Source organism: Sebastes umbrosus, chromosome 1, assembly GCF_015220745.1.
Source record: "Sebastes umbrosus isolate fSebUmb1 chromosome 1, fSebUmb1.pri, whole genome shotgun sequence".
In the NCBI taxonomy this organism is placed as follows: Eukaryota; Metazoa; Chordata; class Actinopteri; order Perciformes; family Sebastidae; genus Sebastes; species Sebastes umbrosus.
In genome coordinates, this window is record NC_051269.1 from 33,799,763 (window position 1) to 33,940,376 (window position 140,614).

At 40.7% G+C, this 140,614-nt stretch overlaps 13 protein-coding genes, 1 long non-coding RNA gene and 1 other non-coding gene across 33 annotated transcripts in view; 8 read left to right on the forward strand and 7 right to left on the reverse strand.

Annotated features, from left to right (window-relative positions):
* Window positions 1–3,433, forward strand: part of celf4 (CUGBP, Elav-like family member 4) — a 102,292-nt gene extending 98,859 nt beyond the window's left edge. For all 12 annotated transcript variants that reach the window (XM_037769884.1, XM_037769814.1, XM_037769866.1 and 9 more), the window contains one exon: window positions 1–3,433. This exon is cut by the window's left edge and continues 1,527 nt beyond it. The gene's annotated coding sequence lies outside the window, so the exon portion shown is untranslated.
* Window positions 3,434–4,771: 1,338 nt separating this feature from the next.
* Window positions 4,772–24,212, reverse strand: kiaa1328 (KIAA1328 ortholog). The gene is made up of 12 exons (XM_037784565.1): window positions 24,088–24,212; window positions 23,580–23,615; window positions 22,275–22,516; window positions 22,020–22,120; window positions 21,719–21,834; window positions 15,699–15,823; window positions 13,293–13,642; window positions 11,895–12,113; window positions 11,576–11,671; window positions 11,325–11,416; window positions 10,959–11,067; window positions 4,772–5,160 (listed from the first exon to the last, which is right to left on the reverse strand). Exons 1-12 carry the CDS (start codon window positions 24,140–24,142, stop codon window positions 4,932–4,934), a joined length of 1,770 nt encoding a protein of 589 aa, XP_037640493.1. The 5' UTR covers window positions 24,143–24,212; the 3' UTR covers window positions 4,772–4,931.
* A 1,739-nt stretch (window positions 24,213–25,951) lies between these two features.
* Window positions 25,952–29,962, forward strand: tpgs2 (tubulin polyglutamylase complex subunit 2). Its single transcript, XM_037776661.1, has 7 exons — window positions 25,952–26,159; window positions 26,255–26,334; window positions 26,423–26,510; window positions 27,165–27,305; window positions 27,476–27,592; window positions 27,730–27,893; window positions 28,936–29,962. Exons 1-7 carry the CDS (start codon window positions 26,084–26,086, stop codon window positions 29,152–29,154), a joined length of 885 nt encoding a protein of 294 aa, XP_037632589.1. The 5' UTR covers window positions 25,952–26,083; the 3' UTR covers window positions 29,155–29,962.
* On the reverse strand, window positions 28,643–35,899 carry aqp7 (aquaporin 7). The gene is made up of 6 exons (XM_037776649.1): window positions 35,533–35,899; window positions 33,830–33,956; window positions 32,847–32,984; window positions 32,624–32,742; window positions 32,289–32,506; window positions 28,643–31,285 (listed from the first exon to the last, which is right to left on the reverse strand). Exons 1-6 carry the CDS (start codon window positions 35,668–35,670, stop codon window positions 31,087–31,089), a joined length of 939 nt encoding a protein of 312 aa, XP_037632577.1. The 5' UTR covers window positions 35,671–35,899; the 3' UTR covers window positions 28,643–31,086.
* A 4,796-nt stretch (window positions 35,900–40,695) lies between these two features.
* zgc:64106 (uncharacterized protein LOC393348 homolog) lies at window positions 40,696–60,203 on the forward strand. Its single transcript, XM_037769627.1, has 6 exons — window positions 40,696–40,976; window positions 46,818–47,057; window positions 48,449–48,538; window positions 48,682–48,870; window positions 51,714–51,823; window positions 59,359–60,203. Exons 1-6 carry the CDS (start codon window positions 40,820–40,822, stop codon window positions 59,536–59,538), a joined length of 966 nt encoding a protein of 321 aa, XP_037625555.1. The 5' UTR covers window positions 40,696–40,819; the 3' UTR covers window positions 59,539–60,203.
* mlnl (motilin-like) lies at window positions 59,947–62,181 on the reverse strand. Of its 2 annotated transcripts, none has more exons than XM_037769640.1 (5): window positions 61,996–62,181; window positions 61,322–61,452; window positions 60,477–60,575; window positions 60,261–60,366; window positions 59,947–60,079 (listed from the first exon to the last, which is right to left on the reverse strand). In XM_037769640.1, exons 2-5 carry the CDS (start codon window positions 61,439–61,441, stop codon window positions 60,072–60,074), a joined length of 333 nt encoding a protein of 110 aa, XP_037625568.1. In that variant the 5' UTR covers window positions 61,442–61,452; window positions 61,996–62,181; the 3' UTR covers window positions 59,947–60,071. The 2 variants fall into 2 exon arrangements, with proteins under 2 accessions (XP_037625568.1, XP_037625577.1); XM_037769649.1 differs by lacking the exon at window positions 61,996–62,181 and adding an exon at window positions 61,879–61,908.
* Window positions 62,182–66,281: 4,100 nt separating this feature from the next.
* nop56 (NOP56 ribonucleoprotein homolog) lies at window positions 66,282–73,546 on the forward strand. The gene is made up of 12 exons (XM_037769613.1): window positions 66,282–66,369; window positions 67,588–67,677; window positions 68,357–68,471; window positions 68,886–69,050; window positions 69,303–69,501; window positions 70,386–70,573; window positions 70,934–71,085; window positions 71,271–71,371; window positions 71,946–72,094; window positions 72,288–72,409; window positions 72,633–72,740; window positions 72,991–73,546. The coding sequence occupies exons 1-12, from the start codon at window positions 66,367–66,369 to the stop codon at window positions 73,315–73,317; spliced, it is 1,719 nt and encodes a 572-aa protein (XP_037625541.1). The 5' UTR covers window positions 66,282–66,366; the 3' UTR covers window positions 73,318–73,546.
* Window positions 72,487–72,554, forward strand: LOC119499107. Its single transcript, XR_005209265.1, has one exon. It is a non-coding gene; the product is annotated as a small nucleolar RNA SNORD57 (small nucleolar RNA).
* Window positions 73,547–75,315: 1,769 nt separating the features above from the next.
* On the reverse strand, window positions 75,316–93,003 carry ubap2a (ubiquitin associated protein 2a). 3 transcript variants are annotated; one of them, XM_037768403.1, is made up of 27 exons: window positions 92,855–93,003; window positions 90,110–90,247; window positions 89,570–89,647; window positions 88,934–89,044; window positions 86,268–86,430; window positions 86,038–86,121; window positions 85,889–85,952; window positions 85,299–85,402; window positions 84,247–84,305; window positions 84,074–84,144; window positions 83,624–83,810; window positions 83,228–83,498; window positions 82,817–83,118; window positions 81,921–82,147; window positions 81,514–81,796; window positions 81,137–81,176; window positions 80,826–81,000; window positions 80,481–80,532; window positions 79,248–79,551; window positions 79,011–79,102; window positions 78,309–78,359; window positions 78,113–78,206; window positions 77,618–78,025; window positions 77,336–77,440; window positions 76,485–76,552; window positions 76,184–76,375; window positions 75,316–76,105 (listed from the first exon to the last, which is right to left on the reverse strand). In XM_037768403.1, exons 2-27 carry the CDS (start codon window positions 90,203–90,205, stop codon window positions 76,010–76,012), a joined length of 3,777 nt encoding a protein of 1,258 aa, XP_037624331.1. In that variant the 5' UTR covers window positions 90,206–90,247; window positions 92,855–93,003; the 3' UTR covers window positions 75,316–76,009. The 3 variants fall into 3 exon arrangements, with proteins under 3 accessions (XP_037624331.1, XP_037624161.1, XP_037624242.1); XM_037768233.1 differs by having other exon boundaries at window positions 76,184–76,405; XM_037768314.1 differs by lacking the exon at window positions 92,855–93,003 and adding an exon at window positions 91,832–92,070 and having other exon boundaries at window positions 76,184–76,405.
* On the forward strand, window positions 92,361–94,448 carry LOC119487647. The gene is made up of 2 exons (XR_005206757.1): window positions 92,361–92,758; window positions 94,095–94,448. It is a non-coding gene; the product is annotated as an uncharacterized LOC119487647 (long non-coding RNA).
* A 52-nt stretch (window positions 94,449–94,500) lies between these two features.
* Window positions 94,501–106,181, reverse strand: dcaf12 (DDB1 and CUL4 associated factor 12). 2 transcript variants are annotated; one of them, XM_037768530.1, is made up of 9 exons: window positions 105,723–106,181; window positions 101,137–101,427; window positions 100,691–100,969; window positions 99,890–99,950; window positions 99,504–99,697; window positions 98,033–98,098; window positions 97,561–97,723; window positions 97,233–97,429; window positions 94,501–96,512 (listed from the first exon to the last, which is right to left on the reverse strand). In XM_037768530.1, exons 1-9 carry the CDS (start codon window positions 105,780–105,782, stop codon window positions 96,354–96,356), a joined length of 1,470 nt encoding a protein of 489 aa, XP_037624458.1. In that variant the 5' UTR covers window positions 105,783–106,181; the 3' UTR covers window positions 94,501–96,353. The 2 variants fall into 2 exon arrangements, with proteins under 2 accessions (XP_037624458.1, XP_037624540.1); XM_037768612.1 differs by having other exon boundaries at window positions 97,233–97,411; window positions 105,723–106,178.
* Window positions 106,182–108,090: 1,909 nt separating this feature from the next.
* Window positions 108,091–119,960, reverse strand: ubap1 (ubiquitin associated protein 1). The gene is made up of 7 exons (XM_037773157.1): window positions 119,771–119,960; window positions 114,503–114,551; window positions 114,219–114,343; window positions 112,864–113,691; window positions 112,064–112,225; window positions 111,358–111,459; window positions 108,091–110,817 (listed from the first exon to the last, which is right to left on the reverse strand). Exons 2-7 carry the CDS (start codon window positions 114,540–114,542, stop codon window positions 110,677–110,679), a joined length of 1,398 nt encoding a protein of 465 aa, XP_037629085.1. The 5' UTR covers window positions 114,543–114,551; window positions 119,771–119,960; the 3' UTR covers window positions 108,091–110,676.
* Window positions 119,961–121,484: 1,524 nt separating this feature from the next.
* Window positions 121,485–134,550, forward strand: ube2r2 (ubiquitin-conjugating enzyme E2R 2). 2 transcript variants are annotated; one of them, XM_037769076.1, is made up of 6 exons: window positions 121,485–122,134; window positions 124,472–124,660; window positions 127,486–127,572; window positions 127,716–127,813; window positions 129,090–129,224; window positions 129,336–134,550. In XM_037769076.1, the coding sequence occupies exons 2-6, from the start codon at window positions 124,484–124,486 to the stop codon at window positions 129,619–129,621; spliced, it is 783 nt and encodes a 260-aa protein (XP_037625004.1). In that variant the 5' UTR covers window positions 121,485–122,134; window positions 124,472–124,483; the 3' UTR covers window positions 129,622–134,550. The 2 variants fall into 2 exon arrangements, with proteins under 2 accessions (XP_037625004.1, XP_037624994.1); XM_037769066.1 differs by having other exon boundaries at window positions 121,486–122,134; window positions 124,469–124,660.
* A 2,764-nt stretch (window positions 134,551–137,314) lies between these two features.
* On the reverse strand, window positions 137,315–139,404 carry nudt2 (nudix (nucleoside diphosphate linked moiety X)-type motif 2). Of its 3 annotated transcripts, none has more exons than XM_037785786.1 (3): window positions 139,255–139,404; window positions 138,049–138,176; window positions 137,315–137,930 (listed from the first exon to the last, which is right to left on the reverse strand). In XM_037785786.1, the coding sequence occupies exons 2-3, from the start codon at window positions 138,170–138,172 to the stop codon at window positions 137,605–137,607; spliced, it is 450 nt and encodes a 149-aa protein (XP_037641714.1). In that variant the 5' UTR covers window positions 138,173–138,176; window positions 139,255–139,404; the 3' UTR covers window positions 137,315–137,604. The 3 variants fall into 3 exon arrangements, with proteins under 3 accessions (XP_037641714.1, XP_037641706.1, XP_037641723.1); XM_037785778.1 differs by having other exon boundaries at window positions 139,304–139,372; XM_037785795.1 differs by having other exon boundaries at window positions 139,251–139,344.
* An 842-nt stretch (window positions 139,405–140,246) lies between these two features.
* The window catches only part of rfesd (Rieske (Fe-S) domain containing), a 2,802-nt gene continuing 2,434 nt past the window's right edge, over window positions 140,247–140,614 (forward strand). The window contains exon 1 of the mRNA XM_037792962.1: window positions 140,247–140,392. The gene's annotated coding sequence lies outside the window, so the exon portion shown is untranslated. The remainder of the gene's footprint in view (window positions 140,393–140,614) is intronic.

Genomic DNA, 140,614 nt, shown 5'->3' on the forward strand with positions numbered 1-140,614 from the left:
ACAATTATCTTCGACTCTATTCCAAACATATCTTTTGAGCTTACACATACGCACACACACACACACACACACACACACACACACACACACGCACACACACACACACACACACACACACACACACACACAAACTTCTCTTTGAAACTTGAACCAAAATGAAAACGTCTCACAACCCTTTGCTCTCTTTTGCATTCAGTAAAGTGCATGTAGCGTATGGGGCTGTCACCATGTCAAGGTGTGCCTTGTCACCTGCAGAATCTGCCATCAAGCACTGTGCTCTCAGAAAACAAAGACAAAAAAAAACTAAAACTAAACACACACTACAGCAAGCAGCCAACGCGCTATTATGATGTCAAAACTACAGCCAGATCCATATCATTTCTCAGCCGCGTAGAGAGCTTCAGTGCATGTCCGATATAACAAACCCATCAGACCACTGTCGATGTCAAAAAAAAAAATGCATTTAGGATTAATAGACTCATGCGATTACACTTCAGATAAACGCGGGCATTAGGTAACCTGTTCGCACGGGTACTAACTATCAAAGGTGTGTGCGGGGCACCTGTGACTACGCTCCACTGGTTGGCGTCAAAAACTAGGGCGAAGTTCAGGGTTGACGTGGCGTGGCTTGATGTGAGATGTGATTGAGCTCATCGGACCTGACATTAAGGTTTTAATGGTCATGAAGGTGATGTAATATTGATGAATATGTTATAATTAGAGACCTGGCTTCCCATTGAACAGAATAAGGGAGCTTTTATTCCCATCCAGCAGTTAATGTAATACTTGACATGAAGCATATCCTTTAGAAGATGTTATATTGCCTTATGTTATACGTCCACCTCATACGATCAAATATACACATAAAAAGCATAACGAAACTGTAAAATGAAGCAATAAGAGTGAAAAGCCATTTACCCATTACAACTGCTGTATCACCGAGGCTGGTTTCATATTGCTTTAGCATACAGTTTCACAGTCTACAAAAACGGTATGAACAGCTACTATATACCTGCAAAAGGTCAACAGACTTGGATTTATTGGAACCCGCATTCAACACATATTCAGCTGGTGGAGATTACTCAATGAATATTTATATATATGAATATTTATAAGGCTATATGACACTTTGGAAGACAATGCTTCCTGTTGGGTGCTGTTACTAGTTTCTCCTATAAACTGCTCATTATGCCATTTCCCTAGTGTCTGTGTCTAACCTTTTAAGCAGATTGAATAATTTAACATTTACCTTCCAAATCCAGCGAGGCTAAAAGACGCCACTACACATCCCAGGACGCCACTGTTTGTATATGTGCCACATAACACTGTGGCGTACAGTGCAAAAGCCAGATGACCATCACGATCATTTTTTGCTCCGACGGTATCCGCGGTTGGTTAGTACAAAACGTCTTGTACATCCACCTGAGCTGCCTTTGAGCCAACAATAACATCTGAAGCTAAATGTCATATGTCTGGTGTCCCTGATCGCCACACTGTGTGCCCTCTCTGACTGCCCCTCGCTGCTCTGAGAAAATTGAAAAAAGGTGTCGACGCGGTCTGTGCTTTTCTAATGGTTTGTTTGAGCAATCACTCATGTCTTTCACCTACAGCCCATGTTTTCATGTCGAGTGAAATGAGGGAGGGGAAGCGGAACGACCACGGGGAACTAGAACGCCAAGCACCTCTTCTTCATTTGCTCCAACTTTTAAGCTGCAAGTTTACATGAGAAAAAGCAAAACAAAAGTGGTTCAAAAACAACAAGAAACAGAGCAGAAGTTTGAATATAAATATATATATATAAATATATACATAAACCGATGAATATACTGTAAATTGTTTCTTTTTTTGCTGTTTTCCTCTGTACATAGGTTTGCATATTTTATAGGACTTTTACTTCTATCTACAAGGACTGGATAAAGTACTTTAAATACTTAAAAAAAAAAATATATGAATGAAAACATGATAATGCTCAATAAAACCAGGTACAAAAAATTAAAAAAAATAGTCGCTAGGATACGGTACAAACTGTAGGACCTGACCAAGGCATTTATCCAGAATACAGTCAGGGAGAGCATTGACCTCAGTTAGAGCTTAGACACACATTGACCTATTTTATAAAAAAAAAAAAATACTTTGATGGGTTCTATTCATTTATCTATTTGTTTAGATATTTATTTATAAGTCATGTCTGAGATAATATGCATGCTTTCATGGCATTATTTTTCTATGAGTTGGTACGTGACCAAATAGTTTTTATATGACATGCATGGGCCACTGTTGTGGTCCACAGATGATCATTGTTCCTGTCTGCAGGACCATGCCTTCAGCACTTCTTTGATGATGGGGAACAAATGCTCCTATTGACCAAGTGATGTCAAAGACAGATTTTTAATCATTTATTTATGTTATTTATTTATTTATTTGTGTATTTATTTATTCGTGCTGTTTGAGTCAAGATCTGAGCTCTCTTAATGCCACTGATCTGCTTGCTTGTAAGTACTACTTTGTGTCACCGCATCACCACTTTAAGTATTGGCAAACTCTGAATTTAACAACTTCAAAGACTGATTTTTACATTCTCCTGTTGCTGATAAACTATCCAAAACAATGCAGTACAGTACTAAAGCCTTATGTATATTTGTAATTATAAAATTCATATTGTTCTGTTCCAAAAAAAGTTAGCTTTGTTAAAAGATTGTTAAAACAAGATGCCAATCGGAGGATTCCTCCGTCATTTTGAGTACCGTTTGCTTCCATTCCTAAACCTTTAAACAAAGTGAAAAAGGGCCAATTCCTAGTAAAACATTCCCTCATAAACCAACTGTTCAATCAGATATGTAATCACAACATAAGATATGCCTTGAGGTCACTATAAGTTGCTGCTAACATGTAAGGAGCTAATGTCTGATGGATTTCAAATCACTGATTAACTGCCTGCATAAAACGCCAGTTCTGATTTGTAAAACTTTATTCCCCTCCTCCTCTTAATCCCATCTTGCTTTGTGTTGTTTGACAGAGCTCTGATCTTGTTCAACTGATGTGTTCTACCAAGAGCAAAATTCAATGAAGACTGCACTATCTCATCAAAAACAACTGAGTTACTATCATTCCTTTCAGTGCTGTTATCAGTGGGTTTATTTCTAAAGCTCAGTAGTGTTGCTAGAATCACATTTTCCTTCATATGGTTTTCAAAGTATTCTGGAAATCTATTTCCCAATGTCAGCACATACGGAGGGTGGGGAAATGAATGTTGCATATTAAGCTTTGCCGGGTTCCTGATGAGCTAAGCTTCTGATTGGGCAGTGCGCTTTAGGCTCCCGCCCCTGTCTCTCCAGACTGCACCATTCTCTGGTCCCCTGAACTCTTTTTTTGTAATTTTAAATGAATGATGCGTCTCAGCTTAGCCCAATAATAAAGCACAGTCTAGAATAAAGTGTCTTGTGTCGTGTCATAATTATCAATACGAGACTACCCACACAAATCTCCCCGTTATTCTGTCGTGGCTAGAAGGTAACACGCAAATTGCAAAACTCTCATGTGATGATTGAGGTAAGGCATTGACCTTGAATGGTTAAGGTTAGGATAGGTCGTCGGGCAGCGAGTCTTGTGAGAGTTTTTGCAATTTGGGGGTTACCTTCTAGACACACCCCCATTATTCTCTCCAAGAATGAGGTGATGGTTTGGTCCATTCATCTGTTGTCCATCAGTTTATCTCCAAAACAGATGAACAGATTTCTGTGAAAGTGTAGGATTTGTTGGCAGAAATGGAACATAGTATTCATAACTATGTTTTCATTAGTGTATAATCAGCTGAAACTAAGAATCGCTGCTTTTGTGAGCTAAGAATGAGCCCTTCATATCTATATAGGGAGCAGGTCCTCTTTAAGGAGTCCGCCATGTTGCACCGCCATGTTTATACAGTTGCCCAGAACAAACTAACCAAACACTTTTAACGTTACTCTATAACAAAGATGACGTATTTCAAGGTCCTGCCAATATTTTGAAATGGTATTCACATCCTGTCGCCTAAGTGGGCGTGGTCATGACGTGTTCGCCTCTCCCCCCCATCCTCGTTTGGAAAGTGGGTGAACTTCGTGTCAATGGATGGAAGCAGATTGGGTTATATTTGCATAATTTATTCGTATTTTCCTTTGTTAACATTCAATATTTACACAGCTCATAGTTCACTAGGGCGTTAGCAAAGGTTGGTTACCAGATCTTGGAAGAGTGTGTTCCCGAGATAGTGAAAGGTCTCGAACAAAGTTAATTTTCTCCTGATTTCTCCGTCTGAAAAATATCATGTTGGTGTCAGAATGTTCTGAAGATCTGTGGCTTGTGAAAAATGGGTCCAATATTTACTTTAGTGACTATGGAGCAAAAGAATCAGTCATAATCTGTGTTCACGTTCACTTCTCCCATTGGAGTTAATAGACTCAGGACTAGGAGCTCAGACTAGGAGCCTTTAGTCTCCTAAAGGGGCGGGGCAGTGGAGAAACCCATGTGACACAGTTACAGGAAAATGACTCCCAGTGCACCGTCTCCTTCCTGAACTGTCTCTAACGTTACCGCCGTAGTTCTCCGACACGCTTGGAAAGGGAGGGGTATTCAGTTGGTTGCACTCTGTAACCTCACTGCTAGATGCTACTAAATCCTACACATAACTCCTTTAATGCTGCCAATGTCCTCAGAGATAATCGGCGTAGCTCAGTGGTAAACAGTTTCCCAGCAGTGAGAACATAACATATCAATTACAAACTAGAAGCATAACCAATTCTGAATAAATATTTGTTTATTTGTATTAAAACCACAGCATGACAAGAGTACAATCTGCAACATCATGATCATTCTGATTTAGAATTAAACGTGTTAGAAAAAAAAAAGTCAACACCAAACTGGTGAATATCAAGAGACTGAACACATTTTCTTCTTTGTCAGCAAATGAAGAAAATATCCTCCAGTATTTTGCTTTCTTCCAGGTCCTGCCGGCCGCTCTGAGGATACGACCCAGCAGGGGTTAGCAGGGTTCTGCCCACCGGTTTAGGGACAGTGAGGCCCGGCCTACGTTGCGACGTTTTGGGTCTTCGAGTGGACAGCTTGCTTAGCTCAGGCGCAGAGATGGGACTAAAGACATCCAATATCTCAACCAGAGAAAAGTCCAACCTGGAAAAAATAAGAAACATTTTGGGAGGTTTTTGTTGTTTCATTCAATTCAGTTTTCCACATGTGACCTCAGCTCGTTTCAAAAGGTTGAATTGGCAACGGCTACATTTATAATACAGAACCCAGTGGGGCCCTGTGGACAGGCAGTGTTGTAAATGAGTATCCTCGCGCTGTTTCATTGTAACAGAGAAATGCACACAAAGAGCGCCAGTTACAGTACGTGCCCTCAATGTTAAGCAGAGAGGGTGTAAGCCAAGGGACCGACATCAGACATGCACAAGGCCAACGTCGACTTGGAGCCCCGACGCTTGTACAAAAATATTTGTCATTCACCTTTCACTTGTTAACACAGACCATAAGAAAGCAAATCTCTCTTCGACATGTTAACAAAATCTTTCTTGCCGAAGCGTCTGCTGAACTCTAACAAGCAACGTTAACAAGTCAAAACCACTGGGGCGTCCCAGCAGAAAAACACACTTTCTTGCAGGTGCGAGAGGAAAAAGAGGGAGAGGACCCCGGTGCTTTCTCCCCTGGAATAGAAATGAGGGAGTGTGCAGTGAAATAAATAAACCAAAACGGGGGAGATTAAGCTAATAGAGATTCAATCCCTCAGTCTGGCTGGCTTGATAAATTATTCAGTGTATACACAGTCGAACAACGCCATTCCAGATACAAAACATGAATTCTTTAAAGCACGCTCCACTGATGTTGCTAACATAATTCTCTGCTCGTTTAAAGCTGCATCGATTTGCATCGCGCGGCTCCGCACACAGCTCTCCCAGGTAAGGGCGATCTTTGGCGTGTACTTGTTGATATGCATGCGGGTGGTCAGCAGACAGACACGCCGGTGGAGCTTCCAATCATTTGTGTTCCTCCACACGTATCTGCGGACCTTGATTTGTCGTGTTTTCACGCTAACTTGAGGCAGCACACATCAGTCGCTGGAAAGCTTTAAAGGGCTATATTTTGTGCTTTAGCAACATGAGCTAATGTATGCACATGTTTGAGCGTGAGGGAGAGAAAGTGAATGAGGGGTAAAGTCGGCTGAGGGATGATAACTGATGAAAAAAGAGACTGAAGCTCAAGTAAGTAAATCTGTCTTCCTCATTTGGGCTCCTGCCTGTCAACAGCAAAGGGGAGAGAAAGAGAGAGAGAGAGAGAGCGAGGGTGAGTGTTTGTAAGAGAGAGACTGGAAGCGAGTGCAGCTTTGTGGATAGAGAGGAAGGCAGAAAGGGAATGTGGGGGAGGGACTTTGGCTGGGTTCCTTCTCTCGAAATGTGAGAATTTGCATTTTTATTTGTTGATTTATTTAACGGACAGGGCTCTCAAACAGCCATCCATCAACAAACGACATGTCGGTAATGAATAATGCATCACTTACCGGCGGTCACAATCTATAACAAGGGGAGCGCGGGGGGTAGGGGTACAGTTTGGGCAGGAATGGGGGAGGAATGGCAGCGGGTGGGGTGAGGGGAGGAGGTGGCACAGAGATTGCACGAGGGCTAGAGAGAATGCCAATGGATTTTCAGAGGGGGTATACAGTGCAACAAAGAACTTCATTTCTTGGCTCCAGTTTGTGTGAGGTAAAGTTGTGAATTGCTGCTCGATATTAATATCCCCCAAAGGAGTCCTGGCAAGTCTATTTTACTGCTACATGCATACAGAAAAATGCACGGACAAGAGTAGCAGGAAGTTTCTGTCATTGTAAAAATAATTTAAAAAAAGCTTTGGCCTGGGATTTTGGGTCATTTTGACAGCATCTAGAGACACTATCAACATTTAAGTACTGTTAAATACTTAAATCTCATATGTGCCTGAACAGAAAGAAGCCTTATGGTACATGTCCACAGCCTTCGTGCTTTCCACGCTTCCCGTTCATTGTCTATGTAAGCATCCGTGCAATGCATTCTGGTAGGGTGGCGGCGCGATTCGAGAAAAGGGGCGTCACGTTGGCCGCTACTCATTTGCATAAAGTTGAGGTATAGGCTACTATATGCAAATCACGGGCATCCAGCACAACTCTGCACCTCTGGAAACTCTTGAGAAACCTTTAAACTAAGCCTTGTCAATCCAAAATAAAGACCAATTCAGCAACTGCATGGCTTATTTCTCGCATAAAATGTTTTACTACTATTAACTACTTTCATGATATAAGAGAAGAGAATTCCAGACGAGCCACCATGTTGGTTGTGGTTTGAAAGCTGGGAGCAGCAGCCCACGAGGGAAAGCGTTCGTCCAATCAGATGCTGAGTGCTTTGTGTCTAGTGGCAGCCCATCAAGCGTCCAATGCTGGGAAGTGAGGCGATCCCTCGCGATAAAAACGCCCCTGTGGACATGTACCATTAGGGAGTATAACATATCTGCAGAAAGATGATTCTGACGATATTTTATTGACTCTTCAATGACAAACGGAAATAATTTTCCAGGACTTTTCCAGGACATTTTCAGTGATGATCTAGCTGGTGTGACAGACAGGTATCGCGCCATTCACTAATATGTTCCTCTTAAAAGACATGCAGTCTATGGCTATAATGTATCTATGAAATCATCTCTTACGTGCTCAGAAATTCTGCGTAAACTTCAGCGACTGAACCAAACATACTGACTAATTTAACATTTGTCAACCGTTTTAAAACAAGTTAGGAAGAAAGCAACGTTATGTGATGTCATCCAACCTGCTGTTGCTACCATGTAACGTGACTTGGGGGTGTGTACACAGCGTTTACACAACATAACCGAGAGCAGCCTATTCACAATACTCTCGTCCATAAACAAACATTTGAACGTTAATACGCTCCTGAATATAACTTAGCTTTTTCAGATGGCATGTTATTATGTTTTGGGGAGTTCTGCTCTGAGAGATAGCCTAGTAGTAGTTTATTCTCAGCTAAAAGAAAATAGGAGAATGTTGAAATAATTTTCCAGGACATTTTACTTTTCCTCTCAATTTTTGGTCAACTATTTTCCAGTTTTTCCAGGATGCATGGGAACACTGTATATAAAAATCAAAAAGGTGTTATCATAACTACTCTGAAACAAACAGTGGTAACAAATTCATTCTCTCCTTTGTCCTCATATAGAGCCATACCTACCTTTCTTAGTGTAATAAAAAACCTTTGGGCTTCATTCTCCCAGCGGACCAATACTGTTTGTCTCTTTTCTAGCTCTGCAAGGCCAGATAAAATTTCCACAAAACTCCTCCGCCTGCCTACGCTCCCCACCGCCTCCTTTCCACTCGTAACTTTCACTGCTTATTTGGCTCCTCTCTTTCATTAAAGATAGCCGTCTCGCCCCGGCGCCCCTTTTCATTTGCAGTCCAAACAGTAAGATAAAAAACCTATAATGGCCGCTGCGTATATCCCGCATGTCAATTTCCCGACCAATCAATAGCAGGCGGGCAATGGAAGGAAGGATGGAGATGAGATGGGCGGGGTGCGCTGGAACTGTCTCATTACTAACTAGCACAGGATTCATGAAAGGATTAAGGAGGTCACTTAATGTTAACCCCGGCTTCGTCTTGCAATTTGCACATCAAGATTGAATTGGTTAAGATTAGATGTTGTTGCCGAGCAAAAGAGGGGGGTTCAGGTAACATGGCATATCTTACAGTAGGATAGACTTTTCTTTACTACTTTGATCTTGCTTATTAGCCTACCACAGTAGAGTATTTATATTGTTTATTACATACAGACAGCAGTTTATTTCATATGATGGAAGTAGCATGCAATGTTGATGAGATTAAAAGCAACTAATATAACATGTACCTCCCTTTTCTTTTCTTTTATAACAATAAATTATGTAGATATTATTTTAGATACCAAATAAGAAAAAGACATGTCTAATTCAAATCAGTGAATTGCCAAAGGATTACAAATATCTTAAGAGATGCACATGAAATAAACATGTTGCAAGCAAACCACAAAAGGTATCAGACTTCCTCATTACTGGCTGTAAAAAAAAATAAAAAAAACACTGTGTGTAGAAAAGAGTCCAACAATTTTAATAGGCTTTGGAAGGTGTAAATGGATGGTAATAAGATCTGATGGCCCTGGTCCCCTGCTGGAATTAATGGGCATCTGCCGGAGCTCGCAGTTCAACTTGGACCGCGCACTGCTTTGTTTAAGAGTTACTCATCGGAAGTTGAAAACTTTGAGCTGTTTTGAAGATTTGTCCTTTAGGACACGGAGGTGGGGGGGAGCTGTGTCTCACGGTTACCGTATCTCCTATTATCCACCACTTTCACGAAAGGAAATCTGACATTATGCAAGAACAAATTGGATCAACTTCAGGAATAACAATTTTCTAAAAATAAAGGTCTGCAGCAGTTACAAATTGCTTCTCGGCACCTGATATTTTTGCACACACACACTGTAAGATGACACAGTCAGGTTAATTACCATTCAGTGTAAAGGGTGCAAGAAAAAAGGTAATGAATGTCCTTTCCTTTTTAGGAAAGTCTGATGATTGCACTCAGTGATTCATCCCTGTGCTCAAAACTCCTCTCCCTTCTTACGTCTTTCTCACCATTTCCATTTCTATCCATCTACACCTGCTCCAACTTTCCCCCCCGATTCCCATTTCTCACTTTATCCAATGCCCTCACCCCTCACTCACCCTCAAACAGACTTTTAACATCTCTCCCTCACTCGTGCTTTCTCTGTCTCATTACTGTGGCAGAGAGAGAGAAGGGAGGGCAGTGTGTGCATCCAGAAGTCTGTTCAATTACACCTGCTGCAGGGTCCCCGCTAGGCCGACTAATGGAACGCAGCATGTCTCCTGACAGGCCGGCCACAGCGCAAGCTAGCCCGGTAAAAAGCTTCATTTAGCCTCTCACAGCTCGAAAAGTTAGCTAGACTAAGAAAATACATCATTTAGCCTCCAACACTGCAGCAACTGCAAGCCCAGGGAAAGCTCAGAGATTCAAATTTTATACCTGCACTATATTTATGCGTTTCATGACTGTTAGTATTTCTTCACAACAAGAGGAAAAACCATCAATTGCCTTAAGAGGTCAGAGAGAACAAATAAAATACTGCAGCCAGACAGCCTGCAAATAATCTTCGCAATGTGCCCCACAAGACAGGAGCAGCCTGGCCACAGAGAAGCTCACTCAGACTTTCCTCTGGTAGAAAACAGCTCTATTCAGAATTTCAAACTAACACAGGACAAAGTGCTGCCGCGATCCTTCAAGCGCTTAACTGTGCTGTTTTTCATTGTTGTTCAAAGAGCAATCTACTCTTTTGGCTAACTCTAGTAAGTTAGCTATGGTCCTACTGCTTATCCAGCATAATAACTAATGCTTCACTTACCTAAAGAATATTAGAATTTGAAGGTAGACCGATTAATCGCTTTGGACCAAATAATCCAGCCATTAAACTATCCATTCATGAAGTAACATCGCACATTTTAGGATCCTCCTTACCCCGGGAATATGCACAAACAACAGAAGTAATCCTGGCCAGTCATAGGCCACAGAACAGCACATCGCCTATTGTAAATAAATAGAACATTTTCCAACGATGTAATCCACCAAATCACACTCCAGGGTATTCTTTTACTAATAATTAAATTCAGAGTGACAAAAAAATGGTTTAATAAAAACGGCGTATGCAACAGTAGCCGACTAGGCTGCTGCAGATGTAAAGAAGATATCAGCCGATTAATCAGCTATCAGCTCTACCTGCTCCAAACTATCGTTATTATATCGGCCTTTAAAATCCACTATCGTTCGACCTCTATTAGAATACATGGTAAATCTTTATTAAATGTTTCATTGACTTCCAGTAAAGATGTGTTACCTGGCTTCAGGGGTCTTCTGGATCACAGACACTGAGGTGGGCTTACTCAGGCTTGTAGGGGACTTAGCAGGAGATGTGGCCATGTCCTTTCTGGACCAAGCTGAGGCCTCTGTTGAGAGAAGATATGAGTGTTATATTAGAAGCAAGCGCAGCGAGGCTTAGAGCAACGCAGGCAATACATTTAAAAAAATTACCATGATGATATACATTTCTTTATCCAAGTTTTGCATGCATACGAATGTACTAAAATAAATACTGTTTGAAGAAAATCCAATTCTTGACAGGCCTGAGTGTGCTATGTTGTGAGCCAGGGATGTTCCTCTGTGTTAAGCACATAATTGTGATTAATTGAAAATACAAGCTTACCAATGCCATTCTCCAGAGGAGTGGGTACAGTTTGTGGGTGTTTTTGATGCAAGCTCTGTCCTGCAGGATGTACCTCCGCATCTTCACACACACTGTAGACCACAGACAATATACAGTATAAGTTAGCTTTTGTGGATGTGACTTGAGTATGTGTGTGTAAGGTGTGTGTGTGAGACAGTGAGAGACAGTTTGCACATATCCTACTGAAGTATTTGCTGTTTGAGTGTCTGTCTTCCTGTCTACCGGTTTACCTGGGGGGTAAATCTTGGTGGGAGGGACCCTCCGGCTGTGAATCTCCATTTCTAGTGTTTGAGCTGCTGGGATCAGATTGAGTAGCTTCTTGAAACCTAACAAGAATATAGGAGAAGAAAATGGACTGAGATTGTGCCAGTCTGTAGTAACAGGACACACAAAAAAGGGACTAAGCATGGATATATAGTTACTTCTTGGATAGACGTAACTATGTATCTAGCAACTAACTACTAGAAGTAACTATCAACTTGTTCCTCCAAATCTTAGCCAGCAATGTTACCAGATAAGGTTCATTTCTCTTTGGCGTCTGTATTCTACCTGCTGTACTCGAGGCGCGACTGACGTAGCTGCTGATTCTGTCTGTTGAGCCTCTCCTCCTGCTCAGCCAGCCGTGCCTGCAGCCTCTCTCTCTCCGTCTCCAACTGCATCTTCTGCATCAGCAGCTGGTGCCTCTTCTCCTCCCAGTCCTCGTGACCCAGCAGAGGCCTGGTCAGGGCTTCGTTGGCCTCTGAGCTAACAGCACTCCCACTGTGGAGCCTGCGTGTGTGAATACACATTTCATTAGCTTAATGTCCTGACATTCGTCTTGTTTGTGTCTTGATAATAGACTTGTGTGAATTGGCGATTGGATCGTCTATCGAGAATTGAAGGGATGGTTGACATTTGTTTTTTTCTACGCCGATATTAGGGCGATTTTAACTTATCAGAACTAAGATGTTGTAAAATAATCTATAGAATCTGCACCCTGCTGTGAATTTAGAGATGTTCCTGGTGGAGCGACATGTCCGTCCGCAGCACGAGTGACGAGTGAATTTTAAATCCTTAAAGCTTCAGTAGGCCGAATGTTTTTGCAAAAATTCCACATTAACCTTTCAGCATTTTGTAATTCAAGTGTTCTGAGATAAAACTAGACTGCTGCACCTCCTCATGGGTTTCTGTTTTCAGGCTTTAAAAAAAAAAAAAAAAAAACTTTGGCCAATCACAGGTCATTTCAGAGAGAGCCTTTCTATTGAGCGTTTCTATTGGCTGTGCTCTGGCTGGTGGGCGGTGCTTGGTATTTCCTCGACAGATCTCAACATGGCTGCCAGGTCACAAACTCACTCATTTTACAGCTAAACAGATGTTTCTGAAAACATTTGAGGCGAGAAATAGGCATTACAGTAACAGAATATTGATTCATATTTGATCAGTGCTGCCTGGTTTGACCGTTTGATCAGAGTTCGCGAGTGATTGACAGCTGCTCATAGACGGCAGCTGGACGGCAGACTCCAGATCAGCTCTGACTGGAGGATATAGCGACCTTTTTATAAAAATAACTTTTTTTAATCATGTTTGCTCCAATCTCGCCTACCGCTGCTTTAATTACAAAACCAGTTTGCAGTCTCTTTTCCAAGGATCTGACACCCCGCATCTCTGTTCTCCATATGCCTGCTCACCAAAACTTTGTTCTGCACTTCATAAGAGTAGTTACGGATATAATATGGATTGTGATGTTAAAGATAAGAAAATTGTGTTAAACGTAACATGATGCTGTGATATTGCGACAATCGGATCGACTGTTGGTGATCTCGGGTAACCACGACTGGACGATATAAAAATAGGAATTATTGCCCAACTCTACATAAAATGCACGATGTGATGAAAACTACAGGAGACTAAAGTAATTATGTGTTATGATAGATCGATAGATCATGACTGTATAGAGTACTACTGTACCTTTCACACTCATGCTGGTTAAAGGCGTCATGGTGGCCGTTCTCTAGATGAGAGCCGCTGTCTTGACCGCTGCCTTGGGAGTGCTCACGTCTGTGGTGGGACTCCCTGCTCTCCCTTTTCTGAGTCCTATGCTGTTTGATCGGCCCATCAATAGGACTGAACTCACTAACACGGGAAAGAGGGGCATGGTTGCTACGGGTTTGTGTTGCTCCTCTTCCTCCACCACCACTCCTGTGCACTTGAGGCTGTTGTGCTCGGGTAGCAGCGAGGCTGAGGTATGAGCCATCAAAGAGTGAGCCATTAGCTCTGCTAGTAGATGTTCTGCTGGGGGCTTCCTCGCTGCCGAGCACCTGGACGGAGAACAAAGAGGACAATGAATGCATTTTGGCCAATTTAGGAAGCCTCTGAAAAATTGATGGAGTATTTCAGCCAAAAACGTTAGACTGCTCCATAAAACCCTAATGTAGAGCTGGGCTACAAACCAAAATTTACCAATACTGAATAAGGAGTCACTAACCAACCTAATTAACTCATGTTTACGTGCAGTAAAAGCTTTCCCCATGTGCTTGCGAGAGCTGTTCCACCAGAGCTCGCATATCACTTTCACTTTATGTGGGTTTATGTGGTGACCCGAAGCTTTTTTTTTTAGTCTTTGAGTCTACTTTCTTCCATTTTACGCTCATAACTACAGTGATTGTGTTCTGGGCTCTGAGCGCTGCCAACACTCGGGTGACGTACACAGCAATACTGTGCCTGAACACATCCTGTGTAGACACTGACGAAGGACTCAAGCTGCTGCTGCTGCTGCTGCTGCTTTCACTCTGCAGCTTTATAGACATGGTGTTAGGGTAGGGCCGAGTTTTATATAGCAGCACAAATGCAAATCATCCTTCAAAACTGTAAACTGGACAGTGGCCACAAGATTAAGAGGACAATTTCCAACTGGGCATAACTGGCAGGTAAGCCAAGGTCAGGAACATTATGAGATAAACATAAGGAGGAAAGTCCATCTTGTAGTTGACTGTGGGAAGAGACTGTGACTAATTTGCTGAGGGTCAGAGAGCAGGCAAACACACATTATTCAGAGCCACCACGGGACAATGAGGTTGGCCAACTCATCTATTCTTACAGGGGCTGAAGCCAGAGAGGCGTCTTCGCTTCTCAAGTGTCACCTTGAGAGAGTTTTCACTATGTCGTAGTCATATCGAACCGGCGACTGTAGTGGACTCCTGTGGTGCTTTGTTATGCATTATTATGGCACTTGGCCATGGGACAATGTGCTGTTGCATGTGTTTCCACTGGATGTTTTTGTGCCTGAATGCCTGACGAATGGCAAACAGGGGTGTTCTCTGAATATGGCTCACACAGGAGCAGGCCCATCACGTTACACCGCATGATGCCCTCGCCACAACACACATTTACAATCTACTAGGGCTGCACAATTATGGCCAAAATGCTAATCACGATTATTCATTGATTTTAGGGACAAAATATTTTTATTGCACTTTCACATTTAAATAAACAGAGCGCTGCGTTCGCTTCCATGTTGTGCTACATTCCTGCTAATCTACAAATCATTGCATCAAAATAAGACTGGTCCTTATTCACAGTGCATCTCCTAGCAGCAAAATATAAATAAAATTGTACCAAAACGTTTTACGGGAAATTAAATCAACAGGGCACTGCTTTCATGTTCACGTTGTGCTACTTTCCTGCTAATTAACAAATCTTCAATCAAAATAACACTTCAGGAAAGTTTTTCACAGGCCGCCGCTGCAAGGTGTGCGCAGTGGCACGACAGCTCCCAAGCCAAAACATGTTGCTTACCCCCTGTTGGCTGGCTGTCAGGAAGCGCTTGATTTGATATGCAGCAGAGTTTTCTATGAACGGAGCACGCATTTTAAACGTCAATACCGCAGTCGATCATGTTCATTTAAAGGAACAGTGTGTCAGATCTGGTGGTATCTAGCGGTGAGGTTGCAGATTACAACTTCTACCATATGCCAAGCATATGTCAAGCAAGAGAGAGAGAGCGGTGGCGACGGAAGCTAGTAACGTTATTGACTCTGGACCAAGCAGGAAAAGTCAACAGAGTTTAGTTTGTCCGTTCTGGGCTACTGTAGAAACATGGCGGTGCAACATGGCAGACTCCGTGAAGAGGACCCGCTCCCTATGTAGATATAAACGGCTCATTCTAAGGTAAAGAAAAACACAACGATTCTTATTATCAGGTGCTAAAGAATACACACTTATTAATATTCTATTCTATTTATGCTAATAGATCCCCCTACTTGTTATACACTGGTCTTTTAATTTTGGGAAGCCCAAAATGTGATCAAGATTAATATTCAATTAATTGTGTAGCCAACCTACTTCACACCCACTCTATCCCATCCCATCCCTTACCTTGCTATGGGCTGGTGCCTGGCTGAGCTGGGCGATGGACTGGTTAAGTTTTGTCTGTTGTTGAGAAAGATATTGTTGGTAGAGCCCCAGCAGCTCCTGGCACTCTCTGTACTGCTGCTGCAGGCCTGGAGGACCAAGGGTTAAGGAACTAACAAACAACAAGTAAACTGAAAACATCAGAGAAGAACCTTAAGCATAAAACATTAAAACGTTCCCCTGGATTCAGCTGAGAAAAAGTATGTGCAGGCTTAAATATGTTCCCAAACATTTTCAAGGAAATAGTTTTACAGAGTAAAAATGAAAACTCAGATCTCAGAACTCAGAACTAAGTTATGTCTACATGACTTCTAAATGTTTGGCTCTACTGATAAAGTAACTTTCTGCACAACAGACATTTTTGTAAGGAAAAAGTTCTCTTATGCAACTTAAATGGAAAAAAAAGATAGCTGCTGGATTTAGATTGACAATCTGAATTAAACCTGTTTCTGCGATCAATTACACACTGGACCAGAAAAGTAGAGTGAACAGCAGAGTTGAAAACAGAGAGGGAGAAGAGGAGGCCAGCAAAATCAAAGTTGTTGTTGTGGCACGGAGCTTTCACCATCTGGGTCGGGCCAAGCTGTGTTGAGCTGAGCTGGGCAGTGCCGTGCCAGGCTATCTGCCAGATAGAGAGCTGGCAGACACAAGAAAACTAATCTGGAGCGGAACTACTGCTGCGCCTCAGGAGCCCACTAATGACAGTGGCAGCACCGCGCCACACCAGCACATACAAAGATAATGAGCACGAGAATGGAGAGACTACACGCAGACACACTCGCAATAACCAACCCTCGGTCTGACTCTCACTTCTTAGTACACACACACACACACACTCAAACACAGCGAGACATGAGAGCACAAATTCCCCACCTGCACTGTAAACAGCCCACACACAAACACTACAATAAAGGAAGTAGTACAGTCACACTCCCGCCCAAGCTGACCTTAAAGTGTGTTCCTCCAGGCCATATCTTTTTATGATGGAGGCCCTGCTCCCACGGCTGATGAGTTTCTCAGCATCCGTTTGAAAAAAGAAAAAAAAAAGCCTCCATTTTTAAGAGAAAATCAAAGTTCAAAGTAGAGTCTTATTGAAGGAATAGTTGGCGGAACACTCCATATGAAAACACTTTGGTTGTTAGAAGACTTCAATCAGGCTGTGGAAATGAAAACAGAGGGGGAAGAGAAGAGAGCGGGGACGGCTTTGAATTGAGGACCAGACACCAGACAAATGCAATGCAGAGGCTTCCATAAATATTAGGAAAATGTGAGGAAACATTTTGATTGAACCCTCCGTCTAACTACCTCTACCGCCGCACTGATAATGTCCATGGAGGTAGTTGTATATGGAAAGCTATGAGGACATCACAAGGACATCACATCATGTAAACCTGTGCTGGTAGGTATATTTATGCAGCATGAATAAGGGTCTTGGAGGGGAGATACTGAATATGCTTATACAGCTCCACCTCACCTCAGTCCAAGATAGAGAGTCGAAAAATGCATGCTGCTCATATTTCACCAGATTTCGCATAAAACACTATTTCCACATGATTTCTCATGCCTAAAACAAATGTTTCCCAATAGACACAAATATATAGTGCTGTGCACAGGAATACAAATCTGGTATGGTGGGGATCCACAAACCAAAAATACAAGGACTGCAGCATGATAGCGTCCCAATGCCATGAATGGAGGTAACGTATGTTAATGCGCTGACAGGCTGACGCTGTCACCGGACAGCGAGCGCTAGGTAATCTGAACCGAGTGGAGCAACACTGATAAGATTCCACCTCTCTGCCCGTCGCCACACTAAACATGCTTCCTCCACAGCCTTGGACATCAGCCAATGGGGGCCAAGCACCCGGCAAGCCCCTGGTTTACATCAGAGCTGCAAAGTGCCAACAATGACTTACTCCTCCCCCCTTGCTCCAAAAATACCCAGAATCAAGGGCTTGGGCTGAAGAGGCTTCAGACGGGGCCTGTCAAAATGATTCACTTCCCTGTCAGGCCGGGGCTCAAATGAAATAATGAAATCCACTTCAAGGTGGAACAAATTTGCACAGGAGGGGGGGATATTTTAAAGCCTGCTTTAGCACACTGTGCCAAACAGATTGAGCCTGAGCGGGAATGTGAGAGAAACGGGGGCGGAGACTGATGTGTATGAATGTGTGTGTAAGGAGGCAATGATGGGGAATTAATAGAAGAAGACAGTTTACATAACTGCTTCGATACTACTGAATCTGGAGATGAGGCATGAGTGCGAGTCACACAATAAACCAATAAATAACGTCAGCTAAAAATTATTTTGAAATAAATTTAACATAACAACTATTCTTTGTTGCCGTGATCACAACAAAAATGTAAAAGCAGTTTTGTTGCCACAGACTCGCTGAATCATTACACCTGACAGCTATATAAATTATCTTGTGTCTATGGAATATGTCAACTGCACACCTGCCACGCACAAGCCAACAATTCACAAAGCCAAATATCCACATTCATTCATCTATTATCTGCAACCGCTTATCCTATTCAGGGTCGCAGGGGGGGCTGACATTGGGCGAAGGCGGGGTACACCCTGGACAAGTCGCCAGACTATTACAGGGCTGACACATAGAGGCAGACAACCATTCACATTCACACCTACGGGCAATTGAGAGTCAACAATTAACCCAACCTGCATGTCTTTGGGCTGTGGGAGAACCGCTAACACGGGGAGAACATGTAAACTCCACACAGAAGGGCCCAAAGCCGGATTCGACCCTCTTGATGTGAGGCGACAGTGCTAACCACTGCACCACCGTGCAGCCCCAAATATCCACATAATGCATGTAAAAGGTGTGCCAACAACTCAATAAAGGTAGAGTCTTTTAGCAAAGAGTCAATGCATTATGCATTATTAATTTCACATTAAGTCCACGATTGGTTCTATTTGATTTTATTATATTCAATTAAGCAATTAAACTGATTAAGTCAACAATAATATAAACCTTAAACTAAGGCACCAGTTCTAGGAATGACATTGGTTTACAAGACTAAACTCAAATGACAGCAGCACAGTCTCAGTGTGTTTATATATTTCAAACAACCTCTTCGTTGAAATAGACTTTCTTACTATTTAGCTCTGCAGAATGGAGGGCTCACAAAAATGTCCCACCAGTCACAGCATTTACCATATTTATTGGCTGCGTCCACAATAGTCAGACGGTAGAGCTTCAATAAAGAAACACTAGACTAGACTAGAATTTAATTTGTTTTTTCCACACATCTAATAAATAGGAGTGTTAATCACAAGTTCCATCACGATACGATATTATATCGATTCTTTGGACGATGATACGATATTTGCTGATATCACTGCCACGATACGATTTGATTCATTTCAGGGGCCTGTGATCAATATGCAATCATATGTCCACTTAACACAATCAGTTACATTTATATAAACTCACAAAATAACAACTAAAATATGATTTGGCAATTGTATTACTGGGCTATGTAGGAAGGAGGTGCGGTTGGATGGAAATTGGCAACACAGACGTGCCATGGAAATTTCAAAATAAAGGCGTATCTTAAAGATGATGATATGTATCGATGTTTTTCCTTTGCTTCAATGATATTGGATCGTTGATCATTGAATTGATATATAGATCCACATTGATGTATCGTTACACCCCTTCTTATAAATACCATGCACCTTACGCAGCATACTTCAACCACATCACTCTTTCCTGGAACAAAGGTAAGATACAAAGATCGTGACACTGCCCACATCAAGGAATGTTATGGGCTTAATCTGCCAAAAAACAAAGCCCTAAAAAAATCTCCAAAAACTATCTTCTGATGCACGCTTGTCACAAAAAGCACACTTGATGAGCACACCAACTTTCCACATTGTAAATGTCAGGTAAAACTGGATTTATCTCTGGCAATCCTCTATCACAACATGAAGCATTTTTCAATGACATATTCTAACAGGGCTGATATTCCCCTCTCTCCACGGCCTCAGGATTCCCTCCAATTGTTTCAACTCAATAAATGGCATTAGCTCTAGCGCCTGCTGTGCCTTGTTCTGGATACAGCAAGTGCAGCGTGTTAGTAACACCACCTTGACTTCTGCCCATGCCAACATGCCTTGAAGTACAAAAGCCGTCCTTCCTATCTGAAACACAAATTCAGTGCTGTGTGCCGGTCAGTTCCAAATGTCAGCCGAACACCCTAAATATCAAGGGTACTTTTTCCCTCTCATCCTCGGTGGCTTGGGGCTAAGGTATAGCCCTACATGCTTTATGCCCCCGACAACCCTGAATCTTGGTTAGATAAGATAAGCTGAGGCGTAATGGAATTAGACTTGACAAGACTCTCATTCAGTGTGTTTGCCTTTGGTGTCTCCTTAACCTTTCAGAGAAGTGCCGGAACCTTCTGCCAGAGAAGAGCCTTCATGATTCCTGCATGCACTTTAAAAGACTGCGTTATCCCCCCTGAGGTGCTTGGATCTGAACACTTTTTTTCCTCTCAAATACCTTTTTAATGGAGTTTAGAAGTTTGGTGTAAATGCCAAGTCTCCGAGCCAAAGTGCCTTTAATTGAGTTGTGCTTTCCTAATTTTCCCCGCCGCCGTTGCCAATCGTGCAATTTACCAGCGGGGTCAATTACTCTTCATATTTCGCAGTGTTTTTAACCTAAATTGACTGCTGGCCATGCTCTGCTTTGACCTGAGCGGAATTGTTATGAAGACAGTAGACAGGTTGTGGGGTGCAATAAACAGCACACTACTATCGCTGTAACTCGAAGCACTAACCTCATGCTAGACAATCAGGAATCAGCTGGTGACCCACCTGATCTCATTTTGCAAGGAGAGATATTCGACAGTTAACGTTCGACATTCAGAGAGGGTTACAAAAACATATGGTGGTGAAAGCAGTAAATATCAAAATTCATCTTTGGATGATAAGATGATTTAGATGGTTCGGGCCACGGCTCCAACCTTGAAATTGATTCTGTACACAACAGCGGATAAGCTACAAGCACTTGCAAAATGCATCTGCAGCAGGCATCAAATCATTCAAATGAATCTGCTCTATCTCTCTGTCTTTTGTATATAACTGAAGGGTTTTGGCCAAAGACTGTAGATGGCCTTTTACCTAAGACAACACTGCCCCCTGCAGGCTAACTTGTGGAATAGCATAAACAGCAATGGAAACATATAGCCTTCAATAAATCATTTGAGGAACTTTAAATACATATTAGGAATATGCAACTGTGTAACAATTCTACAACTCTGCAACAATTAATCGATTAGTTGTCAACTATTAAATTAATCGCTAACTATTTTGATAATCGATTAATCAGTTTGAGTCATTTTTAAGGAAAACAAAAGTCAAAACTCTCTGATTTCAGCTTCTTATATGTGAATATTTTCTGGTTTCTTTACTCCTCTAAGATAGTAAACTGAATATCTTCGAGTTGTGAGCAAAACAAGGCATTTGAGGACGCCATCCTGGGGTTTGGGAAACGCTGATCGACATTTTTCACCATTTTCTGACATTTTATAGACCAAAGAACTAATCGAGAAAATAATCAACAGATTAATCGACAATGAAAATAATCATTAGTTGCAGCCCTACTGGAATTCTTGAGGGACCTCTGGTTTCCTCACAACAGTGCACCACAATTTGAAGTAGCCGTAGTAGCACAGACACCACACACACACACTCCAAAAAGCAATCAACACACCATGCAGCCTATTTTACACCATTAAACATAGCAATGTTCTCTGAAGATTACTCAAAAACACTAGTGAGAAGAACCAGGGATTAAAACCACTGTGGGTCAAGTGCATTATTTCACTGTTCTACCATCACCCAGTGCTATTTGCAACAGCACATTAAATGCCCTACCGTTTCATTAGAAAAAACAATATGACAAATACAACAAACTCACTGCTCTGTTTTTGTTTGCTCAGTTATTTTGAAAGGATACTCTCCCTCTCCTGTACTATGACCTGGTTCTGTTGCTCCAGCGTCTGGATCTTGCCCTCAAAGTTTTCCTGTTCATCTTTCAGACGCTGCACCGACTCTTCTTTCTCCTCGCTCACTCTGGAAAACAGGAAATAACAGTGTTACAGCATCGGTGAAATACATTACGCATTCCAAGAGTGACAAGGGATGAAAAGCTACAAGAGTATAAATATAAACATTTCAATCAGGTATCACTTTATATTGTTCCATTCATATGAACTTTATCACTACCCTTGGGTACAGTAGCATATACTGATGGCTACCTGGCGAGTTCTTCGATGAGGTTTGCAATCCGGCGCTTATCTTCAGGACAGAGGTCCTTCAAACAGACCTGGCTCTTAGCTCTGCTGGTCTCAGAGATTACCTGTGCAAAAAATATTAACAGAAACTAATAATGAAATTCCTATCATCCTCAATACATCCTTCCTTGTTTTCTATCCAGACTATCCATATGTTTCCATTTCATCGTATATCCATGGAGGGAAAAGAAAAATTGCTTAGATAAAACAATGGTTTACCTGTGTCGAGGAGAGGAAAGTACCCAAGGCTGGAGAAAGGCTGTGCTCTGTAGCTGCAGCAGCACTGTGATGGACTGACACCTTTTCCTTGGTATAAACCCCAGAGCGCTCCCTCTGTAAGTGGCCCTGTTTCTTGCCACCTTTCTTTAGTGTGGTCTCATTCTTGCAGTCAGAGCCATGCCTGGCTCGCATCTTAGTACCTCTTTTGCTGGATGTACAGGTGCTGCCCTCTTTTTCTACTCCTGAGACAGTTTGTGGGAAGACAGAAGAAGAAGAGGATGCCATGTGTACATGAGCTGCATACAGGGTCTGGAAGTAACATTTTTCCTCACCTGCCACTGTGGCAGGTCACTGAACATTTCTACCGGCCACTAAATTTTTTGGTCTGCCACTTCTGAAATCTAGGTATAACGCTTTAAAATTGTAAACACTGAGTCAGTTGTACCAGACTGTAGAATTATGGAATATATCATGTAACCTTAATCCATGACTATATTTGTTAACACTTCATTTTACAAGGCCGCAAATTTCATGGTAATCAGGTGATAATTAGCAAGTAACTTATTTGAAATTTCTTTGGAATTACTGCCAAATTACCCCAATATTTACCTCAACTTTAGTATAAACATTATTTAATGATTATATGCTAAAATAGTATTTAATGATTAAAATAGGGCCCTTAGGCTTGAGAAGTGGCTGCTCTTCATCGGTGGTGGAAAACTAATAGAAGACAATTCTGATCAGGCACAAATCACACCATTGTGTGACTTATTGTCTAATAAGAAAAAAAATTAAGAAATTTCAAATAAGTTATTTGCTAATTATTATCTATTTATCAGCAGACATGGAAATAAAGCATATCAATTAACTTTGTATTCTTTTTCCTGGAAATGTATTAAATTAATTACCAGCTATTGAGAAATAGCAGAATATAACTATTAAATAATGTTTATAATAAAGTAATTTTCGATACATTTTGAGGTAAATATTGGGGGTAATTTGACAGTAATTCCAAAGAAATTTCAAAGAGGTTACTTGCTAATAATCAACTAATTACAGTGAAATTTGTGGACCTGTAAAATGAAATGTTACCATATATTTAATTTAGGCTTTAGAATTGCTTTTTAAAAATAATATTTCTTAATATAAGGAAAACCTGTCTGCCATGGTGGCAGGTGATCTGAATGTTTTACCTGCCACAGCCAACATTTACCCTGTTATTTGGCAGGTGGCATGCAGGTGCTAATTTCATTCCCTGGCTGCATTTAACTCTGTATTCTGAAAAAAAATGTCACTGACACTCACCAGGAACAAACACCAAAGGCTGTTCATCATCTGACACTGTGTGTGAACAACAAAGAGAAGACAGACACTGAAGTTAACGGCCAGTCAAAGGTAAGATTGACACAGCATGAGCTTCCTAACAATAACTGTTGAATCAATAATCATATTTTTGGGGGAAACACGTGGTTAGCTGCCTTAATGCAATCATGTAAACAAACAAAACAAAAGCTCTCTAACTAACGTTAACAGTACTGCAGGTGGTTCTTGTATTATGTTTAGTATTAATACTATTATCACCAAGTTTCTATATAAAATAAGCAACGTTAAAGTAACTTAAAAGAGAGATAAGTTAACATTAAATGAACCTTAACTGTGAGTTAAAGCTAGCTGTCTCACTTCCTCAGACATAACTTTACAGCATTGACACAGAAGTAACATACCTGACACTCTTTAGAAACTTGTATAACTTTAATTAAGATGTATACGAATGGATAAGGACGCTATTATAGTTTAGTAAATGTAAACTTACCGCCATTCATCCAAAATATCCCAGAGTTTACATTTCTCTTTGCTGCTGCCGCCATGTTGAATCAACCGCCACCACTGCCAGGGAGCCAAGCGTTGCTAAGAGATAGTAGCCCCGCCCCTTTCTTTCAACTCAACAGCTGATTGGCTACTCAGTAGGAAAGGCGGATTTCTATTGGATGAAATATGTGTCAATTCTCCTTCAAAGCTGTGTTTCACTTCCTGTGTGGGTTCCTCAAAGAAAGAAGGGATTTGCTGTCAGGAGTAGATGATGGAAATATTACAATCTGCAAGGAAAGACATCTAAGAAAGTTAGGCAAGGCAAGGTAGCTTTATTTGTAGAGCACATTTCAGCAGCAGGGCAATTCAAAGTGCTTTACATAAACATTCAAGAACATTGCGACAAAGTGCAAAAAGAACATTAAGACATAATAAAAACAGTTATAAAAACATTAAAGGGACTATTTGTAACTTTGTACGTGCATAAATGTAGCGGGTCGTCACACATGCGCGCTCTCATATGCGCGTTCGCGTGTAGCTGCTGTACCCTCCTCCTCTGCCTGCTCGCCTTCACTCAGACAGCTCAGCTCGCTCCACCTCTAGACGTGAACACGCGTTCACTCCACACTGCAGAAGAGTTAGTTTAGCTCTGAGAATATCTAGTGAATGTACAGGGGACGTTTGTGCAGAAATAAATGCTGCAGCTCCTCCAGACCAACAGAGGTTTCCCGTGTCTTGTGAAGTGACGGAGCTCTACAGAGATTTACGTTGTCTTCTCGTTACCGACCGGGTGCCGGTGTCTCCTCTACTCTCTCCGGCTGCGGGCGGAGAGAGTAGAGGAGACACGCTGCAGAGCCCCACTGCTTCAGCCTGCACTTAGGCAGGAAAAGCCAACACTAGGATCAGCATTGATTCATGGAGAGACCTTTGTCTGGTCAGCTAACATTACTGCCAAGCAGCTGAAATATAGAGTGATATTGTGGTTTTAGCTGACATGTGTCGCCTCACTGTTTTGAGCGATGCTCGTTCAGGTATATTTAGAGCGAGCAAACGCGAGCCTGACACTGACTTTTGTTGATTTCACGGCCACAGGTGTCGCTGTTAACAAGCATTTCTGAAAGTTACAAATAGTCCCTTTAAAGATTAGAAAATAAAACATGCTAAAAATAAAAGCTAGGATAGAAGCTAAAATAGAGTATAACACCCAAGAGTAAAAGCTCTAGTGCAGTATAAGATCATTATCTGGTTTAATAAAAGGCAGCAGCTAAACAGGAAAGTTTTAAGCTTTGTTTTAAAAGATCTCAGAGTTGAAGTTGGTCCTGCAGGTTTCTGGGAGCTGGTTCCAAATATTTGGTGCATAAAAACTGAACGCTGCTTCTGCATGTTTAGTTCTGACTCTGGGGACACGAAGCAGACCTGATCCAGATGACCTGAGAGGTCTGGATGGTTCATAACACAGCAGAAGTTCTGAAATGTATTTTGGCCCTAAACCATTTAGTGCTTTGTAAACCAGTATTTTGAAACCAATTCTCTGAGAGACAGGGAGCCAAAGTACACAGTCTTCTAATTAATTACTTAAGGGCAACAGGAATAATGGAGAGAATTACATTTTTCTGGTAGTATTATTATTATTGTTATTATTAATAATTATTCATTTTTATTGTTATTTTATTTTATTGTTATTGATATTTATTTATTTTATTTATTTTATTTATTTTATTTATTTTATTTATTTTATTTATTTTATTTATTTTATTTTATTAAATTTATTTTTTTTCCTGCCAATCTACTGCTCCACACTCCAGTAGTCCAGTAGGTGGCGGTAATGCACCTATAAACTGGTTTGCCAACTGCCAATAAACACTAAAGAAGAGGAAGAAGAAGAAGCGTGTGTGTTGCTCAGCTGAGTTCTTGAGAGAGAGGTGAAGGATACAGGACAGACAGCTGCAGAGGATGCTTCCAGGGTTTTGTGCAAATCTGTGAATGTGTGATCTTCCAAAATGGAAGAGACAAAAGAAAGCTTAGTGTTTAAAGGTGTTGCTGAGAGACTGACGCTTGGCATTACTCGAATACTTGGTGTGTATCATGTGAAACTAGCTACTAATGTTCAGGTTAGCTAGCAGACAGATTGATTATGTATTTAATGTGTTTTCCCCCTGTTGTGTTGTCAGATAACATGCCTGGTGTGGTCGATGTGCGTTTTGTGGAGAGGGATCCTGCAGAGAAGAGGAGCCTGCTGTCATGGGAACAGGTGAAATAATGCACACCTTAAACATCTAAATTAAATCTGCTGCTTAAACATTAGTTATCATATGAACCTGCTGTATTTCTTCCTCTAGAAAAACACTTGTATTTTGCCAGAGGACCTGCGAGATTTCTATCTGACAACTGATGGATTCACACTAACCTGGAGCGTTAAACTTGACAGTAGGTGACCTCATTAGTTTTATGTTCTGTTGCACAAAAGTCTTAATTTATTTTAAAGGTCCCATATCATGCTAATTTTCAGGTTCATACTTGTATTATGTGTTTCTACTAGAACATGTTTACATGCTGTATTGTTAAAAAACAAACTTTATTTTCCTCATACTGTCAGTCTGAATATGCCTGTATTTACCCTGTGTCTGAAACGCTCCGTTTTAGCGCATTTTGATGGATTTGTGTTGCTAGGCAACAGCTTGGGTCCATGTTTACTTCCTGTCAGCTGATGACATTCACATACACTGCAACAGGAAATAAACTGGGACACATTTAGTATATTTACATTTAAAATTGTGTCAAGGGTCTAAATATTGTATATTCGTGACATCACGAATGGGCAGAAATCCTGACAGCTTGTTTCAAATGCAGAGTTTCTGAATACGGGCTTTGTGAATTTCCCTTTGGATTGAGTGTTTCGATACTTTCACAGTATTTATATAGGACTTAAGCCTGCTTTATAATAAAAAAAACATGAAAATCTCACTTTTTTTATAATATGGGACCTTTAAATTAAAGGCTACTATTAAGATTACATGATACAGTTAAATGCAAATAGCTCTTTTCACCAAAAAAGACACATCATAACTGTGTGCTTTTCAGATGAGTGCGTTCCCCTAGGATGCATGATGATCAACAGTGTGACCAGGCTGTGCCCTCTCCTCCAACCAGTATCTTTATTCGCTCTACCTAATGCACCATCACTGGCCGACCTGGACTGGGAAGAGACCGACACAGAAAGTGGTAAATCTCCTCACCTGTCAGATCCTCATGTGGGCTCGACTCAACAATTACAGCATGTCAACTTCCATTAAGTCTGTTTGTGTGCTCAGTTGTGCAGAAAACAGCCTAATGAATGAAATGTTGATTGGAAAGTAAATATTTATTCAAGACTCATTAATTCTGTCTGCCAGGGACGGGGCACGCTCCCGCCGCTGCACCCCACTTTGATATCCGGAGCCGCATCTTCGAGCTGGAGTCCTGTGGCGGGAATGGAAAAGTGTGTCTAGTCTACAAAAACTGCACTCCAGGTATTGTGTTTGTATTGTAACTGTTATGATTTCTCTAAACAACAATGTTAAATTTAAAAAAGTTATTTAGACATAAATATACAGTATGATCTATGTTAAAATAAATGTTGCATCATTTAGTTGTTGGTATTTTCCAGGTGTGGTAGCCCAGCAGAGTGAGATTTGGTTCCTTGACCGCTCGCTGTGTTGGCATTTACTGACCGCAACCTTCACCTCCTACTACCGACTGATGATCACTCACCTGGGTCTGCCCGAGTGGCAGTATGCCTTCACCCCATATGGCCCGAGTCCCCAGGCCAAGGTGTCTCATCACTCTCTCTAAGGCCATGTGTTGTGATTTAAATGACATCTGCAAAACTTTCAGTAACTGCAGAACTTTTATCTAATATTCCACATTGTTTTACTTTTGTTTATTCAATTTCTTCTTTTTTTTTGTCTTTTTTTTTTACCATGTTAATTTGAAATGTATTCAATAGAGTGCTCCAGGGATGACATATTTTTATAGGCCAACCAGGAAGTTTGCATCGCCCTGGTTCCCACAACAAAAAGCAAATGGGATTTTTCCATTGTGTTTTGGATTATTGCAGAAGATAAGCTCTGTGGCAAACAAATTTTCATGGTACATACACGTTTTGTTCAGCAAGATAATCTCCACAAATGAACATCACTTTTATGATTTTTGAAGCATGGATGCAATCGCCAGAGGTAAAAAGCTAACGTTAGGCTATAAACGAACTACACCACGGTCGCATGAACGCGAGTATACACAACAAGGCTGTAAAGGCGGACGAGTCGGTGTGATGACTTTTAGTAGTCTCATTTAGCCACTTGTTAGTTGATTTTAAGACACGTATAAGATTCAAAATTCACAAGTGGGATATTTACTGACGTATGTTATATCGTGGAACAAAACGTTAAATCTCTAAAGCTTGTGTTAACCACAGACTTTACTGATTTCAAGACGAGGGAACCGAAAGTGCACTCATTCCTGCATCCCTCTATTGTGTTGCAGACTTAATGTAATATTATTAACAACACTTGAAGTCATTACAGGTGTATAAAATCCATTTTATTCATCCTGATCCTTCACAGTATACTGCAATGTTGGCTGATTTAACACTTTAGCAAGATGATAGTTTTAAGACACTTACACAAAGCACGAAAATGTTTTTTATACTTCTACACATTGTACCCCAAATGTTCCTGGGAATGCAAGTAGTGGGAGTTCTTGCAGTTCCTTTGTGGAGTCCCTACTGTTACACTCACTTCCTGTAAGGGTTATTTTTGAGTCCACATAACTACAAACAGCATTTTAAACTATCTACCTCCTGTTCCCTCCACAGCAGTGGGCATCGCTGTACCAGCCGCTGACTTTCAGCAGCGAGCTCAGCTTTGCCGATCCTGCTGGAGATTCCCACCTCAACAAGCTGGATCCTACAAAGGCCTTCAGAGGCAAAGCCAAGACACCCGTCCCCAAGAAGAAGCAGTCGACACAGTGCACCTTAGGGAGTGCTGCAAAGAGCCAAGGCAGCACGGGAAGACACAGTGGGGGAAAGCGGTGAGGATGTTCCCATCCAAGGAAAACATTTCAACCAACTTTACTGTCTGTACAACCAGCATGGCTTACAGGAGCCACCTGCAATTCCACCATTGGCTGGATTCGGTTTGTTAGCAGCTCCATGAGAAAATGTTGTCTGAAACTAAGTTTGGAAAGCTGCATGTCTAAACGGATACATAACCAGCATTTTCCAACACAAGGCTTAAGTGATACCAGCTGGTGGAGGCAACTTGGCATGTAAAAGTGTTGGCCTGTCATACATTTCAAAAACACAAGGAACACCATGATCATTTTATGTTTACCCTTCACTGCTAAGTGATAGAAGAATGAGGTCTTTCTGAAACGCTGAGGCTTTCCAGCCAATGGCATCACCAATAGATGCTTCAAAGCCTCATTTAACACTGTTAACTAGTGACACCTAGTGGTAAAAATCATTAAAAGCAGCCATTTCATAAAATATGATCATGTGCTGCTGACACATGACAAATAATCCTGACATGTAGTAACAAATAAGGACACAGTTTATATCTGTAGTTAATATCACTAGGCTTGGTTTGTTGTTTTAAATATTTCAATATCATACAACAATAATATACAGTATATATATATAATATATACAATTTTCAAAGAAAAATAGGTAAATAACAAATTTCTATGTTTATGTGACTGTAAAACTGAATGAAACAGTAAGAATGAAAATAATACAGTGTCGGTTTCAGTTGTGGCAGTAAAAGTGCTTGTATGGTTGACGGATTTGTATCTACAATATGAAATGATTACAGAAAGAAATAGATGTCATGATTCCCTGAAAATGTTCGAGCGTCAGTGGAAACTGCTGTATGCATTCGACGGAAGCCTTAAATGCCTCAAGACTTTCGAGAGCATGCAAATCTTTTTACATGTTACATTATCAAAGACTGACAATAAACCATCAAGCTATAGGCTTCAGTAAAAAGTGACTAACTGGCCGTTGCATCACTGCAGTGCCTCGCTGATGCTGCTTCCCTCTGTTAACTTCACAAACATAAATAATGACATCTGCTCTAATGACTCCATATTAATGAACTGATGTGAGGGGGGTTATATTCCAGCATTTCAGAGATATAAAGTATGCTATAGCTTCGTCCATTTAGGGCTCTTGATGCCAAAAGTACACCGCTGAGCAGACTTAATAGATATCTAGGATTAACTTTTCGGTTCAAGTACTTTGGAGCCCCGACAAAGTTAATCAAGACACATTTCCACTTTTTAGCTTTAGGCTGCTGTGCACTGGATTGTTGTGAAGATGAATGTGTGTATTATCTTTGGTTGTGCTGCAGCTGCCCTGTCAAGCTGTGAGGAGGCAACTCCTGCTGTTCCTACTTTACTTTCCTAAAGACATGTTTATTTAAGTGCAATGTAGGGGGGCTGTTTACTTTTCTTTACATACACTGTAATCTCATGAACTCCTGTTGATTGTTATGATGGATGATATTTATGTTGTCTCCAAGGTTATATCAGCTGCTATTACCTCAATAATATAAACATGAAATATACGAGCCATGAAGTGTGTTTTTTTTCATCTCCCATTCATTAAAATGTGTCTTAACTTTCAACCTTTTTGTCCTTCATGTAGTTACTATAACTAGCATTGATTGGAGCATAGATGTCAGCGTCACGATTTAAAATATCTAATATATTTTCTATGTGTTGCAGAAACTTTTAGTTGAGTTACGATGGTTGATGATGAAATTAATTACATAAAACAGACTCCTTTTCAAATTGCTTGTTTAAACCCTTATTTGAGCCAGTCTCTCTTATTGTGAAAGTCCTTCTGTCCTCCATCCAAGCAATTTGTTTTTTGGTCTATTTTCCTTTTAACCCTTCGTCGTCATGGAATGTTTCGACTGCATCCACATACCTTTACAGGCCGTACGCTGTAAATAGTTGGGGGGTCTCATACATACGCATTAGCACAGATGTTTTCCTGTTTTTCCAGTGGGGCGGTCTCCTCCTCAAACTTCTCCACTGACCCCTCACCCTGTTCGTAGACGGGAGGGTGGTGCATTTCCACCAAGACTCTGTAGAGCCCCGCACCCAATACTCCTCCAATAGGGGGGGCAACTAGAGGCACCCACCACCAGCCATTTCCAGCCCTGCACAGATAAAGACAAATAACTGCTGTGATGATAGAAAATGACAGGGGGGGATAAAAAATATATATATTTTTGCAAAAATATTAAAGGCCCCATATTATGCAAATTTTCAGGTTCATACTTGTAATTTGTGTTTCCACTAGAACATGTTTACGCGCTGTAATGTTAAAATACTGTCTGCCTGAATATGCCTATATTCACCCTCTGTCTGAAACACTCCGTTTTAGCACATTTCAACGGAATTGCGTTGCTAGGCAATACCTTGGGTCCATGTTTACTTTCCGTCAGCTGATATCATTCACATACACTGCAACTGGAAATAAAGTGGGGTGTTCATGGGTTTCAGGCAGGAAGAAATTCTTTGTAACATAGGTCAACATGTCACAGGAGTCACAGGATCTGTTAACTGATTGGCTGCAGGTCCTCTCTGGCCGCACTTCGCCGTTTTCCCAACTTTAGCTTGGTTGCTTTTCGCCGCTGGAATCAAACAACAGCAGCAACATGCTAAGCTCGGGAGCGACCGACGCAGCTTTTCATAGACGTTGCATGGCACCTCGCTGCAGGCCGCACTTCACCGCAGCTCTGGTGTGAATACGGCAAGTTCAAAACTGTGAACCGGCTATATATTGTATATTTGTGACATCACAAAATTACAGAAATCCTGACAGCTTGTTTCAAAGGTACAGTTTCTGAATACAGACTGTGTATTTCTCCATGGAGTGAGCGCTTCAATACTTTCACAGTATTTATATAGCACTTAAACCTGCTTTATAATAAAAAATAGACATGATTATCTCACTTTTTACAATATGGGACCTTTAAATAAAACAGTTTTTCCATTTGCATTGTTAGAAACAACTAGTAATACCCTCTTAATGTGTGTGGACAAACTACACAGGTCATTTAATAATTAACCTAGATGTTTCGTCCTCGACTGACCCCTAAAGTTCAAGAGCCATACAGCAAATCCTCCTCTAAAAGCCAAAGCATCCTCCTTGTGTACCTGAATACGTCGGGCCCCCAGCCTGCTATGGCAGTGAAGACCCTGGGTGCGATGTCTCTGGTGGGGTTGATAGCATAGCCGCTGTTGCTGCCCAGAGAAATGCCAATGAGCAGCACCAGGAGACCCACTGCGACGGGCTCACTGCCCGCTGCGGCCGGCTTGTTCTTCTGGTCGGACAGAGCCATCAAGCAAAGCAGCAGCATAGCTGTGCCAAACACCTGGCATGCACACAAAACAAACAGCACATAGATAACTGTGTGTAACAAAGAAAATGGACAGTGTAGAATGTGATAGTGATTCATAGCTGTAATCCTTTAATCCGGCTTCATGGCTACCTGATCAATGAATCCAGCCAGCAAGGAGAGGTACGGTGCAGGATAGGTGGCAAAGATACCTGCTGTGGCCTTCACTCCTATTACAGTCAGGTTTCCTCCACAATAGTCATGTATGGCGTCTGCATATGGAAACAATATGGAAATACAGCAATGATTTACGGGCAAGGAGAAGTAAATGTATAAGATTCAGGTGTTAAGTGCTGAACATGCAATGTGCCCTCACCATAATAGACAGCATAGATTGTCCCCGCCGCCAGAAATGACCCCAATAGTTGTGCAAAAATATACAGAGGCAGCATCTTCCACCCAAGGCGGCCAAACGTGCACATTGTGAATGACACTGCTGCATTCATGTGAGCCCCTGGTGGAGCAATAAAGCATAAGACATGTGTGTCAGATTGTGGCGGTACTGATTTCCCCAGACTGTAGTTGTTCAGGCAGAAGACTGAAAAACAGTTCCTATCCACATAATAATATAAAATAAAATGCCTCCTTAATAATAATAATGAACAAATGCCTCTACAATAACAAACAATTAAGGAAACTGAAATATTTGTATTTTTATTTTTACCCTCCTTTAAAGTTTCCCCAAATAAAATACACTAAAAGAAATGGGTAAAAAGGGTTTCAGTGAAAATAAACAAATGACTAGAATAACAAAATAAAGCCTGCAGGCGTTAGGCTATCGTGAGGCAAGCCAGATTCTTGCACAATTAGCACCTAATCGTCCTAGTGCAGGTAACCCAATTGAATGGTATTTATTTTGTTTCCCCAACTAGGATAGTCAATTCTCTCAATAAACAAAACACAAAGAGCACCGAATCTCAAAAGGGCCTAAAACAGACCAGAGTTTCTGGTTTGGCTGATAACACATGTTGCATTTAGTGAAGGAGAGATCAGAAGGACACTGGGTGTGCAGTTTCTCTCCTCTTTTAAGCCCTACAGAAAGGGCGTCGTTACACCCTGATTGGCCAAGAGGGGAATGCACCAAGCTGCTCTCAACTATCATTTAAGAGCCAGTCCCCACACCTTGCGCAACAGGTGAACTGAATAACCCTCTAATCACTCAGCAATTCAACCAAAAAAACACCAGGGAAAAGGTAAATGACAGCAAGCACCAGAGAATGGGCGGCTGCCACAAGATGATACATGTGATGACTTTTAAGGAATCTTGATATTAGTGTGTACAAGGGTCAGCTGTCATACCTGAGACCTTCCCTCCAACATGAACGCCCATAGCAACACCCAGTCCAAAACCCAGGTTGATGCTGATGTACTGTCCGAACTCTCCCTGTCCCGTCACCACCTGGGCCACAGACCCCAGGCCAAACACCTGGACACAGAGAGAAGGAATTGTGCACAGGCGACAGTTAAAGAGAAGCAAACTACATACAAGGGAAACTTCCAGACAGTCTGATTTAGGGAAATCATTCCAGAAAACAGGATATGGTAAATGGACTTGCATTTATATAGCGTTTTTCTAGTCTTCCGACCACTCAAAGCACTTTACACAACTAGTCATTCATTCATGTCACGTCATTCACACACACATTCATACACTAATGGCAGAGGCTGCCATGTAAGGTGCCAACCTGCCGATCAGGATGTAATCTAAATACTCATACTCAGCCTTCAGGAGCAATTCGGGGTTAAGTTTCTTGCTCAAGGACACTTCGACTTGTGACTGGAAGATCAAATTGCCAACCTTCCGATTGGTGGACGACCTGCTCTACCTCTGAGCCACTGCCGCCCACGTAATGTAGCAAAAAGAATGATGGACATTTAATTCACATTTCATTCCCCGCGTGCGTCAGTCTCCGATGCCAAGGGGCACTGACCAAGCAGCGGTACTTGGCGAGTTGCGAGTGAGAATGTGTTGGTCTGGAGTCAGTTGTTGTATGAGTAGCGTAGGTAATTTAGAAAATAGCAGAGCCAGTGTGTAGTGTGTGTGTGTACGTGGGAAGTGGGAATGATGTGAGCGAACAAGTCAGCAGAAGACAAGTGAATGTACAGCGGAAGTTGCAGTTTGTGCTGCAGCTCCTCAAGACCAACAGAGGTTAACTCTGGAGCGAGTAACGTTATCGACTGCGGCCCAAGCAGGAAAAGTTAACACAGTGTTTGTCCGTTCTGGGCTACAGTAGAAACATGGCGGCCGGTCCGTAAAGAGGACCAGCTCCCTATGTAGACATAAATGGCTCATTCTAAGGTAAAAATAAATTATACACTAAAGAAAACATACTTATTATTATATTCCATTTCTGCCAGTAGATCCCCCTGAATGTTACACACTGGTCCTTTAAGTTAGTGTGTCAGCCAGGCAGCCAGAGTGTGAGTGAATGAGTGTTTTGTTCTGAAATGTTTACGGTGAAAGAAGCTGAACTGAAATGAACTCTTTCAGTGGAAAAAAAAAGCTGACGCTGAAGAACATTCATTCAGGAAACAGGAAACGTGTGGTTCCTCATACGAAAGTCGTGCGTATTCAGGTTAAGAGTGAGTTTAGTTTATTCCCAGCAATGCTTTCCAGGCTTCCAAGTATAAGATTTATTGTAACAGCTGACTCACAACATGTGACATTACCAGCCCGCTCAATGTGGCCGGCCGCCTGACCATTCCTTTGGTAACACTAGATTTCCTGGTTCACCCTCTAGAAGCCACCAATCCCCACCCACGATCCCCCATCATGTGACTGAAATGTGCTCGTGGGTGTGTGTGTGTTTGTCAGAGGGGGCATGTTATCAGGGTCAAGAACATGGCATTAATAATTAATGGTACATAGTTGTTACAGATAAGCATGCCACAATGTCAAAACACAGAGAAAAGCTCATATAAAGTGAAGTTGTCACCAGAATGATGGCTATAAAGAGCTGGCAGTTTAAAAATCATTCATTAATTCAACAAGCTTTTCTTACCATCATGACATATGTGCAAAGAGATTCAGCAAGTCCCACACGAACAAATTCATTCCTCAGCCAAACTCTGGGTCGAGTTACGTTGAGTCTTTTCCGCTGAGAGACCCCCAGTTCTACTGACTGCACAAAGTCCTTCATCTCTTCTTCCTTTTCTCTTCTTTTCTTCCTTACTCCCTTTTATTTTTAGAGTTTCTAATTTAGCTAAAAATAAAGATCAACTTCCCACTCCGTTGAAGAATCTATGAGGTGCTTCCTCTCATGTCAACACAGTAAAGTACACAAACAAGTCTCTTTCTGACTATTTGCCTTCTCTCTTCCTCCTCCCCCTCTAACTCTTTTCTCTTTGTGTGTGTCTCCCTCTCTCTGTCACACATACCCATTGGGATTTGTCCAATTTTATATAGCCTCTTTGAGACAACCCCCCTCGTCACACACACAGTCAGACCCATCCCCCAATAGCTTTGCATTAGGCTATCAGAGGATACCTATATGGAAAAATGTTTAAAAGATTAACTGTGCCAAATGAGGAGAAATGTGCATCCTATATATGACAAAAAAAAAAGGTATGATACATAATATTAAATTTAACTAGTACTCCTTGTGGACGCACATCTGTAAGGAAGAGCTTTTATAACTACAGCTAACAATTACTTTAATTGTAGTTTAATCTGTTGATTATTTTCTTGATTAATTGCTTAGTTGTTTGGTCTATAAAATGTCAGAAAATGGTGACAAATATCGATCAGTGTTTCCCAAATCCCAAGATGACGTCCTCAAATGTCTTGTTTTGTCCACAACGCAAAGATATTCAGTTTACTGTCATAGAGGAGTAAAGAAACCAGAAGAGAATTATTCCTTTTTTTTTTCTTTCTTAAAAACAATTACTCAAATCGATTAATCAATTATTAAAATAGTTGGCGATTAATTTAATAGTTGACAGATAATCGATTAATTGCAGTTTTAATGTTTAGTTAAAATGAATCCAATAGTGTTGTAGACTTAATGTAATATTACCAAAACACTTGAAGTCATTGCAGGTGTATAAAATACATTTTATTCATCCTGATCCTTCACAGTATTTTTATTTATTTTTTTCACAAGAAATTACTAAAAAACAATTATCAAAACAGTTGATTATAATATATAATAGGTGATTAATTCAATAGTTGACAATTAATCAATTAGTCGTTGCAGCTCTAAAATCTATCATAGTCTTCCCTTATATACGACTCAGTTTGAGACATGGATGTTTTGTTTCAGTTTTAATGCTTTATCAGTGAATGTATCTGCAAGATGTGCAGGTTTTACAATAACAATAACTTCCTCACAAAAAATGTTCTCCTGCAAAATATATTACATAGATCAGTCTGTTAGCTGATTTATGTAAGTGTGTAGAGATTATTTAAAATCTTGCCATTTGTATATGTATAATTGTTTCATGGACAACTGGTCATTCTGTTCCTGGTCATTTTTTTACTATGTTTACTGCACACTGCTGTGTTATATATGTTCACGTTAAATAACAAGAGAAGGGCAGTGGGGGAAACGATCAAAACAACAGAAGGTATTGATTAAAAAGCAGAGCTTTGTTGACATTGTCACACTTATCTGGACTTCACAGTGGAAAGTTACAAAAGCTGGCTGTCAGGTCCACATATGTTTATCCCATCTGAACCACTGCTCTTTTGCTTACATGTTAACAACCATTGATTTTGCAGGCCGCTGCTTTTGGAAACTTGCCAGTCATTATTACATGAGACGTAAACACTGTTCTAGTTGTGCAACCAAAACATAAGAAGTTTCAAGGTGACAATAACAACAGAAGCATGATTTGGTGTTGCAACATGGAGCATTTGTATACGCTCCATACTATATGCTGTCAAATTGGCGAATGTGTGTCTGAATTTGCTAGTGTGTTATTCATTTGCAGGTTTTTTTTTAAATGCAACATACATATTGACAAATTAATCAATGAAAATGTGTCTGTTTTCAATGAAACAAGCTAAAGAAAGTGCTTTTTGGACTGAGAGGATTTTTCTCCCTTTTTTTGCATTACACAAGTTGACATTTGAGACAGATTTCTAAGGCTATCTTGCCATGATATAATCACCATCTTGCTTGTGACTACATGATCTCTCCATTCAGTGCAGCAGTGATGTAGCTGAGTACAACCGACCACACTTGACACTTTGATCATGGGTGTGGTGGTCAGAGGTTCAACAGACTTCAACCTTTCATCCCACAGAAGTCAGCACAGTAATGTAACAACTAGTGTGGACAGAGTTGCTTTTTAATGGCTGTATTTCTGCCAAATGTTAGTAGGATCACTAAGATATATCGGCATCATTTTTACTATGAAACATTAACAAATCTAAATAAACAAAAAAATGTTTTATTGTTCTTTATTGTTAAAACCCGCCTCAGTCAATTTTCTTTCAAATATATCGGACCCATAATGTGGAACAACGTAAATCAGCTCCCAGGTCAGTCCCTTTCAGTGTTTAAAAAATATCTAAACAAAAACACTTTGTTTTAGACATTTAATTAAGGTTTAGTCTTAGTTATTTTCTTGGATTTTTTTTCTATTATAATTATTTACTTTTCTTATCTGTGTGAGACTTCTTTTTTGCTTATCCGGGGCCGGATTATTTTTATTAATTTATATTTTTATCAGTTACATTTCATTTTATTTTATTGTTTGAATCAAAACTGGGTGATTAACCTTTAGGGGTCTTGAGATCACTTCTGTTATGATTTGACGTTATATAAAAATAAATTGAATTGAATTAGGCTTTTGGCCTCCTTTGCATATTCTGTTATTATTGATATTGTTTGTTAAAGGTCCCATATTATAAAAAAGTGAGATTTTCATGTTTTTTTATTGTAAAGCAGGCTTAAGTCCTATATGAATACTGTGAAAGTTGTATTCCTGGTTGCAGTGTATGTCAATGTCATCAGCTGACAGGAAGTACACATGGACCCAAGCTGTTGCCTAGCAACACAATTCTGTTGCAATTCCGTCAAAACGCACTAAAACGGAGCATTTCAGACAGAGGGGTAAATACAGACATATTCAGGCTGACAGTATGAGGAAAATAAAGGTTTTTTTTAACATTACAGCATGTAAACATGTTCTAGTAGAAACACAAAATACAAGTATGAACCTGAAAATGAGCATAATATGGGCCCTTTAATGTTATTTTTTAATGTGCTACTAAATAAATTAAAGGTGACCGCTTACAAGGACAAATAACTGTGGCATAAATCTAAATTTAATAAGATTGCGTGTCTATAGACCATGAAATCCCCAGTACATACGAGTCTAATTAAAGTAATAGATTTTTTGAAATGCACAAGTAGAAATGATACAATTATCACAAAGTAAAATACTCCATGATTTCATAAGTCATCAGACTAACCATTTAACTGAAACATGAAATTAAATGGAAATAATTACAGTAATAACCCAACTTCCACTCAACACCAGTACAACTTGGCCTGTGTTGTCCTCTAGTGGGCGAAAAGCTGCACTGCAGTTATTTAGGAACAAGACTGGAATAAAAAAACTCAAAAATTCCATCTATTTAAAAGGTATACGGATTAATTATGCACTGAAAAAGCAAAATATACCAACTTCCTGGCACAACAAAAGATACATTTCTTTTCCTGTTTTCCCAGCTTTTGAAAAAAAAAAAAAAAAAAAAAGGAAAATGTTTGATATTTGATATCCACTGTTGGATAATTAAAATTTCCTGCAATTGATCAATGCCCAGAAGACTGAAATGTATTGTTTTGTTAATGTTATTTTTTAATGTGCTACTAAATAAATTAAATTAAATCAATGTTTGTGGCTTATAAGGACAAATAACTATGGCATAAATCTAGATTTATTAAGATTGCATATCTATAGACCATGAAATCACCCATTTCATCAGACATGTACATACAGGCCTAATTAAAGCAGTATTAATAGATATTTTGTTGTTTTTACTGTAGAAATTATTATTGGTTGTCTGTTGTATGTATGGATGTATGGACTGGGAATGCTACAAATTAATTGCCCCCTTGGGGATAAATAAAGTTGTCTGAACTGAAATGATACAGTTATCACAACGTAAAATGCTCAATGATTTAATAAGTCATCAGATAAACCATTCAACTGAAATATGAAATGAAAGGGTAATTAATACTCATTATTTGCCTAACTTAAAATCAACACCAGTACAACTTGTTGGAGTTTGTTGCCCTCTAGTGGGTGAAAAGGTACACTGCAGTTATTTCGGAACAAGACTGGAATAAAAAGACTCAAAAGTTCGGATTAATTATGCACTGAAAAAGCAAAATATACGAACTTCCTGGCACATCAAAAAAACAATTACTCTTCCTCTTTTCCCAGCTTTTGGAGAAAAAAAGAAAAAAAAAAGGGTAAATGTTTGATGTTTGATGTTTGAATTTTGATATTGAAGGAACTGGCCTTCTACCTCCGAGAGGTCAAGGCCCAGTTACGTGCTGGTTAATCTTGTGTGACAAAGAGATTTTCCAAACAGACGGGTTAAAGCATAATAATACAATTTATTCCGAACAATCAATGTTGCATAAGTAAAATAAAAGAGTTTACAGATATCTGGATCCAACCTACGTGTCCCTGACAACATACAGTGCATGGGTCAGTTCGCGAAGTCTGAACCCCGAGCTATCCCTGATCCAGCGTTTTTATGGTTTACACAATATCAATAGTCATGAGCTTATGGCACGTGATGTTTCTGCTGCATATCTTCTTCTTTGTTTCTCCTTCTGACTCCTTTCTCTCCTTGACCTTACAAAAAAAACAGAGCATGCAGTTCCCGCGTGCCTCCCTGTCCTCGCAAACACTTCATGCACAACAAATCCAACAATCAGGTTATTGCAGGTCATTGTAAGCACTTTTGTACATAATAAATCCAACAATATCCACTGTTGGATAATTAAACATTTCCTGCAATTGATCAATGCCCAGAAGACTGAAATGATTTTTGGTGCAGCCATACAGGAAAGTTTTCAAGGATACTCGTTTCTCGTTTGCATTGTAAAGATCATTAAAACCAGATATGTTTTCTTTATGACTGGAGAGCTCTTTAGCACAGCCCCTCTGACCTATCAGCTGCTACTGATAGGCAACTGGCGACTGCTGCTGAGGATTTTAGTCACACCTACTTTAGGTAGAAGAAGCTGACTGGTTGCTGGATTCCTCTTTCATTTCTTGGTGAGGACTAGACTAGACTAGTCTAAATAAACTCCCCTCTGTGCCATGGTTTGGTTGAATATCTTGTGCCACTCAGTCTGGGCCATCTCCACGGCTCTCCTGGCTCTGGTTGTGCGGTTACAGCGCAGAGGACCCTGGGATCCACAGGCCTGCATGGTGCGGCTGAAAGGGAAGACTGCTGTAGTGACAGGAGCCAACACAGGTCGGTGCCACTCTAATATACAGGATCATGATGCATATCCTCCTGGGAACAGAGTTAAAGTGTCTTCCAATTACTTTTTTTTGTGATTTCCTTCCTATTTAGGGTTAAAAGAAAACCTTAACAATTTAGGCTTGTTAAACTTTTTTTTTTATTGTCCACTGTAGTGGACTACAGGACTATTTCAGTGTGAAAAGACTATAGCTGTAGAGTGATATTAAACCAATACATTCAAATTGATAAAAAAAAAAAACACATGCCATATCACTGGAAAGCCTAGGCTGTCCTCTTTACAACACACCAGGGGTTGATAGAGGAGGTCAAAAGAGTAAGAGGATATGCATGTAGAAAATGTCCACTACAGAGGACACATGTCAATGGGCTGGGTCTCAGGAGGATATACAGGGCTGCAAGGGGCATGCTTTTAACGATGTGAATGTGGCAAAACTAAGTGGAATAAGGATGGCTGTTTTCTATGTTATGGCATTTCCTGAAAGATCCAATCTTGTTAAAGGAAACGCCTGATCAGTTAATGAATCGACAATTATTTTTATTCCAACAGGAGCAGTAAAGAGTGCTTAGAAAAACACAACAGTATAACATGTACTCAGTGGTGGAAAGTAAGTACATTTACTCAAGTACTGTACTTATGTACAATTTTGAGGTACTTGTACTTCACTTGAGTATTTCCATGTTCTGATACTTTCTACTTCTACTCCACTACATCTCAGAGGGACTTATTGTACTTTTTACTCCACTACATTGATTTAATAACTTTAGTTACTTTACAGATTCAGATTATTAATACAAAATATAATAGATGAATAAATTATGTATTATAATAGATTAAACTACCCAGCAGTATATAAAGTCATTAAAATTAGCTCCACCTTTACCAGCTGCAACATGAAAGTGATGAACACATTAATGCATCAATAAGTAGAATTGTCAATATTTGTTTTATTGTTAGGTTTCCATTAAAGGGACACGCTTTAATGGCAACCTAACAATGTGAATGTGGCAACACTAAGTGGAATAAGGACGGCTGCTTTTGCTTGAATGTGGTGATTTGATATGGTAGCCTATATTAAAAAGCCCTTGTCGTCCTTTTCTTAAACAGAATGTGAACTTTAACTTTGTGTGTATATTTGACTCTTATTTCTTATAATGGCTCTGGGTGTTTTGGCTAAATTAATCATTGTATTCGTGAGTATATGAGCTGCTTAAGAGCAAGATATAAAGATCTGTTTGGTAAATAGACATAAAGCAGAGAGTGTGACAGAGGTGCAGGGAAAACCTGCTCTGCTGGATGAATTTCACAGGTTTATGAATTGATTTGGCAGCAAGAACTATCATCTTGGAGATATATCAAGTTTTTACTTTAGCAGTAACACAATATTAGTTCCAGTTTCTTTGCTTAATACCTCATTATTATATTATTACCTCACCATTACACACCATTGTGCCGCCTCAAATAATAAGAGATGGTCTCTCTCCCATGCACTTGTTTCACTTTCACTAAATGTGCTGTGTTATCTTTCTTTCATTATGAGTATACAGCATAGAGGTGTATATATTTTTACTAAATGCATATTGTATGTATATGGTGTTTTTACTGTAAGTTTTGTACAACTAGATTACATGGTACAAGCCTCATTGTTACTGTATTATCATTGTGAACCACTGCCCTTTTTAAGGAGTATGATTATGAGGATTTCAGGATTTCCTCTGGCTTCCCAGATGAACATTCTGATCTCTTTGAGTCCTCTATATAATATTAACTTTGGGAGGTTTTACTGGTTTCATTGTTCAGGTTTATTTATGTAGCAGCATTTCATAACAAATAATGCAAAGTGCTTCACACGGTCATTTAGAAAGCAATGGCATGCATCACAGTAAAAAAGGAAGAAGACACACAACCCCCATGTCTACATCAATGGAGATGAGGTGGAGGAAGTGAACAGTTTTAAGTTCCTGGGAATCAGCATCACAAATGACATGGTTATCAAACATCGCCATGTAGTGAAAAAATGACTGTAAAGGAAACTTAAGAAGGCAAAATCCCCCTGCCAAGTTCCTGTTAACTTTTACAGAGGAGCAATAGAAAGCATCCTGACTGGAGAAATTACAAACTGGTATGGAATTTGCACGGACCAGCATAGGAGGACTCTGCAGCGGGTGATTAAAACCAACCAGAACATCATCGGTTGGCATCATTGGTTGTCACCAAACAATATTAACAGACAATACCCGCCCCAGCAACATCCTCTTCGCCCTGCTGCTGTCTGGCAAGCAATACAGACAACCAGACTACAGAGCAGCTTCTTTTCTCAGGCTGTGAGACTCAAATCCACCTCATCTTCCACCATAAAAAAAATGGCGTTCTGTTTTTTGTCTCTTTTATAGCATAAAGGAACTACAAAAGGCATTTCATTGTGCAACCCTGTGTGATACAATGACAATAAACAAACCTTGAACCTGAGCTTCAGTATAGCTCTGCACTCTTAAAACAGAAACTAAGTAGCTTGAAAGGAAGTGTGAGTGAAATCTTGAGAGAATTGCATACTATTGTATCTGTGACCACTCACTCTCTGCTTTAGCTTTCTTCAGTTTTCAGGAGACCTGACCAAAGCAGAAGCATCAATATGTATTTACAGAAAGGACAGAGCACAACGAAATAAAATTGAATTTGATTACATACATGGTACCAAGTCACATATTGGTGCCGCCGGTCTGGAATGAAAGCTAGTCCGTGTATTTACTAGATTTATCAAACAACATTTCTCTCATGTTAAACAAGAAATTCCATTTTAAAATCCTTCCCATTTAATATGGTAAATATATCAACCAAATGATCAAGAAAATGGGCATTGTTGCCAGATTGGGCGGTTTTCTACGGCAGCGTATTACTGCCACACCAGAAAAAAAATAAATAAATCAGTATCACGTTATAACATGAAAAGTTTGTTGTTATAACAAGATGTATTTTCACATTATTATGACATACAGTCTTATCACGTTGTAATAAGAAACTTTTCTTATCATGACAAGAAACTTTTCTTGTTATAACAATATACTATTTATGTAACGGATAATGTACAGCGAGCCGGTCAATGACCTGCTCGCTGTACATTATCCAGCTTATTACACGGCTACTTACTTAAGAAATCAATAATTTGACACAAAAACGGTCCTCCAGAGTCCGACATCAGAGCTGCGCCCATAGCAACGATCTGTTATACATAGCAACGGTCTGCTATAAAGAAATAACAGACCGCAGAACGCCGTGATTGACCAATCAGAATCGAATATTCAACACAGCTGTGTAATAAATTGCTATAACGTGGTAACTTAGTATATTGTTATAACATGAAACGTTTTATGTTATAACAATAAGTTATCACAATTTAACATGAAAAGTTTCACGTTATGACAGGATAAATAGTATATTGTTATAACAAGAAAAGTATCTTGTTATAATGTGATAAGTTTGTAAGTTGTAATAACGTGAAAAACATCTTGTTATAACAAACTTTTCATGTTATAACGTGATACTGATCCGCTTTTTTTTTTCCAGTGTGGCAGCGTAGTTTTCTGCTCACTTTTTATTTAATTACAAATTTACAGTCATAATTCACTTAATGCACTTCTCAAAATAGAAGACAAGAGGACAAAGTATCACAAATAACAGATGGGAGGCTATAACAACCAACAACAGTGAGACAATCATTTCTACACAGCTCAGTTAGAACACATCATGGAAGAACTTAGTTGTTATGACCAGCAAAGCTAAACTGGACCTGCAATTATCTTTTCCAAACACTGAATTTCCTGTTCACTTTCTTATGGGCGGCCCCACTTCTTCCAATCGCCGCTCACCACCAAGCATCATATTGGAAGGCATGAGATCAGACAGCATGATGCCCGATCACTCTACAGAAGCTGTTTTTTTTTTTTTTTTTAAAGGGTCCATTCACCAAAACTACAAAACATAAAACACATTTTCCCACTTGACCTGATTTTGAGATGCACTTTTTTCATAGGGACTATGACGTGATCAGAAGTGTTACTCCGTTCCTCTGCTGCTTCAGCCTGTACCTCCCCAAATATATCCATGCAATCCTCAGTGACCTAAACCTATAGACTGAAGCTCTCTCTCTTTCAAGTTTGCCAACAAAAAATATTTTGGTCTCTTGGACCCTATAACAGTGTACACCTGACTCACATAGTAAACCTGGCTAAAGAAGGACATCATTGTGACGTCAGCTATTCCTGGTTTTAAACTGTATCTCCAAGTCAGGAATCCGACAGCTGTTAAGCATTAACAGCTGGATGTAGGTTTCTGTTTGGTTAGAAAGTTGATGGACAAGAACAACTTGGATCCTTTCTACATGTCCATCTGCACTTGTCATTACATATATATTTAATTATTCCATTCAGGACTGTCAAAGTTAACGCGATAACGCATTAATGCAAATTCATTTTAACATCACTTATTTCTTTAATGCATTAACGCAACTTGCGATTTTTAGGTTGTGGTAAGATTAACCTCTTAAAAATTGGACGGCCGCTATTGTATACGTCTTTCAAAGGTTGTAGTGGGCTCAGTTTTAAAGCTAGAGTGAAGATACTGATCATATGAAAAGAGAAAACCTAAGGAATCCATTGGTACCAACTATGTCATACTAGCTTGTTGAAAAAGAGGCTAAATAACACTCCAAACTTACACTAAATTTTGGTGAGGAAAAACTGTCATGGACATTTTCAAAGGGGTCCCTTGACCTCTGACCTCAAGATATGTGAATGAAAATGGGTTCTATTGGTACCCATGAGTCTCCCCTTTACAGACATGCCCACTTTATGATAATCACATGCAGTTTGGGGCAAGTCATAGTCAAGTCAGCACACTGACACACTGACAGCTGTTGTTGCCTGTTGGGCTTGATTTTGCCATGTTATGATTTGAGTATATCTTTCATGCTAAATGCAGTACCTGTGAGCGTTTCTGGACAATAGTTGTCATTGTTTTGTGTTTTTATTTGACTTCCAATAATAAATATGTACATACATTTGCATAAAGCAAGCATATTTGTCCACTCCCATGTTGATAAGAGTATTAAATACTTGACAAATCTCCCTTTAAGGTACATTTTGAAAAGATAAAACAAAATGTGTGATTAAATAGTTTAATGGATTGACAGCCGCAATTCCATTACATAGTTCCCAGTGTTTGAAAACAGGCTCATGTGGTCCTTAGTAAAAGTAAAGGTGGAGATTGAAGTCAACTTAAAGCTGCATTAATAGATTTTCTTTTTTAGTGCAGTTAGTGCACAGTGTGTTCATCAGAGCTTGTTTACTGAAAACAGCTGCAGCTGTAAACACAGTTGACAGGAATGGAGCAGAAAACCAGCAGAGCAACTGCAGAGTCATGTGATAATTATCTTTTGGTTTCTCACTACATGCGGTGCCTTTCATGTTAGGCGTAGCCATTTGATCCATTATCAATAGGAAAACAATGCTGCCACCCCATAAAGCACAGCAGGTATTTTATCATCTCAGCCTGACCTAACTTGAACCTACCATCGAGTTAGCATGAGATCAGCGATACCAATACAAAGCTGTCAAACAATAAAGACTAACAATCAAAGCAGTATACGATTGATCTGTTACTGCTGACAGACTCACACCCACGAGTGCACTGATTTTAACAGAATGTAATTTACTGCAGTTTAACCTCATTGCTGGAAATAGAGCCCGTAGTTTCAAAAGGTCACCCGTTGCTATCTGCCATATTTTTGTCATCAAGTATTGCAAACTAATGTTTGCCCCTTTCCAATCTGCCAGGGATCGGGAAGTTCATTGCCTTGGATTTTGCACGTCGTGGGGCCCGTGTAATCATGGCCTGTCGAAGCGAGGTCAGGGGGCAAGCAGCACTTAAAGAAATCAAGGAGAAGACAGGAAACTCTGACGTCCACCTACGTCTGGTGGACCTGTCCTCTATGGACTCTGTCAGGGAATTTGCCGAGGGGATTCTCGAAGAGGAGAAAGCTCTCCACATCCTCGTCAACAATGCTGGAGTATCAGGTGATACATGATTAAGTCTTACAGCTGCACTGGGCAGTTTTGTATTCAATGCGAGTTAACCCCAGGTACAATATAACAATGCAATACCACAATGTCCCTGAACATTTCAGCTAAATCAGTGAATGAAGTAATCCAACACAGACACAGCTCCAAAATGCCATCTAACCTGTCATTCATCATCAGAAATGAAGCCCAGCAGAAGGGTTAGTCTCTCAGACTTGACAAAGCTCCCAGCAAAGTAACAGAAGACATTTATGCAGCTGTTCAGCATGGAGGGTAGTACTTTCTCTCCATGAGCTTTATGTTGGTGGACCTTTCAATTTTGCAATATGTGTCCAGGGACTGAATAAGACAATGTCCTCATTATTGACAAAAATAACGGTGTGTGAGGTGAAGGTTAAAAGGATGGTCTAGGTGTTTTGAAGTGGGGTCGTATGAGGTACTTATCCATAGTCGGTGTATTACCTACAGTAGATGACGGTCGGCACGCCCCCAGTTTGGAGAAGCAGACAGGAGTTACAGCACGGAAGCAAAGCAATAGTCTGGTGTGAACGTATTTTAGCCACCTAAAAGAAAAGCCCACCTAAAAAAATCAATATCAGTTTAAGTGTATGCTATACTTAGATTATTTTCACCGATTTACCTTGCCGTCAGACAGCTATACAGTCTATGTGTCCGACGGGGAACTGAAGCCGTTATCTATGCTCGCGTCAAAGCAACCAGACTCCATTGAAAAAAAACAGTAATTTTAGATTCCGACTAGTTAGTTTGTGTTATTGTGTGATGTTGGTTAGTTCGGATCCACCATAATTGTCATGTTATCAGATTGTATAATAGCACAAACAAACTGATCGAGGCAGCGGAAGACCAGCAAACCCCGTGTTCTGCGAGGTAAAATCGCAGGTTATTTCAATGGAGTCTGGTGGCTTTGGTGAGAGCATAGATGGATACAACAGCTTCAGTTCCCCGTCGGAAAGGACTGTCTGACGGCAAGGTAAATTAGTGGAAATATTCTATATGTAGTGTACACTTAAACCGATATTGATTTTTTTTTGGTGAGCCTTTCTTTTAAGTGGCTAAAATGAAAAATTTGCTGCCTGCCCCGTCCACAGCAGGACATCGCTTTGTGTCCGTGCGTTAACTCCTGTCTGCTTCTGCAAACCGAAGGCATGCCGACAGTCATCTACTGTAGGTAATACACCGACTATAGATAAGTACCTCATACAACCCCACTTCAAAACACCCAAACTACCCCTTTCAGATACAGGTTAGTTGTAAAGTACTCCTAAGTATAGAAGTTTAAATGGATTTGTTTTGTGCATATTTTGTTTTATATCTAGACTAATTAGTAAAATTCAGTTGTACTTTTTTTCTTTCAATTCTACCATCAGGTGCGCCCAAGCAGATAACCAAAGATGGGTTTGATTTTTCTTTTGCCACCAACCATCTGGGACCATTTCTCCTCACCAGCCTGCTGCTGGGTAAGACTCTGCAGTCTCTCTTTAATACAGCAGGAAATGAAATGAAGATTATCTGTCATCATCATGGCATACTTAACATTTTTTCTTTTGTTTTCTCTCTCTTTCCTCTCCTCACTCTGCGTGTCTCCGATTCTCCACTCCAGACCTGATTAAGCGTTCAGCTCCGGCGCGGATTGTCAACCTGTCCTCAGTCAACCATAAGAAGGGTAAAGTGGACTTCGCTCATTTTCATGGCGAGAACCTCATTTATAACTTTGATAACGTCTACAACCACACAAAGCTGCACAACGTCATCTGTACCACTGAGCTGGCACGCAGGCTGGAAGGCACAGGTAAGCTAAAATTATCCATTATCATCCAATGGACTATCATCCATTAGTATAGCGATTGCATGGTCTTTCCTGTTGAATAAGTACTGCAGAAAGTCAAGTCAATATAGCCAGTCCGATTGTCAGTTTCCAGCCCTACCACAACTTAAAACCCATATTAAATAAAACAAACAGCCCAAATCAATAAAAAAGCCCTGACAGAAAGCTGTGTAAAACCATCAAATGCGCAATAGAAAAAAAACATCAAACATATAAAGCTTCTTATCTACATTAAATAACCGCAGATCAAATGTTAGATAACTTGGCTATCACAACCCATAAAGAGTGAGTTAGGACAGTCCAAAGACATGCAGGTTAGGTTAATTGTTGACTTCAAATTGCCCGTACTGTAGGTGTGAGTATGAGCATCTGCCGACCTGCCCATGGTTTACCCTACCTCTGCCCAATGTCAGCTGGGATCGGCTCTAGCCCCCCCCGCGACCCTGAGTAGGATAAGCAGTTACAGATAATGAATGGAAATATTGTTATTTTACAGTATACGTTTTTCACAATATTTTCAAAACCCCCGCCAAATGTTAAGACAATGGAGTAGAAGCGCTGCTGGGTCTTCGTGGTAATCCCAATTATCAACAATTATTGCCAAGTAAAATAAAAGCATTTTAAATTTTGTTCAAACACTACAGTGTGCCTTGGATTATTTTTGAGGGAGACTTGTATTTTGTACTCTTTTGAGACCATATTCCACTCATGCAAGATTGAACCCCGCCAAATGTTGAAAAGCAGCCCAAATTTCATCTACCAGCCCAATGCTATTTTTCCCACCGAACTTAATCAAAAGTAACCCAATTGGGTAGAAACCAGTCCAATCTGGCAACACTGGCCCTGTATTTTGAGAGGGAGAGTCCTGATTGGAGTATTAAGTTTAGAGCGATCAAACAGGTAGGAAGGGTCGTATCCATTCACAATTTTTTAAGTCATCAAGAAGTCTTATCTGACAACAAAACGTTTACCTAATCTGTAATGTAATGCATTCATACACCTTAGCTTTTACCCCAGAATTTAAACCATATATACACATGAAGTTGATTATCACTTGCATAACCAGTTAGTATCTGTAGATTTTCATTTAGACTACCCAACCCAAGCAAAGTGAAAACTAGTTGAGAGTCCAAAGGCTGTATTTTCCCCCGCTCCCATCTGCATGAAAAATTCACCAGAACAGATGAAGTAGAAACACAATGTTTCAGTTTCTCCACACCCTTGGCCTTGGCGTCTCCACACATCTACAATCTATGTTTAAAGCAAGTGTTGCAGAACAAAATCATTACAAAAGAATGTAACAAAGTTTTCAAGGATAACATGTCACCCTAACGCAAAAAAAACACCAAAAGCTTACTTTTTTTCTATTTTTTTTAAGTCTGTCAAGAGTCTTCATGGGATCCCATCCCAACCAGTAGGTCAACTCAATGAAGCAGAGATGCTTCGTCAACCATTCTTGGGTGTTGTAAAGTTTTGAGGTGGTGGACTCTTACAACCAGGGGCGAGCATGGTGCAAAGTGAGCATCAACAGACCAGTCAGGATTTTTCCAGAGCTCAGGTTTTTACTTGTGGCTATAAACAAAAATCATAAAACTCTCACCACTGGTTTATAGGCAGATGGACAACAAAATTGAGCACCATGCTGCTTTCCCCACCTGGCATATATACCTGTGGTTCATACCAACAATGAAGAGCACATACCCACTCCCAAAATCAGTGTAACTTAATGCACAATATAACCTTAATATTTACATAATACAACATACAAATGAATATTACATAATACAGATTAAATAACGTGCATGATAAATGGAAGAAATATCAAATGAAAGCCAACTTAACAAACAAACCCATCAACCCCACTCCCCTCTTTCTTCCCTGGCATTTGGTTCAGCCAAACAAGCTAAGTGAAATCAGCTGTGGAGACCTGTGGCTGAAGAGAGTTCCCCAAAATAAAAGCACAACATAAAAACCTGCACTTCCTGTATAGTCAGTTTTCTTGAACTTAAGACAGTTAATTGGCATGTGTGTGTCTTTTTACATCTTAGTGTCGGGGGAGTGTTTGCAGCTCCCTCACTGGTGTGGTTTTTGCCTCTTATAGGACCGCCATGCCCTTTAAAAGATTCTGGGTGAGGAGGCCTGTTGCAGGGTCCACAACATTTCTGCTGTGGTTCACTGATAAATGAAATGTTTTACTGATTGTTTGTTGAATATTTGTGAGTACAATGTTCGACATTTGTATGTTTGAAGTGCCCTCTCGGGTGCCATTCCAGTGGAAAAAAACGTAAAGTGCACTCTTGAGTGCCCTTCCAGTGGAGAAAACATGATGCACTGCCCTTTAGGGTGGCCTTAAAATTAAGAAAACAAGACGCCGCCACTGCCAGTCAGGTTGATTTAAACGGACATTTTAAAATGATTTGCTACCAGCAATATAGATCAGTAGATGAGACATCCTGGGTCCTCTTTTGAGAAAAGACAACCTGTAAACAAAAAGAAGAAATTCCCCTTTTATATTTTCTGCTATACTAAACACTGTCTTGTTTTATGATCTACTCGCCAGAACAAGTTTGTTTATGCATCTTTGTTCTCGCCAGCTCCACTCTTAATCAAACACATACAGCTGTGATCTGATCAAACCTCAGACTGTATGTACATTTTTCAAAGAAATGAAATGAGAAATAGTATTTTTTTCTGTCTTTTAAACTTAAAGTCTCCATAAAGGATGCTGACGGAGGCACACAAACATTCTGGCTTTTAGCGAAGCAGCTGATTTTTTTGTGTCTGTCTATGTGTTTATGTGTATGTAGGTGTCACCGCAAACTCTGTCCACCCTGGGATTGTCTTGACAGGAGCGGTGAAACACTATTCGTTCATGATCCGCTGTATTTTCAACCTCATTGGATTCTTCTTTTTCAAGGTGAGTAGCCTACATTGATGCATTTTATTGCGGAGTCACTGTCCAGATCAGATAATCTCTCCACTGTCTTGCAACTGTTCAGGTTGGATGTGATTGTTGTTCAGGAATGTCCTCCTGTTATATAAATGCACTCTCAACCAGTTTGCAGCGAGTGAAAGACTGGTTTGCAGAATCATTATTGTGAATTTTTGTGAAGTCACCCGTCACACTGATAGTCTGCCTGCTGAGCTCGCTCAGTGAGACGGGTACCAGGTTCAGGTATGTCTGCTATTCCCTCAACTGGGGAGAATTACTCCATGACAAACAGAGCAATTTAGTATTAAATAAATACACTTCATTAAAGGCATGTGGCCCTGTTGAGAGAGTTGACGGTTGAGAATTGAAAAGGAATATATCATTAGGCACGAACCTTGATTACAAGTCAGGATACTTGGTTACCATGGCGCCATAGAGACAGGGCGACATGCCAGGAGCTCCGTACATGTTAAGGTTATTTTAGTGTTTTTTTTAAAGATTAATTTTTATTATTAGGCCAGTTTTATGTTATTTTGTTAAGTTTTGCTAGTTTTATGTCTCGTGATAGTTTCAGGCTCTATAGTATCAGTTAAGTAAAGCAACTTCAAAGAATGGACGACGGCGACAATAACAACAACAATAACAAAGCCCCCAGGATCAGTTACAACAGAGAGACTCTTCTGAACATCAGAGAGAGGAGCATTCACCACAGCCGGGACCTCCTCACTCCGGATCTAACTCTCTTTCCTGAACTGAGGAGGACAGACAGGCGAGCCGGGGTCCGACCGAAGTCCGGGTCCCAACAGAGAAGGAGAGGCCGGCGAGCCGGGGTCCTGGTTCGACTGAGACGGCGCGCTCATCGCCCCCCACTCCCCACTATGTTACTGGCAAATGTGCAGTCGCTCGACAACAAACTGTGCGAGCTGCGGGCGCGGATATGTTTCCAGCCGGACATCAGGAACTGTAACGTTATCTGCCTCACGGAGACCTGGCTATCAGCTGAGGTACCGGACCACGCCATCGAGCCCCCGGGTTTCACCATCCATCGGGCGGACAGAGACCAGGAGCTCTCCGGGAAAACAAGGGGCGGAGGGGTATGTCTGATGGTTAACCGGACTTGGTGTGTCCAACAGAACATCAGGACCATGTCATACTAGCTTGTCGGGAAGGAGGTTAAATGATGCTCTCAAACTTTTGGCGAAGAAAAACTGTCATAGCCATTTTCAAAAAGGTCCCTTGACCTCTGACCTCAAGGTATATGAATGAAAATTAGTTCTATGGGTACCCACGAGTCTCCCCTTTACAGACATGCCCACTTTATGATAATCACATGCAGTTTTGAGGCAGGTCATAGTCAAGTCAGCACACTGACACACTGACAGCTGTTGTTGCCTGTTGGGCTGCAGTTTGCCATGTTATGATTTGCATAAAGCAGCATATTTGCCCACTTCCATGTTGATAGAGTATTAAATACTTGAGGAATCTCCCTTTAAGGTGCATTTTGAACAGATAAAAAAGTGTGATTAATTGGCGATGAATCGCGATTAAATATTTGAATCGATTGACAGCCCGAGTTCTTACCGGTGCTTTTCCTTTACTATGACAAGTCAAAATGTGTGCTGTTGTAGCTGAGTCAATATGTTTGTAAAGAAGATTTGATATCCTTTCATGTATTATCTACCTCAGTTTATGTTGCTTGAATATCTGTGCCTTGGTTTATATCATTACCTATCTTTTTGCTAAGTCCCGCCTACAGCGCATTTCTATTGGCTGAGAAGCCTGTCAATCAATCCTCCGTAGCAGAGGTAAATCGTCTCCTTTTTCTGTTGCTCCAGAGAGTTGCGTGTCAAGTGAGCTGTTACAGTAGTTGAGCTACGTAATTAGTACGGCACAGTTTGGACATTTTGGACAGTGAGAGCCTGTGTGCGTCCATTGAGAAAACCACACACACACACCAAAAGGACACTATACTTCCTGTCTGAAGTATATATGTGCACAGTGCGTGAAGTTTATAATAAAGTCCACTGAAGACAAATCCATCTCCAGAGCATTTTTACTGATGTCCCACGGTGATTACCCTATCCTCCTAGCAAAGTAATATTCAAGAGCAGATCGCCTTGTCCGATTTAACATATGGTCCTTCGAGCCGGATAGTGGTGGTTTCCGTGGAATAAAGATGTCTTCACAACGGTACATAGATGTGCGGCCCAAGCATCAGGTACGTCCTCCAGCCTACCTGGATGATTATGATGTCACCCTCCATGGTCTGAGGCAACCGCCGCCACCTAACTTAAGTCGCACTGTGCACCATCAAGCAGTAGAACAGCCACTACTCACCAGAGAGGGTTACGCCGAGATGACGCCCCTCACTCATTGGCAGAGGTACAGCCCATGGAGCACCGCGACGGATGAGCCGAGTAACCAGTATGCTCGCGGTGCCGAAGCTACTCCGAGTCCTGCATGGATGAGCACCACTGAGGATGCCTATGGCATGCCAATGTCGTTCCACCATCCAGCTACAGCTGCTTCACCTGAAGTGCTAAGAGCTATTAGGCAGCTTCAAGAAGAAAATCAACGTTTGCAGATAACCATGCTGGACATGAAACGTCAAATAAAAGCTAGCCCTCCTCTACCTTCTCCACACCCTCCTCAGCCGGTTCCGCCACCACGGGTCTGGTCCCTCTCACAACCTGAGCAGCCACCTCAGCCAAACAGTCTGCTTGTGCCAGCAGTCAATACTGGCCATGCCCTTCGACCTCCAAACAGAGATGATGAGGAGTATTGGCCACTACCACCGCCACCAGTCGTGGATGAGGATCAATTATCAACCCAACCACCACCGATGGACCTGGTGAGTGACCTAACAGCCCGTATTCGCAGACTAGGAGAGAAGCCGCTCCCAAGCCCTGACTACTGGGACTCAGACAGTGGTTCTCAAGCATCAGACGAGCCAAGGAGGAACAGAGAGGAACAGGATTACGCACAACACTCCAACCGACCTGGCCGCCGGGAGTGCTCATCACCAAAGCAGACCACCACTCAGTCTCGCCACTCCCCCTCACCCCCTCGGCAGGAGAGGACCTACCGAGGACCGAAACCCTCTATACCAAAGTTCACCAAGGAGGATCCAAGGGAGTTTGCAAGACCCAAGATCAGTCTGGAGAACATTCTACCTGAAGACGCAACAGAGAGATTTAAATATCAGGTGCTCCTAGACCATTTGAAGTTTGAAGAGGCCCTGTTAATAGCAAAAAGATAGGTAATGATATAAACCAAGGCATAGATATTCAAGCAACATAAACTGAGGTAGATAATACATGAAAGGATATTAAATCTTCTTTACAGCCGCCCCCAAATATGGCGGCCCATATTTGCAATCAAGGAGAAGATTCACTTAGTCAATGTCATCGTCTGGAATGCAAGGGAGCTTGATAAGGCGTGCGACCGGCCTCATATACGTCTTGCCGTTAATCTTGACCTCAGCTGCACGTACTCGTCCATCTGCTCCTGGGAGGACCTTGCTCACGTCGTCCGACTGGCCAAGACGCCCTCGGCAGTTGTGGGTCAACGACCATGACCACTGTGTCTGACTGGAGGTTCTCTGAGTCGTTCCACCACTTGGAGCGGGTCTGTAATGTAGGCAAGTAATGCCTCACAAAGTGTCTCCAGAACTGGTCAGCCAGGACTTGGCAGTGTCTCCATCTACGGCGACTTAGAAGTTCCGACTCCTGGTAGACGGCTTGGGGCATTGCCGGGTCGAGCCGCCCCATGAGGAGCAAGTTTGGTGTGATGGGTTCTGGGTCTGCCACATCTGTAGATACATACCCCAACGGTTTTGAGTTTAGGACTCCTTCCACTTCAATGAGGACAGTGTTAAGCACTTCCTCGGTGACAATCTGTGCCTTCACAGTGGCATTTAGGGCGGTCTTGATGGATCTTATCTCCCGTTCCCAAGTCCCCCCGAAATGAGGGGCACTTGGCGGGTTGAATGCGAACCTGATTTGACTTTTCGCCAGCTGTGCTTGAAGGTCAGGGTGCAGAGCTCTGAACGCCTCTTGTAGTTCTCGATCTCCGCCTTTAAAATTTGTCCCCTGGTCGGACAGAAGCTCTGCAGGCTTTCCTCTCCGTGCGATAAATCTCCGCAGTGCCATAAGAAAGGAATCAGAATCGAGGCTGGGCAGGAGTTCTATGTGGACTGCTCTAGTCGTCATGCACTTAAACAGGACTCCCCACCGTTTCTCATTCCGTCTGCCCACTTTAACTTGGAGAGGACCAAAGCAGTCCACTCCAGTGGAGGTGAATGCTGGCTGGTAGAGACGCAGACGGGATTTGGGCAAGTCAGACATTTTTGGAATGGAAGGTTTGGCCCTCCATCTCTGGCAATCTACACAGGTACGCTGCTGTCTTTTGACAGCCTCTCGCCCTCGAAGAATCCAGTATCTACGCCGAATCTCGGCAAACAGTCGTTCTGATCCGGGATGTCGTAAGTCATGGTCAGTGTCCTGAATGATCAATTTTGTCGCTGGGTGAGCTGGGTCCAAGACAATAGGGTGAAGAGTGTCAGGCTCTAAGTGATGACTACGCCGTAGTCTTCCACCCACCCGGATGAGCTTTGTGCTTTCATCGTACTCTGGAGCCAGAGTGAGCAGGCGACTTGTGGATGATACCGGTTTTCTTGCTACTAATTGTTTGAGCTCTTCGGGGAAATATTGTTCTTGAGCTTTCCTCAAGATTTCCCTCTCTGCCTCTATGTGAGCGTCTGCCGAAGGGTTACCTTGCAGACCAGCCGCCCCGTGACGAGACAGTGCCAAGTCCTGGCTGACCAGTTCTGGAGACACTTTGTGAGGCATTACTTGCCTACATTACAGACCCGCTCCAAGTGGTGGAACGACTCAGAGAACCTCCAGTCAGACACAGTGGTCATGGTCGTTGACCCACAACTGCCGAGGGCGTCTTGGCCAGTCGGACGAGTGAGCAAGGTCCTCCCAGGAGCAGATGGACGAGTACGTGCAGCTGAGGTCAAGATTAACGGCAAGACGTATATGAGGCCGGTCGCACGCCTTATCAAGCTCCCTTGCATTCCAGACGATGACATTGACTAAGTGAATCTTCTCCTTGATTGCAAATATGGGCCGCCATATTTGGGGGCGGCTGTAAAGAAGATTTAATATCCTTTCATGTATTATCTACCTCAGTTTATGTTGCTTGAATATCTGTGCCTTGGTTTATATCATTACCTATCTTTTTGCTAAGTCCCGCCTACAGCGCATTTCTATTGGCTGAGAAGCCTGTCAATCAATCCTCCGTAGCAGAGGTAAATCGTCTCCTTTTTCTGTTGCTCCAGAGAGTTGCGTGTCAAGTGAGCTGTTACAGTAGTTGAGCTACGTAATTAGTACGGCACAGTTTGGACATTTTGGACAGTGAGAGCCTGTGTGCGTCCATTGAGAAAACCACACACACACACCAAAAGGACACTATACTTCCTGTCTGAAGTATATATGTGCACAGTGCGTGAAGTTTATAATAAAGTCCACTGAAGACAAATCCATCTCCAGAGCATTTTTACTGATGTCCCACGGTGATTACCCTATCCTCCCAGCAAAGTAATATTCAAGAGCAGATCGCCTTGTCCGATTTAACAATGTTGGTTATGTTATTTTTATTATTTTCATTTTGTTTAGTGAACATTCTCAAAACCGGCAAAGCATGGACAGCTTGTGCACTGGTAAGATGTGTTGTGAGGCTCGTCCTCCTCTGGTTAAGCTTGTGTATTCTGGCTTAAACTGCTGCAGGGGACTGAGAAAGAGCCTGCCACTGAGTGTGTGTGTTGACTGTGCCCTGTGCTGCTCCTTATAGGTGCGTTATGATGTTTAATTGTTGTTTGTATATTTTTCCTGTATAGTTAGGATGGACTGCATTAGTTGAGTAGATTAATATGAAGATAAGTTCATTATTTACAGTGCACTTTTATTTTATTTTACGAAGGAATGTTTCTATTTACATGTAAACTGGAGGGTTAGAAACCTGTTAGAAGTATTACATTTCCAATCTACGAGCAACCATTCTACAGCTGCTACACTGTTAAAAAGGCTTGTTGTCTGTGGTAAAGATCTGATCTTTCAATGATTAGCTTTGACAGTCAGAAACTTGTGTTCTTTCTCAATGTGCAAGCCAGATGACAATCGTTAGAAACCCCAGGAAAACAAGATTAGGTATTTCCACATGCGTCACAGACCATTAATGGTGGAAATATGCTACTCAATATAGAACTTTGTAAAAGCAATCATTGTTCTGAGGAATCCTTTGTTCTTCAAAACAGACTTTGTCCAAGACTTCCAGTTAACCAAATGCAGAAGTCAGTCCTTTGTTACTTCCACCCACACTGTCCAATACAGCATGTATGCAGATTACAATGATAAAGATGCACCTTGTTATTGTGGTGGATGTAAATAAATGAAAGAGTCAGTATTTTAAACACAAAGTCAGATTCATGACAACTTATTTTGTTAGTTTTAGACATTCATTCCATCAGTTATACTGATATTGTATTCACCAAAGTCATTGCTGAGATCTGGGAACACGGCAACATCACTACAGAGTCGGACGGGGAAAGAAACTCACTGAGCGCTGCAACCTGAGATCATAGAGGTTTAAGTGAGTGGACAGTTTAGCCATAGGCTATTTAGCTAACCAATTTTATTCGGAGGGCATCCAAACTGGTGTTAATAATCCATAATCTAATTACACATGAACGCTGTGTGCACACTGCGGTAAGCACAGTAGGTAAAAGTTGAACTAACGTTGGCTAACGAGGTTTGGTTGAAATGTGTCCAATTGAAAAACTGATAAGCAGTGTATGCTCAGCAGACCCGTCACATTGTGTTTTTGTGTATGTTTATACAAATTACTCTGGAATTCATTCTGTGTCACATGTAACCATGGCTACACACATACACACAGCTTTCACATCTGGGATCTATCACCAGTTTTTGTGTCTTTTCTTGCACAGATTTCAAACTCTTGCACTTATCCTCCTGATGTTCATCTGTGATGTGTAGCTGTAGGGGCAAACTATGTTTAAAGAGGACCTATTATGCTAATTTTCAGGTGCATATTGTATTTTGGTTTTCTACTCGAACATGCTCAAAGCGCTTTACTTTTCTCATACCGGCTGTGCTGCAGCACCTCTTTTCACCCTGTCTTGTCTGAAATGCTCCCCCCAGGGGAAAGCCCAATCAGCTCTAATTGGTCAGCTGGCCCACTGTTGTGATTGGTCAACCGAACCAAGTCGAGTAACTCCCTTTGGCGTGGACTTTGGGCTTTTGCAAACTTTTCTGACCTTTAACATGCACCAAAAATCTATAAAACACACTAAAGGAAAAGGGAAAAAAGGCATAAAAGCATAATAGCTCCTCTTTAACATCAGGGCAGGGATTACACTAACTTCCCGGTTGCATATTTGTCATTTTTGTTGACTGCACTCTAATATTTCTTCTTCACCGTTCTTGTCTTCCTCTCAGTCTCCAGAGGAGGGTGCCGTGAGCCCAACCTACTGTGCCGTTGCAGAGGAAATGGAGGGGATAACTGGGAAGTATTGTGACAGCGACTGCAGGCTGGTTCTCCCTGCCCCTTTAGCTCGAGACGCTGCCCTCGCAGTCAAGGACTTTGAGATCTGCGAGAGGCTGACGTCGAAGCTCTGAAACAACTATCAGGCAAACGGAGGCTTGATAACAGAAAAGGGGTCAAATTCCACCCTCGTATTACTGCACTTCTCGAATGAACAATTCAGACATAATGTGTCTTTAAAAACATCAGGTGGAGTTTCTGAATAGATTTTTATAAGTAATTTGAAGGGAAATTAACTGTTTTTAAGAGTAATAAAATAGTTGTAAAATATAGTTTGTCACTTGCATAAGTGTGAATAACACTGCTTAATCACTTACTTTTCGTATCAAGAATTCTGTGAAATTGTTGAATATGTCAAGAAAAGTCACAAGACTTTCATTCAGGTATGTGAATGATTGAAATGAAAGAGCTTCCTGAGACATGCTGACACCGTGTGGCCAACTCTCGTTGACATGCTTCCTCAGAAATGACAACAAAAGAGGTTCCATTAAGTGACACAATCATTTCCCTTTATTGACTGATTCATTAAAACACAATAAAACATTTGAGCATTCAGTGCTTTTTGAAGAATTTGTACAGCGTTCCTCCCCCGGTGTCTTCGGCCTCGCTATTTGGCTGCAGAGACGGAGATAGCGGGAGAACAGTGTGATCACAAAAGAGGGTTTTAATCACAGCAATATCACTTGTTAAGTGTGTGTCTGCTAATCATCTTTGGATAATAGAAGAAGATACAATGTCATGTTGTGTGTGTGTTTTTTAAAACAAATATGTCAGACTACATCTCAAACACTTGTACCTTGCTGATGATCCTCCACTATTTCATGGATGATATCTTCGAGCAGCGGAGCCACGTGGTCTAACTGTTGAGGTGAGAGACGGACAGCGATCTCCACTGTTTTATCCTGGTGCACAAACGAAAGAGGTGTTAATAACTTGTACTCAATTGACACAATTCTTTGGTGAAAACAGCAACGGTATTGGGGGTGAAGGTGGTGTGTGTGTGCGTGCTCACAGGATTTCCAACATGTTCCACCTGAGGAAGTTGGACTGTAACCTCTTCAAACTGACCGTCCTCCGATCGGGGCTCCATGTCCTTTCTACCTTCTCTCTCCTGCAGCAAACAATAAATGAAAACATACTGTAATACAAAATGGACTTCAGTCATTCTTTCATTGCATACAAGTACAAAGAGCCACAATACCTGTCTTATCAGTAACTCATTTGTTTCCTAAGCCACAGACAGTTTATCAGCTTCTTAATATACTGATTCGACACTGCGAGCAAACTCCACTTGACCTTTTTTTTGTAACTTTATCATTCAAACTAAAACAGCAAACTGAAAAACTCATGAGAATTGTGAGTCTGGATTTGTCATTTCATCTTTCCTGGTGGATAAAATGGACAAAATACTACTGTAATTTAAAAAAAATTAATCAATATTGATGTGTTTTTTGCTACTAGGGCTGCAACTAACAATTATTATTTCTATTATTTATGAATCTGCAAGTTATTCTCTCAATTAATTGATTATTGTTTAGTTATAAAATGTCAAAAAATGCAGAAAAATGGCTATTAAAATTGTCCAACACTCAAAACCCAAAGATGTTCAATTTACTTTAACAAAATACAAAGAAAAGAAGCAAAACCTCATAACCTATTCATATCTAAAAACTCTATATTATGTAATATCATGTTACATAATCAAAATGACGCTCATCCAGAGAAACCACAGGACAATATAATGTAAGACAAAGCTCTAATGGGAGTCCAATGTTCGTATGATTGCACTGAAAAGACATTAGACGTCACTATAAAACGTCTGCTCGCTGTCCAATCATCCAACTTTGAGCTCCCTACCTTCATCAGCATCATCTCCTTTGGACTGAAGAAGGTGATGTGTCCGTCCGTCCTCTCGGCCAGCAGCGCCAACAGGCACGCCAGCACCAAGCAACCAGCCACTGCTCCGCGCATGCTCATTCTGCTTCGTCCTGGACAATGCACACACACACACGCACATATACACATACTGTACATAGGCATACATGCAGTAACAGCATAGGTTTGTGTACAGTACAGTCAGTGTTTCCTCACCCAATAGGGGTGAGTGGCACTGAGGTCAGGCCACTTACAGAAATTAGGGAAGGCTTTTTAAAGCAGTGGGAAAGAGAGGAAAATAGTTCAACATACAGTATTTGACATGAGGTGCCGTGTGTGTGTGTGTGTGTGTGTGTGTAGAGACAGTAAGTGAGTTTAGAGTAAGAAGGACACAGGGGATCCCATGTCATTATGCAAGGGAGACGTTGACAAATAGATAGTAGATAGGGAGAGAGGGAGGAGGAGGAGGGAGAAGCTTGGAAGTAACAAACAACAAACTGCTAAGAGATAAGAGGCCGGAGTGGACCAGCCATACTTACAACAGCAAGACAGCTCTGTGAACAAATGTGGGAGAATGAAGACAGGAAAGAGTAGCAGAGAGCGTGGGGGGATATCCCCAAGAGACAGAGAAGCAGAAGAAGCCATATGTTACTCACTTGCTGTGTCAGCTTTGGTCAGTTGTTTAAGGAAGTGTGCTTTAAGATGAGGAGAGCTCCACCGGTCTGAACAGCAGCTTGTCCCAGTCAGCCTTTATATCGAGCCCTCTCCTGGTCCCTAAGCTTTTTACTGTCCTCCCTCACATCCGCTCCTCAAGGCTCCTTCAAGCACTCTCGCCCATGCTCCTGGAAACACACATATTACTCAGGAATCTGGCTGTTTTTTTCCTTTTATTAGGGCAGTACACTCAACATGCTTTGTAGGTTCTTTGACAAGATTGACAAAATGACACTTTGATGAGCACGAACAAGTTCTCAGATTTATACACAAGGAGAATATAATTGTTGTTTTTTTCATTTCTGGTAAATTTTGAGATTTTGGGCTATTTTGCTTCCATAACATATCTTCTTTCAGACTAGTTGAAAGAAAACATCTAAAATACACATTTAGGTGTTTATTTTACAACACTTTGTCTATTTGTGTCTGTAGATTTCTCCTAAATTCACCAAAAGTTAGCATTAGAAAATGCCTCATTTGCATATTTAAACATAAACTTTCAGAAAACTTGTAATACGAAAAATAATTGTCTTAATGTGAGTAATCAACTGGGAAAGTTTCATGGTGATATCTGTTAGTTAAACATTTTTACCCTGTTTATCTGTAGTGTCTTGCAAAATGTGTGGAACTTAACAGTCCATATTATACACTCAAAATTTGTTTTTTCTCAAACTCTGAGCCACAAATCTCCACTTCAGTAGCACTTTCATAAACCAAACTTCCCAATTTCATTCCTATCTATATTCTGAAGGTATTTACCAGGGGGTTTGTTTAAATATCATTCATAGCCTGATTTATAGTATCTTACTCTTAAAAACATGGCGAAAATTGATTTTTTTTAAATGTCTGTTGACAGTATTTTCTGATTTATTGAGTGATAAAAAGAGATATCTAACATTCCCTCTGTATAAACCTTTGACTCCAATGTGTCAACAAAATTAAACAAGAATTTTAAACCTGGATTTATCCAATGTTCAGATTTCTGTTCTGGAAATGTATGCAAATTGGCCCATATTTGATAGGATAATGCGTCATTTGCATACTTAAACATACATTTTCAAAAAACCTATTGTATATCTATTAGTTATACCCTATTCACCTGGTTTGTCTCCCCCGTTTTGGTCTTAAGTTGACTAGTAAATAATTAAAAGAAGCAATATCACAGTGTAGAAATATTACAAGTAAAAGTCATGTTTACTTCAGTAAAAGTAAAAAACAAATCAAAATCAAAATATACTTAAAGTAAAAAAAAAAGTAAAGTTCTCATTATGCAGAATGGCCCACTTCAGGATAATGTATATTATATTATTGGATGATAATGATTCATGCTTTAATGTGTTCATCACTTTAACGTAGAGGCTGGTAAAGGTGGAGCTTATTTCAATCACTTTATATGAAGTTTATCTGCTGAATAGCTTGTAAATTTCCCCCCGGGGATCAATAAAGTTTTATCTTAATCAATAATATTACATCTTAATTTATTTGTTGAATATATGTTTGTATTATTAATCTGAACAAGAAAAGTAAATAGTAACTAAAGTTAGTAAATAAATGTAGTGGAGTCAAATGTACAATATTTGCTTCTGAAAGGTATAGTGGAGTAGAAGTTTAAAGAAGCTGAAAATGGTAATTATCAAGTAAAATAAACATACCTCAAAATACTACTTAAGTACAGTACTTGAGTACTTACTACTTAGTATGTACTTAGTTACTTTCTACCACCATATTTGTGTGAGCTACAGGACAAACACAGTATGTTCTACACATACTAAATAAGTCTGATGTGAATTATTTGTCGAATTGGATGAACAAATAAATCACTTTTCAGTCTCATATATTCATATTTATCACATATGACATTTGCAGTAATTTAACCTTCAAACAAACTCAGGAAGAAGATAAAACTACTTTGTTCATAACTTATCTTAAAACAGACTAATTGAGAGGTAAATCTGTATGTGACTTTAATATGCGTCTCCTATTTAAATACTGAAAAATATCATTGTGATTAATATACTGGGACTTTAATTGTGAGCGTGTGTGTCTGTGTATAGCAGCCAGGAGACGATCTGTCCAAAGAGGTCTGTCATAAATTCTCTGCTCTAAACTAATATCCAACACATTGCGACGTTTACGACCTGCCAGGAATTTATACTTGTGTACAAACAGACCCGCATGCATCTGTTCCTTGGAAACCTCATGACCCTAAAGAGCTTTAACAGTGCTTTTTTCCTACATGACACTTAACCGTTTTCCTACATGATGGGGAGATGTTATTGCGGTCCGGGTTTATTCTGTTGTCAGAATACTCTGCAGGAGTGGACTATTAAAAATATTCCCACCATTGTATCTGGTTTATTGCAATTCAAGGACACGAGCACAGCTCTGTATCTCTTCTGAAGTACCACAATGACGCACAAGATCTTGTTACATTTTTCCATCACCTGATGTTCAGTTCTTTATATAATGTGTTTGTACTTTCATGGAATTCACTTGTACTTGTTTTTAATCAGCCCTTTAACCTTATAGTCATTATTTTATTTCAAACACAGTGTTGGAGCCAAAATCACTTCAAATGTGTTACAATTACTGATTACTGACTGCATTTGTATTGGAATTAGGGATGCACCGATACCGATACCAGCTCACATACTGGGCCGATACTGACTCATATAGCTGGATCGGATATCGGTGACAATGGGGCCGACCTATTCAATAAAGCTCTATGTTAATATACTACACACATTATATACGGTTATTTTAATTCCTGATTAAGTTTTGACCAACTTGTCGCGGCATTAAAAAGGTTTACAGTTGAATAGTAATTCTTGTTAATTTTGATGATTTTTTAAAAAGTTGCTGGTGTATGATTTATTATTTTAAATTTATATCTACTTATTTATCGGTCACATTTTGTTTTACAAAGTTAGGAAAGCATTGTTTAAGTCAAGCCTGATGTTGCCTTACACATAAAAAAATCATCCCAGTCAATTCCACACAGTGAGGCATACAGCTTATTAATTAAACACTGGTATCGGATCAGTACTCGGTATCAGCTAAAACCCAAAGCCCAGGTATCGCTATTGGTATCGGGACTGAAAAAGTCGGATCAGTGCATCCCTACTTGGAGTTTCCCTTTCAAGGATCAGTCTGGCAATGTTATATATTTTTCTTGTCATAAATCAACAAATCCCATAAAAAGAAAAAGCAACAAGAAAGAGTTATGTCTGTGTAGCCAAAGCCTGATATTGTTTATTCCTCATAGATGGAGCTGAAACTATTTCGATAATTGATTAAACCTTTAGGGCTAAGTAATTTTTTGAAGCGAAAACACCAAAATTCAGTGGTTCAGCTTCAAAATTGTGAATATTGACTGTTTTTCTTTGTCTGCCGTGATAGTTAATTGTATATCTTTGGGTTTTTGGACTGTGGGTCGGACAAAACAACACATTTGAAGATGTCACCTTGGACTAATATAAGACCTCCATGTGTATAAAAAAGAACACATCAATGAGCCACACCATTGCACTGGATGACATATTCACCTCCTCACCACCCAAACATCGGACTGTTCCAGCTGCTGCGGTCAGGCAGGTGCCTCCGCAGCCACGCTGGAAAAACAGAGAGACTGAGGCGGAGTTTCTTTCCCCAGGCCATCAGAACTGTGAACTCTGACCTCTCCAGGGCGCTCACCAAGCGCCACATGTTGCCCCCCTTACCCACACACACACACACACATAGGGCTGAATACAGAGCATACACACACACTCATCACTATTCTATTCACTCGCTTATATTTATATTCCATATTTTCTATAGACACCTCTCACTGTAAATATAACTATTGTCTCTACAATTTTTACAACATTTTTAAAATATTTGTATAGGTTGATGTTGTTTTGCACAATCTCGTGAGAACTGCCAACTTTACATTTCACTGCACATCCTGTATTAGTACGTGACAAATAAAACTCTTGAATCTTGAATATTCCTTCATTAGCATTATTTATTTTGACTCAGTCCCACATACACATCCTGCCACCGTAAATATCAATCAACACGAGACTTATCCTTTAATATTTCATTTTTACCTCAATATGGTAACTTGCTGCTCTGTAACATGCATGCATGCTCTGTCTGTAACCAGCAGGTGGAGAGAGTTCTCTGTCTGCTGGTCTCGCGGTGTTTGACTCATCTCGCGTTATTTGAGTCATGAGGCATTTAGCTGAAACGTGTGCTCTCCTCAGTCTTTCCTCTGAGGTGACGGAGCAGAGCAGACACGAGCTGCTGCTGCTGCACAGATTTCACTAACTATGGTAAGAGAAGAGTCACGATGGGTGTTTAGTGATTACAGAGTTTATCTTTATAGGATACAGTTGAAGACTCTTTAAAATTACTGACTATTTAACAACAGAAATGTCTCTTTTTATACGTTTTGTAATGTGAGGCCTTTACGCAGAGCTAGTTAGCCTCCCATGTTGCTAACATTAGTCATTAGGATGTTTTTCTTTAATTTAAACTAGTTTGGCTGCAACTACAAACATTATCATGTTTATCAGTCTCAGTTAAAGAGTTGAAACCCAATTATTTTAATGCAGTCTGTTGTTTAAAGGTAGTATTCTTGCGCTAATGTTAGCAGTTAGCATGCTAGTTAGCTTCCTGGCTCTGTCCCGCATGGGCCCAGGTCAACACGTGGGTTCATGACGACACGTGGCTGCGTTTAGATAGATACGTGGATGGATAGTAACTTTATTAATCCCGAGGGAAATTCAAGTTTCCAGCATCACAGTTCTATAGTGCAAAACATGTTAGTAAAAAAAGTTAGTAGTGTGTTGGTGTTTCCTCAGTTTGTAATGATGTTCAATATCTGTCAATCCACTGAGTTACTGTGCTGACAACCCCATGTAACCCTGAACAACTGAGGAAGGCCTTTTGAAATGCAGCAGTGTTTAGCAATTTAACATTTTACAAAAAAATATACCAGATATAAAAATACAAGGAGATGAAGAAAACTGTTAAAACTGAATATAGTGCAGGGTAACAGCTGTGATACAGGACTATTAAGAAAGTGCAGAAGACAGATTAGTATAGTGCAGGGTAACTCCAGTAGCTTAGTCTAAATTGATCAAATACTGCACTTTACTGTCTTTTTGTTTTTATTATCCTCTTAATTTTTTTTAACTTATACTTTTATATTCGTTTTTATCTTATGCACTTTGTGCTCGTATCTTGCTTTTATATATGTAAAGCACTTTGAATTGCCTGTGTATGAAATGTGCTATATACATAAACTTACCTTGCCTAAAGTGCACTATATGCATTATCTGTTTAAAAGTTCTCCTAAAGTATTAGGATCAGTAAACTGAAGTCAGAATAACAGTATGAATAATTATTGCATTTAAATGCTTGATGGTGCTACTTTTCCCACGTGGAGATTGGAAGCACACTTAACATTGTTTGTTGTAGTAAATGTGACCATACATCCATAGTTGTATGTTTCGCATCTTAATCTGTTGCATTTACCTTTTCTTCAGGTGCTGTTGCACGTGTTGTATGAGCATGCGTCCGGCTACGCGCTGTTCGCAGTCAAAGAGGTGGAGGAGATCGGCATGCTGCTGCCTCAGGTGGGTCTTTTCTCCGTCCTCGAGCCTTTATCTGCTGTTTTAATCTGCTTTTCCAGACGGAGCCACCTAAATTCCTCACTAGTAGAGGTTGATTTTCGATAAGATTTAGGGGACCAAATTCTAGAGTAGCTTTTCAAATCTATCAATAAACTATTAATCAGTCAAAAGTCGCTTAAAGGAACATTTAAGAAAGATTTTTTTTAAATAGGCTGTGAATGTGTTTGGACAGCATTTCAGTGACTGTTTAAATGTATTACATTTGTTAAAGTTGCTGAAATAAAATCCTTAAATATATAGATATATATATCTATATAGATATAGATCTATATATAGATATATATAGATCTATATCTATATCTATCTATCTATATATACCTATATATAGATAGATCTATATATATAGATAGATATAGATCTATCTATATATAGAGCTATATATATCTCTATATAGATAGATATCTATCTATCTATCTATCTATCTATCTATCTATCTATCTATCTATCTATCTATCTATCTATCTATCTATCTATCTAGTCATATTGTTTTGTCTCTGGGTGGAGGCTTCAGATAAGCCCAGTGGGTTTTTTGCCACTTCCTGCATTCATTTATTTTTGTTATGTTGTATAGTCTTAAATTGTGCAAAATAAATAAACATAACGTTAACTGTGTGTGTTTCAGGTGGAGGAGAGCGTGCTGAGCATTGGAAAGTTCAACAGCATGGTGAGCCTGGCTGCCTTCTTCCCCTTCAAGTCGGCCCAGGCTGCTCTGGAGAACATGAACGCCATTTCTGAAGGTAAAGATGATTTCCTAACTTTGTTCCTGTCTGCGTTGGTGTTTCCTCAGTTTGTAATGATGTTCAATATCTGTCAATCCCCTGAGTTTCTGTGCTGACAACTCCATGTAACCCTGAACAACTGAGGAAGGCCTTTTGAAATGCAGCAGTGTTTGAATATGCTGACCTGATAACTGTGACTTTTAAAAAAAAAAAAAAAAATTATTTCTTTGAGAGCCACAACATTGTTGGTGTTTATTTCGGGGGGGGGAAAAAATATTTGTTTAAATCAATAAATACTGCTGACCCGATTGTATAATCAGAAGTCACATTAGTCAGTGTCACATCTTTCAAATGGCTGTGCTGCAGAATCAAAGCTTAATTTAAACCCAGTACAAACGGATAGATGACTAATCTCCCCTCTTTCACTTGCAGGTGTGGTTCACGCTGACCTGAAGTTGTTCCTAGAGACAAATCTGCCCCTCTCTGGGAAGAAGAAAGCCACATTGGGGGTTTCAGATGCCAAGATTGGAGCAGCTTTACAAGAAGAATTCACTGTTTCCATCCAGACTGGAGGGGTGGTGGCAGAGATAGCCAGAGGTGAGGAGACCATTTGGATCTGATTTATTTACCCTGTTTACTTTTTGTTTGACTATAGAGAACAAGTACAGTTCATATGACTGGAACATAATCCTAGTATTTTAACAATGTGGCCTGTTTTGATGCAATCTTGTGACCCTGAAACTCATGAAGGTTTATACTGAAAATCTGAACAGCTGCAGGTCACATGCTGTTCTGCTGCTGTTGCTCTAAACTCAGACAAACCCTTCTATCTGCTATCTCTCCTGTCAGGTGTGCGTCTGCACTTCCACTCCCTAGTGAAGGGTCTGACTGCCCTGGCCGCTTCCAAGGCACAGCTGGGTCTGGGCCACAGCTACTCCAGAGCTAAAGTCAAGTTCAACGTCAACAGAGTCGACAACATGATCATCCAGTCCATCGCTCTGTTGGATCAGCTGGACAAAGACATCAACACTTTCTCCATGCGTGTCCGGTAAGGTTCCCTCCATCACACATCGAGACATTATTCACATGTGCAGTCATTCTCCAAGAACGTGGCTGCGTTTAGATAGATAGGTAGATGGATAGTAACTTTATCAATCCCGAGGGAAATTAGAGTTTCCAGCATCACAGTTCTATAGTGCAAAACATGTTAGTAAAAAGGCAGTAAAAAAAGTTGGTAGTATAAAGTACATGAACGCCATTTCTGAAGGTAAAGATGATTTCCTAACTTAGTTCCTGTCTGTGTTGGTGTTTCCTCAGTTGTAATGATGTTCAATATCTGTCAATCCCCTGAGTTTCTGTGCTGACAACTCCATGTAACCCTGAACAACTGAGGAAGGCCTTTTGAAATGCAGCAGTGTTTGAATATGCTGACCTGATAACTGACTTTTTTTTATTTATTTTATTTTTATTTCTTTCAGAGCCACAACATTGTTGGTGTTTATTTTGGAGGGAAAAAATTAAAAATATTTGTTTAAATCAATAAATGTACTGCTAATTTAACATTTTACAAAAAAATATACCAGATACAAAAATACAAGGAGATGAAGAAAACTGTTAAAACTGAATATAGTGCAGGGTAACAGCTGTGATACACGACTATTAAGAAAGTGCAGAAGACTGTTAGAAATGAGTATAGTGCAGGGTAACTCCAGTAGCTTAGTCTAAATTGATCAAATACTTAACTGTCTTTTGTTTTTATTATCCTCTTAATTTTTTTTAACTTATACTTTTATATTTGTTTTTCTTATGCACTTTGTGCTCTTATCTTGCTTTTATATATGTAAAGCACTTTGAATTGCCTGTATGAATGTTGTGCTTCTGACATTACACAGTGGCTTCACAAGGGTTTTCTTTTCTATTTTGTGTCTGCAGTGAGTGGTATGGCTACCACTTCCCAGAGCTGATAAGGATCGTGTCAGACAACTCAATGTACTGCCGCATGGCTCAGCTCATCGGAAACAGGAAGGAGTTGTCGGAGGAGAGTCTGGAGAGTCTAGAGGAAGTGGTGATGGATGCCGGCAAGGCTCAGGCCATCCTGGAAGCATCCCGTTCCTCCATGGGTCAGTAAACAATCTCTGTCTTAAGACATTAACATTAAAATACAAATGTAATCTTAACACTTCTGTGCACAACACCTGCTGATCTGCAAAAGCACAATTATGCCTTAAAACTGCACCGTGCCCCCTATTTGCCCACCCTGGACCAATATTTGTCCTTGGTGACCAACACAGGGGGGCAGAGTAGATTATCTCTCATAAACCTGTAGTGAAGGCACACAACCTCGCTGCGGATCCTGTCGGGAGAAACAATCACACATTGTAGTTGAGACTATCAATGTTAAATAGTTAAAGCTGCACAAAATGGGTGAGTAGTAGTATCCCTCTGCTCAACACCTTCTCCTGATCTGTTCTCTTCTCCAGGTATGGACATCTCTCCCATCGACCTGATCAACATAGAGAGATTCTCTAATCGTGTAGTGTCTCTGGCGGAATATCGGCTGGAGCTGCAGGAGTACCTGCGCTCCAAAATGAGCCAGGTGGCTCCAAATCTAGCAGCCTTAATTGGAGAAGTGGTAAGTTTAATCTGTTTTTTGTATATACATTACACTCGGACCAATGATGTTATACCAAATCTGTCAATCCCCTGAATCTATGTGTTGAGAAATTGTGTACTGATGGTCCTCAAATCCATTCTTAAGTGGTAGCCCTGCTAGAGCTCTTTTTGTCAGTGAAACTGACGCCATCTTCTTTTCTCTAGGTGGGAGCTCGTCTGATCTCTCACGCTGGCAGTCTGACCAACCTGGCCAAGTACCCGGCCTCCACCGTCCAGATCCTGGGAGCAGAGAAGGCCCTGTTCAGGTACTGGGGCACCCACTCCCTGCTGGGGAAACAAGTGGCTGCAGTGATGGCAGGGCTGGGCAGGAGCAGAGCAGGGTGACTGGAGGAGACTAAACTCTTGAGGTCTCCTCTGGAGTGATCCCTCTCGCCAAAATGCACCCCGACAGTCTGAGCAGCCACTCACAGCACTGAGGTAGAACATCTGACAAACTAGTTAATTTCAAACTTCAGGAATGTCCATGTTATTAGAAATGTGGTGTCCTTTTTGCATAGATGCAAAGCATCTCATCCAAGTGGCATGGGAATTTGCATGTAGTAGTTTCTCCACTAGGTGGTGGTCAGTCATTGTTAGACCAGTTCTACATGCATTAAGGGGTGCAGTTTGGACTAGAGCTGCACTTCCTGAACTGCTGCCACAAAATGTACCTAAACCAGAGATTTGATTTGACCCGATTCTGGGTCTATGCTTTTACACCCATCACTTCAAAATATCAGTGGTACAGATGTCATTGTTGCCCAAGGCTTAGACTCCCACTTGTGCCTATTTTATTAAATTGTTGATCCTGTATGTGAAGTCAGCTGTCTTCTCACACAGAGCCCTAAAGACTAAAGGCAACACCCCCAAGTACGGGCTCATCTTCCACTCCACCTTCATCGGACGCGCCGCTGCCAAGAACAAAGGCCGCATCTCCAGATACCTGGCCAACAAGTGCACCATCGCCTCACGTATCGACTGTTTCTCTGGTGAGTAGTGGAATAATGCGTTGGCTTCACAATCCGTGTGGCACAATTGCAATGATGCTAATATTTTTCGTCAACAGTATTCATCCCTCGGGTTGGTGGTGACAAGCTAATTCCTGAGCAAAGCCACAGCGCATTTCAAACTACTGTAATCCTCTACAGGCTTTGTGATTGATTTTTGATATTTTTCTTGCAGAGGTACCTACAAGTGTGTATGGTGACAAGCTGCGTGAACAGGTGGAAGAGCGCTTGTCTTTCTACGAGACGGGCGATGTGCCACGGAAGAATGTGGATGTCATGAAAGAGGCGGTGAAAGAGGTGAGCTCAGGAAATACTCGACATGACACGTCTGTTAAAATGAATTTGTTATCAGGGTTAAGTTCAGTTGTCAATGCTGTGAATGATGACAATTCTTTCCCTGACTTCACCGTGAGGGTAAAAAATGATTTAATGAGCCTGATGCAGCATTATGATTCTAGAGAGAACCTTGATGTTTTCACCCCGATTTGTAATTATATAATCTTTTATTTCCTCGTCTTAGGCCACTGATGTCGCAACCGAGATCAAGCGGAAAATGGAGAAGAAGGAAAAGAAACGCAGGAAGCGTGAAAAGAAGTTACAAGACGGTGACACCAACGGTGAAACTGAGGTAAGCATTGATTGTAGTATCTGGCCACGCGTGTTTGATTTGAGATTTGACCCACACATGGTCCTGTCTCAGTGTACGACATGCTATATCACCCTGACTCCGAACCATTGGCTGGTCCCAAACAATGGGCTTGATCGCTGAAGTGAGTCAGACACTGCAGCCACTTAAAAGATATATTATGCATTTAAGGCTCGCTTGGGGTACAAAATCAAATCAATGTTGTCGCTTACCTTTCTTTACCTCTTTGCAGGCCGAGAACGGAGAAGCAGACACCCCTGTGGTGAAAAAGAAGCAAGCAGATGAGGAGATGGAGGTCGAGGCGGAGAGCCCTGCTGCAGAGAACGGAGCAGGGGACACCCCAGCGAAGAAGAAAAAGAAGCGAAAATCTGAGGAGATTGCGGTCCAGGCAGAGGAGGCTGCTGCCAGCGATAATGCAGCAGAGGAAACAGACACTCCTGCCAAGAAGAAAAAGAAACGAAAGACTGAGACCATTGAGCCAGAGCCAGCAGAAGAGACCCCAGAAACACCGGTGTCTGAGAAGAAAAAGAAAAAGAAGAAAAAAGAGGCAGCAGAGTAAAGAATGTGGTCAAAGAATGAATCTTTATATACGTGTACAGTTTATTTTTTATTCATTTTACTCTTTGATCTGAAGCTAGATTATGTACGCAGCTTTATGTTCTGTCTTTTTTTGGCAACCTCAAAGTAGGTTTCAGTGCAATTAAATGCTTAGAACTGTGCCTTGAAGTCAGTGACATTTACTTGTACTTCTGTAAATAACTTTATCCATTAAAATGTTTTCAAAAACATCTTATGTTTTGCAGGTTCATGAGTAATGTTTCTTGCAGTGAGGCTGTAGTCTTATGTAATCCTAATGGTCTATTAATGACTGTTCTAATGCTAGGATAGTTTTGATGTCATTTTTAGCACTCTCCCATCTTCACATACAGTAACTAGTGCATCAGCAGTACTTTAAACTAATCTGGGCCCAGATGAGGCCTTTAAAAATTCTTCAACTTTGTCAGACCTTTACAAGCCACCAGACACCCACAGAAGTGTAAATGGTCTGTAGGGACAATTTGACTACAACAGATGGCAACAGGGTTAGTTTTTTGTCACACATTGCATAAATTAGGGCTGCACAATCAATTAATTAAAATGTTATCAATAGCAATATGGCCAGGAGGTGCAATAATTTGAGAAATGTGTTAAAATGCCATTTTAAATGAATGTGCAGTAGAGATGTACTGGCCCACACATCATATTCTACAGACTAAAATGTCATAACATTTTTATGTAGCTTAATATTTTTTAAATAAAATATCCACAGAGCTTTTAGAAAAGTGCTTTTCTGAACTATCACAGTATAATGTCAAAATACTGAAAATAACATTTCTAAAGCCTCTGTAATAATATGATTGCAGTATTATTAAAGCTCACAACAACAATGTGTATAAATTAATTGACATGAGGGCGAGTAGTTATTATTTTTGTGTAAGAAGAAATCTCATATAGGCTCAATACTCACATGTAGGGTGACGAACATCCATCAGCACAGGTGTGTTAATCACATTAATTATGATGGCTCTGCTCTCATAAACCACGTCATGTACCAGCATCCTAAATGCAATGCAGCAAATATTAATTACTGTTATTTGTCAAGGTATAAACATGTCTGTCAGACAAATCTAGTTAGTAAATAACTGAAAGCGCTCCTCCCATTGTTCAATGCAGTAATCAATGTAACTCACAACACCTGTGTGGCCATCAGGAGGCGTTCAATGTCGCTCGTATAATTCAGTTGTGTAGCTGCTGTAAACTGATTTCGTGGAACTGGAGACAGGTGACTACACAAATGTCATACGTTTTCAAAAAAAGCTGCAGATATCATGACAAAGCATATTCCAGTGACAGGAAAATACCAGCTAGTCACAAATTGACAACAACAGTAAAATATTAGCTACAGATTAAAATTATTTTAACAATCCACAGCCTCAAAATGAACCGTTCTACTCACCTTATGAGTCCAGTATATAAAAATAAAAGATCAGCAGGTGAATCCACATACTCCAATAAATTATTATAAATCTCAACAATAAGGAAACATTACAGGCTTCACAGTTTATATATTGCAGTATGATTGGTTTGGATTGCAGTAGTGCTTTTGTTGTTTTGATTCACTCTATGAAGCTGATAACTAATGAATGGTGGAAAAAGTATTTTCTCTAAAAGCTGAATATGGTCCTGCTATGTGTTAGGTTTCATGTGTTCCAGTTATTGGTACGTGTAATTTTATCTTTGACATCTTAAGTTACTGGTGCCTGAACCTGCCTAACTTGTTGACTGGCCTTTAGAGTACTTAGTGTACTTTGGCACAAGCCCAAAGGTGCTGACGTCCACGCTGCCTGTGTCCTGAACTGGTTTGGCACAGTGACGTCCTTTGGTCCATATGAAATATTATACCTTGACTATCCTTCATTGTAAGACTGGGAACACTAATGGATTAGTATGGTGCTGCATGTGGGTCTTTATTCAGAAAAACAATGTGGTTGGTAAATATTGATGCCAGACCCATAAAAACTGTTCAGAACTTTTAATTTGGACAACAAGGATTAAACCAATGTTAAAATGACATCAAATCCAAGGCCTGGCTGGTAAAACCAGCCAACTAGTAAGAGTTGAGGAATGAGAGACAAATGGAGGGAAACGGGGCAAAAAGAAAAGTCAAGCTATCAACTCAAGTCACCCTCAATATATGGATTCACAGATGCGGGAGACCAAAGTTACAAAAACGTATTTCTTCTAAAATAAAAAAAGGCCTTTGCCGTGAAAATGATGTGTAGAATCTATGTACATCATTCTCGATTCATGTATGCATACAAAAAAATCCACATCACAAGATGCTTGTGTTCAAGTATATTCACCAACTTCATCTCCATGATTTAGCATTCTCATCTTTCCACATTGTTTTTTTGAAATAAAATGTCCTTCAAAATAAAAACAAAATGCAGAAAACCACATTTTATGTCCTACCAATACATATATACTGTATAAATACATACATAAATATATTTTACATACAACAGCCATAAATTTGAAAAGGGGATATACAGAGCAAAGGGGAGGGGGGGTGGTAGTGTGTGTGTTTTAGCTTGTGTTGTAAAATGGTTTGTCCCTCTATTATCTCATCAGTCAGATACGCAGGTGCGGTGCTGTGTGTTGGAGTCTGAGTCCATGCACACACGCACACACACGTCGTAGATGTAGCCACATCAGTTGGCCCAGTAAGGGGAGCTGCCGTAGCTCGACTTGTTGACTTGGCTCTTCTGCTGCAGGCTGCTGGACTGGCCACGTTGGCTCGGACCACCCTGAACGTGGAAAGACGCGCGTGTAAGCATCTGAGAAACTCTCGCCGGTAAAAACAACGAAATATCTGTGGGTGTTACCTGTCCATCCTGAGCTAGGTGGTGGTGCAGCAGCTGCGAGTGTGGTTGCTGGTGAGGCAGGATGTGGAGGAATGGGGCCGGTGCATAGCCTCCAGGAGCTGCTCCAGGGTTCAGAGGCCCTGGACCCCCCAGTGCTGATGGCAGACTGAAGGGAGGAGGGGTCCCCGCATGGAAACCCTGCTTATCAAAAGACTGCAGACGGACGATGGGGGACAAATTCAACTTAATTATTGATTGGTATAAACACGAACTACACATACTGCACAGGGTGGTTGGGGAGTTGAGGTGTTTTGAGGCTCACCTGGGTCTTATTGTAAACACTTCCACTGATGTCTGGCACACCCGAGTTACTGGACGTCACTGAGACGCCTAGCAGAAAGACAGCACCAACATTTATACATTATAATTCCAAAAACTTTGAAAATCGAGATTAACATTAGGGCCTGTGTCCATATAGCGTTTTTTGCTGAGCCCCAGCGTCTTTTTTTCAATTATTCCAAATGAGGAGAGATCGTATGCGGCTGAATGCGGCAACCTAGAGAAAAAGCGCTGCACCCAGCGTGTTTTTTCTGAGCGCTCTGCCTTTTTTGTGTGGCCACTCCGAGCGCTTTTAGTTGAAAATCTCTGAACTTTTCAGAAAAGCTCTGGTGACGTCGCCATCGCTCCTTTTCCAGCAACTAATCATCCAACGGGACTCGTCACAACATTTACCAAGAAAATGGAGGAGAAGCTTGTTTTCACCGTGTCGGTCTATCCAGAGCTTTACGATCAGACAGACATTATCATGACAAAGACTAAAAAGCCCATTTGTGCGGGCAGATCGGCCAGACACTGAACGTTGCTGGCAAGTTGTGCTTTTACCATACGCAAACCCTCTGTTAACGTAACGTAACTTCTTCCTCTGGTTGGGGCTCACGGTGAAAAAACAATGTCAAACAAATAGAGATTAGCCCAAATGGATAATAAAAAGCAAAGGGGTGATGCTAGTTTATCATACAACAGTGGGTAGAGTGGTGATATGTTGTCAAGATATTGTTGAAACATTGAAAAGCGCTCAATGCTGGGATGAAGCACTCGCCGGCGCTGTGTGGGCCATAAAAAGACGTATATGAACACAGGCCCTTAGAAACAGTGCATTTTTCTTCTTCTTACCTTTCCCGGGCCCAGAAGCAGCAGATTTGGCTTGTGCCTGTGAGGAGGAGTTGTATCCTTTACTGTAGTCCACTCCTGCTGGCCCCGCTGTCAGCTCCTCATACCCTGCACAGGAAAACAAAGTCCAGTGTTCAAACGATACACACTACTTCCTGTGCAAGAAAATCCACACAATATAATGATAATAGTAGAATTTTGGGAACTACTTAACCCAGAATCAAATTAATTTCCCCAACTGTAAACATTATTTTTTAATGTATATTAATTGGTGTGCTAACTAACCTGAGCTGAAGGCGTGCTGGCCGTAACCGCTGGGCTGCTGCTGTGTCTGCTGCTGGAAGGGGCTGGCCGAGGGGTTTCCCAGACCAAGCCCCATACTGTGCTGCTTGGCCGAGGCTGGTCCCGGACCCCCGGGAGGAACAAACATGGTGTGGCCATACTGGAAGGCAGCAGCATTGGGTACGGCGCCGGCGTAGTAAGGCAGGCCTGTGTAGCTGTAGCCTGGAGGCAGAAAGGCCTGCTGACTGCTGTGGTGCTGCGGCTGGCCCTGGGGCTGAGGCTGGGCCTGAGGAGGCTGAGGCTGGGCCTGGCTCTGTCCTTGGCTCTGGCCCTGAGGGGGCTGCTGGGCCGCCAGGCTCGTGGGGGGTGCCGGGGAGGTGGAGTCATTCCTGCCAAACTTTGTGACTTCACCTGACAAAACAGTTGAGATGTCAGGTGAGAACAAACACAGGATTTTAGGATTTTGGACGAGGTCAGCAAAGGGTGAAGGTGCCTTACCTGAGTAGGGGTTGTTGGCTAGGCCCCCATCTCTACCAGAGAGAGTCGCTGTGGGGCCGGGGAATGTGATTCCATAGTAATCCTGCAAAGAGGGCTAAAGGGACAGGAGAGGATCAGGAGAAGAGCCACACAACAACCAAACAAGATAAACAACTTGACTGAGTACTAGAGAAGTGAGCGTGGTGATGAGGCTCACCATTGGCAGTCTGGACTGGAGCATGTGGAGGTCTTCGTAACCATAGATCTGCTGTGAAACACAGGACATGTACAGTCAGCTAGAAAAACTGCAAGATGAGTCTAAATAGAAATGTATACAGTCACTAAATACTCTAGTAGGGACAAGGGATGTCACAAGAATCGATACTTCGGTACCAAGTCGATGCCAAAATTCTGAAAACATGGCGGTACTCGTTTTTCTACAATTACGTCAGGGCTTGAAACTAACGGCGTCCCGGGGCAGATAGAAAATGTTTTTGTATCGGATTGGTGTTGAGAAGCGTGGAATTTCACTGTTAAAGATGTCACGATACCAGATATTTAGTGGTCGATACCAATACCAAAGACTGCATCTTCATCAGTTCTCTGATGACAGTTGAACTGAACGGACTGGATAGATGGGTTTGGCCAATATTATGATTTGTGCTCACCGTACAAATGGTAAATGGACTTGCATTTATATAGCGCTTTTCTGGCAGAGGTGGCTAAGGTGGCAACTTTGCCCATCAGGATCTAATCCAAATACTCATTCATACACCGATGGCTAAGCCTTCGGGAGCAATTTAGGGGTTAAGTGTCAAGGACACATCGACATGTGACCCGGAGCAGCCAGGGATCGAACCAAGTTACAAGTACAAGTACACTGCACTACACTGACTCTAGATCCTGAGGGGCTACTTACTGGGTATGCTGGCAGCAGCCCCCCTGGGCCCATGATATACTGGTTGGGCAGTAGAGGAGGAACTCCCTGGGACAAGTTAGGAGGAGCTTTACCTGTCAACACAATGACACCATCACCATCACTTTCATGTGAAGAAACAGCAACAACTCCAACTATTTGGGCTTATATCATCATGGGAGCACAACAACCCATCACACATTAACATTCTCCGTGTCTGGAGTGTGTGTGTGTGTATACCAGTGGAGGAGGAGAGCAGGGGTGTGGTCCTCGGTGCAGAGAGGTTGGACGTGGCAGTAGCTCCATTGGAGCCAAGTCCCAGCGCTGTGCTGGCGGCAATGGCAGCATTGTGAAGTCCGATGATACCACCGACTGTACTGCTCATGTGGTTGCCCATGTTGGGCATGTGGGCCAGGTGGCTGATGCCGCTGCTACTGTTGCTGCTGTTGTGGGTCGAGTGGTGTGCCGAAGGCTGCGATGACGTGTAGGAGCCGGTGGAAGGAGCCAGAGAGTTCACGCTGCTGTTGTTGTCAACACTGGTGTACTGAGGACAGAGAGGAAGGGGGACATCAGTTACATTTGAAATAAATATATTTTTTAGATTTAATTTGGCAATGCAAGCATCAAATTTGTCGTTTGCAAAGTGGTGCTGATCAATTGCAGCCATACAAACAGCACTGAGTACATGACACCTCGTTGAAGACCCTAAACAATCAGTGAATCTTTGGCTGTGACTTGGATTTTAGATGGTATTCAGCGTCTTGTATCACTGGTAGCATGTAGGGCTGGGTATCATTTAAAAAAATTACAATGCCAATACCAATACCAGTCTGTGTCCCACTGGCTAGCTAATTGCTGCCGCACTGCACAGCGCTCATACAGCAGTTACCGTTATTAACGCCATCCCCTGACCGCGATGTTGTAAAAGTGTAATGCCCACCCTCCGGTTCCCCCGAGGTTAAAACTGTTAGCTCTCTCAGCACCGTTTCTGTTGTTAGCGCTGTTTGTGCTTTTAGCACCTTTAGCTGCTAGCCGACGGCTCAGAGATCTCCGCGTTCAGAGCCGTGTGCAGGAAGGCAATCCCGACTGTATGGGTTGTAGCTGCTGTGGTGGTGGGCCAATCACGTCGCACTAAATCAAAGAACGGTTGCAATGATTGGCTGCAAGCAAAACCATACAAATAGCCTTTTTGTGTAAGATCTGGGCACAAAAAGGTTTGATTGCAGGTATTGTTTGACCGGAGATGATTTGATACTACTTGGTACTGGGTTATTTCGGTCAATACCTTTAAGGTATTTAATACCGATACCCAGCCCTAGTAGCATGTAATGGAATACTGTTGATAGTGAAACCATGCAGCCTTATGTGGCACGTAACAGAGTCAGCTGTTTGGTGACATATCATTACACAGAATGAGTCATCACACAGAAGGTTTTAGAAATCATGCTTGTGGAAGACGAGACCGATACTTACAGTGAGAGCGCTGGAGCCCAGAGCTGACACTGAGGAATGACTGCTGACATGGCTGTAGAGTGGAAAGATACGATCAGTGTACTGTTGTGGCACTAAAAAAAACTCCATAATATTTTAGTTTTAACACCGCTACTGTCCTCAATTCAATTACTTCACTTAAATTATTTTTGGATGTAAGAGACAATTATTAACATTACGAAAGTATCCCTGTGTATTCATAAATTAATGAAAGCTGGCCAAACATAGTAAGAAAGGTAGTAAATTCAACTTTGCAATGAATTTCAACGTTCCTGTTTTGCCTTGTCAAATCTGTTCATCAGTCCGCCGTGTGTGTGTGTTTGTCACCTGTTGAGTGAGTTGAGCTGGCTGGCTGAGGGCAGCTCCTGTGCCAGGTTGGAGAGTGTGGAGGAGCTGTGTGCAGGCAGGGTGGAGGGTAAGTGGGAGGAAGGTGCTGAGGCACCGTTGGCGCTGATGTTCATAGACGGCGACTCTGGCTTCGGTGTGGAGGACGCTGATGAAGCTAAGAGGAGTAAGAAAGACAAGGGTCTATATTTGTAATAGACTCAAAATAGCATAACCCAAGAAAGGTGGCTCTTGGTAGACATTTACAACAGAAAGTATACACTGGACAGCTAAATCAGTAGTAGGTAACTCACCGTCTAGAGCAGCAGAGGTCCTTACACCATTCAGACCATTCTGGTGAGAAAAAAAACGCAGCTCAGTGTCAGCGTGTTATAACAGCTCAAGACCACTATCATATTTATGTAGCAAACATACACAGTACGAACACTGAATTCAGCAAAACTTGAATTACATACGAGATGACCTCATAAAAATCAAAACCTAAACAATTCATGCTATTCCTATCATGTTTGATAATTGTCTTAAGGCACTATGGGCCGATCTTCTAGTCAGGAATTGCTGGCAAATCAGTTAAATTAATCACATTTAAAATATGCTTAAAAAACCTTTAAAGCCCCCCCGCCAGTGTATTTTGGCATTTTAATGATTTCTGTCAGCTATTTCTACTCACCATGACTGGCCCCGTGGCCTCTTTGCTCTGGGAAAAGGCCAGTCGTGTGTGAGGGGGCATGGTCCCATCGTAACTTCCCCCCACCGAGGAGAAGTGAGAGGAGGAGGGTATGGAGGAGGAGGTGGTGGAGGCCGTCGAAGAAATGGAGGGTGGGTTGGAGGAGCTGCCAGTCCCCAATGAGGAGGGAGTGAGGTTAGGCAACGCCACCGAGGAGTGATATACTGGCTCTGATGAGGAGAGGGGCAGTGGTAGGGCGACGGAGAGAGGGCTGCCCAGCGACTCACTGCAAGACAACAGCAGGGAGGGAAGAACAAGTTGTTAGATATATTAGATCAACTTATTATTATATCGTTTTTGTAATAATATATACTGGAGAGATGGAACTATTCAGTCAGCAGTGACAGTACCTGAGCGGTTTGGAGTACAGGCTCGTCTGGCTCTGTGTCCCTGGTCCCGGTGCAGGCGGTGCTGGGGCAGGGGCCGGTGTGGACTCCCTGGATGCCGCACTAACGCAATTGTCCACAACTCCGAACTCCGGCATTGCCGACTCCGAGCCAAAGTCTAAAGCTCCGAACTGGAGGTTTAGCCCGGGGACGTCAGCCGAGCCTGGCATCTCTACCGCCGTGGAGGGGATCTGCCAGGATGGAGGGAACACAGTCAGCTTTCAGGACCACAACTTTTAGTTCAATTAACTACTTGTATTTGGTTATTTGTATATAATAAAATGTGCACCTTCGCCTTGACAGTCAAGATCTCAGACACACAACACACACAACACAGGAGATTGAAAACCTTGGAGCTGAATTCAAGAATAGCCTAGGGTTGGGCGATATGGAAATTCCTCTACTGATGATATTGCTTTAAGAAAAAACAAAACAATATACGATATTATCTTCCGAAAAAAGCTGAAGAGAGACGCACGTAGATATAAATATCTATGGACTGGAGACACAGACGTTGCAATACATAAGTGGCCACAATGTATAGACAGTAAGCGCTATTTCACACAAGGACATGCTGAGATCAATAACTCAGATCAATCAGCTGGTGACTAGTAACTGCCCTCATACAGTCTTGCCACCATTTATATGTTGTTACCTTTGATTGTTGCAATATACTGGTGGAATCCCTGTTTTCAACATAATTGAATATCGTTCTGTTATCGTGGATACGTGAGGACCATTAACGTCGCCAACCAATATCGTGTCTAACGATAATCTTGTTATATCGCCCAAACCTAGAGCAGTCACATGTGCAACGGATTGTAATCACAACTTTCTGTCCATCAACATCGACCCCCTACCTTCGTTGTGGGAGGTATCCTTCGTTTCTGGCCTTTGAGCTGTGCCCGCTGCTGCTGTGGTGTACCGCCGCCCTGAGGGTCCAGCCCTGCACCGGGGGCAGGAGGTTTAGCACCAGCGGCCATCACCAATCCCGCCTGTGCTGGCGTGCCGGTGTGGTGGGGAGCAGGCGAGGCGGAAGCAGGGGGCGCTTGTTGTTGCGATGGAGGACTGGGTTGACGTGCCAGAGGCAAGGAGGGGCCGGTGTGCCTCTGAACCAGCTGGCTCAGCACAAGAGAAGGCTCTGGCTGCAGGCCAAACTCACCTGCAGACACAGATGAGGATTTTGAATAGGTAAGCATTCCTATTTTAATATATGTGGCAAAAACAGAAAACTTGTGCATGGCTGCACAATGACCCACTTGAACACTTACGGCTGAACTGCGAGGACAGCGAGGTGGCGTTGGATTCTGAAGCCTTTATGTCCCAGGTAGATGAGGAGGGTGGAGGTACGGGTGCTCCTAGGCCTGGCAGTCGGCCAATGGAGGTGTTGTTTCCTTGGGTGCTGGCGGGAGGCGCGGCCTGGGATGAGGGTAGCGGACCCAAGCCAGGACCCTTCAGCTGTTCCAGTATCTGAGCTCCAGCGCTGGGCTGAGGCCTTTTGGCCTGGCCCAAGTCCCCAAAACCAGCTCCCAGAACTGACGACTGACACAGACAGGAGGAGAAAGTGTAATCATCAGTAATTGTTTCTGTGTTTATTTACATGTGATAGATGAAGGAATGTGTATGAAAAAAGGGTGCAGAGTATCAGAAGCAACTATTTTTTGTACCAGAGCAGCATGAGCATAGCTTGTGCTACTGGTGGCGTTTCGGCTGGGGGGCGGCTGCTGTTGCTGCTGCGGTGGCTGGTGGTGGTGATGGTGGGAGTTGGTGAAGACCAGACTCTGAGAGGAAGAGGACGAAGGTGGTTCTCTTCCTCCAACCACAGGCTTCTGCAGCAGAGAGGCGAGGTCCAGACTGACACAGAAACAGTTGAAGTCAATTAGAAAAAGCTTGCAGGACACCAAGTCAAAGGTTGCCAATGTAATGTATTATAAATAGATGCAAGTAAATCCTGTATGCCATTAATTTACCTTTGCCAATATAACTTTACACTACGTAAATTACAGCACGGAGTAAAAATTATTAGAGGGAACTGAAACTACCGTTGTGAAATTAAGTCACATGTAATAAGAGATCAGGGGCTAATGTATGATGCTATAATTGAGCCAGTTACTTACCTTTGCCCAGGTACGATGTGATTCTCAGCAGCAGGTGCACATGAGGAGGTGAACACTTTGGTCTCTGAGAGCTGCAGGAAAAAACAAGACAACAGCAGACAGAAGTGATTTAAATATACACCAAAACATTTTATTGTAATTGACAGACTTCTCCTGTAATTGTGTCCACTCACACTAACATCCTCACTCCAGTCCTCAGATGCCCAGTCTTCCAAGGTTCCCCTCCAGGGAACTAAAGAACAACCAATGATGAGTCACAAAGTTCAAATACAGGTAGGGTAAGTAGTTAAACATGACGCAGGATGGCTGTAGTAGGGCTGGGCGATTAATAATTTTATTTTCAATTATGAGTTTATCTTCCAACGATTGTGAAAACAAGATAATTGAGATTATTGTGACGCATTCCGTTTCGTAATGATGCTCTCGTTTTTGTCTTGTGTTATAAATCCAGCACAACCCTTTCCTTTACAGCAGTGTGCTTTCGCCCCTCTCGGCGGGTCAGGGACGGCCACTCAGTGTGGGAGCAACCATGGGGTTGTCCCTGCACGCTGGCTGGTCTTCGCCGGGCGCATTTCCTCCACGGTGCGCAGTTGACCTCTACTGTAGGTCAACTTGGAAAGGCCCGAGGTGAAAGTTGCTCGCGGCTCTGGCCGTGAGCTCTACAGCACCCCTAGCCCAGACGTCGCCATGGACTTAGTGCTCACTGTGCCCTCTCTCCCTGCGGGGAGGGACGCGACTAGCAAATGGGGCAGACTGTCCTCAGTGTGTGGTCTGCAGCGATGTCGGCAACCCACCTGACCCGTCTTGAAACATGGACCCCGTCTAGTTTACCATGCTTTGTGGGTGTGACTTTTTTGCCATGTCATCACCATTCATACAACCAATGTGTTTATGATTACATTTTTACTTGAGCACAAAGTTCTTCATAGATCTAGCCTCTTCATTTTTGCTCTAAAAGTGCACCAGATTGATGCATTTTACTATAAAATATAGCTACAAAATGTTCTTTCTAAATATATGATGTTTGCAAAGTTAATGAGTAATCATGATAAATAATCATGACCTCAATATCGACCAAAGTAACCATGCTTATGATTTTTGACATAATCGAGCAGCCCTAGCCTGTAGCGCATACAGTATAAATTTGTATAAAAGCTACTGTCTACTCAATACATTGAATGTATTTGTTCACAACAGAAACTGCTGTTACAGGTGAAGAACTCACCTGTCCCATCTGTGCTGTTGTTGGCCGCCGTGTCCCACACCTCAGATTGCGTGTTCCCTGACCCTGACCCACCCTCTGAGGTATAGTCTGCCGGATTGAAGGTCCTGGGGAAGAGTGAAGGAGTGGTATATTTAGTTACACAGAAATAAACTGACGGGGCAGGGAGCCGTTGACCGATTTAGTTAATTGTTTTCCTACTAAACAGTGTCTGGAGTAATAATGTTTATTATTCACACTATTCATTGGGCAAAACTCCAATTAGAAGACGGACGAGTTATTGCTCTCTAGCCTTTGGGTTTCTGGTGCTGTGTAGAGGCTGAGGTGAGATATGTTGATTATTATTTTATTCAGATACCACATCTTAATGGGACTGGTGACTAAAGAATCTTTTAGAAGCAAACACAAGAGTAGATGCAAGAAAACAATGCACCACTTGCACTCCGTTACAAACCAAATCCAAACAAAGTTAAATTTCCTGGGCCTGAAAAACACTCTGGTATCAATTAATTTACACCTAAAAACCCTATGAGGGTGGGTGTGTGTGTGTGTGTGTGTGTGTGTGTGTGTGTGTGTGTGTGTTGCCAACATACCCCATGCCTTGGGCTGAGAACCGGCTCCCTGGTGGTCCTCTCCCTCTGCCCCGACCTCCAGATCCTGCATAACATTCACACTAAAGGTTAACAACATCCACTCCAGTGTTGGAACGTACTGACAAGTGTTTTTATGTGCATCTGCTCACCTCGGCCTCCACCTCTGGCCCTCCGACCTCGATCTGAACCTCTTTCCACTGGTGCCACCTCCACGCCATTCTCTTCAGGACGCGCTGTACGTGTGCAAATACATGTGCACATACAAAATGAGAAAAGACACCACATTAGTAACAGTATTACGTAACGATACTGAGAAGCTGCAGGAGAGACAGGAGACTCTGTACTAGATTTAAATAAATGTGAAGTTTAGACTCTGTACCCGGTCGACTGCGACTGGCCCCCCTGCCCTTGCGGTTGGCAGCAGCACGGCCCTTGCTCGCCTCCCTCTCTCCTTTCTTCTCCCTGTTTTCCTTGTTCTCCTTGCTGTCTGATGGACCCTCCTTCACCAGGGGCTTTTTCTTCCCTACCGTCTCCCATGAGGTCTAAACACAGAACAGGAACAACAGGACGGAGAGGAAGAAAAATACAGAAAGAATACATTAAAATTGCAGCACAAAATATGTAGTTCACATATTATTTTTTGCACACTTTTATAGTATTTTATTGTAATTTTTCTTCTATTCTATATTTATGTTTCTTGATTTTGTTTACTTACTTTTATTTACAATTAAATTTTCTTCTATTATGTTCATGTTATGCACCAATACACCAAAGCAAATTCCTTGTACATGAAAACCTACTTGGCAATAAACTGAAATCTGATTCTAGCTTAAAACACTTAAAAACTATAGCCAGCAGTAAAACAAGATATCAACACTGACAATATGCTTCAGTGAGCAAAGTAAGACGTTTTTTAAAATGAATAAATAAGAAAATTTGCCTCCATTTCCCTGACATTTGGCAGTTATATCATATTCGAAGTAGCCTCTGGCACTCTGTGGTTGGTTGAACATCGCATTTGAACTTGTGTATTTTGTTCAAGAGGATAAAGAGACACTACAGGACACAATAGAAACATTTCTGTTAACAGTTACAGAAAAGCTGTGATACCGGCTATTTTTTGACCAACTTATGTACTGAAGTGTGCACTATGCAGCTGTGTTATGTAAGAAAAACAAATATCAGATGAGGATTTATAATCGGTAGAGATTCAATATTTAACACCTCAGAATGAAACTGAGGGTAAAAGAACATACTGATTACAACTATACAGTCAATACAATTAGTGTTTTCATTATTTAATTGGCCACTCTTCTCTTGTGCTACACCTACTCTTACAGCATAAGAAAACTCACTCAGTGGCCATTCCTTTTGTTTATGACAGTTAAGATCTTGAAGATTACAGTAGAAGCAGATGTAATCAGAGGGTTGTAGTATATACCATAACAGTAGAGACTTCCAAGGGAAACGGAGAAAACCAGCTATTTGCTATTTTTGGATTTCCACGAAACCACAACAAATGAGCAGGTAGCTGTCTGGCTGCCTGCCCTGCCCTACAGCCTCTCCTCACCATCTGTGCCGGCTGGTATTCTTCAGAAATGTCTGGACACTCTCGCAACACACAGGCAGAACAACACTTAGTGTTTGCCAGACATTTGGTAGCCCGTTTGATTTTGCTCTCTGAGCAGATGAGGGAAAATTGTGTATAAATGATGTGCTGCTTTCATGCTAAAAGTCCCTGATGTTAGAAAGAGTAAACTTGCTAACAGTCACTGTGGCAAAGGACAGCTCAGAGGCTGATTCTACTGGATTCATTTTCACCAGCATATACAGAACAACCTAATGTTTTTCACAACATTTGTTCATCTTCTGAGCATGTTACATAACTTGAAATCTAGGAGTGATGTGCCAGAAAGCGCAATTTAAGAAAAAGGGGCAAAGAGAGATATAAAATATATTTTTCCTTTTTTGTCCATGTGTTGAACATGGACCTGCAGCCTTAGAAGCGGTCTACACAGGATGTGTTTCAACTGCGTTTTTCAATCATCCGTCTTTCACGCCTCTGACAGAACAGATATGAATCTATTTTAATCAATACAGCTGTCTTCACAGGCCGCGCGATGGCTTGCATTTCGCTTTACATGCGTTTTAAAAGCGAAACTACTAGACAGCTAAAGGTCAAAAAGCCTGCACTTTTGCAAGTTTGGGCTGAAGTACTTGTTGCTCTGACAACACTTCCAGATGAATTTTAAAGCAGCTTCGAAGAAACAAACAAAAAAACAGACTCATGACAAATCGTCCACATCCTAATCTGGATAACTCTGTTATCCACGTACGAAGAACGGGGCCCTGGTCTGAGATCTGTTGTGTAGTTTGTGCACTCTCACGTCAACACGTCAACAGTCTGAGACAAGAAATGTCTTATGGTGTGAGCAGCACATCCACTCAGAGATTTCCAAAGTCTTGTAGCACGAGGCTGTGGCAGTGAGAACAGCATGCACAATATTAGGATCATGAAACCAGCTGAGATTAATTGTATGCAGCCATCATTAAGGTTATTAATTACACTAGGAAGTCAAATTGATTTGTGGCAGCACAAGTACAATTTGGAGCTGAAAGCTGCTGCATATTCTGCCTTCCAAACAAAAGAAATCTATTCACTAGGGCTGTCTCGAATACCATTTTTTGGGCACACACCTCTAGACACAACAAACAGCGATATCCATCTGAGAATAACTAGTAATTATTAATGTTGGATATGAATAATGAATAATGGTGTGGGATTATTCCTTATTTCATGGGCTATCTGGGGATTTATACATTATTATTACATACTTATACATATACATTTTTAAAAAATAAAAAAACGAAGCATTCGAATACTGATTTGGAGGTCGAATACCATGGCAACGGTCTAAGCTTCAAAGCATTCGGGTCCGCCCTACTATTCACAATATCTGAAATTGCAATTCATGTAGTTGAAAACAACGATAGGCTAGTAAATGAATCTTAAAATGAGATTAAATGAGACACAATGTCATTTACCATGTCCGAGGTGCTCTCCAGGAGAAAGTTGATGGCTCTGCTAACATCTTCGTTGCAGTCGTGGAGCGCTACCATGCATTCATCCTGGTTCTTCCCAGTCACCTCCATCAGCTGGGGAAAGCAACAAACACACGTCATATTAGAAATGTCCAGTAGTCAACAAAAAGGTGTACCAATGACAAAATGCACCAGTTTTCGACCACATAACAGTACAAGTCACGGCTAGACAAGGTGTCACTCATAGTATCAAATATGAGTACTGGAGTCATGGAAGAAAGACAGCTTGCCCTGACTCAGCCTAGTCAAGGAACACTGTCTTCAACAAAATTACATTCCCATACAACTAAACTGCATTCTCAATTATGTTTGGAAGGTAACGTATTTGGTCGCGGATTACGGTCGCAGCTTTAAACAATTTCAAACGTGGTTTACTTTATAAATTCAAACAAAATATAACAAAAACGCAACAAAACTACTCAGCTATGTTTAGGCAACAAAACTACAGGGTTAGGTTTAGTAAAAAAAACAGCATGGTTTGGCTTAAAATGACCATGCATCACACGGGACACAAACAACGGTCTCCTGGGGGAGACGTAATTAAGAAGAAGAGACAGGGCTGAGTAAAGTGTTCCTCACCTGGTTAACTTTGTCCTCAAAGTCAGCATCATTCTTGTCATAGATCACCTGGGCAAGCCGGATCTGCTCAGCAGTAGCCTGAAACACGGAGACCAATGGTTAAGATTTTGGTTAATGGTAGAAAAAAAGGGAAGAACAAAGTAGATCCACTCCATGGCCACTTTATTAGGTACAACTGTAAAATCCAATGCAATTCAATACAACAGCTCAGCTATAAATTCTGCCTTTACGAAGATAATAATGTTGAGTTTTGATTGACACGGTCACAGAGGTATTAATTTAACTATATGGTTACTAAGCAAGGGTCTCCTATTGTCACTATTAAAATGTTATGTACCATCATGGCTGCAATAAAAAAAAAAAATCCTTTTCAATATTGACCAAGGAGGTCTCCTTGCATAATGTGTGAACTGTGGTTTTGTTGGCAAGGGTAGTCTGTGTGCACACTGGTGTTTTTGTATAAAAATCTCTGTGACTTTAAGGGTTGTGTGCTTTGCTTTCATTCAGTTTCTTCATGTTCATGTGGTTGCGGCGGCTCACCTGTATCTGTTTCTGTGGTTGTGATGTGTGAGTGGCAGCAGGCAGCGCTTTTTCCCGAGGGCCCCGGGCCTTGTCGCTGCCCAGCGAGCTCATCATATACAGTATATACAAAACTCTGTATGTACAAAATAGAAAAATCTGCAAAAGGAAACAAGAAACACGGACAGATGAAATGAAATCAACAAAACAGTTTTTAACCCCACAGATTATGTCCAAAACACAAACACATTCCCTTAATTTACAATGTTTTTACTGAAGAGCCTCAATACTTTCTCTTGTGCGAGTGCATAGAAGGAAATAAGCCAGAAATATGTGTTGTGAGCGTAGCTAAAGCCTTATTGCACAATCATGAATACTGCCCCTATGAAGGCTGTAAGACACACAGTTGGGCCGGTGACAACAGCTTTGCTGAAAATCTAGGTCAAGGAGGGAGAGCGACCCAGTGTCCTCTTACAAACAGAACAGACCACAGTGTGTGGAGCAGAACAAACACTACACACCCTGGCCCCACATACCCTCTACATGCTAGAGAAACTAAGGTTATATCCTTATACACACACAAACTAAAAAAAAATATCTTCCCTGTGTGTATTTGACAACTAAGTCTTGCACAAATTGCAGTAACTTGCTGCAAATTGGGTGTGATACCTACACAACCAAACACTAATAGTTTTCAAATATTAAACACTCCTATATGCAAACAGCAGCCTTTCCAGCTGCTCCGATGTTTTTCATGTCTGTTTGATGTTTTTTCGTGCTTTTTGACTATTTTGTGCTCTTCCTGCCTCACCAGGGCAGGTCTAGCGTGTTTGTATAGTTATATCCTATGGATATGGTTATATTTTTTTGTACTTTGTACTTTGCACTACTAACTTTTTTACTGCCTTTTTACTAACATGTTTTGCACTATGGAACTGTGATGCTGGAAACTTGAATTTTCCTCGGGATTAATAAAGTTATTATCTATCTACCTATCTATCTACATGCACAATTGGGCTTTATCCACCTACGTGGAACATGTAGGCGATTGCTCAATACCTTGTAATGAAAAAACACCCTGTAGTGCAATTTGAGTGTCAATGTTTGACTATGGTGTCCATTACAGGAACAATACCTACAGATACCCCCCAGTGACCCATTTGTTTTATGTCAGAGAACAATAGCAATCCAGCTTACAGTGCCTGAGTGACGTTGGGTGAATGCACTGCAGCCATTGGCTGCAGGTCTGAACAAAGCTAATGCAAAAAAAGGACGAATTGGCTTTTAAATGTAATTTCAGTGAAAAAAAATCAATATATATTTGTTTTATAACTGAGAACCCCTAGAACAGCAGCTTTGTTTTTAATTATTAAATATTATTACAAAGTATGAGTGTCGACGGTCCTTAAGAGATAAACAATAACAAAACGTCATTCAGTAACTCCTCAATTGTTCATCACATTTATTATTATTATTTGACATACCGATAAACAAATACCAGTTAAGTTTATGAACATTTATCTTGCTACAGCTAACTAATTAACAATTAGCTTCAGCTTATTATTGTAAGTAAAGCAGGCGGAGCGTTGTTTTGAACCAATGCTAACGGTTAGCTCGTTGCTGTTAGCTTTACTTATTATTTGAGTCTCTACACTATGGGACTATTCGGTAACGTTAACGTTTATCTTGTAAAAACAAACCACATATTCTCCTATAAGCGTAATTTTCCGACTCAACACTGACCGACTTGGTGCTGTTGGTACTGGGGCTCCCTTTGTCCTCGCTAGCATGGACTCATGTTAGCTACTAGCATGCTAACGCTGATATATGCAGCAGCGGGGATGAAGCTAAGCTAACGGTTGCTAAGCTAACGGTTGCTAGCGAACGGTTGCTAAGCTAACGGTTGCTATCTAAATCTGGTCCAAACTGACAGCCCAACGGTCGTCTAACTGCCTTGCTGGGTGTCTTAAAAACGTGTTTATTAATAAGTTACTGAGTTTTTAGAAAAGGGCTATATAAATAAAATGTATTATTATTATTATTATAAGACCCGCTCGGTTTATCTTCGCTAGCATGGACTCATGTTAGTTAGCTACTAACATGCTAACGCTGATACCATATAGATCAAGGCCTATAGAAGGAGGCTGGGACACGCGTCGTCAACAAATCGGGGGGAACACGCATGCGCAGTAGAATCTGATCAGCACTCGCCGAAATTGAGCCAATCAAAACGCACGGTTCAGTTACACTGCGCATGCGCAATACCCCTCATCCCAAGAACCTTATCACTACCTCCTTCCATAGGCCGTGTATATAGATGCAGCAGCGGGGGATGAAGATAGCTAACGGTTGCTATTTAAATCTGGTCCAAACTGACAGCCCAACGGTCGTCTAACTGACTTAAAACGTATTTATAAGACCCGCTCTGTTATCTAACTAATACTGGCAGTTACATTAATGTTTCCCTCTACATCTAAAACAACAACAGGCCAGCCAGCTAACAACATAGCTGTATTAAATGTAAAGGAAAAGAAAGAAAGGCCTCTGAATCTCATCCCGACATTGCTTCGTTGTGGAAACAAGACAACAGAAGAGAAAAATAGCGACAGACATCCCGAACAAACCCCGCGGTAAGAAGAGAAACAACGAAGACGGCGGTGAACTATTTCGGTGAATAAGTGTGTGGCTTTGGTGTGTTGGTTTAAACGCTTTGGAATAACAGAAAGTGAAGTTGGAAAAACAGTAGAAAAATAGTGTTTTTATTACCTGCTAACACGCTTCACTCGGCCAGCAGCAGACAAGGTGGTCACGTGACGTGCGGAGCCGTGGTGGTGGTGGATGCTCCTCTCTCCTCCTCTCTCCTCCTCTCTGCTCCTCTCCTCCTCTCTCTGGGTCCCGACTAACTTCATTATTACTATAATAAATATTTACATATATTTGCATAAAGCAGCCACTCCGATGTTGATAAGAGTATTAAATACCTGACAAATCTCCCTTTAAGGAACATTTTGAACAGATACAAAATTTGATTAATTTGCGATTAATCAAGATTCAAGATGTTTATTGTCACGCCGGTTGTACAGGTACAAACGTGGGAAACACTTTAGGCTGGGAAGCTCCATTAAAATAATAAGTTATATCACATTTACATTACAATTATAAAGAAGAAATACTTTGTACAAGGGCATATTAAGAACATATATATTAAGAACATGTACAGTATATACAGTATAATATATATTTTTGTGTGAGAAGGTGTCGTATGTATTATCTATTTAAAAGTCTGATGGCTTGGGGGGAAAAACCGTTCCTCAGTCTGCTGATGAGAGTCCTGGGGGTCCAGTATCTTCTACCAGAGGGCAGGAGGGAGAACAGGCTGTTGTGGGCGTGTGTTGTCCTTAATGACCCTCAGGGACTTCCTGAGGCACCCCTGGGTGTACAGCTCCTGTGTGCAGCTCGCACCTTACGGTCCACGTTGGTGCAGTTGCCGTACCAGTAATCATGGACAATCATGCGATTAATTATTTTAATCGATTGATAGCCCTAATATGTATATAAAATGTATATATACGGTATATACAATATACTTTATGTATCAAGAGACATTGAGAACATCAAACACAGGCACATGACTTTGTCGGTGTGCATTTGTCTAACTTAATCTTTACCTTGTTACTTCAGCTAAAGACATTTTGTTTTCACCCGTTTGCCAGTTCTTTTGGGGTCTTTCACAGTGTTCCTGTTGGTTTCGGCATCTTTATGTAACCTAAAGCACTTTGATAGATTATTTTGTAAAAAAAAAAGCTTGAGGAACAGATTTGATAAATTTATGCATCTTTGACCACAAAAAAAAAAGCATTAAATTGAACATTTGTCTTTTTATACTGTTGAACATTTGTCTTTAATACTCTATAGTAAAATTTAGATTTTTTTTAATCATAACTTATATTTGTGGTGTTACGATGAGATGGCTTGTGAAGCAGTGTCTCCTGTCCAATCTGTCCAGGATGAAGCTGGTCCTGAGCCTGGTTGTGCGATACAGTCTTCCAGACAGGTAGAACAGTTTGTGGGTTGATCTTCTTCCTACACTGCTGGGTGTAGAGGTTCTCCATGGATGGCAGCTCCGTCATGGTGATGTGCTGTGCTGTGCAGTTTTCACCAGTCTCCGTAGAGCCTTAAGCTTGAGGGCGGTGCAACTACCATGCCAGGGGGTGATGCAGGCGGTCAGGATACTCTTGACGGTGCACCTGTAGAAGTTAAAGAGTGTCCTGGAGTCCATGTTGAACCTCCTCAGCATACGGAGGAAGAAGTGCCAATGTTTTGTCTAAATTAGCAGTGAAATATTTGAATTCAAGAAGAACATTTTTCAATTGGATAAATGATGTCACGCATGAAAAAAAAGAAACATTACATCAATATACATTTTATTTTTATTATTTACTCTTTTTTAAAGATTTAATAGCTTGTTTTTTTTCCAGATGTTTATATCTTACAATATCCTCAGATTCAGTCATTTGTAAAAACATTCATGAGGCATGTATAAAAAAAACAGGGCATCACCAAGTAGACAGATCAATCCACACACTTCCTCAGACATATACATAAAAATGTATGCAATTGTCCCTATGTATTTTACACATACATATACACATTTATATATAAAATACACTTTAAAAGTGTCGGTTATTTGTTCAATTTGTGGTCGTAATTGGGGTTTCTCTTTTCAATATGTCATTATCATGAAAACTGGAGAAAAGTTCCATGTAGAAAAGGAAAACTATGATCTCCTGTGGCAGTCTTTCACAGAAAGACCCGAGGAAGGCAAAAACGTAACTCAAGCCTACCCTGCCTCTACCAAACAAGGAAAAAGAGCAGAATCGCTCACTCCTTGGTACGAAAAAAGAGGAAAAAATAAAGTTTTACAACTGTGACAACAAATGCATGTGCCTGCAGCATCTAACTCCAGAGGGGAGTCCAAAACTTATCATTAGTTCTCCTTTCATCCTTCTTGCTGGATGGTTGAGAAGATAAAAGTGAGCTACTATAGATCTTCTCCCAGAGGGGGTTTAACCCATTAAAGGCTCCTCTATCTATCAATCATCATATTTGATTTGCTACCAAAACCTATAACCTTATGATAAATTCTCTGGTAGCACCAGAACGGTTACAGAGTTTGAAAACCACTAACGGACAAATCTGCTGAAAGCATTCTGGACAAAGAGAACAGGAACATAAGCAAAGAGACAATATATCCTTCAAAAGAAGCAGATATAAACACCCCTGACCAACTGAATAAAGGTGACAGAGAAAGGGAAAATAAATACAAATAAAGCAAATTAGAATATCAGCAGGGGTATGCCTGTCAAATCACACACAGTCAAAAAATAAAATACGCTTTTGTTGGGATTAATTCGTAGCAGAACAACACTGCATTTAGCAATCTTAATGTTTCTCCTTTACATCATCTTGGTGAGAGAAAATATGAACACAAAGTCCCATTTTGATTGGCTTCTTCGTTTTTTAACTTCTGCCAGGAGAAGAGAGAAGTTCTTTGTGATTGTTGTGGGACAGGACGGGCTGTTCCAACACGTTAATATTCTCCATCAAACGTCAAACTGCACTCCGGGTTCAGTCTTTCAAAATGAATCGTCTCTTCGCGCCCTTCTTCCTCTCCCTCTTTTATTGCCGTCCATTTCAGTGAGAGAATGAAAAGGAACTTTTGGGTGAAAAATTCCACAGGTATTTCACAAAGACAACCGTCTTTTTTATCACAGAGGAAGCAGCGGTAAACACTATCCTTACATACAAAAACAAGCCAGCAAAAGACCATAACCTAATCCCTGCGGGTTGGATGTTTTAAATGATGAGAACATGTATTACCTTATTCTTAAAACTCTTCCGAGTTCCTCAGTGGCAGACTTCGCAGCTCTTGAAAATTACTAGTTAATTGTTTGTACATTTTCATATAAAAAAACTGAGTAGCTGAGGTGAAAGGAGCAAAGGAATAATAGGGAGGAGAAAGGGATAGAGTGATGGTGGACACAAACGTACACAACAACAATATTCAAAGCCGTGATACGGTGGGGGCAAGATCATGCTCCTGAGTCCACGTGTGAGCAAAACAGAGTGACAATTCAATGAGCAAGGAGGGATACCAGAGACGGTGATGCCAACGGAGTTGAAGAGGGAGAGGGATGGAGGGACTGGTTAGGGGAAAAAATCTGGACGAGGATGTAGTGATAGAGCGATGGAGGAGACGAAGAGGCTAGCTCCACAGTCCTGCGTAGTTGCCGTGCAGGCCGGAACAGAGCGGTCCGCCGGCTACAAACAGCTTGGTGCCGGAGTCGTCGTAGCAGTGGGTGTAAACCGCGTTTGGGAAGGAATGAATGTCCGAGAAGTAACTCCTCCACGTCTCATCGTGATTCTGTGAGTCGGAGAGCAGGAGAGGGAGGTTATGGGTGAGGAGAGGAGGGAGGAAAAGTTGTGAAAATGCAAATTATCTATGACTACAGTGTTATAACATTTGTGTCAGTTCAGCACTTGAGGCCCTGATCAGACATAGCGTGTTTTGTAGGTGGAAAGCATGAGACGCACCGCACAGCATTTTTGATGCCTGATCAGACAGCGTTTTTTGCAGTCTGCTGCATCGCTTTATTTTATATTGTTGCTAAGCAACCAACAAAATAAGTGCTAACATTACTTTAATACAAACCATGAACTGTACGCGACCCAAATATTTAATAGTGCCGTTTAAATTAATGAAAACAGCTTGCACAAAATCTCAAGTACTGCACCAATCTGCCTCCTGCTGTTTTCTGTTCAGATCCTGGTAACTACGGTTGGTAAAGTCATATAGCTCCAGGTATCCAGCAAAAGGGACCACAATGAGGAAAAAAAGGCAATGAGGTTGAGCGCTTTTCTGCTCTTGAGTTGAATTTTTATCAACTCAAGGCGTTCAGGGCGCTCCTGTATAAACGCGAGGCGCACAGTAACGCAAGAGCGGGGCGCAAAACGCTTCACTCTCATTGAAAACTATTACAAAAAGCCTCCCTAGGCTGCTAAAACGCGGTCTTTCAGATCAGGGCCTTAATCTTTAAAGAACAGAGTTACTTATTGAAGACAAATAGGCAAAAAAATTGTGTACCAGCCAGCCTTTTCCTGTAGATAGTTTGAGGATGCCATCTCCTGGACACTTCCGGTACCCTGCGGCTGGATTCAAAGAGTTCTCCAGGAATCTCTGGGCCCGGATGTCGTAGAAGAGAAGGGAACCCTGGCCGGTACCCACTGTCACAATGTGCTCGTAGAAACTCACTGAACGGATTCCTGAACAGACAAAGGTGTCTTGAATGCAAAGCAATTCAAAAGTTAACAGCAGTATTTAATACGGAAACATCTTCATGAAGTAGTTTAGGGAGGTCAGCTGCTCTCCGCTTGTGCTATATTACTGTAGCTTCTTTTAGAAAGTCACTTACCGCTTCCTCTCTCTCTGGAATTGACGGACTTGATGCTGTTTGTCGGCTGCCGGGGATCCAGAAAGGAAACGTGGGCCTGAGAACCCACAGCGTACACCGACCAGTCCTGTCCATACGCCAGACACACATTCTCTTTGCAGTGAGGCAGCTTGGTGGACAGTATCTAGAGGGAAATACCAACCAAGTAAGGATGATGTCAAGAACAGTTCTTTCTTCATTGTATAGTTTGAACGCAAGTGTGAGTATGCATGGCTGTGAAGCTCCAATAAATAAGAAAAGTTTAAGAAAATATAAGAATATTAGAGGGATATTTAGTATTTTGGTGGGCAACTGATCTCATATTAAACTGAGCTGGCATTGTAAAAATGTTAAATCAGCAAGCTGTAGTCACGCTGTTCTCTATAACCTAGTATGAAGTATGCAGAAGAAATGCATCACATGATTATTAGTAAAACTATGTAATATGATTTACCTTGCACAAGTTGTGCTCAGCTTTCCAGAGGTGGAAATAGCCATCCAAAGACACAGCACCCAGCTCCTGGAAAGGGGAAAAAAAGCACATGGGAAGACAGATGTAAATAAGTGATGCTGAGGTGTGTGGAGGCAGAAACAACAGGTACTGCCAATCAATAGTTTTATATCACTCCTTAGCTGTCCATCTGTATGCTCAGTATCTAACTATAAAGCAAGGAATCTGTCTGTGTGTGTCCTTCGCATATCTTGAGAACTGCTCATCCAATCTACTTCACATTTTGCGGGTATATTGCTGGGGACCACAGAATGTGCAGTCAGCGTATTGTGCAGTAGCAGGATGTCTTCAGGGCTCTGCGGACTGAGTCCAAGATGTCGTCCACAGTGAGCCTTTACAGGCTGCGGCATGTTGACTGCAGTTCACGTTAGGATTAGATGATTGGACGAATATATCCGCTATCAACGTTTGGCTGAGTACATTGCCGGTTGTTGTTTTTTGGAGCGATTTTCTTGGCGATGTTTGTCATTTTATTTTGCTAATTTAATGGTTTGAGAGATAGAGCGTGAGAAAACAATGTGCGGAGTCAGCATATTTTCACATCCAAGTCTGTGAATTAAGGGTTTATTTCGACCAAACCAGAGTTGGAAAGACTAACCAAGATGGTTTTGGTGAGCTTTATTTTGTTTCTGTCGATTTTGAATGTGTTTTTTAATGCTCCGCCTCTAGTAGGGGAAGTGTGCGCCGTGCCGCACACATACACACCTGCACGAATATATCAACAATCGCCGGTTGTTTGGCTGATGATGGCAGGTTGGAAAATTTAAACACATCGTCCAACCCTAGTTAACTTTTGCTGCTGGATATACTAACGTTACAACCCAACTCTTCTTCACTTCCCTGGAGTCAACGAGTGATGAGCGGTTCTTGGCAACGCTGCAAACAGCGCTTCCGGGGGTCGAGCAGTCGGCCCGCTCCGAACAGGCGCTGCACTAGTATTTCAAACACTCCTTTCTTCATGGTATAAAATATGGTTAATACTCAGCTCTCGTTTGGTGCTAGCTCAGTGAGGTGTTTCAACTGTCGCACATGACTAACTAACTAACTTGGTGCGTGTAACAGTTCACTGCACAAGTGATGAGTGGAAGAAGTGTGTTTGGCCAGATTTTGATTAAGTGGAGCAAAGAGCAGGATGTGTTACAACTTCAAACAAAGCTCAACCCATTCTTGTATAAACATATAGGGTGGTAACCTACGACAGCAAATCCCTTTATGACAGAGAAATAAAATGGGCTACCCCGATCTCCTCAAGTCAATTAATCCTAAAGCTCATAGTTCCTGGGCTCAAATTATCTCTTTCTCATATCCTGTTTTCCTAAAAACTGGCACTGGAGTAAATGATGCATTAAAATAAATATTTCACTGATCGCACAATCATATGGTTTCCTAGCATTCGCCTCAAGATGAACCTTACCTTATGGTTGTTGTTGAAGGCCAGGGCACGGACCTTACAGTTGTATGGGTTGGTATACTCCTTTGGGATGTCCTTGAGGGCGCGGTGGGAGATGTGGGCGTACGACGGTACTGCCTCCTCATTCTGACTGCGCTCGGCCTGGCTCATTACTTCCTCCGTCACCTCCCACAGACCCATGGAGCCATCTCTGGACCCTAGCAATTTCAACACACAAGACGTATCTTGATTACTACCTAGAGTATTTATGTTTCTACTAACTGCATACAAAAGTGACAAATAATCATCAGATTGTCATCAGGGTATTTAGAGGGCATTGACTTGTGCAGGCATGTAATGCTCACACAGCAGTGTTCATTCATACAACATGGCTCATACAGACAACTCACCAGAAACCGCCATGTTGTCACTGATCCACGCTATGGAGAAGATCCAGTCATTGTGACCTTCCTGAAAAACAAATGGCTACAATGTAAAAGCAAAATAAGTAATCTTACACAACCTTGTAGGGCTGTCCTCGACCAAAGAAATTTCTTAATCGACTAACACTCATATGATTTTGTCGACTAATTGATTCGTTGATTTAATCGACAGATCTGTTAAACTGAGTTTCTCCACAAAGAATCACACAAAAGCACCACTTTAAATCTTATGTTTACCAGAGATGTGCTCAAACATTTCTTGGAAATAAGTCATTCAGCATGAAAAAAACATTAAAAAAAAGTCTAATGCACATCATGGGATGGGTTTAACAAGCGGAACATTTTTCACACATCACAAAAATCTTTAGGACTCATCCTCTAGGGACAATAAAATTCTTGGTAATCATTCCAATAGTTGTGGAGATATTTTAATCATGGACCAACCAACATTGTCAGCTCTAGAGCCGTTTCGCTGGTTAGGCTAAAAAACACCTGGAGTGGTGACAACATACTAACAAACATCTGACAATATATAAGAAATATTAACAACTGATGGAGTAGCCCAAACTGCCACCTCTAATACAGCAAGCCCTCTGTGGATAAGCCTACAAGCTTACAAGACTCAAACATTGCGGCTGGCTTGCTGAATATATGACAATATAGTTTGCAAGAATCCTAACAGAATGAATTACAGCGTGTCGAGAGTGGATCGGCAACCATAAGCCATGACCGGATATCAGTAAACCCTAACAGATCCAAACCACTTACATCTCCCACACAGACGGGGTCCAGCGTGGGCAGCTGGTAGATGGCCAGGCTGTTGGGGTTGTCTCCTCCGGTGGCTAGCAGCGTTCTGGAGGGGTTGAGTTCGATAGCGTGGATCCCGCAGCCCTGCTGGTCCAGCCGGGCACGAGAGCCTCCTGTGGGGTGGTAATGCCTCCCCGCCACCACTGCGCCCACCTCCCCAGAGCCTCCACCACGACACTCCCTGTCCTTCAGCATGGGAATGCGCGTTATCTGCCCCGTCAGGACATCAGCTACAAAAAGCTGCAGGTAAAGGGAGGAAAGACATCTAGTTAGAATATCAGAGTCAGGAGGTAAAACAAAGAAACAACCTGATTATGTGATAGTACTCTCAGATTAACACTAAGTGTTGGAAATATATGGGAATGCTTAAATAATAAGTTCAGGTTAGCAAAAAAATGTCATCTCACCGTGTTACACTTGGTCCCACACACCACCTGCCTGTGGTTGAGCCACTGTGAAGCGAACACCTTGTTGAGGCGTCCCAGGGAGAACTCCCTCTCCTTGAGGATGCCAGGGAGCCGGCCGGCTGCAAAGCCCCGGAGGCTCCGCTGGAGCCGCAGCTCGTGCTGCTGCTGAGGCCTGAACTCCCGCCCCCGGAGGGCACATACAACCGAGCGCCGACTGCACCACCACTGCTGGGCATGACGTGATGAACAAGAAACACGGCTCCGCTTGTGTGGCGGTTGACACCAGCCCAGCTGAGGAAGGAGAGAGGAAAAAAGGTACATTTTCATATGTTTTTGTGGGAAAAGCATGACTTTTGTCAAGTCCGACATGTTTCGGAGACTAATAATTATGTTTTACTTACAATTGTGGAAAAGTTAGCCTTACAATTAAGTTAATTAATGATATAAAAATTAAATAAGTCTTCAAATAATATGATCTAACTGCTTCAGATCTTTTTTCTTTTTCATCTTTCTTAATCCCTAATTCAATATCACACACTGTCTGTGCCGATCCATCACCCTCCCCCAGAGGACTTCAGACACATATCTGTGGCTCGGTGGTACAGAGTTAAGAGCCTTAGTGGATCATGGGAGTATTACAGCAGAAACACACACACATCCACAGTCATTGACGCTACATCGGGATGGGTCAATACAGGCCTACTGTACACAGGATGTCTGGATTTTATCTTGCTTAGGTAAACCAATATTATTGTCTGTCTATAATGGAAGTTCAGACTACACTAAGTGATGGTCAGTAGACCCTATAAGACCGACTGATTGCATTATCACTGGTCAGGAACACAACAAAAATCTCTTTCCCACACACACTAGGGATGCACAATAGGTGGAAAATATATTAACGTGGTTTAATCTCGTGAAAATAATATTATTTGTGATACATAGATATTAAGGTTCACTCAGTTCTGCCTTCAGTATACTGCTAAAATACAACAAATTGCTTGTTGAATTAAAACAAAAATGAAAGGAAATTATTTCAAACATTCTTTTATTGAACAAACTGAACTGAACACAAAAGGGCACCAATAAAAAAAAGAAAATTTACATTTTAAAATGTGTTTTCTACTGATAATCTCTTTCAACTAACTCAAAAAATTCCAGAGTGCGATACCAGAGTCTTTCACGATGTGTTTATCGTGTAAGTTGACATCACAATGATAACAAAAATATATATATATTGTGCAGCCCTAATTCAAAGGCCTCAATCACATCAGGTATACCAGTCACACTTTTGTCTGTTCAAAAGTCTGTTGAACTTTGCAACACTATGCGGCGTGTTGCTAAGACTTTTATGGGCATATAAAAATCAAACTTGGTCTGTGCAGTTAAAGCGCTCCTATTCACACTTCACAATTTACAACCTTGAGTCACAACACAGCTTTTAAAAATGATATTCCACTTTATTGTGTTGGTTTATCATTTTTGATTTAGTTTTATAGGGATATTTAAGCACACGGCGAAAGTTAATACACTATTATTGCAAAAGAATTAGAATTTGCCATAATGGTAAAATAATATAATCTGGGAATCCGAATTCAAATGAAAGAGGTAACACAGAAACTGGCAGAACAGCTCATCTTAATCACATGAAGACATCATCAGATGAATGACCTTTCATTCATTTTAAACCTGCTTAAATAATGCCGAGTACCCAAACATTTGGACACATTCAGGGGTCCCTGAGCAATATTCTCCTTTACAGAGTTATGCACCAGTTGCTAATCATTGTTTTGTGAGGCATCTCATACTAAATAGAAATACTGTACCAAAAAGCTGTTATATTTTTGTCCTAAATTGTTTGATTGCTCACACAGAAACTATCAGAGGCATCATCTGATTTTAAGGTTCTTTAAGGTTTAAGGTTCTTTATTTGTCATATGTCAATTCCAGCAAAGCAGTCATTGGCAATGAAAGGTTTTGGTCTCAGGTTCCTTCAACAATGCTCATAAAATATGTATATATAAAAGGGGAAATCACAAGTAAATGTAAAAGCAAAATGATAATCCAAGGCATAACATAAATTAAAATAAATGCAGTTAAAATAAATATAAACATAAGTTAGAATAAAATAGTAATGTAAATGTAAATTTGGAATTTTGTTGATGACAGTATTTCAGATGGGACAACTGAATGTAAAGAGGATGTAGTATGTACTGTATATGCATGATGAGTAGTAATACATATGTACACAGAGGTGTAAACAGGAATATATTATGTAATAATGAGAAGTACTACAAAATACATATACAAATGTTAGTGATGATTATTTGTTGTCTAACCCTGACCTAATTTTTCATACCCATTATAAGTCGGGGCCTGGGCCAGAGGATAACAACACAATATATATATATATATATATATATATATATATACATACATACATACATATATACATATATATGTATATACATACATATATACATATATATGTATGTATATATATATATATACATACATATATACATATATATATATATATATATATATATATATATATATTCCCTGGACCTCAAAGGAATCGGTCGTGCTATCTGCTATTGTTATTTTTTTCCTTATGGTCTTTGATATTGTGTCTGATGTGAGTGATTAATAGACTAAATATAGGTCTGTTGATATGGATGTGATTTAATTCTACTGGTGAATGGTTGTGGCCCCAGAGACATGCCTTGTCACTGTTAACGTGCAATGCAGTAGAGGCAGATCGTACAGTATCTTTAATGTAAAGCAATTATATATTATATGATGCTGTACAATAATTATATAATTATCTGACGGAAACTTTGTGCAATAATCTGGCAAAACCGTAATCTGTCATCTCATCAATATATATATTGTATTATGTTATATATATATATTTTATTCTTTTTTTAATATTTATATTGCACTATCTCTTTTTTTATTGTATTATCTTTTTCAACACCTATGGGATTGTCACAATCTAATTTCGCTGTACTACACAATGACAATAAAGGGCTTGAATCTTGAATCAAGTAATACTGGGAACCATTTCAAAGCCTATTTTGTGGTGACAACATCTGGGCTGAGGACTGGCTGGATAGGGAAGATGTGATGATGATGATGAATGTTGTCTGTTAATCCAGCAGGTCCATTCTCTTCTATTATCTTGGACAAACGGATCTACGGTTGATCTGTATGTTAGTCAGCGTCGCAAGCAGTTAGTGGACGTTTTCTGCTAACCATTAGCTACACAGCCTAATAATTAACATATTAAAAGACACATTTACATTGATGATTAACGCTATTTAGGATGCTGACTAAAAGGGTGACAAGTGATAACCCCAACCGAACAAAGCACTGTCAATGTTATCTACCTAAAAAAACGCTATTTAATCGCGTTTACAATTAAATAATAATAAGATATGGTAGCTAGCCCTTTTGGCTAACGGCTAAGCTAGCTGATTCCGGTTGGATGCTAACATCAGCGGATACTGACTTACAAATATAAACATATTGTATTATTATTCAATTAAAACCACCGTTGTCATTGTTTAATGCACGTTATATCAATATAGTTTAAAATAGTATAGTGGTTAATTTGTTAAAATGTCCTCAGATCAGCTAAACCTAGCTTAGTGCTAGTTAGCATGCTAGCATAACTGCCTAGCTAACGTTAAGCTAGCTGATTCCCGTTGGATGCTAACATTAACATTACGTCCAAATAGAAACATATTATATTATTATTTAATACAAAATACCGTTGTGATTGTTTGGCTCATGTTATATCCATATAGTTTAATACATTATACTGGTTAATTTGTTAAAATGTCATCTCTGACGTAGCTTAGATCAGTTAACCTGGTTAGCTTGGTGCTAGTTAGCATGCTAGCATAACTGACTAGCTAACGTTAAGCTAGCTGATTCCCGTTGGATGCTAACATTAGCGGATACTGACTTACAAATATAAACAAACTGTATTATTTAATCAAAAACACCTTTGTGATTGTTATACCAATATAGTTTAATATATTTTACTGGTTAATTAGTTAAAACGTCATCTCTGACGTAGCTTAGATCAGCTAGCCCAGTGCTAGTTAGCATGCTAGCATAACTGACTAGCCAACGTTAAGCTAGCTGATTCCCGTTGGATGCTAACATTAGCGGATACCGGATTCCAAATATAAACATATTATATTATTATTCAATCAAGACCATCGTTGTGAATGTTATATCCATATAGTTTAATATATCATACGTGTTAATTTGTTAAAATGTCATCAATAGTCTGCTATTATGCTAGCATGCTAACGTTAAGCTAGCTGACAACGTATTCCCGTTGGATGCTAACAGGCTACATTCCAAATAGAAACATATTGTATTATTATGTAATCAAGACCACCGTTGTGATTGTTATATCCATATAGTGTAATGTATTATAGTGGTTAATTTATTAAAATGTCATCTCTGACGTAGCTTAGATCAGCTAAACCTGTTAGCCCAGTGGCTAGTTAGCATGCTAGCATATAACTGCCTAGCCACCGTTAGCATGCTGACATGGATCCGCCTACCTGTTGTTGGTCTTTGGGCTCTCCTGCCTTCCTTTTCCTGCTAACTGTTTTTCTCGCCATAATCTGATACACACAGCTCCCTCACCCACATGGAGGGTAAAAGCGACGCTGGACACTGGATCATATAATGTTGATAAGCTGTGTTTGTTGCTCGGCCCTCGCTGGCAGCGTCCCGACGACGAGCAGAGGACGACAGATCACATAGAGGAGGAGAGGACCTGCTGACCTACTGTCTCTCTGTCGTTTGCTAGTCCTCCTCCCAGGCTCCCAACTAATCCTACACTATGGTCGTACTCCCTTTCTAGTTTTAGATAAACGTCGCTGGCTACAGCCAGAGGATAACACACACTCTCCTTTTCCTTTTCTCTGCCAAGTCGCGTCAGCAACGGAGGAAGCATTGAGCAGCGCGCAGCCGCACTCAAATTAAACATCAACAAAAACAAGGTCGTACGTGAACGCGAGCGTCATTGCGTGCTCGTTCACGCCAGCTGTGTGAGGTCATTGATCAGATGATTCTGTTTTTTCTACGTTTTTAAGGATATATTTGGTTTCAGTGGCATAATTGTATACTAAAATGTAACTTATATTATTGACGAGTAAGTTTAATATGCAAAAATGTGTTTTTATTATTAACTGAATTTCAGGCAATCAAATCATAATATTAATATTCTAATTGTATTAGGCTGTATTCTGTTTGTTATTTGTGACACATCCCCTGTTATATTTATTTTGTTTCAGTGGCAAAATGTATACTATAATGTAATTTTTATTATAAATAAGTAAGTTTAATATGAAAAATGAGAATTTATTTTATTTGTATTATATTAATATTTTTTAAAATCTTTTTAGCACCTAAGTGATTGTCACAATCTAATTTCGTTGTACTACACAATGACAATAAAGGGCTTGAATCTTGAATAACTTATATTATTAATAAGTAAGTTTAATATGCACAAATTTAATTTAATTTTTTATTATTAACTGAATTTCAGGCAATCAAATCATAAGCAGGTCACAACTTTGTGCTGTTAAATTTTTTTTTGTTTTATTATATGACTGTCAGATTAACAAAAAAATAATAATATTGATATTCTAATTTTATTGGGCTTTATTCTGTCTGTTATTTGTGACACATCCTCTGTTATATTTATGTTATTTCAGTGGCAAAGTTTATACTAAAATGTAACTTATATTATTAATAAGTAGGTTTAATATGCAAAAATGTGAATTTAGTTAATTTTTATTATTAACTGAATTTCAGGCAATGTATAAATCAAATCATAAGCAGGTCACAACTTTTTGCTGTTAAAACATTTTTTTAGTTTCATTGTATGACTGTCAGATTAACAGAAAAAAAATATTAATATTCTAATTTTATTAGGCTGTATTCTCTCTGTTATTTGTGTTACATCCCCTGTTATAGGTCTGCACAGAACTAGGTAAGATGGTCTTTAGCTATTCCGCTCCCTTTTCCTGGAATACACTGCAAGCTAAATTGAAACTGGGAAATCTGATTACTTTTGATGAATTTAAAACATTAGTGAAAGACCTAGAAGCAGAGTCAATCAGGAGCTGTCTGTGTTTCTGAATATTTTCACTTTAACGTTGGCTTCAAACACTTGATATTAATGTGTTTTGTATGATATTATGTTATGTATTTATTTTGCAATTGTATTATGTTGTGGCGTCTGAAACTTTAATGTATGTTTAAATGCTGCTGTCTTGGCCAGGTCTTTCTTGCAAAAGAGATTCTTACTCTCAATGAGTACTACCTGGTTAAATAAAGGTTAAATAAAATATATTTATAACTGTTACAGTGAACATTTAGGACTTCTAGTAGCCGCCTGGACAACCTCACGCTAAAGGGAAGATATCATACATCCTAATATTATAAATTCTCCAGAGAGTTTGCTTCCTGGATTTTTCCAAAGGTGGCCATTATTTGCATGAGCACACAGACATGGCTGCCATGGAAATCTGAACTCATACAGACGACTGACTGGGCACTACGTAGGAGATTAACTCAGACAGCTGTTTACAGACATTATACGTGACTTTTGTTTCTTAACCCTGGTGAGCTCAAGCAGACTAAATATGGCCTCTATTCTGATGCATAATTGTCTTTTTTTCTGCTGACTACTAGGCCACACAGTTAGATGTTTCCAGTTGCCACTGACAATACCTGGATGGACATGCATCTGCATTGTTGCTGTAAACCGAGAGAATAAAAATGCATTTGCTGTAGAAGAGAAAAAAACAGGAGCAGGAGGAGGTTGTACTTCCTCACCAGCTTCATGTAAAAATATCTAATATGTTGAGGAAATAACAAATGTTAAATTAAGATCAAAAAGCAACAACAGAAACGATCAACAGTCTCACCACTGAAAAGATGTGCACATTTAATCGTGAGGATTTTTCCAAATCATTCAAGAGAAAATTGAACATTTTTGCAAATCACATTTCAGGAGCTTGGGAAAGAACACTCAACTCAGCCACCTCTTATTATATCATTAGAGCCCCGTGTTCAGTTATGCTGTTTCTTAGAGGTGGATCTGATATATAAACCCTTAAACATGATGCCCAAATTAATGAGAACCTTTCATCCCCACACAACTAGGAGATCGTAACAGAAACGGGAGGAGGCATTGATGGAGGAGGTCCAGAACCTGCAATACTGCTTTCACTCCAACTTGTGTGGCTGTCAGAGGAGAGGCAAGTGGACATGAACTTGCTTTATGTATGATTAAGGAAACCACACTTGAGTTACGTAAGGCGACAATAATACCACTTGTGTGTTTGTCTGTAAAGTAACTGTACCTTTCTTCTTTATCACAGTAAATAAAAAAGGAAGGCAATTAGAAACAGAACGGGGTGAAAACACTTATTTGTTGATCATGTCAACCACATATATCAGACAAAACGCTGGCTTGGATAAGGATATTAGGTCTAACATGACACTGGGATGTTTGTTTGCGGGATGCTTGCAAGTTTGGTTTATTTGCTGCAGACGTGCTCATTCGTCTGGTTTGAGTGGTACTCTATATTCTGCAGACACTTGGTAGTGAATATTTTCCATTAAACAAGTAATATTATGTCTGTATTGGAAATAAACCACACTATAAATACATTTGTCAAACCAGGGGTTGTTCGAAAATAGATTGCTGGTTAGAAAATGTCTTTTTGTAATTGTGAAACATAGGACAAAGTACTGGACCTGCCCCAAGCAAAGTGCCAGGTCTCCAAATCACATTTTGCTAACTTTAAGCCCTTAATCTGTTGCCATGCCTCCCACAATCCTCACCAGTACCACAGAGCTCAAGATTATAGACATTGCTGCCATCTTTACTTTTGGTGCAACTGAGCGGCCATGCTTTTTAAAAACATATGTAGCATGGAACTCAAGACACATATTATAAAAATAAATGGCCTTCTTTTAAACAATTACACCCAATCAACATGTGGGGAAATGCTTTTGACATGTTGTGACTTTTGTTAATTCCCCTTTTAAGACCGTGGAGATAGCAACAAACCTATAATGAAGATGAACACTTGTTTCATGTTACACGTGAGAAAAGAAAGTGGACAAGTCAACAAACCAAAGTCATGTTTGATTAGATTATGTGGCATGAAATCCAATTACAGAGAATAAATGATGTGCGATCAATGAATTCAAACCTTTACAAACAAATTTCTAGCAAGGCTTGAAGACCATTCCTTATCTCCCGACAATTACTTGAGGCTCAAAGTGCCAACGGTCACACAATATGAAATGTCTCTATTGCACTGTGATGTGGCTGAAAAAACAGCCCTCACTTACATTTTTTTTTTTTTTTCAACCATTCACTCTTTTCCAGTCTGCAAACAGAAGTCCATCGCTTTTGTGTGTTAACATATCTTACATAATCATATCAAACTCTTTTATTTTTAAATGAAAGTATCAGTATACTATTTTAAATAAGATGATAATTATGAAACATGTGTGTGCCTGTGCAGTATGTGACACGTCAGTGCCAGTGAGTTATGGGATGTTTCTTATTATTTCCTACAGAGGAACTTTCCCCATTTCTCCACCACTCGTTTAACAGGCCATTCCAGTGCAGGTTGAAGAGCGTACTGGGGCAGTACTATCTCTTATGTTCTGAGTTATAGTGACTATTATGCAGCTCCTAAAACAGAAATCAAAGAAAGTGAATCTTCTGTTATGAAAAAGTGCCCAAATTGAACAGAAAAACAGACATGAATGAATGAAAGAATAAAGTAGATCAGAACCAGGTGCAGGGCACCAGAGCAGAGAGGGCACTTCTTGAATCGGTTGTCTGTCTGGCAACTGGGCTTTCGTTTTTTTTCTTCTTTTTGACTTTTAATGTTAGTTGGTTCAGTTTGAAGAGAGCCTCCTCAGGGCCCCCTGATTCCCGCCACCATTTACTAGGTCTGCACAGAGCAGTGGAAGATGGCAGCTTAGTCGTTTGGGAGTTTCAAGAGTTCAAACTAGTTTTTCTGTGATGTACTCGGAGCCGGTCTCCAGCTCCCCGTTCGGTCCTGCAGCTTTGCCTGTAGTCGGTCTCTTGCAAGTGGAAGCAAATCAGAACGGCATCAAAAACGCCACAGCTCAATTCTTCCAGTTTCTCCTTTCCAGCTCAGTCATTCTTCCCATCCTCGAATCCCCTTGCAGTACAAAATCCTGGAACCTAAGCCCAGCATTTCTTAGAAAAAAAACACCACCATGAAGTTACACTTTTGACCCCCTCCACTCTAGGCACACAGTCTTTAAGAAGTGCTGAGACACAATACGTTTTAGCACAGAGAGAAATACAACTGTCTCCCAGCTGTCCCTTCCACAGCCAGGGCAAGGGCAGGGCATGGTGTGATAGGGTAGGCAGAAGGAAAGGGGCTGTGTTGGGTAGTAGCGGGAGGCAAGCCCTGGGCCGGGCTTTGGTTGGCTGGTTAGCTTGGCTCAGCTCGCTGTAGCCCGAGCCATCAGGTCCTCTAGAGCCTTGTCCTGATCATTGTTGTGGACCAGCAGCACCTCTTTGATGGCTTCCCGCTGAAATCCCATTTCGCGAAATCTTGACATTAGTTCAAGGAACTGCAAGGCCTGGGAAGAAAAATAAAACTATGATAGATTATATAATGTATTAAAGGGACTGTACGGACGCTCTTTACACGTATAAACATTATTTAGGTTAGATGTGAATGTGTGACGTTCACACATTGTTGTAATCTAACCCAAAAAATGAGACCTTCCACAGTTTTCTGGGTTTCCTCTATCAGTCTGTAGACTGCTTTTATTGTGAAGAACCCGGGCTGTTTTTCTAGGAAAATCCAACAGATGTGATGTCATGCATGCGCGCAAGTGCCTTTATTTTCAGCGCCACTACAGGGCTAACAGTGTGCAACCATAGCTAACGTTCGGTTAGAAATGGAGTCCGCTAAGGGCAACAAACAACCAGCCCCCACCACAACTCAGACTCCAATACGATCTCCACAGAAGCACAAAAAAAACAAAGTTATATCTAGTGAAACCCGAATCTATACACTATCATAATTGTCAAAAGATAGGGTGATGTAGCAGTATCCCTCTTATTTCAAATGCATATTATTAAGGAGTAGTTAGCTGATAGCAAATTGCACAAACCTTTTCCTCTGAGCATTGGTACATCTCTAAACATTCCTCCACTGCACTTGAATCGAATCCCCGCTCACACAGACGCCCATGGACAAACAGGTAGTCCAGTACCTTCAGACAAACAATAAGTACATGTTTATTATGTGGCTGCTTTGAACATCACGTTGTTAATGAGGCTTAAATTATGCATTACATAAAAGACAACTAAAAGACCAATATGAGTTTTTTTTTAATTGTTTGAGGAAACAATAAAATATCATATTGTAGATTGAAATTAATTAATGTTAATGTTCTGTAGGGTTAATTTATTGTTCTCTTTATGCTGTATGTGTCTTGCATCTTATAAGTTTGTGATGCCCAATGCTAGTTCATCATTTAAAATACCATTCATACCAACCCAATTGAACCTGTTATATTTTGCTTATATTTTATCCCACATCTGCTGCTACAGTAGAGATACCATTATCATGCGACCATGGTTGGATAGGCCATATTGTTTAGTATTGGCTTTTCAGATCACAGAAGCAGATCTATTGCCATAACGTGTGAGACAACAGAACGTGTGATAAAACAACTTTATTATATTTTAAGGCTGTATGTACAGATGTACTGCATTGATGCATCACTGAACAGAATTACACAAGCACACAAACAATGAACAGAGAATAGGCTAGGAATCCAGATTGCTGCGCATTGGGGCGAGAGGGTGTCGCACCTGTTCCACGTTCTGGTGTTCTGTTTTCTGCATGGCCCGCAGGACTCCCTCATAAGAGTAGCCCATGCCCACCAGGGTTTCCACACACTGGCGTTCACTGGGGGTCATGCTGAGCAGGGCCCCGCCACACGGCAGACCGGTGGATCCTGACCCCGGGTTGGCCTGGAGTAAAAACATGAAAGAATGTCAATGAGGTTCCTGCAATTCCTTATTTACCATTACGGGTTAATCTACATCACTATATGCACCACACAAACTGTACACACTATTAGGGCCTGATCACACAGAGCGCGTTTCAGCAGCCTAGGGTGGCGTTTTTGTAATTGTTTTCAATGACTTTGCTGAACGCCTTGCATTTTTACAGGAGCACCCTGAGTTGAAAAAAATTCAACTCCTAGCGGAAAAACGCCATTGCAGTTTTTTCTCATTATTGTGACTTTTGCTGGATACCCAAAGCTATCTGACTTTACCAAATGCAGTTACCATGATCTGAAGAGAAAACAACAGGAAGCAAATTATTGCAGTACTTAAGAGTTTGGGTAAGTTGTTTTCATTCATTGAAACTGTACTATTAACTATTTGGGTAGCGTACAGCCCATGGTTTGTATTAAGGTACTGTTTGCACTCATTTGGTGGTTGCCTAGCAACAATATTTGAAAAAAAGACAACGCAAACTGCAAAAAACACTAAGTCTGAACAAACAACAAAAAGGCAGTGCGGTGCGCCTCGTGTTTTCCTCCTGCAAAACGCGCTCTGTCTGGGCAGGGCCTCAATCAGGCAGTATGTAATCTCATGCTCACCGGTTTTGGTATGCCACTCTTTGTGTAGCTGGTTGGCTCAGGAGCAACAATAACTTGGGTCACGGGTACGATCGGCGGGCTGCCATTGGGTAGGTTCTGTCGGGGAGCAGGGATGGGTGCAGGGAGTGGGGTGTACCTCACTGGCTCTGGATCACCAGAATCAGAGAGCTTGGGAAAGGTGAGCGAGCGGATGTTACAGGGCCGATCATCTGTGTCAAACCCTGTTCTCCCAGGGTGTCCAACTCTGTCCATGTCCAGCAAGGCAACCAACCCGTTGGGTTTATGGGTAAAGCCAGGTTTAGCTGTGAGGCTGGTGTTGGTGCTGGGAGGAGGCGGGCTGTTTCCACGTGACCCTGACCCTATCTGGGAAACCTCTGGTGGGGATACAGAGGGGGGAGGTTGAGGTTGGGGCTGGCTCTGGAGGATGTTCCTGAGCTCCTCCCTATCGTCCAAAGTTTTGAGCTCCAGCTTGTCAAAAGGGTCCTCTTCCCGCTCAAAGTCAGCTAGGTTGAGGCTGTGCAGCTGGGGAGTGCTAGGCTGGATTTTTCTGGGGCCAAGGCATGGGGCAGGCAGTGGAGTGAGGATGTCGTTATGGCTCAGCCCCGCCATGACGGGGTTCAACGCTGGTGGTAGAAGGTCCTGGTCCTCTGCGGCAGACCGGGGTTTCTTCCCTCCTCCACCGCCATCAATGTCCTGGGCCTGTGCCAAGCTCTTCCTGCTCTCTGCCTCCTGCTTGGCTGCTGCCTCTTCTGCTCTGGCTTCTGCTGCTCTGGCCTCAGCCAGTTCAACCCCCCAGCGCACACTTCGCCTCTCCAAAGTAAAGTCATACTGTTGAGACCGCAGTAAGAGGAAGAGAGGAAGATGGGCAAAGAGGCCACATAGAGTGACAGAAAAAAAACAAGAATAATCATGAGAATAAGAACCACATGACATTTCAACACAAGCTTAACAGATACAACATCAAAAGAACTTATACAACATAAGTTAAATAACCTAAAAAATGTAGGTTGCTGTAATTTGTAAACAATAAAAAGGTACTTATTAAAAGGAGGTATGCTCAATGCCTAGCATCCACTGAAATAACTTCTGACATAAAAATTGTCACTCTATTGACAGCATGTAATTTACTACACCTCTCCATCTAAATTACTATAAATGTATGCCTTCTCTCTGGTCTCCAGCATGACTGAAAACATAACATTAATACTGCAGGACAGAGGACAGGCCCTATAATGATCAGTGCCATAATATTGTAGGTCAGCACAGTTAAGGCCTGCTGAGGATGCTGCATGTAAGTGCAGTATAACACAGCTAATAACACCGGTGCAAAATCAACATATTTTCTTGTGCCTAACCTGTGAGTCCAACATCAAAGAGGCACAGTCTGGGAGACAGAAACCGACAGGCAGCCCCACTTTGGCTGGGCAGCGGAATTTGTCGTTGATCTTGAAGGGAACTTCATCAAGGTAGCTGACGGGTCCTATGTACAAAAAAAACCCAAAGTAAGCATATATTAGAAGAATAGACACTGGAACTACAGGCACCAGCAGACCTTGAACCTACACTCAACTCACGACTCAAATCATCAGTGTAGTCAAACAGTGAAACAAGAAAGTATTAAAAATAGGTCCTCACTCACCATTGTTGTATGCATCTGATCCAGACTTCCTCGCAGCCATTTAGAGACTCTGAAAAAAAAAATATAACGTGAGAACACCAGGTGTAAAGTTAGTGAGAAGTGGGAGTGCCACGTTTTTTAAATATCAAAGAGTTAATATTTACATGGCATATGTCTATGAATTTATAAAAAAAAACACACTAAGGTGCCACAGTGTGACAACAGCCCAAGGTGTATTTCCCAAGCCCTTCTTCCACCTGCTGCCTTCCGGCGTGACGTTTCATCTGACAGAGCAGTTTCTCATATTTACAGAACGTCTTTCACTGAGCTCAGAAATCGGTCCTACAGTTTTAATCAAAGCATATCAGCAATGACGCTTTAATCACATGGTAGTGCAAATAATGTTTTCCATTCAAATTGAAATTATTCACTATCCCATTGGCTTTGTACATTCCACTGCTTTGCATCTCAAGTCACATAATCCCATTATTTGGTCATGCCCGGCAACAATGGCTGACATTATCAACACAGAGAAGCCACTGTTTTCAAATCTGCTGAACACAGAACTTTGATCTGTGTGCTGGTGTAGGCTGATGTTCAGAAGAAAAAGTAATGGATTTGATCCATTTCACAGCTGAAACGGGCAGATTTGTTAGTAAAAAGTACTTAAAACTCCTATAAGCTCAAATAAACACTGAATTAAATAGCTCACTGATATGTGCTTTGAAAATACTCCCTATACTGCTGAAAGTCAACAGCCAACTCTACAGCTCTTTAGTGGGCTTACATTTGACTAAATCTGAATCTCACCGACACCCCATATGAGACTAGCCAGTCATTTCCACAAAACAAACTCACGCATGCCAACTGTACATTACCCACCCAGCACAAAATAGCATCGAGACAAAGAAAATGAAAGGTTGGTAAAGACATTTGAACATCTAGCCAGCTAAAGAGAGACGAGTAATTATCTCAGATGACTGCGGCGGGATGCCGGGTGGCTCTGCGTCTACTGGACATGTAGGTGGGCAATAGGTTACTTACACATAAGCAACTGATAATCAAATAGTATAATGTGATATGCTCTGTTTCACTGAATTTATTTTGTAGTCTGTGTGCCCCCAAAGTTTTCAGAAAATTGCTTAACACATGCTTTAATTCACTGAGACATTAATATTGGAAAGATGAAAAGTACCTCTAATTACCAGTAAAATTTACTATTTGTATTAGTAAAAGATTCACCAAAGAGAGACCAATAATGGGTATCTATAAGGATCCTAAAATATGGCTATGGGATTCATTATTGCCCAGTTGAAGGCTATTCCACTACCCAGCCTGCTCCCGGCTCATGTCCAATCACAGGAAAATGAGATAGATAAAATAAGACTTCAGGCTAACCCAGCAACGGGAGATCGGACCCTGTTATGGGCACAACTTTACAGAGACCTGGCTCCATTGTGGCATCCCGGATAAAACTATTGTACATGACAGGTGGACCGCAGGACAGAGCGGAGGACTCCGGTGGGACGAGAGGAGGCGGACTCTGTGGTTATATCAATGATGCTTGGTGCTCAAACATCAAAGTTGATGGACAATGTTACCCTGATGTCGAATTTTTAATGCTAAGATGCCGGTCAGATTATCTACCCTAGAGAATTTACCTTGTTTTTGTTGCTGCTTTTAACATTTCTCCTGATGCAAATAAAAAAAAAATGCACTACAGGAATGCACTACTGTTGTATGAGCCACAATATGTGAACATAAGTTAAAACAAAACATGAACATTTTTGAATTTCTACTCATTGTATCTAACATAGGTAATGTATAAAAAGATAAAAAGACCAATGCATGTATACTGAACGGTGATGATTGATGCTCCCTTTAATATAGTGAGGGATGTTATGTGTATTAGACTCGGACAGAGAGCAGCGTTAGGCACAGGAGCACATAGTTTTGTGACACGATGTAATTTAAGACTTTTTTCAGTAAATTTTTAAAAACTGGATTATATCTCCTGTCATTCACATCAGACTGAAGTTACTGTGCCCACAGCTCATTTGTGGCTTATTTTGGGATCCTAACTGCTTTTTTGTCTTGTTTTTCTAGTGTAGCATAAATGGACTACAACTGCATTTTGTTGTACAACCCTGTGTTGCAGAATGACAATAAATGATCCTTGAATCCTTGTATGAAAAAATAAAAAATGAGCAAGACTACAGCGCAAATCTGCTGAATATTACCATCACTGGTCAGAAAGGACACGTGGAAATCTATAATTCAAAACAGATCTATGTAAAAAAAAAATGCAACCTACAGGCAGGATACTTGTACTACACTAACCTGGGAGCTGTAAGTACACTATCCATTAGCCTCAGTATCGTCATCATACTTGTCTGGCTAATCATCAACGACCATGGAAATGGCCCACACATGATCAAGAGGCATCTCGTGACCAAGAGTTATTTCACTATTAGATTTACTTTCATTTGAATCAGATTTTTGCTCTAGTAAATAGAGTCAACGCCACCCTAAAGGCTAGTTAGTATCTTATAGTAATTAGGTATAATGTTATATAGCACACCACCACCACAAGTTGCTGTTCCGCGTAGCTATTTCTAGGTTGGAGTACAGAGTACAAAACTTAACATCTTTTGGCAGGACTTCTCTGACAGTATGACAAGACTTATAGGATTTGCCCTCCCATTGGATCCTCAAATATGCTTATTAGGGAATTTCACAGTCATTAGTACACCTTTAAGAAACTTTCAAAAAAAGGTTTTAGAAATAGCTCTATGCATCGCCAGGAAGTGTATAGCAATTACATGGAAGTCTGATTCCCATCTCCTCATATCTAGATGGCTTCCGGAAATGAACAGCTGCATTCCACTTGAAAAGATCACAAATACCCTGAGAAATGAATACAACACCTTTCTGAAGATTTGGCAACCCTATTTAACCTATATGGACTCCTTAACAACACCTATATCGGATTTGATATAACAAAATTGTCAGACTTGGTACATCATTAGTCATCTGAATAAGTCAGAACACTGCATCTTGTTATTTATGATTTCTTTATTTGTGTATTTAATTTGTTTTTTCTATATCCTTTTTAAATCAATTGATCGTTAACCAGCCTACACTCCTTTTGAGTATGGTTTTCAGTTTGTATGTGGTTGGGATAGGGAGGGAATTTGGAGCCATGTTTGTGTGAGTTTGTGTTTTGTATGTTTTGTATATTTGGTTAACTAAAAAATTGGAAAATAAAAAAAGGTTGGAGTACAGTTGAGTCAAGTTACTATAAAATGTTTCAGATATCACCAACAGCACAGGACAAACTCACCAACATAGTTGTGTTAGCTAATTTAGGGGGGGATCTGAACAGTTTCTACTTTAAAATGATAACGAAAAGTTCACAATTAATCACATTTACAGGCAAGTTTACGATAAAATAGCAAATGTCAAGACCTCCCAATATTGCAGGCAAAACGAGTGATTGCTTTTAACTGGAAGAAAACCAATGCACCTACAATGGGCGCTTGGATTAAAATATGGCACAATGTATGTCAATGGAGAGAATAACATATACCTTGAAAAACAAACTGGGTGTTTATGAGGAAATATGGAAATCATTTAATGACAACAGTGGTAGACCCTCAGAAGGGAATGGACTCTTGTTTTTGAAAATCTTTATTTATTATGTATTTTCTATATATTTATTTTCTGTTTATGTGTATCTTCATTTTGTTAGAGGTGGCATTTAACTGTTTAATTGTATGATTGATACTGTCAAGCTGTATATTGATTTTGGCCCTGTGAGAAAGGGAAAAGATAAGAGAGAATGGGGTGGGTGTGTGTATGGGGTATGTTATGTTTGTTAAAGTAAATCCTGTATTGAATATATTGCATAATAATGTTGATGTTTGTATAACAAAAAAAAACAATAAAGACATTGTTAAAAAAAAAATTTCAAGACCTCTGAGCTGTCATGTATTGCTCATAATGTTACTAGCAGGCGACCTGAAGTAGGATAAAGCTAGTGTTTACTTAGCTAAGTTATGGGCCACACATGATCAAGAGGCATCTCGTGACCAAGAGTTATTTCCCTATTAGATTTACTTTCATTTTAATCAGATTTTTGCTCTAGTAACTAGAGTCAACGCCACCCTAAAGGCTAGTTAGTATGTCAAAGTAATCAGGTATAATGTTATATAGCACACCACCACCACAAGTTGCTGTTCCGCTTAGTTATTTCAAGGGTTGGAGTACAGAGTACAAAACTTAACATCTTTTGGCAGGACTTCTCTGACATTATGATTCCTTACCAACACCTATATCGGATTTGATATAACAAAATTGTCAGACTTGATACATCATTAGTCATCTGAATAAGTCAGAACACCGCATCTCGTTATTTATGATGTCTTTATTTGTGTATTTAATTTAGTTAGTATAAATGTTTCAGATATCATCAACAGCACAGGACAACTCGCCAACGTAGTTGTGTTAGCTAATCTAGACGGATCTGATCAGTTTCTACTTTAAAAGGTCACAGTAACTACAATTAATCACATTTACAGGCACGATAAAATAGCAAATGTTAAGGCTCCTAGTTGTTATGTATTACTCGCAATGTTATCAGGCGAACTAAAGTAGGATAAAGCTAGTGTTAGTTAGCTAAGTTATGACAGTGTTCTTCTGTTTATATTTATTTATTACATCTACCTGTTTTATTTGCTTTATAACTGTGTGTTTACCTGTTGTTATTGTTTTGTACCTTGTTGTTATATGTTTTTATCTGCCTCAGAAGTGGCAAACTGTGAATCTCGTTGTATTTAATACATATATAACTAAAAAGATCGCAATAACTACAATTAATCACATTTACAGGCACGTTTACGATAAAATAGCAAGTGTTAAGACTCCCAGCTGTCATGTATTGCTCGCAATGGATAAAGCTAGTGTCAGTGAGCTAAGTTATGACAGTGTTAATTAGCAACAAGCTAAGCTATCATTATTATGGCTAACAGCTAACTTACAGTGACAGTTTAGCTAAGAAGTCATCGTGTGGTGTGACATTAGGTGGTAATTTCGGTGATATAAAGGTCCAATTAGTGAATTAACTGACAACCACCACTAGCTGCTGGCTAATGTGTTTTGGTGAGAAGCTACCGTTCATGCTAACATGCTAAGCTAGCTCCTCAGTGGCCTGTCTGTTTTATTCTGCTGCCACCGCCCATCAAACTAACCCTGATACCTCATATAACACACACTGACTGCGTCTCTCACCTGTATATCTGCTCCTCCGTCTGGTTTTCTTCAGAATCCTAAACGACCGTCTTGTCGGGGTGGCTCTCAGATTGTAAACTAGTCGCCTGAGAGAGTTTTATTTATACTGAGATCTCTTTCCTGCTTCAGCGTGGGACGCCATCTTGATTTGTCAAAGCTCCCCCGTCTACTGGTTCCTGTCTGACGTCACCTCACCTACATGACGTCAGAGCATCACAACCACAACACACCCCAGATTCAAAGAAGAAGAAAGGCACTTTATTAATCCCACAGGGGAAATTTAATTTTTTCACTCTGTTATATTTACATAGTACATGATACACACATGCCCAAAATACACACACACATGCACAAACAGGACCTATATACATGCATTAATGGAGAGATGTCAGAGAGGGGGCTGCCCCTGACAGGCGCCCCGAGCAGTTGGGTGTTTGGTGCCTTGCTCAAGGGCACCTCGGCAGTGGCCAAGAGGCAAACTGGCATCACTCCAGCTACCAGTTCACACTCAGTAATTGGTCCATGGCTTGAGCCAAGTCCTTATGGACTGAGCTTCTGCCGCCCCAAATATAAGTACAATAACAATATATACAAAACTGCTCATGCCAAGGGTACAAAATACAATAAACAATTAAAAAAATATACACATATATAGAGAAAAAGTAATACAAAATAAGAATAGATTCTCATTGGTCCAAAAGAAATTTATCAAAAACATATAGTTAAATCTGATTGCCTTCTTATTCTTAATAAAAAAAAAATATATATAATATAATTATATATATATTATATATTATATATATAATATAATTTTAATAACATTTTAGGTTATTGTAGAAAATAAAAAAATATATATCTAAAAATGTAATATGTACAATTCTAAATTCAACCAGCAGATGTTTATTGTTTGTTTTAATAAAAAAAAAGGAAGCCCAATCAGAAGAAACATTAAATGAAAGGTAACATTGGGCTCTTGTCATTTTTCTGATCAATACACTATATATAATATTATGTAATATATATATATATATAGTATAATATATATATAATATAATTTTAATAACATTTTAGGTTATTTTAGAAAATTAAAAAATATATATCTAAAAATGTAATATGTACACGTTTATGAATGTCTTAATTGTCATTTTGCTGTTGTTTTTTTTTTTAAATCTTTTTTTTATTATTTATTTGTTTGTTTTAATAAAAAAAGGAAGCCCAGTGAGAAGAAACATTAAATGAAAGATAATATTGGTCTGTTGCCATTTTTCTGATCAATACACTATATATATATATAATATATATATATAATATATATATAAATGTATATAAAACAATAATATATAACATATATATAATATAATTTTAATACAATTTTAGGTTATTGTAGAACATTTTAAAAAAGATCTAAAAATGTATTATGTGCACGTTTGTGAATGTCTTAATTGATATTTTATTGTTGTTTTTTAAAATCTTTTTTATTATTATTTATTTTAGGTATTGTAGAAATAAAAAAAAAATTATATATATATATATATATATAGTATATATATAACCCCATATATATATGTATATATATATATATAAAAGTGTAGTGTGTTTGTGAATGTCTTAATTGTTATTTTGTTGTTGTTATTTTTTAAAAAATCTTTTTTTAATTATTTATTTTAGGTTCAGCATCGAGAGCGCGCACGTCACGTTCCCCCGCTACGTGCTTTACGTTTTTGCAGACACGCGCACTGATAGCCGGAAGCACCGATGGGAGGAAAATAAAAAATCGATGAAATCCAACTGTAAATTCAGCGAGTCTATACCTCTCACTTAGTCGCCTTTTTAACGCGACCGTTGGCCCGTATATTCACCAGCCTCTTCCACCACTGCTGACCACTGAGCCTCGGAGGGTTGACGGTGGAGAGAGCAGAGGAGGAGCTGGGACGGAGAAGTTGTTGCTCGGTAGGAGGTTTAGCTGACGTGTGGAGAAGTTGAGACTGCCACAGAGAGGAGGCAGATAAACAAACATAAACAAGCAGGGATCAGCTGGAGAGAACCGAACCGAGCAGCAAGCAGAGAGGAGGAGGAGAAGAGATGTCAAAGAGAAGCCAGTTTCCTCTGTCGAGCTCAAGAATGATCCACAAGGAGACCGTGACTTCTTTACACTGATACTACTAGCTCTCCATGTCAACTGTCAACACTGGCAACACAAAGAATTTCGGAAACACAACACGAGGACGAGCCATAGCTCTTTAGCAGTAACATCCACTGCTCACTGTCAAGACACAAGCCAGGCTAGCATGGACAACCAATGAGTTTACCTTCCTGTTTTCAGCCGATAACAACACACAGTACAAGTGCAAAGGAGACACAGAGGTAAACACTTTGTTATTAACTTTGCTTTTTCTCCCCCCATATAGAGGGCCCTGTTGAGCTGAACTAGTGACCTAAAGCTAGCATTGGCAGGGCCACATATCCTGTTTGTGTTTGCAGCAGGACTGTTATCTGTTCAGGTTTCTTTTGTCCTGGCATGTTCTAGAGAAAGACTACTGTCAATGCAAAACCAAGCTAACAGATTGTTGCTGCAGAAGTCAACTGTAACCATGAAAGTCTGACAGTATAATTTTTTTTATTCCCCACTCAACAATATATACCCTCCTATCTTCCACTGATATCTGGGTGTCAGAAGTGGCCCACCAGGCAACTGCAGCAGGACTGTGTTATCTGTTCAGGTTTCTTTTGTCCTGGCATGTTCTAGAGAAAGACTACCTGTCAATGCAAACCAAGCTAACAGATTTTGCTGCAGGGTCAACCATCAGAGTAACCATGAAATGTTAAAGATCCCATATGATAAAAAAGTGAGATTTTCATGTTTTTTTTATTATAAAGCAGGTTTAAGTCCTATATAAATACTGTGAAAGTATCGAAACATTCAATCCACAGGGAAATACACACAGCCCCGTATTCAGAAACTCTGCATTTGAAACAAGCTGTCAGGATTTCTGCCCATTTGTGATGTCACAAATATACAATATTTAGACCCTTGACACAATTTTAAACGTAAACATTCTAAATGTGTCCCAGTTTATTTCCTGGTTGCAGTGTATGTGAATGACATCAGCTGACAGGAAGTAAATATGGACCCAAGCTGTTGCCTAGCAACGCAATTCCGTCAAAATGCGCTAAAACGGAGCGTTTCAGACAGAGGGTAAATACAGGAATATTCAGGCAGACAGTATGAGGAAAATAAAGTTTTTTTTTTACCATTACAGCATGTAAACATGTCCTAGTAGAAACACAAAATACAAGTATGAACCTGAAAATGAGCACGATATGGGACCTTTAAAACATATGACAGTATCATTTTTTTTTATTCCCCACTCTACAATATATACCCTCTTATCTTCCACTGATATCTGGGGGTCAGAAGTGGTGCATCAACATGGCCCACCAGGCAACTGCAGCAGGACTGTGTTATCAGTTCAGGTTTCTTTTGTCCTGGCGTGTTCTAGAGCAGGGGTGCCCAAACTTTTCCCTTGGAGGTCCAAAACTGGAACTCAATGGCGGGCCACGGGCCAAAATTAAACACCTATTGTATTGTATTATTAAGATGCAAAATTAATTGTAAATTGAATATGTTTTACATAGTTAGCCCCTTAAAACCCACCTGCTGAATACAATTGGGCTCACTTATGCAATTTATGCATTTCCAAGACTGTTTAGGGACCCCAGTATGTAGAAATATTAAAATACACCATTTTTAGAATAGGCAAAAATAACACATGCATACTGCATTCAAAGAACTGCATGTTTTCCCCAAAACTGCATAGGATTATTATAAAGTGGGCATGTCTGTAAAGGGGAGACTTGTGGGTACCCATTGAACCCATTTACCCATTCACTGATCTGGAGGTCAGAGGTCAAGGACCCCTTGACAAATGGACATGCCAGTTTTTCCCCACCAAAATTTAGCCCAACTTTAGAGTGTTAGCCTTCTTCTTCTTGACAAGCTAATATGACATGATATAGTACTAATGTCCTTAGGGATTTCTAGTTTCATATGATGCCACTATCTTCTAACCATAAACCCGAGCCTGGTACGGCCTCCAAATGACAGTAAAGTCGGTTGGGTCTTATAATAAAAATAAAGAATTTGCTAACATCTGGCGGGCTAAATCAAACCTGATGGCGGGCCAACTTTGGCCCACGGGCCCCATTTTGGACAGCCCTGTTCTAGAGAAAGACGACCTGTCAATGCAAAACCAAGCTAACAGATTGTTGCTGCAGAAGTCAACCATCAGAGTAACCATGAAATGTTAAAACATATGAAATTAAATTTTTTTTCCTTCCCATTCTACAATACACTGGCGCACTTTACACTTACTTTAAACTATACATCCTATATATCACTTTATAGACTGCACACATGTACATATTACATTTATTTATTGCACATACTACATTTATTTATTGACGGACTGCACAGACTATGTTCACCCAATCACTCTGTATCTTTTATATCTCTATTATTGTTTTTTTAATTTTTGTATACCTTTACCTCTCCTGTGTTTCACTCTGTTTGCTGATGTTGCTGCTTTGACACCTGAATTTCCCTCCGGGGATTAATAAAGGTTCATCTTATCTTATCTTAACTTATCTTATCTTATGTTATACCCCTCCTATCTTCTCCACTGATATCTCGGGGGTCAGAAGTGGTGGATCAACATGGCCCACCAGGCAACCCCTAGTTCCCAGAAGGCCCTGATGATGGAGCTGAAATCTCTGCAGGAGCAGCCGGTGGAGGGCTTCCGCATCACTCTGGTGGAGGAGTCTGACCTTTACAACTGGGAAGTGGCCATCTTCGGGCCCCCGAACACCCTGTATGAGGGAGGCTACTTCAAGGTTGGGACAAAAAAAACTTTCAAACACCAAAAAAGGGCAGGAAATTCAGACTGGTCCAAACACGACACAAGGTTTAAATAATGAGACACATTCATCTATAATCAGTAGCAGAAGATTATTTGTATTGTAGAGCTGAATCTGGCGATACGATACGTGTCATGATACAGGGTTTACGATTCAATATATTGCTGTACTGTAAGCAAGGTGGTATATTGCGCTTTTTAAATCTAATTTTAAGAAAAACTGTCATAGTAGAAAGAACACAACACCATATGCATAAAGTTTGCTAAGTTTACTTTTTTATGCAATAATGGTGCCTTCAAATGAAACTCGTGAGCTCGTGTTTACAACATGTGAAGTCGTGTACACAACATGCTTGGCGTTCAAGTGGTTAAGTCGTGAGAACACCAACGGCAACATTACCGTTACTGTCGGTGTCTAGAAGCCACAGAGGCTAACAATTTAGCAAGCTAGCAAGTGGGTACATAATGCAGGAAATGCAAAGGCCTAATGAAAAAGATGAGGTTGCTGGGAATACCAACATTTTCCTCAGACCTATTATAAAATTAAAAAGAAAAACAATATTCGTCTAAAATGACAATATATTCACTTATTATGTACTGAAAAATTAACTTCCATGTCCTCTGCCATTTCTGACAACGTCAACAAACACGTCACAAGTCGTGAACTCTGAGCTTTCAGAAACTTTCCACTTACAAGGTCGTGAATACCACAAGAGGGGGGTGTTCATATGGACTCTTCTCGTGAACACGGTAAACACGACCCCATTTGAAGGCACCATAAGCACAATCCCTGTAACATCCAGCATCATAGCACTACTTTTCGTGCAATCTGTCTGCCACTAATCATTGCATGTAAGCTATTAATTAAGAATCAATATGGTGTTTTTGTGAATCTATACAGTATCGCAAAACATAATATCCCGATACTCAAGTGTATGGATATGTTCTTACACCCTTAATGTATACTGTGCTCATGGACAAGTTTTCTTCCTAAAAGTAGGATATATAAGAGCTTGCTGCAACTATGAAAACAGCCAGGTAGTAGTGACAGTGACTCTGTTTGAACCCAAAGTGTCAGACCAAGAAGAGAAGAATTTAGTTTTGAAGCCCATTCAGGACGCCATTTATGTCTTTAAGTTTTAGTCTTCCTCCCCTCTCCCTCCATTCTCCTTGTCAGGCCCTCCCCCTCCACTTGCTGTGTGATGGTTGTGCTTCAGATGGCTATTTTTAGCCGTGAGACCGATATAAATGGCACCTCAGCGCACAGAAAGAGTAAGAGAGAAGGGCACGATGGGACTCATCTTCCTATCTTTCATGTTACTCATTCAGGGAAACATCTAGAAAGTGCGGTGCAGCGATAGCCCGCATTCAAGTTGAGGCAATGCAGATGTAATCTTCCAGGAATGCCAAAATAGCACAGAGAGCAGCAAAAATGTGTTGCTGCCATCGTTGTTTACGTTACGCCTCACGTTTACAATGACATCTTTGTGTTAATCTACTGACAAGTCACATCAATTTTATTTATACAACATTTAAGTCACGTGCGTTACTACAGTCTGGGCAACATATCATATTACAGCCTCTATCATGAGACCCTGAGGTCAGATAGGGGAAAATTTCACACACAAAAACACAGAGGAGGGATCCCTCTTTCAGGACAGACAGATATGCAATAGATGCCATCGCTGGAGTTTCCAATTTACCTGTAAGTCTTTAAAAGAGACGTAACATATAACATAGAGTCTGCAGACAGTTTCAAACCCAGGACCTTCTTGCTTTAAGGCTAATAGTGCCACTGTGACACCCACATAACTACATTAATAGATATAATTCTACTTATTGAGTCTAGTATATTACAGGAAGGATTGCCTTGATGGTTATACTTCGGTGCAGGTGTGATTGATGAAATATTGCTGACTAGTGTAACTATATAACTGTGTTTCTGCTGCTGAACCCCTCCTGGAAACTCGCGTGTCAACTCTCTGTGTTTTTAATTTATCGTGGCTGCACTAGTGAAGTGACTAGTTGTGAGGTAATGATAGTCCTATCTGAGTGGCAGCAGCTCAGTGAGAGCTAGGGTGGTGTTACACACACACACACCCAAGCCTACACGCCTTTCACCTAGATCATTGCGCAATACTATTACAGTATAGAAAGAAAACGCAGAACCAGAAGCACCAACTGTTATGTCAACCTGACGCCGAGCTCTGTTGAAATTCATTTGAAATTAAATGACGACTGCTTTTCACAATGGGATTGCAGGAACGGCTGAGTGTATGATAGTTTCACTGAATGAGTGAGTAATTTCACATGAATGAAAAGGCACAGGACGCTACTTTGTGGTTGAACACTTGTTGTTAGTCAACTTGTAAAGCTAAAAAAGGGAGAACTTATTTTTAATGTGACATTACAGTTTGACTTGGACAGCGAACAGAATCCAGTTGGTCATATCACAGTTGGACATAACACAACTTGCATCTCCTTGAGTTTCATGTTTCACTTCATTTTTGTTCAAGGAAGCATGAAGGAAGAGCTTTATTTGTCTCACTAGAGAAAGGTTGTCTTGCGAGGATTACAAATGTAATGTATTTTGTTTATTTGGATATATAAAGCATATTTTTTTTTCACATCCCTCATATGAATGTGCTACACCAACCTCCAAAACATCAGCTCACATCTCCCTGGGGTCTCTTCACCTTAAAGCCGAGACCCACAGGCTCAAAGGACTTCAACTTAGCATAACGAAAGTCAAGTCTGTAAAACACATGTTGACTGTCAACCTCTGATTTTTTTTCCTCCTAGGCTCACATCAAGTTCCCGGTTGACTACCCGTACTCCCCGCCAACCTTCCGCTTCCTCACCAAGATGTGGCACCCCAACATCTACGAGGTAAACACAGTTGTTGTAGATCTTATCAAGCCAATTTAGCATTTATATAGTTTATATTAAAATGGAGCCATTTAGAGGCTACATGTGGACACCTTCATGTCTTCATGACAGATATTATATAGTGCATTTTGTTCTCTTTCCAGAACGGAGACGTGTGCATCTCCATCCTGCACCCTCCTGTCGATGACCCTCAGAGCGGCGAGCTGCCCTCTGAGAGGTGGAACCCCACTCAGAACGTCAGGTAATCTCTCTGCTTCTTTCTGCACTTTAATCCGTTCTACAACACAGACATGCTGTCTTTTTAGTACTTTTGAATACAATGTGGACTTTCATTCGAGTACAATAGACTTTATTTTTCTATGAAACTGGAGTTCTCGAATATGGGATACAAGATAAGAAAGCTGAGGGTTAGGGGCGTCCTGATGGATAGCCAAACGGTTAGAGGGACAGTGTGTGTAGGGTTTGGTGGCATCGAGTGGTGTGGTTGCAGATTGTAAACTAACTGAGTACCCCTCCGCTCACTCCTCTCTTTCCAAGAGGGTGGTAACGTGAGCCTCCGAGTGCAAAATGGCGTAACATCTTACTTTCGAAAGTCACACGGTGGCTGGCGGTACCACGGTTTTGCACTCTGCGGCTCACGTTACCGCAGTTTCACAAGCGTGTCGAAGAACTACGGTGGCCCTCAGGTAACGTAAAAACATGAAAGGCTCTCTCTAGAGCCAGAGTTTGGTTTGTCCGTTCTGGGTTACTGTAGAAACAAGGCGGACAGACACCCCCTCCATAAATAGATATGAAGGGCTCATTCTAAGCTAACGAAAGCACAACGATTCTTAGTTTCAGGTGATTATACACTAGTGAAAACATAGTTATGAATATTATATTCCGTTTATGCTAATAGATCCCCCGAAATGTTACACACGACTTCCTTTGAAGTACATACTGCATAACTGCACCGTCCCCGGTTCGATTCTGGCTAGATACCTCAGTTGCATGTCATATGCCTCTCTCTCTCTTTCCCGCGTTTCCTGTCAGCCTCCATCCTGTCTGCTTTCTGATAAAGGCAAAAATGCAAAAAAGAAAGTTAAGGGTAGAGGACTTTCCATGCCCGTCTACAAAAAGAACAAAGAAAAGTAAAAGAAAAACAGGATGTGATACATGTGATACACATACAGCATAAATCAAGAGCGGTGTAAATTAACAGTTCATATTTAGCATTCCTTTGTTCTGTTTAACATCTTAAGAACAAGACACTGCTGCAGGGTAAGAAAGGGTGAATATCTTTTAAATGTAACATGTCAGCAAGACTCGGTTTGTCGAGGACTAGAGGTGAAGTGCTGAGTCTGTATTTGAGAACTTGAGCAGATCGGGTGCAGCATGTAATTGAGCAGGTTCAGATGAAGCTTAACTAGTTTCAATAAGCCCGTTATAGAGCTTTTCTTTCATACGACGACAGGATGTGATATATTGTCCTCATTTTCTGTCTGTGTGTTTGTGTGCTGTTCTGTCACGATCATCAGGACTATCCTACTTAGTGTGATCTCTCTGCTCAATGAGCCCAACACCTTCTCCCCGGCTAATGTGGATGCGTCTGTCATGTTTCGCAAATGGAGGGACAGCAAAGGCAAGGACAAGGAGTATGCGGAGATTATCAGGTAACTCACAACGTTGAGCGTCTCATCTTTGTACAGATAAAATGTGCTCAAAGAGAATCATCCAGTCACTCCACGTTAGAAAATAACACCGACTTTGATTTCATTCCACAGGAAGCAGGTGATGTCAACAGCGGCGGAGGCCGAGCGCGACGGCGTCAAGGTGCCGACCACGTTGGCGGAGTACTGCGTCCAGACCAGGGTTCCCTCCCAGGACAGCAGTTCAGACCTCCTCTACGACGACCTCTACGACGACGACATGGAGGAGGAGGACGAGGAGGAGGACGAGAGCGAGATGGAGTCCGTCGGCGAAGCCGGGGGGATGAGCCCCACGGAGGACGGCGGGACGTCCACCAGACGTTACGACAACCAGGACGACTCTGGCAACGAAGACTCATGATGATCTGGATGAGAACTCCCCCGCCGCCACCCCCCCAAACCCACCCCCACCCTTCTTCTTTTATGTGTTTCGTTACGATTTTCAGTGTGTGTGCGTGTGTGTGCGTGTGTGCGTGTTTGTTTGCACATACAGTGGGGTCAAAAGTCAACTGCCAAACACAATTCATCATTTATTAAACTAATAGAAACGATCGGTCAAATAAGAGTTAAATGCTACTACATATGTTTTCAGAAAAAGATTTGTTGGTGCAGTTTTCACTGAAAGTCAGAATTAGGTGTTTCCACCGTTTGCCTTAATTACAGCTTCTTGCACTCCGTCTGGCATCAGATGTTTTTGCAGAGTTTGAAATTATTCCAGCACTGTTTGAGAGCACCCCCGCGCCCCCTTCCCAAGTGTTTCTGATGTTACGTTATAATATTTCACTTTTTTTAAATGTTGCCGTTGAGGATGCAGAAATGGTGGCATGCCTCTGCAGAATAGAGTCAGGTCAGCGTGTGATTAATTATGTGCAAGTTACTGAATCCAGACGGGGCGAAACATCACCGTGTTTAACTCTGGTTTTTATGTCCCGTTGCATTACTCTTTCATGCAACAAACTCCTCGCGTTCTGTACTGTAAGTTGTTAGTTGCAACCATGAATTTCTTTTTCTTCATTGTCAACAGTGAAATTTCCGTATCGTTCAATCCACAGTTTTGTCAGCTGGAGTAGGACTTTCTTGTTGGCTTTGCATAAAGACGTTTTGCTTCAAACCATAGTGCCATCTCTAGTTCTGTATTGTCCTTGTTTTGGATGAGAATAACTCGGTTTTGTGAGAGTCTTTCCAGCCTTTTAATCAGAGTCCTTTTTATCATGATCAGGCATTAACAACAGTAACCGTTCATTAGTTAATAAAACACCATTAACATTGTGTAGGAGCATACATGATGAGATAAACATTTTAGAATTGTCCTATCACATTTACCAGTATTTGAATTACTTACAAGCATTTCCCAAAGATAAAAAGTCACACGTGTCCGTTCTAAATAACCTCCTGCAAAGTAAACACATTAGTTTTTGATAAATGATGAAAACAAACTGTCCTTGTGGTGGTCTCTTGCACCCCGCTGTAGCTGGCCGGCTCTCCGTCTGGCTAGTCCACGTCAGATTGTCTGGTTTTGTGTTAAAAGATTGTCTCTCTCTATCCACTGTGTCTTTACTCGTTGCTGTTTTTAATGTTCTTCTTTTGGTTGGTTGACATTCTGTCCTCCCTGATTTGTCCCCCTTGTGTTTTCTGGGAGGGCTCAGACAGTCTGGCTGATGGACACTTTGCTGTTTGGCTCATTTAACCAGTCGATGAGCTGGCCGGCTTGTCCATCAGCGGTGTCCCCCTTGGCAGAATATCTCACGCCCGTCTGTTCAACTGATGCAATCAACTTAAACTTGCAAAACGCAGGCTCCGCCGTGACTCCACCCTTTTTGGACGCACTTTCAGTAGTGTCCACCGCGACCGATCCCTCAGCATCCCTCAAAGCTATGTCATTTGGTTAGGGGTGGACAAGGTCGCCTCCTACACCTCTCTCTGCCTCTTAAACCTCAGGGCCTCTATAGACTTTCACTGAGAGAGAAAAAACAAAACAGTCAATGAGAAACTTAACACACAAACTGCTCCTCACCTCCACCTCCTTTTTCTTACTTTCTGCATCACTGGGTGGTCGTAGAGGGCAGAGAGTGAACTGAAAGTCTCCAAACCCACCGCCAGCGTGTTTACACGTGACTGAGTGTTGCTGTTGGTCTTGATTGGGGTCCTTTTAAGTTTCTTCTTTGTAGGCTAGAGTCAAAATTTAAAAAATCAAAATGCACCTGTAGGGACTTTCTCCTCGAGAGAAACAATGCTCACATTACGTTGCGATAGATGTGAAAATGTTACGTTTTTGCGCCGACGTAAGCTTAAAGTGAAAATTGGACGTTGTTACTGTGCTCCACCACATCCAGAGTCTGTTCATCGACGAGGACAAAATCAACATGCAGCTTAGCTACCCATTTGCATTTGAATGAATATGACACTGATTGCTTGTTATCTGTGTGTGCGCGTGTGTGGATATTTACATTTACTATTCATCTATTGACTACAATGTCAGGGTTTTCTTGTTCCTGTCTGTGTGGAACAGGTGCAGACTTCTGTCACACCAGTGATTTTGACCTTTTGGACTTTGTCCAGTCGAGAAAACATTGTGTGTTTGCACAGTGTTCTAGTGCTGTTTCGCTGAGGCCTGAGCTGGCTGAGGATTTGACTGATTTAAAAAAAAAAAAAAAAAAACTAAAAAAAAAAGACGCCCTCTGAGTATTAAACTTTTGGACACACTGAACAGCATAATGTGACGACTATTACTTGTGTGGCATCAAGTAAACCAACACATTTTGAGTTGTGTTTTTATGGTTGTGAATCTGTTGCCCTTTTCAACACAACAGAGCAAACCTTTGATTCAAATGGATGGATTTTATGCCAAGGAAACCAAGTACAGCCCCACAGCCGGTCACTGTAAAGACTACGGAGCGATGGCTGCACGTGGTGGATTTAAAAGCTGTCTGAATAAACTCTTTAAGAGATATACCTTTTTTGGATTTTAATGTGAAGCCAAAGGAGGGAAGCATTTCCTCCTGGCCCCGTGCTTTGGAGGCTCACAGAGACTGGATTCTGTCGAGGACGGGGAGAGGAAATCCAATCCTGAACCGGATCTTTAATGGATTTGATATCAAGGCACAACAGGAAGGGGATAAATGCCAGAGATTCTGAACTTCTCTTGATGTGGTCCCCATTTTTTTTGCCCATCCTGAACCATATAGAAAAGAAAATCATAGTAAGGAAATGTTGTGTATCTGCTAAAATACTAGTTTCATATATTGGGAATTATGCTCGTTTGCTTTGTGGCTAAGATGGGAAGATCTATGCCATTTTAATACGTTAAATATCAAACTACAGCCAGACGCCGGTTAGCTTAGCTTTGCACAAAGACTGGAAAGAGGGGGAAACAGTTAGCCTGGCTCTGTCTTAGCTATATAGTTTAATCTGTACAAAACTCCTCATTGTTTTACAGGGGTTACGTGTTGAACTGTTTCTTGGCGTCTTCACTGGTTGCCTGCCAAGAAATAGTCCACCACGTAACCCCCCATAAATTGGCGATTTACACTTTGTTTCTGTACAAAATCCCAACGAGATATAACGTGTTATTGAGTGAGCTTTAGAGGTGCTGGTAGGCTGGCTTTGGTACCATAGGACAGACAGAGCCAAGCTAACGGGTTCACTCTGTTTTCAGGCTTTATGCTAAGCTAACCAGTTGCTGGCTTTAGCTTTGTATTTAAGTGAACAACTGTATTTTTTCCCAAAATGTCAAACTATCCCTTTTTAATATGAAGCTACAACCATTCACTGGTTAGCTTAGGCTCTTTCCAAAGGTAACAAAATCCACATAGCGGCACCTTTAAAGCTCACAAATGAACATGCTGCATCTTGTTTGTTTAAAGAAGGAAAATGAAATGTAAAAAGGACAAGTTGTGATTTCACACCGGAGTTGTGTGCTGGAAAATGTCTTGGCCAGGAGCAGTGACTTCCTGTAACCTTTGGATGGAGTCAGGCTAGTTGTTTCCCTTTGTTTCCAGTCTTTGTGCTAAGCTAAGCTAACTGGCTGCAGCTTCACATTTAACAGACACACATGGGAGTGGTATCAATCTTCTCATCTAATTCCTTGCCGGAAAGAAAATAAGTGTATTTCCCAAAATGTCATTGGCACAGAAACTGGAACAGTGGAAACAGCTAGCCTGGCTCTTTCCAAAGCTAACAAAATCCACCTAGCGGCACCTTTAAAGCTCATTAATGAACACGCTACATCTTGTTTGTTTAAAAAAGAAATGTAAAAAAGGACAGGTTGTGGTTTCACTGGGAAATGTCTTGGCCAGGAGCAGTGACTTCCTGTAATATTTGGATGGAGCCAGGCTAGTTGTTTCCCTTTGTTTCCAGTCTTTGTGCTAAGCTAAGCTAACCGGCTGCAGCTTCACATTTAACAGACACAACATGAGTGGTATCAATCTTCTCATCTAACTCTAGGCAAGAAAGCAAATAAGTGTATTTCCCAAAAAAGCAAACAGTTGCTTTAACTTTAATTGCCTCCCATCATAAATTTAGAAATCAGAATGATTGTTTTTGTTATAGAGTAAAGTCTAGGCGTAGCGTTGCCCTTATGATAGCAATGATCAGTTTAGAGCTCTTCAATCTTTAAATCCTTCTCTTTTTTTTTACTCAAATGTATGCCTTGTTTTTATAATGAGGGCAGGTGGAGAAAAGCTCAGGAGGCCTTTTGAGTGAAGGGAGCAACCCAACAATTCTTATCTCCGAGGGATGACGATGATTCCCAAAGTCAACCTAAGAAACGACACACTAAAACAGGCCGCAGTCGAAGATGTTCAGATGTTATTCCATACACACTGTTACATACAAAAGGCCTGTATGAAATCATTTAGTTCATTTAATCTGGGTGTGTGAGCATGTGTGTGCACAAGTGTGTATTTTTTTTTAAGTGTGGTCACACACACTCGACGGACTGACCTGCGTGTGTCCACAATGCGTCCACACCTGTTGATGTTAATGCTGTCCTCCTTGTTGGGTTTTTTTTTTTCTTTTGATTTTATGTCATTTTTTTTCTCCTCATCATTTTGTGTTTTTTTTGTGAGGATGCAAATGTCACTCATAAAGTTTCTATTGTAAAAAAAAAAAAAATACATTGTTGGGTTTGTTTGCAATATAGCTTTGATATGTGTTGCTAAGCCCACATGTCATGGAAAACAGACAACGCAGCAAGTTTGGAGTAGAATTAGGAGTGATATGCAAATGGAGGCGTACAGTTATTGTGGTTAAGTTGGAAAAATCATTGAAAATAAAACAGTATGTCATTGAAGCCTGTTGAAAGGTTTTCACCTTATTTTGTTATTGACCACAGGTCACATGCTACATATATTATTAATGTGTTATAGTACATCCAACATACCAATAGTGGTATCAAGTAGGGCTGTGTATTGGCGAGAATCTAGCAATACGCATCATGATACAGGGGTGACGATTCAATATATTGTGATATATGACGATAGTGTAAGCGCGGCGATATATTGTGATTTTTTAAAAATCGAATTTTAGGAAAACTGTCATAATATAAAGAACACACCGCATTCAGAACAGTGGGATCTGAGTCACCGTATGCCACAAATCTTTGCATGTAAACTATTAATTAAAAATCAATAGTGTTTCTGAGAATTGATACAGTATCACAAAACATAATATTGCAATACTCAAGTGTATCGGTATTTTCTTACACCCCTAATGGTATCTAGTCATGCATATAGTTTTGGTATAATTTGTCCAGATGTTGAGATAATCTGAGATTTCTGCCTTCACTCTAATAAAATTGATTTGAATGGGAATTTGTTTCTCTGCACACAGCATTGGAAGAAAATGACATTTAAAAAAAATCCTACAGCAACACATCCAAAAATATACAATTGTTTTTGCTACTGAAGAAATGGTCCCAATGAAACCTGTCGACAGTGGGACATTGTTCTTGGGAAGTCACGTTGCTGTTGAATGAATTCATTTTAATGTTTCAATGCTTTGAGCACCACAAACCCGATTCACTTCCATTGTACTGATGACATCTTGAAAACCTCAAATCCTGGACAAATTATATCAAACTACCGACATCGCTAAATACTACAAATTGTATGTTGTTTAATACTTCTACTAAACTGGCCCTTAAAGCTCCTTGATTGCCAAACTTCTGCAACATTATGGTCCATAATTGCACCCTAATTCAAATTCATTAAGTCACTGAATGCATAGGGATGATTTTGAGATATTCCATAACTTATAATACGATGACACATAAACTACCAAGATGCAGAGCTAATGTTTAATCATGAAGACAATTCAGAACAATTAGCTGTCTGTTATCACTGGGAGAGGAGCTTTTCTGGCCGACCAGGCATGAAATGAATTACTGGTTTAACGATGCCCTGATGGGTCTCAAAGCCATATTTCAGCTTTTGCTCAATGCAACGGTGTTACTTTATACAGTTTATCGTATACTGTGTAATATGCCTCATGAAACTAGAAAGACACGGGTTACTTTGGGGCACTTTCACTGACCTCCTCCAACCCACTGCCGTTTCCCGTGTCCTTAAAATACCCAGAAGAAACGTGGGAGTTAATTTAAATGAGCGCTTCCACTCAGCTGCTTTATGAGTTGCGAGAACACAATTGTTTCTTTAATTACTCTTATTTCATCCCTTCAGCAGAGGCTGTTAATCCTGCAGCATGGCACTGAGAGCAGAATGTTCCTGTAGTACAATGTGACCAGGGTCAAGTTTGAAGTTAATTTCACCATTTGCTTGAGAGAGAACAACTGCTTTGGATAAAATGTGTGTGTGTGTGCTACTAAGTGCTGATCAGGGTTATACTCGATTGATGAACGTTTCACAACCCTGTTAGATTGTTGAACAATATGAGGAGGAGCTGATTGGATTAAAAAAACACAATAAATATTATGATTTTGCCCACTGACTACATAAAACTACTGCTCAATCATCTCAAAATGAGGACTGAGTGACAATGGTGACTGGTTTCAATGACATTGTTGTTTGTCTTGAATCATTTTACTGAGGAATAGCTTAACTAGTCCTTCATCAGTCAAGGACAGACACCACAGAGTATCCACAATCTAAAAAAGATTTCATTAGTGTACTAGGGGCTATATAATATATGGTTTAGTATATCATCCCTGACAAATATGGTTTAACTCATGTTCATCATTTGACATTTATGATAATGTGCGCACATTCACCCAGAATCATTGCATAATAATAGTCTCTCTTAAACGTTATGACCATTGTTTCTAATGTAATAAAATGATTCCTATTACCCGCTTTTCATTTCTGGACAGGAAGTCATTTGCAAAAAGTAGTAAGTGTATCTCACTTCTATTTGGATGCTGAGAGCTGGAAAAAAAAGCCTGAAGGCTTTTACTGAGCTCATTGGTCATCTAAGTTGTATTTCTACAGCCTGCAGTATTTTGCAGTCTGTGGTGGAAAATGTAGAAAACCTGATTTCTTGTGTTTGTCTCCACCTTGTGGCAGCTTCTAGTGCTTACACTTTATTTTTATCCAGTTATGTTTTTGCTTGAGCAATTTGTTTGTATTGGTCTTTTTTATGAGTTATGAGCTCTCTCGTTTTATCTATTTTTCACATTTTTAAATATGATTTTAGAAAAATCCAGGTACACAAAACCTGTTATATTTATTTTGAATACATTTAATTACAACTACAGACAGTTAAAAACAGGGACTGATAAGATTTTTTCTCCACTGTTTTAGTTGATTCACATTTAAGACATGTATGTATTTAATCTCATTACATATGACTTCAAGAGACATCATTTCCTCGCTACTCACCTTCGTTTTGACAGATCAATCTACTCAGCCCCACATTATACAGTACAGTATTACATGCCAGCTGCAGCTTTCCCTTCTTTAATCATTCCATCTGCACCACAGACTGTATATAAAGATGGACGACATGACAACTCCCCCAAAGTGAAGCCAAAATATCTGGGTCGCCCCCTGGTGGCTGGCTGCAGTAACGGTCATAAAGCCCGCCTCCTCCATGTTAGCGGATGGGACATGGGTCAAGAACATGTCAAATACATTTTTCCCAAAGATGATTTCTGTCATTTTAGGTAGTTCTTATCATGCTGATGAATGTTCAAGTGTTCATTTCTGATAAGTTTGGTTTTAATTAGAACCTCGATACCGTGGCTCCAGTAGAAATTACGTCAGAATCTCAAGATGGCAGTTCCCGTATCCGGGATATTTTGGTTTCACTTTTGTCCAGTGGGAGGAAGTGAAGACGTGTCGTCCATCTACGTATATATACAGTCTATGGTCTGAACAGTCTACCTTCTGGTTCATCGCTGTTTGTCCTGCCGAGCCTCCAGGTGTCTTTGCGCTGCTCTCAGGGTATCCTGCAGGTCTTTGTACTGAGCCAGAGCGCAGGCGTCCTCTAGCCGGGTCCAGCGGTAATCCTGGTGCTCGTCAGACAAAGTCACCGCTGTTGCTGGGTCTCTCAACTCGGCCAGCCAGTACAGCACCTCTTTGGGTTTGCCTCGCACCTCGTATCGCAGCTCCTGCACAAAGTCGTCAATCACCTTCAGCTGCTCCGCCCCCAGCCCCGCCTCCTCCTTGGTCTCTCTCAGAGCGGTGGTGAGGTCGTCCTCGCCTGGATCCACATGACCTGATGGTGAAGGTTAGACGTAACTGGCACAAAGAGCATTTAAAGCTATATGAGTGGAAGTTAGCTCATTAGTGTCTATTATCAACGACATTATAAATGTTTTTGAATTTGTAAACACCTTTGGGTGGGGTCCAGTGGTGCGTCCCATAAGAAGTCTGCAAGAGGAGGTACTCGATGTTGTCCGGGGGAGGGATGCAACCGGATAGACGAAACACGATGAAGCCACAAGCACGCAGCGCCATTTTCCTGTTCAACAAATTCACACACAAGCACATTTTGCATTATGTTGTGTTACAAAATTCTACTATAGAAAACAACAAAGCTGCAGCATGTACGGTCGAGCCACCTGTCCAGTAGAGCTACGGTCAGTTTTTAATGAAGAAATTAAGAATCACCACTCTCAAAGGGAGTGCAAAGCGTGACCCTTTGCACTTTGGAGGAGGAAACTGTTATAATATCCTGGATAATATTACATGAAAAGGTACTTGGAAGTATAATGAAAAACTTTAAAAAGTTATTACTTTTTCACCAAGTTGTTTCTACATGATTGTGAGATGTACAAAACTGTTCCACATGTTGTTTTGCAAGTAAAAGAAAAGTGTCTTTGACAGGTTAAGTCTGCTGTATATGCAGGTGGGACATATATGACTTGCATGTGGCAGCAAATATTACGCCTTAACAAATGTTCAGTACAGTATATGTGTTTAAGAGTAGATATATGTCATATATGAACATCTAGCCTCATTCAATGCCAAACACAAACCAATTATCCACATCACACACACATTCTTCAACCTGCTTTTATCCCCTTGTGTTGTTTTTGTTTTGTTTTGTTCTGTTTTTGTACTTTGTTATTTGTCTTTCTCTATCTAATATATTTTGGTCTTTTTTATATATGTCCCTGCACATGTCTTCACTTGTTTTGTAATCACTTTATAACACAATAAAACAAACTTAAAAAAAGAATTAGTGGAAAATTAAATGGCTTCTAAACAGCTATGACAGGTATTAGCTAGAACACTTGTGCAACTTGTGCTGCTGATTCTGTGACAGATTTCACAGGTTTACAGACCAACATACAACATGCAACATGCAACATACAACATACAACATGCAACATACAACATGCTGCAACAGATACAGAGCAGAGACATCTGTTAGCATTTCTAGCATGTTAGCTCAGATCAGATGTCAAACATTAGAGAGAGTTGCTCGGTTTGTTATTATAAAGTTACTTTCTGTTCTCACTTTACAGAACACCCTCACTTCATTAACAGACAGTAGTTATTTACTTAACCTTATATAACGTCATTAACTCACTTACAGGTTTATTCACTGTGACAGGATGTGACTGGGTTTAGTTTGTTTCTCACCGGACTGAGATCACTGCGGAGCTCAGCGGTGCTCTAAGAAATGAGTCCGGTGTTCTTCCTTCGAAGACGGACATAAACAGTTCCGCTTTGTGAAAACTGCCTTGACAGTAACTCGTAGCCACACAGTGGTGAGAGAGGTATTCAGATTACTTATATGAATAAGTAAAAGTACTCCTTATTCAGATATACTATAATAGTGTAATGGTATATGATATAATATATTATAACATTATATTATATAGGTATTATGTTATTCATTTTATTATATTATTATTATAATATTATTTATTATTATGTTAAATTGAATTTACCCTCGGGGATTAATAAAGTGCCTTTCTTCTTTCTTCTTCTTCTCCTTCTTCTTCTTCTTATTAAACTGTATTATTTTGTCTAATTATTGATTATTTTTTTAATTGAAATGACTTTGTATACTGTTGGGTATGTATCTAATTCATATGTATATTTTGTATTATTATATAAATTAATTGTATATTTAGCATGTAAAAAGTAACCGTAGCTGCACTTGCACTGCTACTAAATGCAGTGGATATAAATTATATTAATAATTATAATTCCCTCAGAAATGTAGTGGAGTAGAAGTATAAAGTAAAGTACTGCAAAATCATACTTTACTTGAGTATTGTAGTAAGTAAATGTACTTAGTTACTTTCCACTACTGCAACTACTACTACTACTACACTACTACAACTGCAGATGACGATGGTGATAGGATGATTTAGGGACACACAACTGGTGAACTGATAAGACTGAAATGCCCTATAATAAATAATAACATTTTTTGTTTTTAAATATTTTTATTTAAATAGATATTCATCCGGTTCGAAATCTCTCACAATGACAGATTAAACAAATCGTTTTATGATAAACGTACATATTTATTTACAATCGTATAGCTGTTGTGCCTGTGGGAGACAGATAAGAAATGTACCCAGTGTAGATAGGGCCAACTGAAGACAGCTTGTGTCAGAAGATAATAGAGATGGGGCCTCCTTCCCACGCAAGCCGAGCTGTCAGCAGTACAGTTGTTCATCTTGTTCAACGCAGGAGACGCCGCTGCTGAGTTTCAAGGTAAAAGGCAAAATACTCAACCAAAATAACAGTTTTGTTATTTTTCAAGAAAAAAAATATATAGAGGGAGAAAGAGGGAGAGAGTCAGACAGATGGGATGCATAAACATCATGTAACTTTGAAGGATTTGTACAAATCTATCCTACAAGTCCCCTTAGGGCTCACTTAAAGAAAATGTTTCGTATTCCTGACAGAAACAATTATTTTGCTTTTCTGTTGCTC

Excerpts from the sequence above, each read along its gene's own strand:
- kiaa1328 (XM_037784565.1), bottom strand. The coding sequence starts at position 24,142 with ATGGCGGCAGCAGCAAAGAGAAATGTAAACTCTGGGATATTTTGGATG. Across the intron at positions 13,643-15,698 it reads AGGCACCAGCCCATAGCAAG|GTGCTCGGCAGCGAGGAAGC; the intron begins GTAAGGGATGGG and ends TTCTCCGTCCAG. Across the intron at positions 12,114-13,292 it reads AACCAGCATGAGTGTGAAAG|GCTCCACAGTGGGAGTGCTG; the intron begins GTACAGTAGTAC and ends TCACACACGCAG.
- tpgs2 (XM_037776661.1), top strand. The coding sequence starts at position 26,084 with ATGGAAGAGACAAAAGAAAGCTTAGTGTTTAAAGGTGTTGCTGAGAGA. Across the intron at positions 26,160-26,254 it reads TGGCATTACTCGAATACTTG|ATAACATGCCTGGTGTGGTC; the intron begins GTGTGTATCATG and ends TTGTGTTGTCAG. Across the intron at positions 27,894-28,935 it reads GCCCGAGTCCCCAGGCCAAG|CAGTGGGCATCGCTGTACCA; the intron begins GTGTCTCATCAC and ends TTCCCTCCACAG.
- aqp7 (XM_037776649.1), bottom strand. The coding sequence starts at position 35,670 with ATGAAGGACTTTGTGCAGTCAGTAGAACTGGGGGTCTCTCAGCGGAAA. Across the intron at positions 32,985-33,829 it reads TGTTGGAGGGAAGGTCTCAG|GGGCTCACATGAATGCAGCA; the intron begins GTATGACAGCTG and ends TTGCTCCACCAG. Across the intron at positions 32,507-32,623 it reads TGGCTGGATTCATTGATCAG|GTGTTTGGCACAGCTATGCT; the intron begins GTAGCCATGAAG and ends TGTGCATGCCAG.
- zgc:64106 (XM_037769627.1), top strand. The coding sequence starts at position 40,820 with ATGGTTTGGTTGAATATCTTGTGCCACTCAGTCTGGGCCATCTCCACG. Across the intron at positions 40,977-46,817 it reads AGTGACAGGAGCCAACACAG|GGATCGGGAAGTTCATTGCC; the intron begins GTCGGTGCCACT and ends CCAATCTGCCAG. Across the intron at positions 48,539-48,681 it reads CCTCACCAGCCTGCTGCTGG|ACCTGATTAAGCGTTCAGCT; the intron begins GTAAGACTCTGC and ends TCTCCACTCCAG.
- mlnl (XM_037769640.1), bottom strand. The coding sequence starts at position 61,441 with ATGAGCATGCGCGGAGCAGTGGCTGGTTGCTTGGTGCTGGCGTGCCTG. Across the intron at positions 60,576-61,321 it reads AGGAGATGATGCTGATGAAG|GAGAGAGAAGGTAGAAAGGA; the intron begins GTAGGGAGCTCA and ends TGTTTGCTGCAG. Across the intron at positions 60,367-60,476 it reads TGGAACATGTTGGAAATCCT|GATAAAACAGTGGAGATCGC; the intron begins GTGAGCACGCAC and ends TTTGTGCACCAG.
- nop56 (XM_037769613.1), top strand. Across the intron at positions 69,502-70,385 it reads ACTTTCTCCATGCGTGTCCG|TGAGTGGTATGGCTACCACT; the intron begins GTAAGGTTCCCT and ends TTGTGTCTGCAG. Across the intron at positions 70,574-70,933 it reads AGCATCCCGTTCCTCCATGG|GTATGGACATCTCTCCCATC; the intron begins GTCAGTAAACAA and ends TCTCTTCTCCAG.
- ubap2a (XM_037768233.1), bottom strand. The coding sequence starts at position 90,205 with ATGATGAGCTCGCTGGGCAGCGACAAGGCCCGGGGCCCTCGGGAAAAA. Across the intron at positions 83,499-83,623 it reads GCTATGCTCATGCTGCTCTG|TCGTCAGTTCTGGGAGCTGG; the intron begins GTACAAAAAATA and ends TGTCTGTGTCAG. Across the intron at positions 81,177-81,513 it reads AGGCCACGGGGCCAGTCATG|AATGGTCTGAATGGTGTAAG; the intron begins GTGAGTAGAAAT and ends TTTTCTCACCAG.
- dcaf12 (XM_037768530.1), bottom strand. The coding sequence starts at position 105,782 with ATGGCGAGAAAAACAGTTAGCAGGAAAAGGAAGGCAGGAGAGCCCAAA. Across the intron at positions 101,428-105,722 it reads AGCCCAAAGACCAACAACAG|CTGGGCTGGTGTCAACCGCC; the intron begins GTAGGCGGATCC and ends CTCCTTCCTCAG. Across the intron at positions 98,099-99,503 it reads CCTTCAACAACAACCATAAG|GAGCTGGGTGCTGTGTCTTT; the intron begins GTAAGGTTCATC and ends TCCCCTTTCCAG.
- ubap1 (XM_037773157.1), bottom strand. The coding sequence starts at position 114,542 with ATGGCTGCGAGGAAGTCTGGATCAGATGCATACAACAATG. Across the intron at positions 114,344-114,502 it reads ATCAGATGCATACAACAATG|GACCCGTCAGCTACCTTGAT; the intron begins GTGAGTGAGGAC and ends TTTTGTACATAG. Across the intron at positions 113,692-114,218 it reads CTTTGATGTTGGACTCACAG|TATGACTTTACTTTGGAGAG; the intron begins GTTAGGCACAAG and ends CGGTCTCAACAG.
- ube2r2 (XM_037769076.1), top strand. The coding sequence starts at position 124,484 with ATGGCCCACCAGGCAACCCCTAGTTCCCAGAAGGCCCTGATGATGGAG. Across the intron at positions 127,814-129,089 it reads AACCCCACTCAGAACGTCAG|GACTATCCTACTTAGTGTGA; the intron begins GTAATCTCTCTG and ends CACGATCATCAG. Across the intron at positions 129,225-129,335 it reads GAGTATGCGGAGATTATCAG|GAAGCAGGTGATGTCAACAG; the intron begins GTAACTCACAAC and ends TTCATTCCACAG.
- nudt2 (XM_037785786.1), bottom strand. The coding sequence starts at position 138,172 with ATGGCGCTGCGTGCTTGTGGCTTCATCGTGTTTCGTCTATCCGGTTGC. Across the intron at positions 137,931-138,048 it reads CCACTGGACCCCACCCAAAG|GTCATGTGGATCCAGGCGAG; the intron begins GTGTTTACAAAT and ends CTTCACCATCAG.